General features: G+C 46.4%; 14 protein-coding genes, 3 long non-coding RNA genes, 15 other non-coding genes and 1 pseudogene across 36 annotated transcripts; 20 read left to right on the top strand and 13 right to left on the bottom strand.

Moving 5' to 3' along the window:
- The first annotated feature begins 14536 nt into the window (after positions 1-14536).
- On the top strand, positions 14537-15478 carry LOC120225302 (olfactory receptor 2B2). The gene has a single exon (XM_039223548.1). It carries the CDS (start codon positions 14537-14539, stop codon positions 15476-15478), a length of 942 nt encoding a protein of 313 aa, XP_039079479.1.
- Positions 15479-28032: 12554 nt separating this feature from the next.
- Positions 28033-28103, top strand: TRNAG-GCC. Its single transcript has one exon. It is a non-coding gene; the product is annotated as a tRNA-Gly (tRNA).
- A 382-nt stretch (positions 28104-28485) lies between these two features.
- TRNAM-CAU lies at positions 28486-28557 on the top strand. The gene has a single exon. It is a non-coding gene; the product is annotated as a tRNA-Met (tRNA).
- Positions 28558-29367: 810 nt separating this feature from the next.
- LOC120225286 (histone H2B type 1-C/E/F/G/I-like) lies at positions 29368-33387 on the bottom strand. Of its 2 annotated transcripts, none has more exons than XM_039223533.1 (2): positions 32987-33387; positions 29368-29702 (listed from the first exon to the last, which is right to left on the bottom strand). In XM_039223533.1, exon 1 carries the CDS (start codon positions 33374-33376, stop codon positions 32996-32998), a length of 381 nt encoding a protein of 126 aa, XP_039079464.1. In that variant the 5' UTR covers positions 33377-33387; the 3' UTR covers positions 29368-29702; positions 32987-32995. The 2 variants fall into 2 exon arrangements, with proteins under 2 accessions (XP_039079464.1, XP_039079465.1); XM_039223534.1 differs by lacking the exon at positions 29368-29702 and adding an exon at positions 31783-31804.
- Positions 33388-33704: 317 nt separating this feature from the next.
- Positions 33705-34120, top strand: LOC120225293 (histone H2A type 1-E-like). The gene has a single exon (XM_039223540.1). It carries the CDS (start codon positions 33705-33707, stop codon positions 34095-34097), a length of 393 nt encoding a protein of 130 aa, XP_039079471.1. The 3' UTR covers positions 34098-34120.
- Positions 34121-35166: 1046 nt separating this feature from the next.
- On the top strand, positions 35167-35591 carry LOC120225296 (histone H3.1). The gene has a single exon (XM_039223543.1). The coding sequence runs from the start codon at positions 35181-35183 to the stop codon at positions 35589-35591; it is 411 nt and encodes a 136-aa protein (XP_039079474.1). The 5' UTR covers positions 35167-35180.
- A 3826-nt stretch (positions 35592-39417) lies between these two features.
- On the bottom strand, positions 39418-63428 carry LOC120225295 (annotated as a pseudogene).
- On the top strand, positions 44147-72519 carry LOC120225299. Its single transcript, XM_039223547.1, is given in 4 exon segments — positions 44147-44575; positions 45264-45609; positions 50020-50029; positions 71969-72519. Coding segments are annotated over 4 exon segments (1008 nt in total). The 5' UTR covers positions 44147-44241; the 3' UTR covers positions 72287-72519.
- On the top strand, positions 48865-49573 carry H1-5 (H1.5 linker histone, cluster member). The gene has a single exon (XM_039223542.1). It carries the CDS (start codon positions 48893-48895, stop codon positions 49571-49573), a length of 681 nt encoding a protein of 226 aa, XP_039079473.1. The 5' UTR covers positions 48865-48892.
- On the bottom strand, positions 49980-50440 carry LOC120225297 (histone H2A type 1-E). Of its 2 annotated transcripts, XM_039223545.1 has the most exons (2): positions 50360-50440; positions 49980-50254 (listed from the first exon to the last, which is right to left on the bottom strand). In XM_039223545.1, exons 1-2 carry the CDS (start codon positions 50438-50440, stop codon positions 50048-50050), a joined length of 288 nt encoding a protein of 95 aa, XP_039079476.1. In that variant the 3' UTR covers positions 49980-50047. The 2 variants fall into 2 exon arrangements, with proteins under 2 accessions (XP_039079476.1, XP_039079475.1); XM_039223544.1 differs by having other exon boundaries at positions 49984-50440.
- On the top strand, positions 50699-60721 carry LOC120225300. Of its 2 annotated transcripts, XR_005526782.1 has the most exons (4): positions 50699-51047; positions 52000-52059; positions 54976-55096; positions 60374-60721. It is a non-coding gene; the product is annotated as an uncharacterized LOC120225300 (long non-coding RNA). The 2 variants fall into 2 exon arrangements; XR_005526783.1 differs by lacking the exon at positions 52000-52059.
- On the top strand, positions 63697-64830 carry LOC120225298 (histone H2A type 1-E). Its single transcript, XM_039223546.1, has one exon. It carries the CDS (start codon positions 63712-63714, stop codon positions 64102-64104), a length of 393 nt encoding a protein of 130 aa, XP_039079477.1. The 5' UTR covers positions 63697-63711; the 3' UTR covers positions 64105-64830.
- Positions 72520-77577: 5058 nt separating the features above from the next.
- LOC120225312 (histone H4) lies at positions 77578-77889 on the bottom strand. The gene has a single exon (XM_039223561.1). It carries the CDS (start codon positions 77887-77889, stop codon positions 77578-77580), a length of 312 nt encoding a protein of 103 aa, XP_039079492.1.
- A 4263-nt stretch (positions 77890-82152) lies between these two features.
- LOC120225292 (histone H2B type 1-C/E/F/G/I) lies at positions 82153-82617 on the bottom strand. Its single transcript, XM_039223539.1, has one exon. The coding sequence runs from the start codon at positions 82560-82562 to the stop codon at positions 82182-82184; it is 381 nt and encodes a 126-aa protein (XP_039079470.1). The 5' UTR covers positions 82563-82617; the 3' UTR covers positions 82153-82181.
- Positions 82618-82889: 272 nt separating this feature from the next.
- On the top strand, positions 82890-83302 carry LOC120225291 (histone H2A type 1-E). Its single transcript, XM_039223538.1, has one exon. The coding sequence runs from the start codon at positions 82891-82893 to the stop codon at positions 83281-83283; it is 393 nt and encodes a 130-aa protein (XP_039079469.1). The 5' UTR covers position 82890; the 3' UTR covers positions 83284-83302.
- Positions 83303-83318: 16 nt separating this feature from the next.
- Positions 83319-85943, top strand: LOC120225289 (histone H3.1-like). 2 transcript variants are annotated; one of them, XM_039223537.1, is made up of 3 exons: positions 83322-83385; positions 84168-84482; positions 84525-85943. In XM_039223537.1, exons 2-3 carry the CDS (start codon positions 84204-84206, stop codon positions 84828-84830), a joined length of 585 nt encoding a protein of 194 aa, XP_039079468.1. In that variant the 5' UTR covers positions 83322-83385; positions 84168-84203; the 3' UTR covers positions 84831-85943. The 2 variants fall into 2 exon arrangements, with proteins under 2 accessions (XP_039079467.1, XP_039079468.1); XM_039223536.1 differs by having other exon boundaries at positions 83319-83385; positions 84168-85943.
- Positions 85944-87897: 1954 nt separating this feature from the next.
- Positions 87898-88535, bottom strand: LOC120225306 (histone H2A type 1-E-like). The gene has a single exon (XM_039223554.1). The coding sequence runs from the start codon at positions 88533-88535 to the stop codon at positions 88149-88151; it is 387 nt and encodes a 128-aa protein (XP_039079485.1). The 3' UTR covers positions 87898-88148.
- A 278-nt stretch (positions 88536-88813) lies between these two features.
- On the top strand, positions 88814-90805 carry LOC120225307 (histone H2B type 1-C/E/F/G/I). Its single transcript, XM_039223555.1, has one exon. The coding sequence runs from the start codon at positions 88865-88867 to the stop codon at positions 89243-89245; it is 381 nt and encodes a 126-aa protein (XP_039079486.1). The 5' UTR covers positions 88814-88864; the 3' UTR covers positions 89246-90805.
- A 4611-nt stretch (positions 90806-95416) lies between these two features.
- Positions 95417-95488, top strand: TRNAQ-UUG. The gene has a single exon. It is a non-coding gene; the product is annotated as a tRNA-Gln (tRNA).
- A 3055-nt stretch (positions 95489-98543) lies between these two features.
- LOC120225305 lies at positions 98544-108655 on the top strand. Its single transcript, XR_005526784.1, has 3 exons — positions 98544-98638; positions 101388-101748; positions 107635-108655. It is a non-coding gene; the product is annotated as an uncharacterized LOC120225305 (long non-coding RNA).
- TRNAQ-CUG lies at positions 98710-98781 on the top strand. The gene has a single exon. It is a non-coding gene; the product is annotated as a tRNA-Gln (tRNA).
- TRNAM-CAU lies at positions 101908-101979 on the bottom strand. Its single transcript has one exon. It is a non-coding gene; the product is annotated as a tRNA-Met (tRNA).
- TRNAT-AGU lies at positions 107482-107555 on the bottom strand. The gene has a single exon. It is a non-coding gene; the product is annotated as a tRNA-Thr (tRNA).
- Positions 108656-110447: 1792 nt separating the features above from the next.
- TRNAL-UAA lies at positions 110448-110530 on the top strand. The gene has a single exon. It is a non-coding gene; the product is annotated as a tRNA-Leu (tRNA).
- Positions 110531-115237: 4707 nt separating this feature from the next.
- Positions 115238-116305, bottom strand: LOC120225311. The gene is made up of 2 exons (XR_005526785.1): positions 116201-116305; positions 115238-115954 (listed from the first exon to the last, which is right to left on the bottom strand). It is a non-coding gene; the product is annotated as an uncharacterized LOC120225311 (long non-coding RNA).
- Positions 116306-119960: 3655 nt separating this feature from the next.
- On the bottom strand, positions 119961-120034 carry TRNAI-AAU. The gene has a single exon. It is a non-coding gene; the product is annotated as a tRNA-Ile (tRNA).
- A 2045-nt stretch (positions 120035-122079) lies between these two features.
- Positions 122080-122153, top strand: TRNAT-AGU. Its single transcript has one exon. It is a non-coding gene; the product is annotated as a tRNA-Thr (tRNA).
- Positions 122154-125777: 3624 nt separating this feature from the next.
- On the top strand, positions 125778-125850 carry TRNAV-AAC. The gene has a single exon. It is a non-coding gene; the product is annotated as a tRNA-Val (tRNA).
- Positions 125851-127368: 1518 nt separating this feature from the next.
- On the top strand, positions 127369-127450 carry TRNAS-CGA. The gene has a single exon. It is a non-coding gene; the product is annotated as a tRNA-Ser (tRNA).
- An 829-nt stretch (positions 127451-128279) lies between these two features.
- On the top strand, positions 128280-128352 carry TRNAR-ACG. Its single transcript has one exon. It is a non-coding gene; the product is annotated as a tRNA-Arg (tRNA).
- A 1536-nt stretch (positions 128353-129888) lies between these two features.
- On the bottom strand, positions 129889-129962 carry TRNAI-AAU. The gene has a single exon. It is a non-coding gene; the product is annotated as a tRNA-Ile (tRNA).
- Positions 129963-132270: 2308 nt separating this feature from the next.
- TRNAF-GAA lies at positions 132271-132343 on the bottom strand. Its single transcript has one exon. It is a non-coding gene; the product is annotated as a tRNA-Phe (tRNA).
- Positions 132344-138268: 5925 nt separating this feature from the next.
- TRNAI-UAU lies at positions 138269-138362 on the bottom strand. Its single transcript has 2 exons — positions 138325-138362; positions 138269-138304 (listed from the first exon to the last, which is right to left on the bottom strand). It is a non-coding gene; the product is annotated as a tRNA-Ile (tRNA).
- Between the last annotated feature and the right edge of the window lie 48 nt (positions 138363-138410).

Below are 138410 nucleotides of genomic sequence, written 5' to 3'. Positions count from 1 at the left end.
AACCCATGAACCACTAGATCTGAGCCAAAACCGAGAGTCAGACTTAACCAACTGAGCTACCCAGGTCTTTCATGGAAGTATTGCTCTCTGAAATCTGCCCAGGAAGTGGTATTGATTTGGGGTAAGTACTTTTTTCAGTAATGATCCATTTTCAGAACTTCCACTCCACCCTTCCAGCCATAATTCCTATTGTTCTGCGGATCAAAGAGTTAACATGGAGTTTGTTCAGTTGTTGAGCACAGGTGCGGCCCATGTATCCAGAATCAGGGAAAATGCCTACAAATCGCACTTGTGGGCCCTCTGGACCCACAGAGGATAAACCTGAATGAAAACAGTAAACGTCCTTTAATTGCTGCATATCTCAACACTTATGGTTGACTAAGTAGTCAGAGTCTCCAGGGGGGGAAAGATCAGCTCAGACCTGAGGTGCAAGCATCCTAGAAAAGAGGAATTCCTTTCCCAAATGCACAGTTACCACAGGATCATTCTCTGCAACTTATTTTTTTATATTTAGCCTGACAATGACAAGAAATGAAAGGTTGGCTGAAGGCAATCTTTTATTTTAAAAAATCTCGTTCCTCTGATATGATTTGAGCTGATAATTTCAAGCCTCGAGCTTGTAGTATTACTCCTTCAAGCTCCCCCACACGCTTCAAGCAGCTTTTCCCAGCTGCAGACTTCCTGCTCCTGTGCCTGTCCTCAGGATCTACAGCAACAAGCCATGAATGCAAAGCTTCATTCCAGACACCACAGGAGGTGACTTACTGATGAGGGAGCACAGGGTGAGCTGAAGGCAAAGTACAGGCAAGTGAAAAATTAAATTCCCTACTGCCTGCAGCCCGTTGACAAGTCCTTGAACTGGCAGAGTGACCTCCCTCTAGGAGCCCAGCTGCCTCAATGATGACACTTTGCTGGGGACAAAAGACAACTTTAGCTTAACATTATCCTGACCCACCCCCAACCCCAGAACCTGTAAGTCTACTTTAACATATAAAAGTTCCCTTGAAGGATATAGGAGTGCTGACGCATAGGAGCACATGTACCCCAAGGTTCATAGCAGCACTCTCCACAATAGCTAAAACATGGAAAGAGCCTAAGTGTCCATCAACGGACGAATGGATCGAGAAGATGTGGTTTATCTATACCATGGAATACTACATGGCAATGAGAAACAATGAAATCTGGCCATGTGTAGCAACGTGGATGGACCTGGAGGGTGTTATGCTGAGCAAAATAAGTCAGGCAGAGAAGGACAGATACCATATATTTGCACGTATAGGAGGATTAGGAGGAACTTAACTGAGGACCATAGGGGAGAAGAAGGGGGGAAATGGTGGGGGAAAGGGAGAGAGGCAAACCATGAGAGACTCTTGAATGCTGAGAACAAACTGAGGACTGATGGGTGGGGGGGGAGAGGGGAGATGGGCATTGAGGAGGGCACTTGTGGGGATGAGCACTGGGTGTTATATGGAAACCAACTTGACAATAAACTATTTGTAAAAAAAAAAAAAAAAACAAAAAAAACCCTAAAAACTAAAAAAAATTCCCTTGGAGACTTCCTTTATCTCAACTCCTCCACAAGATACATACTGGCATTCATACCCCAAGATTATGACCCCCTGATATACATCTGAAGGATCACGACTGAGATTCTACTAAACAGTAATAAATGATATTTTTCTAACAACAGCTAGACCCTCAAGATCCTGGAAACATTGCTTCCAAAAAACCTTAGAGACTTACTCTATCCCTAATCCCCTCCCAACCTGAGGGTATGTAATGAGTTACCCATCATGACCCCTGCAGCTCTTCCTGCCCACGGGTCCTGTCTGTGCCCTGGCTGTAATAAAATCACCTTTTGCACCAAAGATGTCTTCAAGAATTCTTTCTTGGCCATCAGCTCTAGACCACCCACCATCACCCCAAAACTCCATCACTGGTACCAGTTCCCATATCTAGAAGGCTTCCTAATTGCCAACAAAATAATTACTCTCAGTTCACTTAAGTAAAGGAGTTCTCTGGAAGTCTCCACAATTTCACAGTCTCACCAGTGTGCTTTATGCTGAGCTTCCGGAAGCAAGCTTCCAGAATCCTCATGCAGAACTCACATGGCGAGGGGTCTGTGTGTGCTCCCTCACACCGCCTTGCCTGGGTCAGAAAGATCCTGGGGCCAGGGAACTGCTGCCAAAGCAACTAGAAAATTCTAGAATCATTTCCCTCTACTGTAATTGGAAAACTGCTCTTGCCACTTCCAGTCCCGCGTTTGTGGAGAGGGGAGGAGCTGATCTGGGCTTGGGGAAGCCTGAAGCTTACAAAATCCTGAAGGTTCACTTTAACAAAATAAATACAGAATAATAAATAAAAATTAGATATAATAATCAATATGTACTTAGAAAAGAGATCACAAATTGCCTTTTTTATTTTTTTTTTTTATTTTTTTTTTTTAAATATTTTTATTTATTTCTAGGAGAGAGAGAGAGACAGCGTGAGCAGGGGAGGGTCAGAGAGAGAGGGAGTGACAGACCGAAACAGGCTCCAGGCTCTGAGCTGGCAGTCAGCACAGAGCCCGACGCGGGGCTCGAACCCACGAACCGCGAGATCATGACCCAAGCGAAAGTCGGACGCCCAACCGACTAAGCCACCCAGGCGCCCCTTGCCTTTTTTAAAAGGAGACAAAAGCCATTATCACCGCAGACGGTGGTCAGGATAAACCACACTAAATAGGTCAGTTTGGCCCCAGGATTATTTTTAGCTGAAGACAGATGAGAATTAGCAGATGCCCTACCCTTTTTTGCCTAAAATCCGGACATAAATTTCCCTTTGTGATGGTTTCCCCTCTTCCATATCAGGAAGAGGGAGCAGGCTTATCACCGGGGACAGACTGAGCATGGAGATGAGTCTACATAAACCAACCTTTTTATTAAAATAGCCCTTATTTTCCATCAGTTTCCTCTATTTACTTCCTAGTCACTTCTCCACAGTTTATTGTCCCTTGAAACCCAGACTCCTTTCTTTTGTTAAAATAATATATAAGCCCCTGCGTCTAGCTGCTTCCTACGTTTTCACCTCTTTTCTGTGAACTCCTATGCAATAAAATATTAATAAAAATTGTATGCCTCCTCTCCCGTTAATCTGTCTTTTGTTATTTTAATTTATATGCCCTCAGTTACAGAACATAAGAAGGTAGAGGAAAATATTTTCCTCCCTGACATCACAAAATATAAAAAAATAATATATCATTTTAAAATTAACTGCCTGATACACATCTATGCTCTCTGTTTTATGGATGAAAACTCTTTAGTTACTTTAACATTTTTTTAATGTGAAAGTAATTTCATGTCGCAATTTGATACAGAGAGAATAGAAAGATAATTGAATCTCTGCTTTGGTGTGGCATGATTGATCAAATTTTACTTGTTATAAGTTAAAGGAAATAGTTTGGAAGTTTCCTGTTGCCTTCACAACTCATTATCAAGAAGGCTTGTAAATCCTTACTCTTATTTCACATTTGGGAAAAACCTGTGGTCATTTCCGTGTTTACATGTTTCGTAAGATTTGGGGGTGAGGGGAGATTGCAAGTTTTCTTGTGAAGCAATTAATGACATAACATAATAGCACTTCATTAATCATTTTCTCATTGATGTCCCGTGCATATATCACAGTGACATTTTATTACTTTTTTGTTACCTTCATTGACGTCAATATTTCCTTCAAATACTAAGAATGTAAATCAGTTTCAAAGATACTATTTGATTCATGTCTCTTTGTTAATTGGAATATTAAAAACAAATCCAAGAATCCTATTCATTATTTCTATTCAGATTTTATCTGAAGAAAATACAATTTCAAAACTTTATATCCTCAGACTTACTGGGTCTTTTGGTCATATTTCATTAATTAATTTGCCTGACAGATTTTCTGTAATTGGTTTCTAATAAACAAATTCAAAGACGACAATGGAAGGTACTCTGTTTACACATCAGGGATCTATGATTTTCACTTGTTCTTCTTGACCAAGGCAAAATACCTTTCCAAAGTAGAGTTGAGTTCTATTAACTTTTTGAAAAGATTCTTTATATTGGGATTTTATATCCCTGAAAATACACCCCTTCAACAATAGGGGGCCTGCGGTGAGATGTGCAGCTGCGGTCACCACCTGGCTCTGCGCACACTTCAGGTTCGGGCATCACCGGCATCTTCACATCCTGCCCTGCACCGTGCGTACATCAGACACCCATAAAGCAGCAGGGTCAGAAGCCATTTCTACACCAGGAGCCCATTCCTATACACAGGAATGGCTGTATTCCCAAAATAGCTCTGTCCCATGGCTTCGTCATTACCAATTGACATGAGAATTATGTCAGAGGATGTCAGACCAGTGGCGTCCCGAGATGACAGGTCTCACTCAGGTGCGTGACCCAGAGGATTCTTGGTTTTGTATGAGAAAGAATTCAAGAACAAGCCATGTAGATAAAGGGACAAAGATGCATTAAGTATAGAAGTAAGCAGTGATCTTTCCTCCCAGATCGGGAAGAGAACACCCCCCCCTTTGCCTCCAACCAAGTTTTCATAATTAAAAATCCCCTCCTATAGGGAGGGGCTTACTCTTTAACTTTGGTTTATTACTTAAATTTAATTAAGTTAAAATTAAGTTTAATTAAGTAATTAAATTACTTAAATTTTCTGTCATCTTAAGGTCGTGGAATTACCCACAAGGAGCAATCTGAAGAATGTCCAGTTTTTATGGCTTTTAGTGCCTGAGGGAGTGGGGTCCTGAGCTTCTCCCTGACTTGGGCCTTGTGACTCTTTTTATGACCTGTTGACTTTTATGTTAAGGATTGGCATAAAACCAAAATGGCTTTATTTTGGTCACCTTGTCTGCCTAGTCTCCCTTCCCTAGGAAGTTGGAGTGGAAAAGAGAGAGAGTTTAGCCTCAACTAATTATGGATAAATTATTTTCTGGAAATTTTACAAACATACATGTTTATGTACACACACTGCTGGGATCCCTCCCAGGGTCCTTGAAGTTGGTGGTGTCAGTGAGGGACATGAGGACTATGTATGACCAGTTTCCTGGTAAATTCACCTCGGATGTTCCCCTGAGGCCACCGACACCAGTAAACATGTGCTGCTTATGACAAATTCAGCTTAAATATGATTCAAGAATTCTTCTTCCAGGCAAGATAGAATAGTTTTCAGAAGTCAAGAACTAGAAAAGCCATAAGGAACACAACAAATCATCTGTGTGAAATATCAGAGAGCTACTGAAGGAGCAAACACAAAAAATATGTATTCAGTGTCATATTCCATGGAATGAAGTGGTGGCTCAGTCAGTTAAGCCTCCGACTTCAGCTCAGGTCATGATCTCATGGTTCGTGATTTCGAGTCCCACATCAGACTCTGTGCTGAAGCTCAGAGCCTGGAGCCTGCTTCCAATTCTGTGTCTCCCTCTCCCTGTCCCTCCCCTGCTCATTCTCTCTCTCTCAAAATAACAAATAAACATTAAAATATGTATATTCCATGGAATGAAGAAGTATGAAGTGAGTAGAAATTTTTTCCCTGGAGAATTTGCTGATTCTCAATACAAGCAAGAAGCTGATAACTTATCTTTAGCTGCTTGAATGATTGATAGCAGGGAAAGGAAGAAAGGAAAAGCCCAGAAATGTGTCATGCTTGTATAGCTAATGTGATAGAAATGAGCTGAGGGCCTGACATACAGGGGAATTTCCCCCTACAGGTATTTGATAAGGCTTTAAGTTAAGTAGAGAAGGAAATTTAAAAAGTTTGTCCAAAAGCTCTGAAAAATGCAGCTGACTTTTCAACAATCTTGTGGTGCTGAGGAGTTGATTTAGTTTGCGACTAACCCAGAGGTTACTGTACTATTTCCTCAGTTGAAAGACGTTGAGGACTGTTATCCCTAAGAATAGGAGCAATGAGAGAGGACAGTCTTTTCCAATATGGCCGCTCTGTCTTCAGTCAGCTTGGGTCCTACCTGGATGAAGTGCTCAACATCGTACTCTGCCTTGCAAAACAGAAGGTGAGCCTTGTTCGGAGGAAGATATCAGCATCTGAAGCTAATAGGATTTCATAAGTTTTAAAATATATATCATCCAGCTCTGGGCACTGAATGGCTTAGAAGCAACATCTAGTAATTGAGATGCTAAGTGGTCCTGAGTCGTTGTCTGCAGCTATAGTCATTCTAATATAGCTGCCCCTTAGACAAAATGGGATAGCAGTCTGTGGGGTCCACTTATACACAGATTCTTTTTCAGTAAATACAGTCTGGTCCTGTGAATGTATTTTCTCCTTGTTATGATTTTTCCAACATTTTCTTTTCTCTAGTTTTATTATAAGAATACAGTGCATAGAGACACCTGGGTGGCTCAGTCAGTTAAGGGGCCAACATCGGCTCAGGTCATGATCCCATAGTTTGTGAGTTGGAGCCCCAAGTCGGGGTCTGTGCTGACAGCTCAAAGCCTGGAGTCTACTTTGGATTCAGTGTCTCCTTGTCTGCCCCTCCCCTGCTCATGCTCTGTCTCTCAAAAATAAATAAATGTTTAAAAAGAGTTTTTTTAAAGAATACAGTGTATAATATATATAACATATAAAATATGTATTAATGGATTATTTATGTTTTCTGTAAGGCTTCCGGTGGGAGGAAACAGTATCGATATGCTATTTCATATTTTTTAGGCTATTAGTGGTAAAATTTCAGGGAGTCAAAAGTTTTGGGTGAATTTTTGACTGCACCTGGTGGCGCCCCCTAACCTCCAGCCTTGTTCCCGCATCAACTGTACAAGAGTACATCTTCCATTAAAAAAAGATTTCGGATGGTCAGAGAATCACAAACCAACAAAGTGTTCTAGAAGTTCTTTCCAAGCAGAAGAGAGGTATGCTAATGAGTAGATTTCTGAAAAATGAGACTTCATGGTAAGAAGGGAGGCTAGTGACTCTGGGTAATGGAAGAAAAATACAACAAACCTGGGCAAGAGTGGGACGTCCATATGCATCAGCCAGTTTCCTACCACATTCTATTTGAATCTCTCCCAGCCTGTTTCAATATCTATTATCTATGAAGATAATGAATCGCTTTCATGGGGCAATAGCGGTAATCATAGGATTATTGCGGGAATAATCCTTTCAAAGGACAGCAGGGCATCTGTCTGGATAATAAATTCAGCAGACCCTTGCCCATTTCAGGCCCTGGAGAGGAGGGCATTACTTGGTAATTTCTATGTTTTAGGACTTCAAAAGCAATTTCAGTTCATATACACTTGATCTATTCTGCAGAATTAATATTTATTTTTATTATATTTTCTTTAGTCCTTGCTTACTTTCTTTTAAACTGTAATTTTGTTCATTTAAATTACAACGTGTTGAAAGTAAAAAAGTTACAGCTTGTTTGAAAACATTGTAAAAAAAAAATTCATACAATAGTACAATTTTGCCCTCACCACCCCATCCTTACCTCTATTCTGTCCAGAAGCAATCACTGCTATTAATTTCAAAAAATGTTTTAATATACACAAAATCTTATTTTTTTGTATTTTCTATTCTTTTCCAGTTTTTCTTCACGCCCTTCTTCCTTTTCTTCCTCAGGCTACTGCCCTCTGACTGTCTCCGGTTATTCATGCTAATTACCTAAGAAGTAGTCTTTGCTTTTAAATAATCTATTAGATTTTAAAATAAATCTATTTTCTCGTGAAATTTCATACAGACAATACATTTTAAAAATCATGTTCACGGTGTTTTAAATCATTATTTTATAAAATTATGACCATGTTATGTCTATTTTTCTGCATTTTGTTTGCTCATTCAGCAATATCTCAGGAAAACATCTCTAAACCATTTGTTAGAGCCATCACTGCTTATTTTAGATGGATGAATATTTCCCGTTCTGTGACTATATTATTTGGTGAGTTTCCCATTAAAAGACTGTATTTTTCTCCATCTTCAGCCATTAAAACATTGTTATATCAACCATAATTGTCCATTTGTCTTTCTATACGATTAGATTTCTTTCTTTCCTTTTTTTTTTTTTTTTGGAAGGTTATTTACTTATTTTGAAAGAGAGAGCGAGAGCACAAGGGAGGGAAAGAGAGAGGGGGGGAGAGAATCCCAAACAGGCTCTGTGCTGACAGCATAGATGTCCTGATGCAGGACTCAAACTCACAAACCAAATCAAGAGGCAGATGCTTAACGGACTGAGCCACCCTGGGGCCCCTATTAGATTTCTATGAAAGAGAGTCCAAGAGGGACAGCACAGGGTTGAGAAAATGTAGTATTTAGAGGTCATTGCCATATTCCCCCCCTCCCCCCCCCCCCGGAAGCCTGTAACACTTTGCATTTCCTCCAGTAATCTGTGAGTAACCTTTTTCCTTCATTCTCATCAGCAATAGACCTCAATTCACCTTTTGCTTCCAGTCTGGTGAGTATGAAGAGTTTGATCATCACTGTCTTAATATATACTTCTCTATTTGAGAATTTGGTCATATTTTCTTATGTTGGCCATTTGGATTTGCTTAATTTCTACATTGTTAATTTCTGTAATGTGTCCTTTTCCTATTGAGCTATGGGGTGGGTCTTCAAATTTGTTAAAAACTTGTTTTTTTCCTACTTAATAGATCCTAATAATTTTTTCAGAATTATAAGTACACGTTTGTCAAATCTATTCATCTGGAAAAGAAATTGAAATAAGCCTACATATTATAGTATGTAAAAATAAATATATAGCATGGCTAGATTAAATATTGCAAATTAAAAAAAAATTTAATCTTACAAGACCATCTATGCAATCTTGAGTTGAAGAAGGGCTTAGTAATTAAACCTAGAAAATTTCAAATCCATGAAAGATAAAGGATATTTTGACTCCATGTTAATTGACTCTATGTTAATTTTTAAAACTACTTTATGTAAAATTTATTACAAAACAAGTTAATAAAGCAGCATTCTTAAGATAAATACAGGTCTATTTAGAGAATTTACACATGAAATAAAGAATTCCTTCCTGATAGAAGTAATTGCATGCCTTTAGAGAACTCATGAATAGCGGGCAAAAGAAAAGAAATCCCAATTCAACAGCACAACATCAAACTTTCTTTGATAAGGTACTTTAGTTCTCATTGTCATTACTTCTGTCTAGAAAAAGTTGAGGATTTTGTCCCTAGAGGAAGTTTGCTGAGCAAATCAAGAGCAGAGAGATCTCCTCTCTGTCTCTTCCCATTGGGTATGTGGTTAATTATTATAAACTGTAGGAGCAGAGTTTGTAGTTCAGTGTTTGAGATTCTGCCAGAGACCAGAACAAATACCAATATTGACAGAAGAAGGACAGCATACTTCGATCCATTTCTTGCAAAAGCAGATAGAAAAAAAACCTCTGCAAATAGCAGGTGATGCACTAATTCCAAAGAGGGTGATGCCAGAACACATTCTGGTCATCTGTGAATCTTCATCCTCATCTTCCAGTTAATTTTGAATGGAAACCTCATGACCCATATCAAGCATCACTAAAAGAAGTTGAATGAATTTCATCAAATCAGCCACACAACTAAATAACATATGAAGATGTCACTGTACCTGTGAACTTTAATTCTACTTGAGTTCAAGCCTTCTTGGACACAAAAATAAATTGATCTATCTCCAATGCCTAAAATGGAGGTAAGTCGAATAAGGTCAAAAATTACTAGGCTCATTAGTATTACATTGTAATATACTTAAATACTTAGTATCCTGTAATACAATAATACACATATCTTGAGTATCATATTACTTATACTTGGTACAATTTGAGTGTTCTAAAGCACTCATTTCATGGACTGTTTATATTTCACGTCTCAGCAAAGACCAAACGATCTAGTAGGAAAAATATGATTCATTCCGCTTCAGCTTCTATGAACTCTTATATATAATGTTATTTTGAAAATGTTTGTAATCTCTATGGGAAGTAAGAACATTAAGGCAGGTCAGTCCTGGGTTCTAATCTTCAGTTTGCTACTAAGACCTTGGGCAAGGAACTTCTCCGAGCATATATGTTCAGTTTCTGATTACAAAATTAATCTATCCTGAGCAGGAGAAAATTTTAGCAAACTTCTTTGTATGTTATGCTAAGCCAAACTATAATGCATCAGCTGCATGAACAATTACTCCTAGTGTTCATCCTTATACCCCAGCAAGAAGATGGTATCTATGTGTATTTGTGAGCCTATCTCTTAGGCATATGAGATGATTTGAAAAACTTTAAAGGTAAACACTTTTTATACCGAAAGAAAATATCAACCTCATAATGTTACCAAGGGTAAAACTGACATCTGAAGCAGTGAACTGTCTTCCCCAACTATACGGCGACTTACTGGCAGATTTGGGACAAAAACTCTTGTTACCTCTCTTGTCTTGATCTTCTGTCCACACCGTAGCATACAGAGATGCTTCCAAGACTGTCAAACCTTATCTTTTCGGATGTTCAAGCTCAGATAGGAGAGAGAGTTCCACAGAGAGATGACCGATAGAAGGCCAACCAATATACAGGGTTAAAAAGCGATGACATGTGTTCACCTGGACAAGTATTCTGCTCTCTGGAGTAAGGCATTCTGAGAGCATCACAGATGAAGTTTGCCAATATCCCCCCAACAGCTTCTAAAATTCTCCTTCCATTGACTTCTGCTCCAACCCTGAAGTGCTCCCTTCTGCCCCCTGGCCAGCTCACATAATCAGAATGCTTTGCTTTGCTGCCTAATTGAGTGCTTGCTACTCAGAAAGAATCGCACACCCTTGAGATGCTCCTGGTGCAGCTTTATTCCAGGGCAGAGGAGTCTAATCCGCGGCCGTTAAGGTACCGGCCATGATGGCAAGCAAGTGGCCCATGTGTCACCCATCAGGAGCGTGTCTGGTATAACTGCAGACACGCAGATAAGAACTTCTAGGTTTTTCTCTGTCTGTTTTACTTGATGACAAATACTGCAATCCTAATACTGAGAGCATGAGGCAGAATTGAAATTACGTAAAGCCTCTGGGAGGAGAGGTCAGCCGGGGTGGGATGGAGACGCTGTGTTTGTGTGTGTGGGTGGGGGGAGTGTGGTTCAGGAGGGCCTCTGGCTGCACCAGCACCCGGAGATGGTGCCTGCAGGGGAAAGTCTGTGAGACTGAGGTGGGGGGGTGGGTGAGGGCAGGAAAATAATGAATTCTGAGACAATAAAAGTATATTATGAGTCAAATACACAGTAGCCTTAGACATAGCTACCAGGTTTCCTAAGGGCTGATCTACATTAGGAAACCCTGGGGAGCAAAGAAGACATTTTAAAAAATGAAGACATTCTAAAATCTTAGGAAGTATGCCATAAGACTTCATGTTAATTTAAAAAAAAAACAAGCAATGGAAACATGGCATTAAGTAAAAATCATGTGAATTATAATTTATGTTTAGCTTTACGAAGTGGACGGGCTAGAAGAGCTTATAACGTTAAGCCTCAAAGCCACGGAGAGGAATTGCATTTCCGTTCTATAACCTTCCAGTTTTTGAAAGATGGACAAGCTTCGTGCACTGCTCAACTTTTGTTTTCACTTAATTACCCAATTACTTCAGAAATTTTATACTTGCTGCAAGTTGTGCGATTTTGAGGCATTTCAACCAGTTTCCTCGTTTCCTGTCGACACACCCCCTGTACTAATTTCCTGTGGCTGAATGTCCCCTATTGCAAAATTTTAATTCAGGTTCATGAGGTTCAGCCTGGAATTTATTGTATAGTTTGCCCTTTACAGCTTCTGTTGATGTGGAAGCACTAATAACCCAGAGCTCACCCCCTGGCACACACACCCACAAATACACACACCGGCCCCTCAGTTCACAGTCCAACTGTCCAGCAATTAAATTTGCTGATCCAACATGAAATATATTATAGTTATGTATTTATAAATAACTCCTCCCTAAGGGAATCCACCTTTTGCTACCACAAGGATTGACTTGAGTCTTTCTACTAAGTATCTAAAACAAGGTAATGGACTCATTAATGGAATGTGGACATGGCACGGTAACAACAGAAACAAAACGGGCACCTGCAAGTCACTCTCACAGTTCAGTAGGTTCCAGCTGAGGGAGAACTAGCGAGCTGAGTGTGTGCCCAGCTCTGAGCTTTCATGTTGTGCCTGCACCACAGCTAATTTCATCAGGAAGCACCCCGAGACCGAGCAGGGCACTTTATCACAATTCGAATCTATGTGGTTGGATATGTAAAAAGCAAAGGTAAACTGCAGTTCTTTTATTATACTCAAAAGGCCCTCACTTTATAAAATAACCCAAGAGAATATTGCTGGAAATAACAATCTTCTTTGTCTCTTTACAGTGTCATTCACAAATGTTTTTAAAGGAAAATCTTCAAAAAAATTTTTAACTTTTATTTATTTTTGAGAGAGAGAGAGAGAGCAAGCTGGGGAGGAACAGAGAGAGAGGGTAACACAGAATCCATTTCAGGCTCCAGGCTCTGAGTTGTCAGCACAGAGCCCAATTCGGGTCTAAAAACACAAAATGTGCGATCATGACCATAGCCAAAGGTGGAGGCTTAACCAACTGAGCCACCCAAGAGCCACTAAAGAAGAATCACTTTTAGTCAGACCCGAGTTGACCATTGTTTTCAATCCTTTAGCAACAAAGTGCAATGTTTCCATGGAACAGTTACAAACAGATCACAAGAGAAAAAGCAAAGTTGATGTCTTGGAGTCAAAGCTTTCAGGCAAGAAAACTGAAAATCATATGCATGTTTATCATCTTTTCTTAATTCTAAAATACCATTAATTGCAAGAAAATGGGCTTTGGTTACGACAGCCAAAAACACCACCGTCTGAAACAGTCCTTTGAGGGGTTCCTGAGGGGCTCAGTGGGTTAAGCATCTAACTCTTGATCTCACCCCAAGTATTGATTTCACTAGGTGTGTAGTCTACTAACAGAAAAAACACAAAGAAACAAACACAGAGTTTTTTGAAAATTTTAAATACATGTGAAAGTGTGTTACCCATTGATGAAAAAGAAGAAGAAGGAACAACCAACTGTAGCAACTTGTGATGTGCTCTGGGTGAATTCTGCTTGGCGGGGGGAGCAAGCTCTGAAGACTGGCCCCCCATCCCCATGCTACTTTCTAAACTTTCCCCAGTAGTTACTAAGCTCATATCTGTTCTGTGTCTTGATGCTTTAGTATCCTTTAAAAATATTTAATTATCTAGAACCAGTACAGGAAAGAAGGATGGTAAGACTCTCAGATGAGAGCAGGAGAGGGGATATTTTGGGGGGATGCATAGCCTATAAAATACATAAAGCGAAGTTAAATTACACATTGCTAACATTTTGATGAACAAGAATAATAATGAAAAATTTACATTCTGTTATTGATAAAGTTGCAAAATAATTTCAAGTGTCCTGTTAAGAGTTTTGGCAGGTAAAACAGGCTTAATCACACCTGTAGGACATTCAGGGCTCTAAGGAGCCTCTGCCCAAAGCACGTCGGGCTTCCTGGATCACCATCACCCCCTCCTGAATGTGGTGGCTGTCTGGGTGGACCTAGCACTGTGCCAGGCAGTTGACACTAAAAATCACATGTGTACTTCCCAGCACATAGTTACTATGACCCCTGGTTTTCAGGTTGATGGTTTGGGAGTGAAGGAGGGAATGGGAAGCTGAGTTGTCAATGGACACAGTCATTTCTCATTCGCAACTTTAGGAAGTTTGGAATTCTACAAATCCTACAATTTTCCTCTTGGAGCACCTCAGAGACCTTGAATCAGTAAGCTCCTTTCATCCCGACTGCTCTGTTTCCAGGGGCCGGTGTTTAGATAGTGGTGTGCGGTATGTTTCACGTTAAGACAACCTAGAAACGCATTCGATTTTCACTGTAGAAATGAAGAGACTGAAAGTCAGAGGGTCAGAAACATTCCCAGGGTAGTGTGACCAATTGGACAAGGTATGTCCTTGTTGGACTTCAAGTTCCTTGTTATTAAAAATTCTCATATGAATTCTGACCTTCTTAATGTAAAAGGATATAATTCCTTAAATTGAGTCTGATACCTTGCTAGGTATCGTCTACATTATTTCTTCGGGATACGAGGGGTGATAGAGAAACAATTTTGACTACTTCAGGAATCTCACAGGCATTAGGAGAAATTAGAATAAATTCCAATGGCAGGAACTATGCCACCTTCTACCTAATAGTAGGTACCTAGGCCGAGAGAACTCAAGAATAATGAACCTGCAAAACAACAAAGCGTCGAAGGATAAATTCCATGAACGTGGAAACTGACGATATGCTATACAAAATCTTGAAATTCACTCTGCTAATAGGCTGTTACAAATATAGAAACACTTTTGAAATACTTGGAAAGATAAGCATTTATATTTTTATCAGTACATTTTTCACATTATTGATACCATCAGTCTGTAACTTAGGCAAATTATTAGCAAAGTATTTATGACCAATCGACGGCAAATAAATATGTAATTATTTATTAACTTAGTGACTTTCTATATTGCAGGGAACCAAGAGCTGAACCACCGATCATGAACGGGCTCAACACAAGCACCTCCGAAGAGTTCATCCTCTTAGGTTTCTCAGACCGACCATGGCTGGAGCTCCCGCTCTTCGTGGTCTTCCTGGTTTCCTATATCTTGACTATCTTTGGCAATCTGGCAATCATTCTCGTGTCTCATCTGGACCCCAAACTCCATACCCCCATGTACTTTTTTCTTACCAATCTGTCACTCCTGGACCTCTGCTACACCACAAGCACAGTTCCACAAATGCTGGTTAACATACGAAGTGCCAGGAAGGTCATTAGTTATGGCGGCTGTGTGGCCCAGCTCTTCATTTTCCTGGCCTTGGGTTCCACTGAATGTCTTCTCCTGGCCGTCATGTCCTTTGATAGGTTTGTCGCTATTTGCCGGCCTCTCCACTACTCAGTCATCATGCACCAGAGGCTGTGCCTCCAGCTGGCGGCCGCATCCTGGATTAGTGGCTTTGGCAACTCCGTGTTGCAGTCCACCTGGACCCTCCAGCTGCCGCTGTGTGGCCATAAAGAAGTGGATCACTTCTTCTGTGAGGTCCCTGCTCTGCTCAAATTGTCTTGTGTGGACACAACAGCAAACGAGGCTGAACTATTCTTTATCAGTGTACTATTCCTTTTACTACCCCTGATGCTCATCCTGATATCGTATGCTTTTATTGTCCAAGCAGTGTTGAGAATCCAGTCTGCTGAAGGCCGGCGAAAGGCATTTGGCACATGTGGCTCCCATCTAATTGTGGTGTCACTGTTTTATGGCACTGCTATCTACATGTACCTGCAACCGCCATCCCCTGCCTCCAAGGACCGGGGTAAGATGGTGTCTCTCTTTTATGGGATCATCACACCCATGCTCAACCCCCTTATATACACACTTAGAAACAAAGATGTAAAGGGAGCATTTAAAAGGTTGATTGTGCGGGTCTTCTTAATCAAGAAATAGGAATGCCCAGGGGCGCCTGGGTGGCTTAGTCGGTTAAGCGTCCGACTTTCGCTTAGGTCATGATCTCACGGTTCGTGGGTTCGAGCCCCGCGTCGGGCTCTGTGCTGACTGCCAGCTCAGAGCCTGGAGCCTGTTTCAATCTGTGACTCCCTCTCTCTCTGACCCTCTCCTGCTCACGCTGTCTCTCTCTCTCTCTCTCCTAGAAATAAATAAAACATTAAAAAAAAAAAAAAAAGAAATAGGAATGCCCAAACAGTAGGCTTTCTTAGATATTTTTCAATGCCAGGCTTCAACTCATGACCCTGAGATAAGACCTGAGCTGAGATCAAGAGACAGATTCTTAACCAGCTAGGCCAGCAGGTGCCCCTCAAATGGTATGCCTTCTGAAAGACTTAAGATTTCTGTATTTTAATAATTTAATTGTCTCTAAATTGCTTTATTCTCACTACTCTTAGAACTATTATGGTGATCTCTCTCAAATAAAATGTCATAGTTAGAAAATTGCATTTATTTTCTACTTTCTAAATATATTCACTGTACAAGTCCCAAGAGCTGGTCTGTTATGATCCCCTAAAATAGTGTAACCTTGAAATATTTAACATCTTAAGCCTGATACCTCTGGTATGTGTACTTGGGGAAGAACTAGACTCCTGTGAGACTAGAATAAGAGGTTAGTAAACAAAACATTTTTATACACATGCAAATACCTTCACACACACTCAACCCACACCCACCCCAAATACATTCACACACACTCACCCCCCCACACTCAACCTACAGTCAACCTCAACACATCCACACACACTCAACACAAATAATAGCCACACACACTCAATCCACACTCAACCCAAATAAATCCACACACACTCAACCCATCCTTCTGTAGGAAATTTATAATAAGTACAAAAAACCATTCATAGCCCCCTCTTCTTAACTGTAGATATAAGGTTAATAGTCCCGGTTTAAATTATTAACACTAACCCCACATCAACATAATCCTAAAATGCACAACGATGTTCCTTCCACAGTTTTACTACGTCTTCCATTCTCAAGCATCTACACTTTCCACTTCTGAAGTGTCCTATTCTATTCCGTCAACTGTAGCTACATTTTAGACCTGAGTCAAATAGGTTTTTAAAATTTTTTTAAATGTTTATTTATTTTTGAGAGAGAAACACAGAGAGAGCACAAGCAGGGGAGAAAGAGAGAGGGAATCACAGAATCCGAAGCAGGCTCCAGGCTATGAGCTGTCAGGATGGAGCCAGATGCGGGGCTCAAACCCATAAACCGTGAGATCGTGACCTGAGCCAAAGTTGGACACTTAACCAGCTGAGCCTCCCAGGCACCCCAAATAGTCGCTTTTTTGGTAAACAGTTTTTCATGATCATCCTACTGTCTATATGATCTTTCTTTCTTTCTTTCTTTCTTTCTTTCTTTCTTTCTTTCTTTTTTAACTCTAGGCACTTCTTGTCTAAATCATGAATATAAAAGCAGCACAGCTTATAATGACATCCATTACTTGCTTGATGCACTTTCCTCATGCAAGAAGCAAAGCTTATGAATTCCATGTTAGTTCCCTTGAGTGAGCTGTAATCTGTGCTAGTTCCATAAGACCCTCAGTGAGCATCAAAGTGCCGAGGAAAATCCGTAGACACTGTGAGTTGGTTGATTTTATGATTCATGATTGTCATACTGTAATCATTGTAATCGCTTCTTCACTATCCTTCTTTTCCAATGTTTTTCTTCTACTAAATATATCATACAAAGAGAAAAGACAACTAAGAAATACAATTAGCGCATTCTTGTTAAGAGCTCCCAATAACAGCATCCTTTCTGCCTCAGTGTAATTCCAACACAGCACAATGGGTCTTAAAGCTTCCACAAGTATCAGAACCACCTGGAGGGCCTTAAAGTCCTCAAGGTGGGGGAGGGACCCCACCTCCAGATTCTCTAAGGTCTGCGTGAGGGCGGGACCTGGAAATTTGCATGTGTAACGAGTGCCCAGGTAATGACAATCAGGGGACGACACTTCAGAGACTGCTGGGCTAATATTTAAAATAAATAAAAATGTTTTGCTGAGTTCCTATCTATTATCTCCATCGATGAGACCTATAATCAAAAGGGAAAATGGAAGCAAAACACTGAAAGAATAGATTGAAGTATGAGAAGACATTCCCCAGTGAAAATGCGTTCATATTTTGAAGTTCGAATAAATAATATACTGGACTGCTAGAGATAAGTTTTCGTATGACCCCAAAGTCAGTATCAGTAACTTTCAAAAAATTATAAGGAAATAGCAGTGAAACCAGAGTGATGGAAATTGAGGCATTTCTTATTTTTAAAAATGAGCCAGTAATGGATTCAATACATGATACAATGGTAAGTTTTAAAATGACTTATAACAAAGTTCTACAAATATTTTACTATCAGCTTGTGATTATTTTAAAAGTATATATCATATAATAAATACAGATTAATATAAATATATGAGAAATATATGGCATGTTAATCTAAGTATATACTATATAAATAATTATTGCTATTATTAAGTATTAATGTATGATGTAAATAATTATTTTGATTATTTATATATTATCTTATGTACTATATTATTTAATGTACTATCCTATTCAATGTATTTAATATATTTTTAATGTATTTACTACATTACTTAAAATATGTTATAAATAACTAGAATCCATTCTAGAATAACAAATACTAAACTACGTTTAATCGTCTTTACAGAGGTCCTAGACTGGTATTGTCAGGGAATGTTAAGTCTATAGACGGACCCCGATCTCTGAGGAGAACGGGCACACATCTCATAGTGTTGCATAATATGGAAAAGTAGTGACCAGGGCAGTAAAGCAATTCTATTTACTGTCGTCTGTGGGGTGACCAGATGGGATGAGGGGCCGGCCCAGGGCAGTGAAAGCATTCACCTGCGGCCGAACAAAAGAGGCGGAAGCTTACCCAGTACACTGAGGGGAGCGGTGGGCAGGACCCCAGAGCAGAGGCTGTGTGCAGGGAGGCGGTGGTGGGGGGCCAACGTCATAGGGCGGAGTCAGGGGGCTTGGAGATGGTATGGGAGTGTCCCTTTTTTTGGTAATTGTGCCTGCTTGTAAGTAGCCCATTGGTTAGTTGGGGGCTATGCCATTTCAAGGAGGGGAACTTTCATGAGCTTGTTTGCATTCAGCTCCATCAGCTTGGGGTTCATAGGTGGGCCTATTGTCTTGCTCAAGGTTCTGTTGCCAAGCCTGTTGCCTTAGTAATTTATAAGAAAAAGGCAATCTTACCAATAACCTCATCTCCAGAAACCTGTAGACTCAGTCTCCTGGAGCCTTAATATGGCCCTCGCCTCCATAGTGATGTGGGAAAAAAGGCAGAAGGAAAGTGCAGGTAACATTACATTTCCTTGTAACCTGCAGCTCATGGACAGATACTTGAGGCAAATCCAGAGTATAACGTATCTCCAGGAACCCTCTACGGTCCTAATGTTAGTGCCTTCCTACAGGGAAACAACTTAGCTTGACCTTAGCCAGGCCTCAGGTATCTTAGGAGTCCTCTGTAGCACATCAAAGTCCTTCTGGAGGGAGGCCTCCCTTTTGACTTTACCTCCCCAACTCCACAGTATGTAACCAGCCACTCCACGCAAGCCCAGTGCAGCTCTTCCTGCCCAGGGGTCCTGTCCTGGCGCTTTAATAAAATCACCTTTTTGCACCAAAGACGTCTTAAGAATTCTTTCGTGGCCGTCAGCTCAGACCCCACGTCTCCAAAACCCCACCACACATGACACTTCCCCAAACACTTGGCTGTATCTACCATTTTTTCTTGGCCTGCTTTTTGTCCCTTGGGTCATTAACAGAAATGTTCATGACAAATGTGGTTTAACTATAAGAATTTGAGGCCCACAGGTAGTCATACAGGTGAGGCTAACATGTCCAAAACCAAGAAGAAGTTAAAAGTCTGGGACTTCAAAGGGAAGGAATGCAATTCACAGAAAGATAAAAAAGAATACAGGTTTGGCAAACAAGTGTTTGCTGGGCCATTCAGAAAGAACGGGACATAGAGAGGAATTTTAACAGATTTTGCTAAATTCCTCCCGGTCTCCCAGGCCTCGTTCCCATTATACTGTAGTTATGATGGGGTCTTGGAGTGTGGGGGGCCGGAGCTGACGGCCAGAAAAGAATTCTTGAGACTTCTTCGGTGCAAAAAGGTGATTTTATTAAAGCGTGGGGACGGGACCCGAGGGCAGATCTGCTCTGGGGTTGTGAGGAGAGACTGTCTACACTTGGGAGGTGGGGGAGATCAAGGTAAAGGCGGGGCTTCCAGAAGGCTGTCACAACGCTGTTGGAGGCCGGGCTGCGGTCAAGCTAAGGTTGTTTTCTTCTCTAGCAAAGCAGGAACATCAGGGCAGCAGGGGGTTCCCGGAGAAAAGTTATACTCTGTTTATGCCTCAAGTATTTGTCAATGGGCTGCCGGTTATAAGGAGATTTAATCTTATTACCATTTCCTTCTTGCCTTTGTTCCCCACAGCACTGAGGAGGGGAAGGTCAGGCTGGGGCTCCAGGACACGGAAAATACAGACTTCTGGAGACGAGGCTATTGATAAGATTGCCTTTTTCTTGTAATTTCGTGAGATAATTGTAAACTGATGGGAGACTCATGTCCTGCAGGGCGATCTCTATCAGGTAACCACTGGTTTTCTTTCCTTTCCTTCCTTCTGGGGCAGCCAGAAGTGCCTGAGGAATGTCACAGCCATTCCACCTGGGGGCAGGGGGCAGGGTAGAGTGGGGAGAGGAGGGGTAAGGGGAGGGGCTGGGGTGTTCCTCGCTAGTGCTTTGCCCTTTGGCTCCCTCATCAGTATCTATGGCGAGAGCTCCTTCCTGGATCAGTTCCTCCGTCTCAATCCTTTCAAGCAAGGAACGGAAGGTCAAAGATTCTTCCCTAACCTTCTGTTTCTTAAAAATAATCAGTCAGAAATAATCCACATGCCAAAGAGACACTTTTTGGAGTGGCAAATTTCGCTCCCCTATACAGCCAGGAGAAACCAAACAAAAACCCATGTTTTCATGGAGGTAAGATTTGTATGTGTAATTTGGAAAGGAGAGAGAGACAAAAATAAACAAGATATGTGTGTGACAGGTAAGGGCAGGGAAAAAAAGCCAGGAGAAAGAATAGGGAGGTGGTGCAAACTTTTCAGGCATTCCTGAGAATGTGGCATTTCAGCCACGACCTGGGGCCATGAGGCTGCAGCGGAGGATTGTGGGTGGAAGGTGGAGGAGGGAGGGATTGGTCCCAAGAAAGGCAAATGCCCGGGAGCTAGGGTGTGTTTGTCACCTCAAAATATGCCTTTTAGGTGTAAGGATTATATTGAGCTGTTTTTTTTTTTTTTTAAATAAATGTTTTTTTCCTTTTTAAGTTTATTTACTTTGAGAGAGACAGCACAAGTTGGGGGCGGGGGGAGGAATCAGAGAGAGAGAGGGAGAGAGAATCCCAAACAGGTTCTGCACTGTCAGCTCAGAGCCCAATGCGGGGCTTTAACTCACAAAACCGTGAGATCATGACCTGAACTGAGATCAAGAATCAGATGCTTAACCACGTGAGCCCCCCCAGGCGTCCCCTGAGTTAGTTATTTTTAAGAAAGTGCAGCCACAGGAGAAACTCTGAAAACTGAGTAAAAGCTACCCTTTTGTAAGAGACATACACATTCATAAGGGAACTCTGCATTTTGTAAGGGCGTCTCCCTGGAAGCCAGGATCTCCAAATCTTTAGAAACACTGATCAGTGGAGAACGAACCGACTTAATCTGCATAACAAACGATGCCCTTGCTTACGGTACTTTGCCTGAAAAACCTCCCATCACTGGCCTCCCTCCCCGTCCCCAACCCCCAACGTGGCTTTGGTCTTCAGCTGGAGAGGTATTTAAGGTGGTGGCTTGAGCCATTTGGGGACTTACTCCGTTTTCCTGGGTTTCTCCCAAGTATGCAGGAGGTACGCTTGTTATTATACTTGTTCGTTTTCCTCCTGTTAATCTTATTACGGGGATGTCTCTGCCAGGAATCTAGGAAGACAGAGGCTGTGAAAATTAGTGAAAGGAAATCTGTTTTGGATGGAGCCAGAGGCCAGCAGAGGGCGCTCGCGCCCAGCGCCCGGTTGCGCGGCCACAGCCGCAGAGGCCCAGCTGGCGGTTGGATCCTGCTTTCCGACCCCAGGCGGGGGCAGAACACCGTCCCCCCTCCGCCCCCGCAGCCCCCGCCAATCAAGAGCCGGTGTACTCTGAACCCTCGCTTTGCTCCAATGGACGTTTAGTTTACAACAAGCTTCCCCAGTCCGAGTCTTCCAGAAAAGAGTGTTCTTTTGTTGCAGGATTCTCGCACAGAGTCCCGACACCGAGGCTTTTCTTTCCAGGAAGCAGCTTTATTCGAGCCGGCACCGCTCAGTTGGGTTCGTACCCAAAGAACTGAGCGGCCCACATCACATGGCATCGTTTTTTTAATACATTTTCTATTTCTTTGTCTGCCATAAATGGTAACACACATAAACATGCAGTCTGATTAAGCTGTCTCCGTTTACAAGGCCATGGGGGATGTAGGCAGCTGGACCCATATCTAGGTGACCTTGAAGTCTTCTCTCCTCTCGTCTTCATTTTTTTCTTTCTCCTTAGGGAGGGGTTCCTACCACACTTTGTTCTCTAGATTTGCTCCTGGCCTTGGTGGCCCCAGATTGCAGGCCTCTGGCTGTTGCTAAGTGAACCCGTTTTTGCCGGTAAAAGCAACTGGCAGTTTTATTTTGAAGGTTAATGGGGGAAAACTATTTTTCCCCTCCTACCCCTGTGGCCGAAGGGAGGCCTCAGTGAAGGGGGTGAGGGAGAGCAGGTGGGAGACAGGCCGCAAGTAGAGGGAATTGGCGCCTGCCGCCCCACACGCGCCAGGTTAGCATATGGATCATTTTGAGCTGAGCTTGACAGAGGCAGAAAGAAACCTTCGCGGAGCTCCCATCTCTGACGAAACGCAGAGAAATCGGAGAAATGAGGACTACCGGAAATCCGTTCTCCGGCGGAATTTGATGGAAGGTCAGCACCAAGATAAGATGAGTCTGCACAAACAAACTTTACTAAAATGACCCTCGTCTAATATTAATTTCCCCGTACATTTCCATCCTGCAGTGTACCTCTCCTAGAAGCCGAACCCCTCTCTCCTCCGTCAGGTCATTTCTCTATAATTGTTCACCCTTCGTTGCAATGGAATATCAGCTGCCAAGTCAGACTGTTTCCTTGGCTTCTTTTCTGTGGAACCCCAAGCACATAAAGTTGAAAGTAAAACCTGTAGGACTTTCCTCCTGCTAATGTCTTTGGTCAGCTTAACTGACACATCCCAGGTACTAAAGCTAAGAGGGTAGAGGAAAAGTTTTGTCCTCCCCTAAGGAAGGGTGGGTCACTGTACAATTTGTCTTTTATGGTGGGTGAGATGGTTTGAATACAGGAGAGACATGATTGACCACGATACAAACAGGACAGAGCAGGGAGAGCAGTTGGGAGCATTTGCATTAATTTAGGTAAGAGATGCTGGTTGCCAGGGTCAGAGGGCAATGCAAGAGGTGGTAAGGTTCTGGGCATTGTCAAATGATAAAATTTCAGCCGAGTACATGTAATGATTTAATTGGTTTTGTTAAATAATTCATGAATTGGGCAGCATCCCATCTAGCAGGTAGAGGGGAGGTCCCCTGAACTAAATAAAAAGTTTTTTGTTTGTTTTTTCGATATTTACTTACTTCGGGGAGAGAGCAAGCAGGGGAAGGGCAGAGGGTCCATAACAGACCTGCGCTGACAGCTGTGAGCGGACCCAGGGCTCGAACTCAACATCAGGGAGCTCGTGACCTGAGCCGAAGTCAGACGCTCAACTGACTGAGCCGCCCAGGTGCCCCAATAAAAGTTTTTGAAGGCAGAGAGAGGAGAGAAACAAAGAAGGAAGGAAGGAAAGAGAAGGGAAGGAAGGGAGGGACGGAGGAAGGAAGGAATTGATTAGCAAGGAGTGCATTGTTGAGGCAAGGTCGCCCTCCTAAGGGCAAGTGGTCTATCAGTAAATTCCCTAGTTCTGATCAGAAAATTCCATGTTGACTGGTCAAAGGTTATATTCTTGGAAGGTGAAACTGCACTTGGGTTAGGGATTAAGTCTTGGTGTCCTGACTTGGGGCTTTAAGCTAATTGATGCCATTTGGGGCCTGGTGGTGGTGGTGGCGGTGGTGGTTTTTTAAGCAATCTAATTGCCTATTAAGTGGTTCATTGATCGGACAGCATCCTACCCAGCAAGCGGGGGGGGGGCTCTGGGGAGGTGGACAGGATGGGGGGCTTCTACAGGAAGGAGGGGGTGGGGCAACTAACTTATTGGCAAAAGAAGAGATTGTTTGGGGCAAGGTCACTTTCCCTTAGGGGACAAAGCAGAGGGTCCTGTCCTGCAAATTACCCCATTTTGCTTTGCGGGTTGGAGATGGAGATGACCTCACTGGTGGTTGCCAGAAAATTCCTGATTGACTGGGCAAGATTGCTTCTCCGCTTTAACGGCATATTTTGAAGAGACCTGACACTGTTTACTGATAGATTCCACATGGCCTGTAAGAGAGGAGAGTGAAAACTACTTCCAGTTTCCAGATACCCTTCCCTCACGACTGTGGGAGCCATTGGGAAGGGGACAGAATGGGCCACGTCAAAATATGCCACTTGGACACAATGATAGTTTGAGACACAGGCAGCGCACAAAGGTCCCTCTGAATCTGCTTCTCCCCGTGAACAAGGAGACAGGTGTCCCATGTGACAGGTGCCCGCCCTGTATCAGAAGCGCGAAGGCGTCCTTATCACCGGAAACAGGGCGCTTAAGGCTGTAAAAAGAAAACCACAGTGAAGGATAGCAGAATAATCCATCCCCAAATAAACAGAGTTTTTTTTTTGTTTTTTTTTTTTGAGAAAAAGCAGACCCAGTAGCTCTAAGAGCAAAGAAGTTACCCTTTGGTGAAGGCAACTTACATTTGTAAGAGAAGTCTCCATTTGTAAGGCTGACTCCCTCTCACCCCCAGAAGAGAGTGGGGAGAGTGGTGACTAAGTCACAGCAAACTCCGTGGGGAAGGCAGCAGGTTAAATCTGTACAGCCGCCTTCCTGTGCTGCCCGTCATCTCCCTCCCTCACACCCTATCTTTGTTTTGTCTTTAGCCGAAGATGGTATTTGGGGGGTGGCCCGGGCCATTCCAGGGAGATTTCCCAGGATGGTCTCCTGTGTGTAGGTACCTGTTACGAAACCTGTTCTTTCCTTGTCCGTCTGTTTGATGCGGGCGGTGGTCCTCAGCCACGAAGAACGAAGGGTGGAGGGAAAGTTATTTTTTCTCCCCTACAGAGTCTTCATCAATAGGGAAGATGAATACATAATAACTATTAATAATTATTAACTAATAATTAATCATGTGACATGTTTCCTATCTTTGTCTTGTCAGTGATTCACAAATGTACTGTTTCTTTGCCTGAAAGGCATAAAAGCTGCCTGCTTTGGTCACTTATTTGAGTTTTATATTTTTATGGGGTTCCTGTATGTATAAAATTAAAATTTTTTCCTCCCATGAGTCTGTCATATGTCAGCCTAATTACGAGGCCAGCCACAGACCCGGTGAGGTACGGAGGGAAGTGAACCCCCACCCACACCGGCATCGTGGCTCGTGCTTAGGACAAAGAGGAGCCGTCTCTCAGGTCCGCAGGGGAAGTTCTTGCTTTCAAGGTGACTAGGTCAACATGAGCATGTGCCCATTTGGACCAAAGACAGCATAGCCAGGGGTGATGAGGGAGCGTGGGGCAAGCTGAGTGTGATGGAGTTTCGGGGTGCTGGGGGCACGTGGGGTCCAGAACCCATGGCCAAAAGAGAATTCTTGAAGACATCTTTGGTGTAAAAAGGTGATTTTATTAAAGCACAGGGACAGGACCCGTGGGCGGGAAGAGCCGCACTGGGGTTGCGGGGGGTGGGGTGTGACTGTTTTATTGAGTTGGGGGAGACAGAGTCAAGAGGGGTTTCCTAGGAGACCTTCACATGCTCAGGGCTCACTGGAGGCCCAGCTACGGTCAAGCTAAGGTGGTTTTCCCTCTAGCAAAGCGTTAGCATGAAGATGATAGGGAGTTCTGGGACTTCAGGCTATTGATGGGATTACCTTTTTCTGGTTAACTGGTGATTTATCAGTTTAACCATTTGTGGGTTTGTTTTTGTTTTTTTGTTTTTTGGGTTTTTTTTTGTCCTTTCTTGTTTTGGAGTAGCTGAGAGTGTCCAAGGAGTACCATACATGTCCTACCTGGGGTGGGGTGGGGGGTGCTGTTAGCCTGCACTCTGCCCTCAGCTTGCCCCTCACTCTCTCATCAAGGGGGTATCTCATCAAGGGCATATCTATACTCGGTTGCACATGATCTCTTTTGCCCCCTGCCCCCAATCCAAGCTGAGCCCCTACGCAGGAAGCCTGGAGAGGGTAGGGGGGGAATGAATGAATGGGCAAGATGTTCCTTAAGAAGGACCCCCTTCCAGGTAAAGAGAGAGTCCCGGGGGCTCAGCCCAGGCCCATACTCGAGCTCAATCGCAAGTTTATGTGAGTGTGCACAGGCTTCCAGGGAGATGTTCCTATGTCTCACCGCGTTCCCACGGGGGGGGGGGGCGGGGGCTGCGAAACTACGTGTTAAGGACCTCCCACCCTAGACTTTACAGAGAGGTGGTCAGGAACAGTAAACAGGACTCTTAGCTTTGAGCAACCGTGAGCTTTTAAAGGTGTGTTTACCTTGTGAGTTAGGTTTGTACCGAATCTCCCTGAAAAAGGAAAAGAGTGCAGGAAAATCTGCTTCAGAGGAGAATTTCGGCAGCTGTCTTTGTGTCCCGTGATTCTGAGCCTATTTACAACTCTGTAAACTGTCGGTAACTGGTAGCAATGGAAAAGTGATGGGAAAATGGAATTGTCTCATGACGGGACATTTCCTCCTCCCCAGTCCGCGCCCCCTGCCCACTCCCACCGCGGAAAAGCCGGTTGTGACCCCTCTGACACATGCGTGTCACTATCCCTCATCTGTAAATGGCATCCCTGTAAGGCCACAAGTCTAAACGTCTAAACCAAACTGACTCCATGACAGGCTTTAAGTTTCCCCTCTGAACTAGAAGGCCTGAGTTTCAGCTTCCCCGAAACTTTTAGGCAGTTACACATTGCCCAAGGCAGGAGAAACCACCCTTGCAGCACCCAATCCGGAAACGCCAGCGACCACCCTCCACATTGTTAAGGGAGAGGCCTGGAGACAGAAACTATCGATAGGACCCTGTTACCTGATGTTAAAGTTAACCCGTCAGTCGCCGAACAAGACCCTAGGCTCGCTCTGTGATTGGTTGAATTTAAAGGTACTCTAAACATTGTAATTGGATCCCGCCAAAAGTAACGAATATTCTAGACAATGTGTATGGTCAAACCCGCTGTCAATGATGTTGAATAATTATGATTGGATCACTGTTCCCATGTCACAACTTCTGTAACTCCCCCGTCACAAACTACATAAAAACCCTATTCTGCCCTTGTTGGGGGCTCTCAGCAGGATCCACGGAGCTGGTGAGGTCTGGGAGCCCGAGCTCGAGCCCGTAATAAAGCCCTTTGCCTTTGCATGCGTGACGCGGTCTCCCCGGTGGTCTCTGGTCGGTGAGGACACTGCGATCTGGGTCTAACATCCCTTCTTTGACTTCTCGGAACCGGTAATAACCGCTCATCAGTTATCTCAGAAAGGAGATAAATGAAATCTTTTTCAAAAAAACCTTTTCAAAATTTTTATATCCGTATGAGAGTTATGATTGTACCTGGTCTTTTTGTTTGTTTTTTGGTTTTTGGAAATTACGCTTCATTGAGACCTCTGTGCCCTAGACACTAAAGGGGTTTCCATGGCAACCGAAGGACGCCTCAGCCCCGCCCTGCTTTTCTCCCCGACGGCCAGCAGATGGCGCCAACGGGCCATAACCCCTGCGTCCAGGGCCCCGACCTCGCTGCCAGAGGTCGCACTGTGGTCAGGTCCCCTCCCTAAGGAAGGAAAAAAAAAAAAAATCTCAAGGCGACCTGGCTATATGTATGTGACGACATCCCTCACGACCCTGTAACATGAGACCACGCTAATCAGACTGCATGTTAGTGTGTTACCATATATGGGAGACAAAGAAGTAAGAAATATATTTAAAAAACACGCCACGTGGTGTTCGGGGCTCAGTTCTTTGGGTACGAACCCAACTGAGCGATGCCGGCTGGAAAAAAGTTGCTTCCTGGAAAGAAAAGCCTCGGTGTCACACTCTCTGTGCAAGAATCCTGCTAGATGTCATGCCGCCGCCGCCAGGCCGGCTTCCGGGTCGCAGAACTTGCAACGAACGTGAGGTTTTCCTGAAAAGAGGGGGAAAGGGGCATCACTAGGTTCTGGTCGATAAGAACAGAACACAAGCTGAGGCGAAAAGTGCTCGCTTGTCGGGACCAGGGCGCAGCAGCCATTTCCAGGCCTGGCGGTGGCGGCGCGTCGTGGGGCATTGGTGGTTCAGTGGTAGAATTCTCGCCTGCCACGCGGGAGGCCCGGGTTCGATTCCCGGCCAATGCACGGGCTCGTGGAGCCATCGCTTTTCCGATCCTTTCGAATAATTTTTAAATCGCTCCGGTGCGTGCAGACGTAGGATGCCTCCCACGCTGGCCTTGGGGGGCTTCTCGTAGCCGGTGGGGCTGCGGGGTGCACACGAGCTTCCGCTCGGTTCAGCGAGGCAGGCGGGGCAGGCTGTGTTCCCGACGGGATCATCGAATGTTTTGCTTTCAAAATATTTGGGGTCAGTGTATTCTGAGCTCATTGTCCTCTTCGAAGCATGAATAATAAGTGGGCTTTGAGGGGGGAGAAAAGCCCCAAATATCTTAGAGAAAGAATAGAAAAAGCAGCAGCCTTTGGAGGGAAATAGAATAAAAGACTTACCTAAAGAAGCTTGGCCGTGCTGAGCAGAGTGGCGCAGCGGAAGCGTGCTGGGCCCATAACCCAGAGGTCGATGGATCGAAACCATCCTCTGCTAGGCGGCCTTTTTTTTTTTTCTTCCAAAAAAAGATGCATCGAGAACATAGTTTCTCCTCAGTCTCTAATGAAAGCCTTGGCAAGTCTTGGCAGGGGAAGTATTTTGGAGACAATAATCCACGAATCAGAAAGCTTCTAATTAAGCAAAGTCGGGTGCCCCGGTCGGAGAGCAGGGATTCAATTTTAACCCATCAGCTGAAAGGTCACATCTCTACCTACTACTGTGTGGTAAGACTATAAGACCGTAGGTTTAGATTTCAAAAGAACCGTAAAGAGCTATTTTCAGTTTTGGAAATTTACTTAAGGACAGTTTGGAGTATTTAAAATGACAGCTTTCCCAACAGTCTCTCCCCGCTTCCTGTCTTCCACCTGCACCCCCTCCGTTTTCCTCCTTAGCATATGGTATGCGGTGTATTTTATAGTATATATTTTCTTTCCCCTGGGATGTAAATTCACAAGAAGGGAGATTTTTTTGGTCTGTTTTGGTGATTTGGTAAGTTCGGGAAAAGTGAAAAGCTACAGTTTCTAATATACCAAACACCAATATTGGATATTTTTTTTCACCTTCTCTTACCTTTTAAAAAATTATGAAAGGATACAAAAATGACCACGCAAAATCGACCTATTATTTAACATGTGGCACATTCACTAGAAATCTCTTTTATATTAAAGAACAAAAGCGCACCTGGAACGGCAGCATCCTAACTGCATCCCCGGCACCGCCCTCTATCTCAGGGCAGCACTACGTGAATTCGACGTGCATATCTCCCAGGTTTTTAATAAATAAATTTTATTTACAAAGAGTCTGGGAACAGATCCTACAGGAAGGCTTTTATTGAAAGAGCACAATACTTATTTTAAAAGATGAGACAATCTGGTAAAATAGCCAGAAAGGAGTGGCGGTTGCCGCTGGGGTGAGTGGTGGATGGGACTCAAGCCTTCGGATTCCTCAGAGTGCTGGTCTTCGGTCACAGTCCTCACTGCATGGCTTTTAATGCGGACGCCGGAGTTTCCAAACCGCAGAGTTTCCTCGTGTGGAGCCCGATTCCTCTTGCAGAGCTGGGTGTCCACTCGACGGGCTTTGGGGGAGGACGTGGAGGCTGAGAGCAGCTCGCTCCTCCCCACCTTCCTTTCCACGTTCATCACCTGGAATCATTTAGATTTTATTAATATCTACAACTGTAATTCCATCTCTATCGAGTTGTTAAATAGCCTAACCATTCGAAGGTGATCAAAGATGCACCCTCCACGGGTCACATAACCTGCTGGAGGCTGCCACAGTGTGACAGTGAAAGGCCACCCCGGTGTCCCCTCCATCCACCTCCAAGTAGTTGGTAATTTATTCTGACAGCTCATAACCCTTTTATTAGTACTCCCCTTTCCCGTCTTACTTCTCCACGCCCACATCCCACTCTCAGGCCTGCTTTCATCAGCAGGTACCAAATAGTGGGATACCAGCACCTACCCTTGAAAAACATCCTTTTCAGTGCGGATGAGACAAAGCCCCTTCTCTGCTATGGAGAGGAATCGATCCTGTAAGGCTTCGTCAACGGACTAACGTTTCCGATGAAGGATTTTCAAAGACCTCGAATTCAGATTATTCCTATCACCTGAGAAAGTAACATTTAAATGCTAAGCCTGCCAATGATTGTCTTTCTCTTTACCAGTGTATTGCCCCAGTAATAAGATGCTAATTCGAACCTGCATGTCGCCTCAAGATCTTTACCTTTGTGATATTTCTTTGCTCAGAAGACAATTTGGTTCTTATTTCTCCCAAAGCATGAAGGTAAAGTAAAATAAAAAATAACATAAGATCAATGATTCACTAGATAGTTGAATTAAACAGAATGTGTGAGTGTGTCTCATTTAAACGGACAGCAGGAAATAAGAGACTAAAAGAGAAGGCCAAGCTGGGTTCGGGACCAAGGGTGAGCCATTTATAGAAAGGGAGAGATGGAGCTCAGTTTAAGATTCGTGTGGCTCCTTCAGTCTTTCCTTTCGTTCCTCCTAAGACAGGAGAGATGGGGACAATCACTAAGGAAAAGACTGGACCAAAGAGAGTAGATAAAGGAGAATATATCACAATAAGACAAATGTAACATAATCAGATATGAATGGGTTTATTTAACCAGGTAACTATTAAACCCACAATAAACAACTCCGCTGTTCACTTTTATTTCATTGCTGAGAGCAAGCTTAAAGAATTAAAATTTTTTCTTTTAGCTCACTTCTTTATCAGTGTGTTTAATTGGCGAACAGTGGCTGTTGAAAGCCTGCGGTGTGCATGACCCCGTGCTCTGCCCAGACCTTTCAGGTGAGGCTCGGATTCCTTTCCGTGGAGGACTTAGGAGGCTGGGGAGACCTGGGCACTGGAGCTGGGCTTTGGTGGCGGTGAGTGTATGGGACAGCTTGTCACGGGTACAGGAGTCTCTGTGAACGACCAGAGATCCCCAACTGTGAGCTTAAGGGTTTGGTGAAGCGTGCAGATGTTACACATGTTTTATTAGTTGCCTATATTGAAATTTAGAATATTCAATATTCGAATGCGTATCCTCTCGAAATTTGGAAAGCCCGCTGTCCAGGGCTCGCGGCCCCGCAGGGCGACAAGCAGGGAAAGTCCGCCGCGTGGGCCTCCTGACCTTCAGGTCCGCCACCCCCGCCGGTCCCATCACGTGCAGCCGCTGGCTGGCATTATAGCAACAATAAGAGAACAGTGAGATGCGCCATTAAAACCGGGAAAGTGACATTTGGGGTGAAAAGTCCATGTGCTTCGAGAAAAAGAGCAAAGACCTCATTTTTGTGTGCAGGTGAGGCAAGGTTTCTAACTTTCCGCCCGTTTTGCTCTTATGGGCCGGGACTCTGAGCATTGGATCCTCTGGTGCAGGAACAGCACAGCACAAGTGTCTTGCTAGTGGCACTTTAAGCCAAGTGTAGACACTTTTTATGAAAGACAATTGGACTGGAAGGTTGACAGCAAAGCATGGAAAATGGCTTTATGTGCTGTAATGGATTGAATCGTGTTCTCTCCAAGTTCATATATTTGAGCCGCAACCGCAGCGTGACCGTATCTGGACACACGGCCTTTAAGAGGAAATTAAGGTTGGATCAAGTCATAAGGAGGGTCCTGACCCAGTAGGACTGATGCCTGACAAGGACGCTGCCCACGCAGAAAACAGCCCCCATGGGACACGGCTGGAAGCGAGGGCTACCCCGCCCACACCTTGATCTTGGACTCGTGGCCCCCAGATCTGTGAGAAAATAAATACATGTTGTTGAAACCACACAATAAATGGTACTCTGTTGTGGCAACACCGAACTACTGCAAGCATTTTAACAGAACGTTTGGCCTTGATTGGGCAGAAGTGTCAATGGAGGAACACGAGACAGAAAGATCTAGAAAGAAAATGTCTACCTGCAAAGAGGGCAAGAGTCAGATTTGGGGGAAACAGGCATATTTAAAAGGGCGGAGGGACCTGCGAAATGACCAGGGTTACCAAGTTCATACTGTGACCCCTTCGTGGTGGAAAAAGTGCATCTTAGTTACTTGTAGTCATATTGCCGACTCCTGACCTGTCTTCAGAGAGCAGCCCTGCAAAATCAGAGGCTTGAGTGTCCTGTCCGGTGATTACAGGACACAGAGCGCTTGTTACTTTGAGGACTAGAAATAGAGAGTGCAGGGCTCTATTACTTTAAAATTTATTTTAGGGTGCAGATAATTTTCTTTTTTTTTTTTTTTTGACAGTTTTAACACGACAGCAATACTCACCAGGACTTCCTATCATGCGCAGGAGTGACTGTTGAGGAAACTCACTAAATCGGTTAAAGGGGACAGAAATACTAACTCTACCTATCCCCTTAATGGTTGTCCTTGGGAAGCCCTGGACCTGCTTCCACTTTCTTGCCACCAGACGGCAGAAGAGGACAAGGCGACCTAACGCTGCACTGTAAGGGCCTCCAAGGATGGAGGGAAAACTAGTCTCGGAAATAGAGCAAAGAAAAAAAAAAGTGAGGAATATGATGTCGCTGAGCTCAGAAACATGGCGAAATTAGGGAGCTGCTCTCCAGGAAGCAGGTCAGCTATCGTTGGGCTCTGCAACCAATCCCCAAGGCTTAAGGGCGGGGCCTCCACTGGCAAAGTAACCAAAGGCGAATTTGGGCAGCTGTGGCAGAGGACAAAGCTTAAAGCCTCTTCCCAAAGGGCGTCAAAGAAACCACACTAAAGTTACAGGCCAATAAGCCAACATGCTCCCCCAACCGCCCGTGTGGACGACTTACACCCTACCCTTCCCCCCGGTTGTTTTCATAACTGTCCGAACCCAGCCCCAAACACGTCTAAAGGAAACGAGACAGACGAAATAGGCCAGCTGCTTTCTGGGAAAATGTTGGTGGCTCTGAAAAGAGCCTTTGGGGTTGGGTAGCAAGACGCTTACTTGGCAAGTTCACTTGGAGCTGGTGTACTTGGTGACGGCCTTGGTGCCCTCGGACACGGCGTGCTTGGCCAGCTCGCCGGGCAGCAGCATGCGCACGGCCGTCTGGATCTCCCGGGACGTGATGGTTGAGCGCTTGTTGTAATGCGCCAGGCGTGATGCCTCGCCTGCGATGCGCTCGAAGATGTCGTTGACGAACGAGTTCATGATGCCCATGGCCTTGGACGAGATGCCCGTGTCGGGGTGCACCTGCTTCAGCACCTTGTACACGTACACCGAGTAGCTCTCCTTGCGGCTGCGCTTGCGCTTCTTGCCGTCCTTCTTCTGCGCCTTGGTCACCGCCTTCTTGGAGCCCTTCTTCGGGGCGGGGGCGGACTTGGCGGGCTCGGGCATGGTCGGGAGGACACCGGTCGCGCTGGAGACAGACAGCGGAAGACAAATAGTAGCCGCAAAGCGCGGCTTGCCCTTTTTATATAGAAGCCCTTATGCAAATAAGGTGTAAGTTACAGCCCTAGGTCTCATTGGTGACTATTCAAATGACATCAATAATCAGCTCTGCCCAATCACGACGCAAGGATCGCAAAGCTGCATTCTCATTGGATAAACTAAAGCCACAACCCTAACCAATGCCAAGTCTCTTTTTTCGCGCCCAATAAGGGTTATAAAAAGTGCTGGTCTCGTACCCGTTTTACTAGTTACGCTTAGAGAACCCAGTTTCGTGATGTCGGGACGCGGGAAGCATGGCGGCAAGGCGCGCGCCAAGGCCAAGACGCGCTCGTCGCGGGCCGGGCTGCAGTTCCCGGTGGGCCGCGTGCACCGCCTGCTGCGCAAGGGCAACTACGCCGAGCGGGTCGGGGCCGGCGCGCCCGTGTACCTGGCGGCCGTGCTCGAGTACCTGACGGCCGAGATCCTGGAGCTGGCGGGCAACGCGGCGCGCGACAACAAGAAGACGCGCATCATCCCGCGCCACCTGCAGCTGGCCATCCGCAACGACGAGGAGCTCAACAAGCTGCTGGGCCGCGTCACCATCGCGCAGGGCGGCGTCCTGCCCAACATCCAGGCCGTGCTGCTGCCCAAGAAGACCGAGAGCCACCACAAGGCCAAGGGCAAGTAAGGCCGAAATTAATAACTTCACTAAGACCAAAGGCTCTTTTCAGAGCCACCCACCATTTCTGTGGAAGAACTGAACACGCACTTTTACTGAACCCTACGAGTAACCTGAAGTTGAGTAACAACGCGGTCATCTTTGATATACTCAGTACCATTTGATTAATCTGTGGCTTGCTCCATCAGAAGACCATTAAAACTCCTCATTGTCCCCTTCCCCCTCAGAACACTGTTCTGGGTAATTAAAAAGTAAATTTCTATCGTTCCAGCAAATACATTAAACATTAAGCCTATTTTGTTTTTACACCTCACCCCGTCCCCGTGTTTGTCATTAGGAGACCTGGTGGTCCATTGGTCAATTAAAAGCTTCCAAACATTTTCAGAATTACTCCTATGTGAAAGTTCTAATTACTGGCCACTAAATGTCACCATGCCACACCCTGCTGATTAAATTAACGCAGGATCTGCGGGTTAACCCAGTTAGCTCCTTGATTTCATCAGAATCGGTTAATGAAGGTGTCAGATAACTACTCGTTATTCACTCTAACATACCCAGCGCCCGTCCCCACACCACGCAGAGCAGAGTCTGGGTGTTCCCAGGAGCCAGTGTTCCTGTAAAACCTTTGTTCCAGGTCTTGGTACCGTCATGAAACAGTATCTGCACTGCTTATGCAATGCATCTGAACACTGCAGTTATGAAACAGAACTTATTTAGTGAGAAACTAACGACACATTATTCCGGTGTGATCCCCCCTCCCTTTCGAGGAGGAAGAAGCTGAAATAATGCATTTTTTAAAAGTTACTTTAGGCGCTGACTTCCACAGATTCCAGATCCGAGCCTGCTTCACTAGTGGAATCTTAACGTTGGAGCACAGCGATGATTGCGTTCCTGTAACAGTAGAAAATAAAATCAGTAGCCTGGAAAACAAGACTGTGACAGAGATCTTAGGACCCAAATGACTATTGGAGGAGGAACCAATCAGGTTACTCCCGCGACAGTTCTGGCCAATCAGGACCATATCATCAGTATAAAGCCTGGCGCCGGCGCCAACTCTCCAGTCGCTGGTTTTCAAAACGCAGGTTTCTGGCCATGGCTCGCACGAAGCAGACGGCGCGCAAGTCGACGGGCGGCAAGGCCCCGCGCAAGCAGCTGGCCACCAAGGCGGCCCGCAAGAGCGCGCCGGCCACGGGCGGCGTCAAGAAGCCGCACCGCTACCGGCCCGGCACGGTGGCCCTGCGCGAGATCCGCCGCTACCAGAAGTCCACCGAGCTGCTCATCCGCAAGCTGCCGTTCCAGCGGCTGGTGCGCGAGATCGCGCAGGACTTCAAGACCGACCTGCGCTTCCAGAGCTCGGCCGTCATGGCGCTGCAGGAGGCGTGCGAGGCCTACCTCGTGGGGCTCTTCGAGGACACCAACCTGTGCGCCATCCACGCCAAGCGCGTCACCATCATGCCCAAGGACATCCAGCTGGCGCGCCGCATCCGCGGGGAGCGGGCGTAGACTGTCCCCCCGACGCTGGTCGGGGCGCCCGCGCTTTCTCCCTCCCAAAGGCTCTTTTCAGAGCCACTTCCGTTTTCACCGAGAGCAGCTGTTGTACTACTGGGCTGGTGTGTGTTGAAAGTGCAGTTAGCGGAAGACCCCGGGAAATGGAGACTGCGTATCACAGTGTTCCTCCTGCAGCCAGACGGTCTCTTAATGCAAAATATGTGCTTGGTTGCTGAGGCCTCGCCTGCCTGACTGTCTTCCATTAGCTACTCAAGCAGTTCCTGAAGACGCTGCTCATCGAAAGGCTCTCTAGAGACAAAGTTGCCATTTGGCCCCATGAGCGACCCAGATGTAAAAATAGAAAGGAACTTTGCTGTGTAAAGCCAGATTCAGCATAGATCCGTATTTCCGGCCCCCTTGCCTCACGCACCGGGAGTCCGAGTTCGGTGGAACTGTTCTCCGGTGTATCCGCAGCACGCGGGACGGCCCCTTACCTTGCGCGTTGAACTTGTTCCCAGGAGGTGGGGGGTGCTTCTAGGTTAAAATTCGGCAATGCCTCTGTTTTGCCTACAAGCTAGCAGGCTGCAGGCCTCACATTTTCCTGATACTCCATTTCTTGTACACAACTCCAAAAAAGAGCAAAAAAGCTACAATTTGGCCGAGGCCGTAGCTCTGTTGGCCAAACAAATGAGCTGGTGTGCAGACCATTCTTCTCCTGGCCTTTCTCATTGTTTAGCACAAACATCTGGTTACTATAGGGTAAAGCTCAGGAATGTTTACTCCACACGCACTCTTAAGATTCGATGCTGTACAGGCAGCATCCTGGCCCTCGGGTCCCCATCTCTAGCTTCCGGGAGCCTGACCCCCGTGCGCCAGGAGCGCACCACAGGCAGCCTGACGCCCGAGGCCTGGAGGCCAGCCGCCTGAGAAAGGGCAACCTCCCTGGGGTAGATGCCAGTGTGGGACCACTTGGGGAGGAAATAACCCTTACCCACGGGAGGGCTTTCTTCTTACCATTGTCCCTCACGTGACAATACCCTCTTATGAAACGCTCCAGAACTGTTCCCCTCAAACCCGTGTGAGTCAAATGAGTTTTTGCCCCGCTTTGATCTCCACACGGAACATACATGTCATGAGGCCAAAGAGTTTTTTCACTGTTTCCTGTCCTATCCTGGGAATAGTAAAAGCCTGACACACGGCAGGTGCTCATTAAATTCCCATTGAGTGAATGTACTGTGAATTTGCTATCTTTTCCACCCATGAGAGCCGTCAGCCCTAGGCCGTCACTGAGGCCTCCCGCCTCCTGCATTACGCCTGTGAGCCTGCATGCTTTGCATCACGACTATTTTGATTCCCATGGGGAGTAGATAAAACGCTGACAATCATAGAAAGCTTGACAGTGTCCAGAAGTATCTTTACGTATCTTTTTGGATGTGAACCTGACTGTAGCTGGGGCTTAGACAGGGCCTATCACTAACTACTCCCTCACTAGCTCCAGACAAGTTTATCTTTTCCAAAAGTACCCAAGTATTAGGGGACAAAGCTGGTGGATCTGTTTAAGATTCTTTCAATAAACCCTAGGAGGGAAGAAGATCTGGATGAGCCTCCATTGGCTGTAGGGAAATAAAGGAGAATTAGACTTTTTTAATGTTTTATTTATTTCTGAGAGAGAGAGAGAGAGAGAGAGAGCAGGGGAGGGTCAGAGAGAGAGGGAGACACAGAATCTGAAACAGGCTCCAGGCTCTATGCTGGCTGTCAGCACAGAGCCCGACGTGGGTCTCGAACCCATGAACTGTGAGATCATGACCTGAGCTGAAGTCAGACGCTTAATCGACTGAGCCACTCAGGCACCTCGAGAATTAGTTTTAAAAAAAGAAGAAAAAAAAAAAAGCTAGGGGTAAGAAAGCCTAGTCTCCTTAAAGCAAAAAGGCTCAGGGTCAGACAGAAGTTAGGCTGTTTGGGTAACTTCCAGATCCCAGGACATCTGCTGGGATCGGGGCGGGGTTGGGTTGGGGTATGTGGAACAGTGAGGATATATTCTGTTGGAAGACTAAGTCTGGGCATAGTAAAGGTGGTTTTAGGACAAAATTCTGATACTCTTACCTTCAAAAATGGAGCCTAATTCTTCTCCCTTTGAGTTTGGACCAGATTTAGGGACTGGCTTCTAGTGAATGGGATAAAGCAAATGGATGGAGTCGAAGTGGAGAGCTATTTGGAGACTAGGTCACAGAGGGTTGTTTCCTGCTTGCTCTCTCTCCGGTCACTTGCCCGGGGACACTGACTGCCGTGCGCAGCACGCAGGCAGCCCACGGAACTGCTGCTTCTCCAACAGTCTAAGAGCAACCCTCAACAGCCATGGGAGTGAACCGTCTCCAGCCCCGGTCAGGCCTCAGTGGCCAGGCCTCTGTGGACAGCTTGACTCTTCTTGAGAGACCCTCAGCCAGACCGCCCAGCTACACCACTGTTTTCTGACCTTCAGAAGCTGTGTGAAATAATAAATTTGTTCTTAATTTGTAATAAATTTGTTTTGGGGATAATTCATCACACAACAGAGAATAATTCATGCAATGGAAAGAAAACACCAGCAGGACTTAGTGGTCACCCAGTGGGCTCCATGAGTCTAGACTAAATGACCACATCCCACGGTGCTGCACCTTAGCCACGGCCCAGTTAGCAGCGGGTTTTCCTTTGCTGCTGTCCAGGGGCTGGAGACCAGCTCTGTGCCCCTGAGGATTCAGCAAGGTGAAGCCTTTGGCTCCTCAGGTAGGGCCGCGTTGACGGTTATGTACCTGATATGGTCACCCCCAGCTGCAGGCTTTAGAGGGCGTGGGGAGTCCTCGCTCACTCTCAGTAGCACTTTCTCCCTCTCTTTTTGGAAAACTACCTGCTGAAGGTTCCATCTCTCTCTCTCTTTTTAAAATTTATTTATTTACTTAAGTGATTTCTACACCCAACGTGGAGCTTGAATTCATGACCCGGAGATTAAGAGCTGCATGCTCCAGGAACTCAGCCAGCCAGGCACCCCCAGAAATACCATTTCTAATGGTCAGATATACTTCTTTTTATTTTTTTTATTTTTTTAATTTTATTTCTAGGAGAGAGAGAGAGAGACAGAGTGAGCAGGGGAGGGTCAGAGAGAGAGGGAGACACAGACTCTGAAATAGGTTCCAGGCTCTGAGCTGGCAGTCAGCACAGAGCCCGACGTGGGGCTCGAACCCACGAACCATGAGATCATGACCTAAGCGAAAGTCGGACGCTTAACCGACTTAGCCACCCAGGCGCCCCCAGATATACTGTTGCAGGATTCTCACTCAGAGAGTCGTGACACTGAGACTTTTCTTTCCAGGAAGCAACTTTATTCATGCCGGCACCGCTCAGTTGGGTTTGTACCCAAAAGAACTGAGCGGCCCACATCACATGGCATCGTTTTTTTTTAAATACATTTTCTATTTCTTTGTCTCCCATATATGGTAACACACGTAAACATGCAGTCTGATTAAGTTGTTTCAATTTACAGAAACATGGGGGATGTAGGCAGCTGGACTCATATCTAGGAGACTTTGAAGTCTTCTCTTCTCTTCTTCATTTTTTTTCTTTCTCCTTAGGGAGGGGTTCTTACCACAATACTTCTTAAATAAACCATTACCAATTATTATTCTGTGACTCTTTTTCCAGATCCCACACCAGTACAGACTAGCAAACACATAGATTATAAGTTATTTAAAATTTTTTTGTTAATATGGTATTTATTTTTCAGAGAGAGAGAGAAGCATGTGCAGGGGAGGGACAGAGAGAGAAAGACAGAATCTGAAGCAGGCTCCAGGCTCTGAGTCGTCAGCACAGAGGCCAGTGCAGAGCTCAAACCCAGATCAAGTAGGACACTTAACTGACTGAGCCACCCAGGTGACCCAAACTATAAGTTATCTTAGATGTCATTTTCCTTAATGATGAAACGGATACTTGATTTCTTCAAGAAATTGCTTTAAAGATAAATGTGGTTATATATGAGACCGTAGGAGAGTACCCCAGAACACATAGTAGGTGCACAGTAATACTCAGTAAATCTAACTTCATCTCTGAATCCTGGTGTGTGTGTCTCTTGTAACACTGAGGAAATACACCCACATCCCCTGATAAGACTACATTCAGGAGTCATCACTCTTGTCATTGGTTGATATTTGGAAAACAATCTAATTTGATCAGAAACACATTAGCGACTCATAAAAAAGATTTCATTTGTGCTAATGGCCAATCTTACTACTTTGAAGGTTTCTCTTAGTTTCTGTCTCACAAGGTGGAATTCTCCAGACTTGTCTTCCAGCTCTGGACAGTACTTGTTGCTCAGGAACACCTATGTGTAGGAGGCAGGGAAGATGTTGAGATAATTAGATAAGAACAAACAGATGTTTTTTGGGGAAAAAATCTGATTTTAAATGGAGACAGTTGAATGGCTAACAATTTTATGAAGAATTTGCATACTTCACTAGGTAATCATATAAATGCAAATTAAAATAACGAAATACTGGATAAAATCACATGCTGCACACGAGGTGAAGAAACTTACTTTCCTGTGGTGGTTTTACTGATGGTTTTACACAACACATTTTGAAGAACTGTCTAATTTACTTTGTAGTAGCGGGTATGCCCAGGTCTATGGCCCAAGGAAATTCTCCCACAGACCCATAAAAGGACAGATCAAGAACACTCATCAAAGTGCAATTTGTGAAAGCAAAAGGGTAGAGATAAATTAAGGGCATGAGTAAGTAAAGTATAGTGCCTGCATTCCGAGAAATGCTCTTTCTTCTAAGATCAAGAAACAAGTAACTGGTAAAAAGAAGAGCTGAACCAAAGACTCAACCCTGCTACTGTCATTCAGTTCACGCCTGGACACTTGGGCCATGATCGTCAACAGAATTTTCTGATTTACTTACAAATAACCTGGAATAACCACCAAAACCAAAGGCACCAAATCTGAGTGCTTTTTTTTTTTTCCTTTTTCTTTCTTTATTAAAATTCAAGTTAGTTAACATACAGTGTACTCTTGGCTTCAGGAGTAGAACCCAGTGATTCATCACTTACATACAACACCCAACGCTCACCGCCAGGGCCCTCCTCAATGCCCATCCCCCCCACGTCCCCTTCAGTTTGTTCTGTGTTTAAGAGTCTCTTACAGTTTGCTTCCCTCTCTGTTTTTTATCTTGTTTCCTCCTCTTCCCCTATGTTCATCTAAGTCTTGAATACTTTTCAAACATGATTTACAGGACACCAGTGTCTCTGTTCCGGTTGTTAAAACAGAAAACCAGAGGCGGGGCTTACAAACAGCAGAAATGTATTTCTCAGAGTTCTGGAGACTGGGAAGCCAGAGACAAAGGCTTTGTCAAATTCAGTGTCTAGCGAGAACTTACTTCCTGGATCACAGATGGTCCTGTACGGTGGAAGACACAGTGGCTCACTGGGGTCTCTTTTACAGAGGCACTAACAGCATTCGGGAGGGCCCTGCACTTACGACTTCAGCACCTGTCGATACCTCCACTTCCAAGGAGCATCACATCACGGATGAAGTTTCAACGTATGAATTCTGAATGGACACAAACCTTCAGTCTATAGCAACCAGTTCATTTGCAAAGAGCAGAAGTTTAGGAACTGTGTTCTTAGCCTCTCCCCAGGAGAGCTGGGGGGCCGCTACACCCTGGCCCTCAGCCTCTCCGTGCTTCTTGTTTTCTCAGTAGCCAACTCTAGAGATACTAGAAAGGTAAGATGAACAAAACTTCCTGGCAACATTGCTTGATAGATTTCAGACATGAAAACTAGCTTAATTAAGAGAAGCTTAGAAAACAAACAAGGCAGCAATGTCCAGTGTGAAATACCTCCTATATTGGAGAATACATTTGAGTCTTCAGAACAAAGCAAAGGTTGCCACTGATTAAATAGTTTTGAAAATCACTTTTCCAGCCATTAGTGGACAAGAAAATGACACAGGACCCTAGGATACTGGGTGGGGTAAGACGAAGAGAGGAGGAAGCCAAGGTTGGTGCAGTGCACTCTGCTCAAACTTCTTCAATTACCCTTTTTTAAAAAGATTATTTACTGGGGGTGGGGGGCAGAGAGGGAGGGAGAGAAAGAATCCCAAGCAGGCTCCGCACTGTCAGCAGAGCCCAATGTGGGGCTGGAACCCACGAATCATTAGATGATGACCTGAACCAAAGTCTAGCATTTAACCAACTGAGCCACCCAGGCGGCCCCTTCAGTCAGTCTTAATATTGTGTGGAAGGTGTTAGAAGCTGACGGAAGTTTTATGGAAACCAGCAGGGATGACTGCTCTGAGGCGAGGGCAAGGAAAGGGAACTCCACGCTTTTTCAGGTCTCACAGTTAAGATTCTGAGCTGGTAAAAGGCTAATCTATGTGGACGTAAGACACTATGAAGTGGAAGAAAGGATTTGAGAGCCTAAGTTCATGGAATGGGAAACACTCCCAAAAGCTAGTGGTGTTTGGATCAGTGTGCCTGTGTGCCTGGTGAAGTGAATGTGGACGTAGAATGTGAGGATGGGTGTGAGTGTAGAATGCACTAGAAGTGAATGTATGTATGTGAACAGAGAGGAGAGGAACGGCGAGACGTGCATGCACGTGCAGAAGAGAAGAAACGAGAATTAGGAGAGGGACTAGTCACTACTGGGGAAACTAACTTTGAGTAAAGAATAGCAACAAAACAGTAAAAGATGTAAAATTACCTACCATCCACTTCCAGAGCCTTAGCCAAAATAAAACAAAATTAGGCGACAAGGAAATGAGTACGTGGCAAATTAAATGGAAAATATGACAATACTGAAAAACATTGAACCCAACACTTGGAACTAAGAATATTAAAAACTTGTCAGGCAGGGAAGCGAGGATCAGTAAGCAACTTTCACCTAGTTAAGGGGGAAGGGAATTTCACAGAATTCAAAACATTGTCGATATTTCTCTGGGAAAATACTCTCTCCTAATGTGAGAGGGGGGGAAGTTATCTGTATTTATGCCAATTACTCACCAAGAAAGTATTGGACAGCTCATGTCATGTTGAGAAAGAAAAATTTAATAGTACTTAATTTAAATGAAAGGAGAATCTTAAACTCTAAAAAATTACGCTTTGTTAATTCTCTTCTTCCCCTTGCATGGAGGGAACAGACTGCCTGCAGATGAAGCTAAAAAATCTGCATGCATGCAGGCCGTCGGTTTGTTCTCTCCTTGCAAGGGCAAGAAGAGAATTAACAAAGTCTCTAATTTAACAGGGAATTACACCTTCAGGAAACATATATGTGAATGCTTCAGGACCTAGCACTGGCAATTCAATCAAATCAAATTACAGGCCTTTCAAGGTTTGTTACCTTCACCAAGCAAAGTCAAAACTTTTCTCAGTGTTGCAAGACTTGCTGGAAAAGATTGGTCTTTGATAACATTTCCAAGAACAGCAGGTACATATTGTAGCAGAATGCTGCCCGTTGTTCTCTCCTTGCAAGGGAAAGATTGTTATTGCTCCACCAGCAGATAAACGGTTTCATTTCTTCAAGGTTAAGCACTCAGATTCTATTTTTATACAGGGATAGAAAAGAGGCGGGACTCGAAGTTCAGTAAGAAATGGATTAACTAATACAACACTCCCTACAACAGGCGCAGGTAACGTTTTCAACTTACAGAAATTAGTTTAGAATACACCTGGTGGCTGATCCCTAGAATAAAATTAGGTACTTATTCAAGGAGTACATAATCACACTTTCGAAATGGAAGTGTAAACCTAACAGATGCTGGGGGATTGAGAAGGGTGTGTGGCCCAGCAGGTTCCCAGGGAGAAAGGATTCACTGTCTGGGAGACCAGCCAGCGGCAGAGGGAAGCCATTCGAAGCAGCCCGAGACAGGGAAAGCTCCCACCACGCTGCCTTTCCAAGGTTTTTCCCCGGAATAAAGTATTTCCTAGTCTCTTCATTCTGTATTTCATTTGCAAATTAAAAGCGGAGGGTTTCTGGGTGCAGCCGACTTTCTAGTTCAAAAAAGGACTTGGGGGGGGGGCTCGGTAGAGTTTTGCCTGCTCATCGGCTCTGCAAGGAAATGTTGGGTAAAATGTCACCTTCCTCAAGCTTAAGAAACCTAGTGTTTCCAAGCCAGATAAAGATAACAGGCCAGTTCTGCCCCAAACAGGTGGCAGCGAAGGAGTGAAGGGAAAGAAGACAAAATAGGTAACAGGTAAAGAAAGGAAACTGAAGAGGTAAGACCCCCCCCCCTTGACCTTGAGCAGGCAGCGCTAACGCAGGCCGTCCGGCGCTCCACGCGGCCTCACGAACGCCCCACGCGCCTGGAGCGCAGCTCAGGAGCGCCCCACGCGAGCGCAGGTGCCCCGCACGAATCGCCACTGAGACGGTGCCAAGCGACAGAGACAACACAAGACTTCACCTGAACACAGAGCCCAGGGCGAGCGAAAAGAACCTCAGGAACTTTCCGCCAGGCGCTTTCTTTAACCGACCAGTCTAAGCACCGCCCCTCCAGGGATGCTGAAAACAGGGGCCGAACTCAGGCTCGGAGACCTCACCGGGCGGATGCAGCGGGCCGGTGGTGTTCCCAAACAGGTCCGACAGAGGACTATATAAGTTCTCGCCTCGCCCCCTCGGTAACTTGTTTGCTTCCGTGGCAGCCATGTCCGGCCGCGGCAAGGGCGGGAAGGGCCTGGGCAAGGGCGGCGCCAAGCGCCACCGCAAGGTGCTGCGCGACAACATCCAGGGCATCACGAAGCCCGCCATCCGGCGGCTGGCCCGGCGCGGCGGCGTCAAGCGCATCTCCGGCCTCATCTACGAGGAGACGCGCGGGGTGCTCAAGGTGTTCCTGGAGAACGTGATCCGGGACGCCGTCACCTACACGGAGCACGCCAAGCGCAAGACGGTCACGGCCATGGACGTGGTCTACGCGCTCAAGCGCCAGGGCCGCACCCTCTACGGCTTCGGGGGCTGAGCGCCCGCCACCCGCCACGTCTGCAGACACAAAGGCCCTTCTCAGGGCCGCCACGCGATCTGTGAAGGAGCTGTAGGCGTCTGGGTTCGTTTCCCCGGGAGCCACACCGCCAGTCCCGTTGCCGCGGTTTACGAGTACCGCATCCTGAAACCCCACCCCCTGAAGCTGTCCGCATCTCCGCGCCCCCGGCCCCCGTGTGTACGTACTGCGGCTACATTCCAGCCCCTGCCGAGTCTACTGTTAAAGGCAACCCTGCGTTGAAAGTCGAGGCACTTTCCCTTCTGTTGTCCCAGATGCAGCTGGACGACGCTGGTAAGAAGCCGGGGCTCTCGCCCCTCGTCTGCGAGCTCTGGCCTGGGTCGCAGAGGCTGGACCCGCAAAGCGCGTCAGCCCCGTCCGTGTACCCAGTCCCGCCTTCTGTCCACACACTCTTACCAGGAATCCGATCCTGAGACTATTTAAGTAAGTGGGGTGACTTTCGGGTTCGCAGAACGCCATTATAAGGAGTTGTCATGGATCCTAGAGGCTTTCTGTGTACACGATACTAGACACCCGCGAGCGAGGCGGGAAGACGCTTCCGGTCCTCGGCGTCTTGAACAAAGTCAGTGCGGGAGGGGCGGGGGGGCGGGGCGGGCGCCTACTGTCCAATCAGGAGGCGAGGGGGCGCTATAAGTACTGGGGCCGCTCTCCTCCCCCCGGGCAGTGCCGAGTAGCCACTTCCACTGCCATGGCTCGCACGAAGCAGACGGCGCGCAAGTCGACGGGCGGCAAGGCCCCGCGCAAGCAGCTGGCCACCAAGGCGGCCCGCAAGAGCGCGCCGGCCACGGGCGGCGTCAAGAAGCCGCACCGCTACCGGCCCGGCACGGTGGCCCTGCGCGAGATCCGCCGCTACCAGAAGTCCACCGAGCTGCTCATCCGCAAGCTGCCGTTCCAGCGGCTGGTGCGCGAGATCGCGCAGGACTTCAAGACCGACCTGCGCTTCCAGAGCTCGGCCGTCATGGCGCTGCAGGAGGCGTGCGAGGCCTACCTCGTGGGGCTCTTCGAGGACACCAACCTGTGCGCCATCCACGCCAAGCGCGTCACCATCATGCCCAAGGACATCCAGCTGGCGCGCCGCATCCGCGGCGAGCGGGCCTAAAGCTTTCCCCATCATTGGTTCCAACCAACTCAAAGGCTCTTTTCAGAGCCCCTCCATTGTCACCAGGAAGGAGCTGTTAAGCTTCTGGAGAATATAGCGAAACCTCGGGAACAATTTGGGGAGGTGTTCAACAGCGCCTGTGCCACACTTGCTCTGTACCTCTTTGGAGAAGGTGGCGGTGTTCGGTGTGGTGAACCGGAAGGTTTCGCACTGGCTCACTCCTGCGTGCTTTGCACCAAGGAGCCGTCTCTGAATATCTTTAAGGCATCCAGCCATGTTAGAAATTAACTTTTCTGTGCTACGTGAGGTCATTGAGGGAGGCCTCCAAATTTAGGAAAGTCAAGTTCAGGTTTCTGGACTTTTGTGCAATTGGCCAAGACCCTTTTACTTTCGCCAAATGACCCCAGTATTTCTACATCAGAAATGTGCCTCTGCATCAATGACTCGGCACTGAACACGTATTCCTCTTAAGTGCTTAACGATTTAATGTAATGTTTGACAAGAATAGGCTCTTGGGTTTTGCCCATGTGATGGTGGAAAACAGGTAGACGATGAGCTACCTACTCTGACCTGTAGGCTGTCCTCGTTGCCAGAAGCTCTAACACAAGTATTCGCCCTCCTAGTAATATTGTGCTTCTCAGTATGAAGTTGTCTTGTGACAATTGTTTTCTTGTTTGTGTCTTTTTTAAAAGGAATCCGGTGGGATTCAATCTCCGATATTTTCAAGTTACTGGTTTCCACACAAAATGTGTTTCCTAACACCTTTGTCATGTCTCTTAACTTTGTCCAATTATTTTAAACTTCTGGTCCAAGTCTTTGCTTTTCACATATGACTATAATTGCTCTATTTGCTTCTTTTGATTTCAAATCCTAACTCCATGGGGTCGCAGTTTTTCTCCGGAGTGTTCTCAGACTGGTCGCCTATATGGGCCTTATATTTCTCCTATTTTGGAGTTTGCCCTTCCAGGGAGGCTTACTTCCCAGCCTTTTTGGAAGGGCTCCTAAAGCTTTTTGGAATATCTGGGAATTGGCAACAAAGACCATTCTGACCAATGGGGCCAGAATCCTTTTACAGAGGAGTTTAGGAATTCTGTAGTGACTTTTAGTTTTAGAGACTGCTTGATGCTACCTCCTCTTTACAAAACTCAAAGATTGTTTTCTTCCCATTCCTTTGAGCATTTTCCCATCATAATAGAGCTGAGGCCATATTCTGGTAGAGCTGTGGTCCAGGTTCAAACCTCAGAACTGCCAATTACTAGCCATATAACCTCTGGCAAATTACTCATCCTTTTCAATGGGTCTCAGTTCGTACAGCTGTAAAATGTGGCAAACAAAACAAAACTGTAGAGCTTCTTAGATCAGTTCCTGGCACTTAGTGCATGCTCGGTGAATGTTAGCCCTTAGTATTATGCCTTTCTCCCGCCCCTTAAGCATAGAGATTTCCCCCACCATAGATCTGAAAGTTTTGTGGTTGAAATAGTGGGAAATGCTTGCTCAAAACATTTTTCTTGGTAAGATCCTTTCTTTGGTTCTTGATGGGCATTGTTCTGAAAGGCAGGCTTGCAGCAATATCCCATAATCTGTGTCTATGCAGAGGAGTCCAAAACATAACAAAATGGCCAGATAACAAACATTCTGGGCTTTGCGGGCCAAATATGGTCTCTGGCATCTTTTTCCCCTAACACAATTAAAAAGTATAAAAAGCACTCTTAACTTGAGAGCCAGAGAAAACAGGACACTGTCCAGATTTGGCCTTAAGTTACCTATAGGCTCAACTCCAGGAGTTCTTTGGAGAGAAATATGTTGGCCAGTTTAAACTTCCCTACAGATTTTCACAGGGAAGAACCAGGTGAATGCTGATCGAAGCAGAGATTCTAATCATCATTAGATCTCCCTTATCATCCAGACAAGTCACAAAATCCCATCTATTTCCCACCCCACCCTCCTCCCAAATGAAGAGCAAATGTATCCACCCTCCATTCCGACCTCAAGGTTCCTGCCTCAGTTCTCTTGGATGCTAATGTATCCCTAAATTCTTCTGAACCTCTATACTTTGAAGTCCCTCAATTCCCAACCCACCCTTCTCATCACAGTCGATAGTCAACTATTTCTCTGAAATACAGGTCTGTCTTTGCTCAAAAACCCCACATTGGTGTCTCCTGGCTGCTTAAAAAGAGGGTATTCGTGACAGTGCAATTTATTAAATGTCGATGAAGATACGGGGTTTGAATGAGAGCATGGGGAAGAGCACCTGGGAAGCCAGACACAACCCATGTCATCCACAGTCTGTGCTTTTGAGGATTATTGGGACCCCTTGAATTTTTTCAGCAGGTTTGAACTTTTCCTAAAGCACCTTATCTGGGCAAAGCACTTTTTGTATCTATTACCATGGATTTGCCTAGTACTAAAGGGAGAAAGCATCTCGATCAAAACACACCCAATTTAAGTTTGAATTTGAATCCAGGTCATTGAATCCTGAAGGTGAAGCCATTTGCTTCCTCCCCTGCAAGGCAGACAGACGTCATTCTGGATACTGACCTTTTCCAAGCTGCAAAAGACATTCTCTAAAGATATTGGCACCTGCAAACTCCTAGGAAGCAGAACTGGTTTTGAAACCAGGGTCTATGCGGTGAATTTGGGGCTGCAGGCAGTCGCCTGCGCAGCCCCTGTGTTACTTGCTACAGTTAGAAACAACGTTTATGCCCAAGCCAAGGAAGCCTGGGACTTTTCTCTTGCAGAAAATCAAAGGCCGAACCTAGGGACAAAGCTTTTTTAAAAATGTCCACTTGATAGTTAGTAGAAACTTATTGCAACTTGCAACAAACTAGCACAATGCCTTAAACCCGGTGGATTCACGTGAAAAGCTGAAAAGATTTTTTGAAATATCTTTCCTGTGTTGCCTGTGACTCATGAAAACACAAACCAGCATGGGAACCTGGAGGCTGCTTTCTTCCTTTAGAGCTTCAAAGTGTCAAATTGTGTAGAATTATTTTCAGCATTTAATCAAATTTGGAGGGCTAACAAACACAGTTGGGAAGTCCAACCGCGAAGGGCGCTGCCTGAGGGCAGTGGATTGGACGCTCCACCAATCACAGAGCGGCACCGGCTTATATAAGCCCCTGGCCGGAGTCAGGCAGCATTGCAAGACTTGCTCTTTGGATTTTTGAGTCTCTCTTCCTCTAGCAGTTCCTGCCTTTGGCCATGTCGGAAACCGCGCCTGCTGAGACGGCTGCACCCGCGCCGGTGGAGAAGTCCCCTGCCAAGAAGAAGGCGACCAAGAAGGCCGCGGGCGGTGGCGCGGCGAAGCGCAAGGCGTCCGGGCCGCCCGTGTCCGAGCTCATCACCAAGGCGGTCGCAGCCTCCAAGGAGCGCAACGGCCTCTCGCTGGCCGCGCTCAAGAAGGCGCTGGCGGCCGCCGGCTACGACGTGGAGAAGAACAACAGCCGCATCAAGCTGGGCCTCAAGAGCCTGGTGAGCAAGGGCACCCTGGTGCAGACCAAGGGCACCGGCGCCTCGGGCTCCTTCAAGCTCAACAAGAAGGCGGCCTCCGGGGAGGCCAAGCCCAAAGCCAAGAAGGCGGGCGCGGCCAAGCCCAAGAAGCCATCCGGTGCCACCCCCAAGAAGCCGAAGAAGGCTGCGGCCGCGAAGAAGGCGGTGAAGAAGACTCCCAAGAAGGCCAAGAAGCCGGCAGCTGCCGGGGTCAAGAAGGTGGCCAAGAGCCCCAAGAAGGCCAAGGCCGCCGCCAAGCCCAAGAAGGCGGCTAAGAGCCCGGCCAAGCCCAAGGCTGTGAAGCCCAAGGCAGCCAAGCCCAAAGCCGCCAAGCCCAAGGCAGCTAAGCCTAAGGCTGCAAAGGCGAAGAAAGCGGCCCCGAAAAAGAAGTAGGAAGTTGGCCTTTGAAAAGGCTGCGCAACCCCAAAGGCTCTTTTCAGAGCCACCCAGAGATTTCTGAAAACAGCTGTGCGCTCAGTTTTAATTCTCCCGTATTCAGCATACTGCGGTCACGTTCTACCCACATCTGCTACGCTTGCCCTTGGCTGTGTTTCCTCCCAGATTAGTTACATACGTGGTTTTTACGTGGTTTCACATCAAATGTTAAGGCACGCAATTCAAACGGGCCCGCGCAATATTCCTATTGGTTAAGCAAAACCCCTTGCGTTATGTATGCGCTGCGTAGAATTTGGTCCAATTACATAAGCCTTAATGACAGCCCAGTTGACCACATGTAAGACTCCATGACTCTCCGGTTAAGGGGCCTAATTCAAACTGTCCCGGCTCTTTTCCAGAGATTTGTGGGTGGCTCTTAAAAGAGCCTTTGGTTTACATGGGAGTGCCGTTGTGGCAAACTACTCCACGATCTCACTTGCCCTTGGCCTTGTGGTGGCTCTCGGTCTTCTTGGGCAGCAGCACGGCCTGGATGTTGGGCAGGACGCCGCCCTGCGCGATGGTGACGCGGCCCAGCAGCTTGTTGAGCTCCTCGTCGTTGCGGATGGCCAGCTGCAGGTGGCGCGGGATGATGCGCGTCTTCTTGTTGTCGCGCGCCGCGTTGCCCGCCAGCTCCAGGATCTCGGCCGTCAGGTACTCGAGCACGGCCGCCAGGTACACGGGCGCGCCGGCCCCGACCCGCTCGGCGTAGTTGCCCTTGCGCAGCAGGCGGTGCACGCGGCCCACCGGGAACTGCAGCCCGGCTCTTGATGAGCGTGTCTTGGCCTTGGCGCGCGCCTTGCCGCCCTGCTTCCCGCGTCCCGACATGACTGTAGGAAACCGCCAAGAACTCGTAAGTGGGCAGGATTAGGCACGGTTTCACTTTTTATAGTCGTCACTCGGCGCCAAAATTAAGCTGCCCCGTTGGCTCACATTTCAAGTTTACTTAAGCCAATGGAATCCTGGCTTTTTAAATACACTTATTTTCATTGGATACAACTCATGATGCGGTCCTGAATGTATCACCAATTAGACACCTGATTTGTTGAATTCCCTTCTTCGGGCGAGAAGCGGTGGACGACGAGAACCCGAAGGCCCTCAGTTACTCCCCAGCCCCTCGGCGGCAGTGGGGCCGCCCCCGTCCTGCGCGGCCAGGCCGGCCGGGCCGAGGCAGCCGTGCGTAAAAAGGCACGTAGCGCCTCCCACTCGCTTTCTCTTATTCTCAGTCCCGTCTGCAGCGACTCTCGCCTGCGCCCGGCAGCCGTGCTCCGCGGAGGCGGCGATCAAGGCCCCGAAGGCGGCCAGACGCGCAGGCCCCGGAGGCCCCCAGCACGGTGCCAGCCGCCGTGGGGGTGGCGGGCGGGCCCCGAAGGCTTTCCGTCGGGGCCGTCCCCGCTTTCCAGAGAGCTCGTGCTCGTTGAGTCCCCGTCTAGAGGTAGGCAGGTGCAGTGTTCAGTCTGAAGGTTCAGTCCGCGCCTCCTCATTTGTGCAAAAGCTGCATGTTGCTTCTTTGTTTCCAGTAAGACCTAAGCTGTTTTGCTTTGTTTCGTTTCATTCTCACAAACATCAGACAGCCCAAAATAGCTTTAGTGTGAATATTTCACTTACCATCCAAGTTCTGACGCTGAGAATCACCTGTTCAGATAATTAGTGAGAAAACTAAATTATGGTGGAAAGGGGCGCCGGGGTGGCTCAGGCAGTTAAGCGACCGACTTCGGCTCAGGTCATGATCTCACGGTTTCGTGGGTTCGAGCCCCGCGTCGGGCTCTGTGCGGACAGCTCAGCCTGGAGCCTGTCTTCAGGTTCTGTGTCTGCCTCTTTCTCTGACCCTCTCCTGCTCACGGGCGCGCGCGCTCTCTCTCAAAAAATAAATAAAACATTTTTAAAAAGTTAAAAAATAAAAGAATAGCATTGTTTTTACATTTTGTAAATATCTTTAATTTCTGGATTAATAGAAGACGAAGACAGCTAGATTCCTGCATGGTATTTGTTTCTTCATTTAATCTATTGCAATGTGATTGTCAAGTGGAAATAAGAGTGGAATACTTAAGTTTTCAGGGTTATTACACAAATAAATGTAGCCTCACACACCCACCAAAAGAGTCTCAGAGACTCTCATGGGTCCTCAGACCATATTTTGAAAATCACTGACTTTAGGACAAAAAGACATTTCATTTATTTATTTAATAACCATCGTGTTGCTGGCAGCACTGGGGATGCCCTTGGCAGGAGCTGATACACACGGCAAGTTAAGAATGCCTTGTGAATCGGTCTGCATTCCAAATGATGACTGGTCATTAAAATGAAATTTGCTTTTCTGAAATGAAATTTCAGCTCTTTTTTGAGCCTTGACTATAACATTTTCTTTCTTTTTTTTTTCTAACTAGGCTACACGCCCAATGCGTGTGACAGATTGAGTCACAAGCTGTACCAACTGAGCGAGCCAGGTGCCCTTGTATAATTTTAATTCTCAAACTCTCAAACTATTTAAACATGGTTCTGTCATACTTTCTTGCCTACCCTCTTTTTACTGCTACTGTTAGTCCCAATGTGTAACATCATCCTTACGTTCAGTCAGTAATGTCTTCGACCCATTAACTCACAACTTGTAATCAGTACCCCTTCAAGGACTTTTGGTTCATGAAGAGAGACCAAAATCTCCATTCTAGGGCTTCTGGTAGGTGGGTAGCTCTCTGTGATCATGGGTACACCTGCCTAACTCTGGAAGCTGAAGAACACTTTGGTGCCAGACGCTGTTTTCAAAGGCCAAGTGCCTATTACACTTTGCTCTGACAGTCCTCTATCTTGGCCCCAAATAATTTTTTTTAATCTAGCTCACTTTACTTTCTGAGCTAATAGCTTCATTCGTGTCTGCCAATATAAGACATCACCTTATCAAAGTCAATTTACCAGATCTGGGTGGGTTCTCAATTTAAATAATAAGTTTTAAGAAACAATATAATTAAAAATTTCAGAAAGCACACAATGCACTCTTATCCAGGTATGGATTAAAAGAATACTCATGGAGCGCCTGGGTGGCTCAGTTGGTTAAGTGTCTAACTTTGGCTCAGGTCATGATCTCACAGTCTACAGGTTTGAGCCCAGCATTGGGCCCTGCGCTGACAGCTCAGAGCCTGGAGCTGCTTCAGATTCTGTGTGTGTGTGTGTGTGTGTATGTGTGTGTGTGTGTGGCTTGTGCTCTCTCTCTCACTCTCAGAAATAAACAAACATAAAAAAGTCCTCATAATACATTAGTAATTTTATTATTCCACTTTGAGCTTCTGGAAGAACTAATAGTCTACAGAATCCACACGAGGGCGCTCTCAGTGTGCCCTCTTTTTGCGTGTGTACCTCTAAATGGTTCTCCCAGAATTCATCTGTACACCGCTTATTTCAAAAGAATATGGAATTTTAATTTTTCTAACACTCTTACCCCAAGAGAGTACTAAAAGAATAAGTGGTAATGGACTGTCCAGTTTCTGATTATTCCATTAATTCCACTAAGTACAATAAAAAGAAAAACGCATAAAAATATATGTATAATGCTACCCCTCAAATTTGAGTGGAAGAATTTTATATAATTCCATATTCTCAAAATAGTTTCACAAGAGCCAATTGGTAAAAAACGCTAGTATATTTGGATTATACCATGTTTTATGTGCAAGTCCATATTCATATCATATGTACATGTTTCTAATATTAATTGGGGCATACTTCACACTTGTTTTTTTGTACACAAATGCAAGGACTTTCGAAAGTGATCGTTATTGAACATTTTTGTGTAACACTTGAATATTTGCATGAAAAATCCATGTCTGTATTCTCAATTTTATGTTTGGTATTATTCTCACAATTAAAGCAGATGTGATATAAAAAGTCATTTTATGTTTTTAATGTTTCTTTATTTTGAGAGAGAAAGAGTGCATACATGTACACATGAGTGGGGGAGGAGCAGAGAGACAGACAGACAGACAATCCCAAGTAGGCTCCATGCTGAGCATAGAACCCTACACAGGGCCGCATCTCACAAACCATGAGATCATGATCTGAGCCCAAATCAAGAGTCAGACACTTAACCAACTGAGCCACCCAGATGCCCCAAAAGTCATTTAAAAAAAAATTTAAAAACCCTTCATGTATTAGTGGATATTTTTCTTCATTCTAAGCATCTCAGGAAATCTGGGAATTATTTTGTGTCCACGTTTTGTTATAACAGTGCATTAAACTTTTTCTTTTTAAAGTCACCTCTAGTATAAAAATTCAGACATTTGAAATTTTAAATCATCTAGCAAAAATGTTATAATATGGTTTCCAAAAAGACGTCTGAAGCTATACAACTGAGTCTCAGGCAAAGGTTCAGACTAGTTTCTCCTTTCGTCCGTCTCTAGACCATTGCTTTTGAGAGATTTCCCATGGCTGGCCAGTCATTTATTTCCTTGCATATTGTAAATTAAGCACATTAAGTTATCTATATGTTTTCATAGGCACTTTGAACAGATGGGAAATTTTGCCTCAAAGGATCGACTGGCAGAATGCTATATTTTTCTGTCCTTGAGTGACAAGCTTATAAATATATAAGAAATATGTAAACAGCTCTGTTACTTTATCTTTGACTTTTTGCTTAAAACAATTTTTTAACATTTATGTTTATTTTTGAGACAGAAAGAGAGAGACAGAGACCAAGGGGGGAGGGGCAGAGAGAGAAGGAGACACAGAATCCAAAGTGGGCTCCAGGCTCTGGCCTGTCCGCACAGAGCCTGATGCAGGGCCCGAACCCACAAACTGGGAGATCGCGACCTGAGCCGAAGTTGGACACTCAACCGACCGAGCCACCCAGGTGCCCCTTGAAGTCCATAGTTTACAATAAGTTCACTCTCACTGGATAATGGTGTGTATCCATCATTATGGCATCACAGAGTGTTTTCACTGCCATAAAAATCCCTGTGCCCCATGTATTCATCCCTCCCTCCCTCCCTTCAACCCCTGGAAACCAATGATCTCTTTACTATCTTTGTAATTTTGTCTTTTCCAGAATGCTGTGTGACTTCTTTCACTTAGTAACATGCATTTAAGATTCCTCCATGTTTTTTCATGGCTCCACAGCTCATTTCCTTTTAGCACTGAACGACAGCATTGTCTGGATATACTGGTTTATTTCTCCATTCACTTACCAAAGGACATCTTGGTTACCTCCAAGTTTTGACAGTTTTCTGAATAAAGCTAATATATACATCTGAGTGCAAGTCTTGTGTGGACATAAGTTTTCAACTCCTTTGGGTAGTAGATCACCAAAGAAAATGATTGCAAGATTATATGGAAAGAGTATATATAGTTTTGTAAGAATTGACCAAACTCGCTTCCAGGTTGGAAGACACTTTTCCATTTTGCATTCCCACGAGGAGTGAATGAGGATTCATCACTCGCTCTACAACCTCGCCAGCATTTGGTGATTTGAGTAGTTCCAGATTTTGATCTTTCTAAATGGTATGTGGTGATGTTATCTTTGCCTTTGATTTTTTAAAGTTTTTACTTATTTATTTAGAGCGTATAAATGGGGGAGGGGCAGAGAGAGAGGTAGAGAGAGAATCCCAAGCAAGCTCTGGGGTATCAGCAGAGTCCAACTCGGGGCTCGAACTCATAAACCATGAGGGCATGACCAGAACTGAAACCAAGAGTCGGACGCTCAAGCAATTGAACCACCTGGGTACCCTTAATTTTTGTTTTTTATAGTGATGGTAATCTATAATGTTACTTCATTGTTATTTTTTTAACTTTTAAATTTTTTTAAATGTTTTATTTATTTCTGAGAGAGAGAGAGAGAGAGACAGCATGAGCAGGGGAGGGTCAGAGATAGAGGGAAACACAGAATTGGAAGCAGGCTCCGGGCTCTGAGCTAGCTGTCAGCACAGAGCCCGATGTGGGGGCTCAAACCCACTAACCCTGAGATCATGACCTGGGCAGAAGTCAGAGGCTTAACCGACTGAGCCTCCCAGGCCGCCCCATTGTTATTTATTTTTAAATAAATAACCAACTGAACCACTCAGGCTCCCCTCAGATTTTTTTTTTTTTAAGTCTCTGCTTGGGATGGATTCTCTCTCTCACTCTCTGCCTCTCCCCTGCTCGCATGCTCTCTCTCAAAATAAGTAAATAAACTGAAAAACAAAACCATGATCACTGTCCTAAAGGACATAGACCACGATATACCACCACTGAAGGAGTTTATACATGATATATCTGATTCTCCAATCACGATCTGGTGGGCTGCGATCTCCGGGAGATGGAACAGAACAGGCAAATTCGTCAAAGCGAACACCAACATTCAGGGCTCAAGCCACATGGTCCCAAGTGTAACTAGCCTGGATTCATTTGTGCGGAAAGAGAAACATTGTTCTGCAAAGAGTTATTAACGAGGCAAGTGATGTTTTAGAGAGAATCTCTCTGGCGGAAGTGTGCGGAGGAGAAGACGGGAGTGAAGAGTCAGATGCTCAGCCGACTGAGCCACCAGGCGCCCCTGATGATGTTTTTTTGGAATCACCTGTTTCTCCAAGGACGCACTCAATAACGATTGACCCCCTTCCTCCCAAGGGGGACCCTGTGCCCCCCAAGACACACACAGTTATTCTCATTTCTTTCCTTCGAGGATCGTACGTGTCAGTGAAGAGGCCAAGAAAACAGCTCCGAGGTTTGGTCCCAGCAGCGCGGCTTCCGAGCGGGTCCTCGCGCCGCAAGGGGAGGCCTTCAGCGTCCCCGACGGACAACGGAGGGCGCTCGCCACCCGCCGGGCGCAGCTGGGGGCCGGAGGGAGGCTTCTGAGGCCCCGCAGGGAGGTGGCTGCTGCAAAGGCCCGCGCGGGGCGTGCTGTGGGGAGTCCATTCCCTCCGGATCGCCAAGCCTCTGCGTTTCAAGGAGAGTTGAGTCCCGTTATGTTCTTAAGGTCGAGAGTAATAGAGGAGCTCGGGTATCACGGTGGACCCCGCGCAGGCGGACCCCGCCGGTATTTCAATGTCCCGCTTGCTATTTCTCTTCGGGCTGAAACCCAATGTCAAAGTCAACGTCAGTGCTGCTCCCTTCGCTCTGAGCCGGGGGGCTGGCGCGCCCGCGGACACAAAGCTGCCCTGAGCGGTAGCAGCTGGACACGATTTCGGGGTTACTGACCCTTTGCCTCTAACAGCTGTCCGCCTCCTCCCGTGTCCGTTCGGCTGGACACGTGGACCGACTGGCTTCCCCAGGGCGGAGTCTCTCCACGCGCTCTCCACCGGATGTGTCAGCCCTGCCGACTGTTTCTGGGGGTACCCGGCACTGTCGGAAGACCCCCAGCTGCTCTCACCTTTAACATTTCCATTCTGTAGCCTCTGCCATGAGAGTCACCAGTGTCCGCATTCCCGCAGAGCAGCGATGGCCCTGAGGGAGCCTGCGAACAAGGAGGCAAGCTGGTTTTAGGCGTCCCAGTGACTGGGGGGAGGCGCAGGCCGGACACAAGGAGAGGACGGGCTGCTAGATGTCCCATGAAGACCTGAGTCAGGTACACGGGACTTCCAAGTGTCTGTAGGTCAATCTGAAGGTGCAGGACCTGTGAGTCAAACCTAGAACCAGGAAGCTCGAGGTCTTCACCCGCATGTGTTTGTGTGTATTTCGGGGGGCGCTGAAGTTTCCAAGAAATGGAGATTGTGTTTTGTTCCTTTCACATGCACGTGTCCCCCAAGAATTATTGGTGTTTGCAAAAACAAAAGTCACATCACTGAGAGTACGTCTCTTTTCGGTGTTTAAACACCTGAGTCAACCTACATACAAGGTCTGTGGCTCCAGGATGATTCTGCACAAAAGTTCTGTGAGGACCACCTGTGTGTCAACCTGACTGGGCCGTGTGTTACCCAGATACTCAATCAGACATTATTCTGGGTGTTTCTGTCGGAGGGATTTTGGATGACAGTGATGTTTAAATTGGTAGACTTAAGGGACGCCTGGGTGGCTCAGTAGGTTAAGTGTTTCGGCTCAAGTCATGATCTCTCAGTTCATGAGCTCAAGCCCCGTGTTGGGCTCTGTGCTGACAGCTCAGAGCCTAGAACCTGCTTCAGATTGTGTCTCCCTCTCTCTCTGCCCCTTCCCCGCTCAGTCTCTGTCCGTCTCTCTCTCAAAAATGATAATAAAACATTAGAAACATTAAAAATAAATTGGTGGACTTACTCTGTAAAACAGATTGTTCTCCCTACTGTGGGTGGGCCTTGTTCAATCAGTTGAAATCAGGGATGGAATGAAAGGGCTGTCCCGACCTTGAATAAGAATTACTCGTCTGGCTGCTTTTGAGCTGGGATGTTGGCTTCCTCCTGCCTTTGGACTCGGACTGAACCATGGGCTCTGCCTGGGTGTCAAACCTGCTGGTCCTCAGGCCGGAACCGCATGGGCTCCCTGGGTCTCCCAGTTCCTGACTCGCCCTGCGGATCTCTCCCTTGTCAGCCTCCCCACCCACACCAGCCGGTTCCTTATAAGAAATGTCATGATACATATACACATCCATCCTATAGGTTTTACTTCTCACTGGTACACGTGCAAATACCCACCTACTTCCCTATGTGTTTTTGTGTAGGACGCAAGCATTTATGTTGAAGTCATTTCCTTTATAGTTGAAATAACTGTCTCATTTCATTTTACATAATAGTTATCGTGTTTTTGTGACCTTTAGAAATTATGCATGCATTTTAGTATCATTACCTAGGAATTTAACTTTTAGGCTGGAAATAGGTGCCACTAAAAATATTAGATATGAAAGGGGCACCTGGGTTATAAGAGTCACTGCTTTTCATAAATTAACTCCAAGAAATGTAACCTGGTTATCAAGCTACACAAGCACAGGCCTCACAGCATGTGAGCCATAAGCACAGCTCACGACCCCTTCTGCCCCTCCCCCGGCTGCAGCAGCCCTGGCCTGACATGTAGAGGTCCTCCCCAGGGGCGCCTGGCTGGCTCAGTCCATTCAGTGTCCGACTTTGGCTCAGGTCATGATCTCATGGTTTGTGAGTTCAAGCCCTGTATGGAGCTCTCTGCTCTCAACACAGAGCCTGCTTCACATCTTCTGTCCCCCTCTCTTTCTTTCTTTTAAGTTTGTTTAATGTTTACTTATTTATTTGGAGAGAGAGAGAGAGAGCGAGCACGAGCAGGATAGGAGCAGAAGGAGAGGAAGACAGAAACCCAAGCAGGCTCCATGCTGTCAGCACGGAGCAGGATGTGGGGCTCAGACTCATGACTGTGAGATCATGACCTGAGCTGAAATCAAGAGTCAGGTGCTTAACGGACAAAGCCACCCAGGCGCCCCTGCCCCCCTCTCTTTCTGCCTTGCTCGCACTTTCTCAAAAACAAAACATTTATATATATAGGGTTCTCCCCAAATGAATATCCTTGGGATTCCAGTGTTCCCTTACAGCTTTTCATAATTTCTCCCTCAAAATGATGTAAGCACAGCCCTTTGGCTGAGGCCCTTATTTTCTTCTTCCTTCTATTGGTGGAATTTTGCACACCTGCAGGGGTGGGGTCCTCGTCCCGAAGCCCATGTCGCATCGTCCCCAGCACTGGGCTTTGCACCTGTCAGGCCCTCGATCCACTCGTGTTAGGCTGAAGCAGTTCTAGTCGGGACCTGGGAATACTTACATGTATGTTAAACTCTATAGGAGGTGAGAGAAAGTTCTTTTCCTTACTCACGTCTGGAAAATAATTTTCTTGTGCGTTTTGTTAATTTGTTTTTTAATGCCGCATGTCTGCTTTACTCATGAAACCTCCCGATAGGCTGATTAAGTCACAACATCAGAAAAGGTGAGCCTCTGAAACAGAAGCTAAATCGAAGTTAAAAGCAGTTAGGAAGCGGCCGGGGCTCCCGGGGGCTCAGTCGGTTGAGTGTCTGATTTGGTTTCGGCTCAGGTCAGGATCTCACTGTTCCAGCCTTGAGTTGGGCTCCGAGATGTCAGTGCGGAGCCTGCTTGGGATTCTCTCTCTCTGCCCCTTCCCCACTTGCATGCTCTTTCTCTCTCAAAGTAAATAAACAAACTTAAAAAAACAAATGAACCTTAAAAGAAAAGGTATTAGGAAGCAGATAGACTAGTCATCTTCAGAAATAATAAACCTCTGAGGTGGCCTGGACAGTTGTGGGTGATGAGATGCAGGTGTTTTCCACACCTAGGAATCTACCATGTACCTTCAGGTAAGTTGTGCCCAAATTAATGTCATGTGCCCAATACATGTCCTAACTGAAGGCTGGGAAACTGCATGAAATCTAGAAAGCAGTAAAAAAATTTTTTTTTTTAATTTTTAAAAATTTGAACAAAGGGGTTAAGCTTTGGTCAGGACACTTTGTTCAACGTGGAAGGAAGTTTTCAGTGAGGAAAACGTGAATTTCTCTGGCTTGGACAAAGGTCATTTGTAGGTCATGTAACTTGGGAAAAAGCCTCTCCTTTAGGATAAGATTCTCTTATCTGTTTTTATGTTCCAATCTGTTCCTTTGTGTTCTAAAAATTGTTCTTTAGGGAAAAAATGAAAAAACTATTATTTGGGGCACATATGTGGATTACTGAAGGTACCAGCCAGTCTGATAGAAGACAGTGAAGTGACATTCGGGTTTGGATGAGCTCAAGTCAATTTCCCAAGACTGATCAGCGATGCCTTAAATTAATCAAGATACTTCAAAAACAACGGGTTAGATGCCTGGATCACCAAAGTGCAAATAACCCACAAAATCTAGCATTGAGTTCTCTCATTATTTTTCTCTCCTTTCAGGAATTTAAACTTTCTAAATCCTGGAGTGTAATGGACCCGATGTGTGAACCGTGTATCGAGGGACCACGGATTCCTTCCGCGTGCCCTGTCCGCTCTGCAAATCTCAGAACCCCTCCCCGTAGTCTTCAAAACACCTTTCCTGCTGACAGTTGCCTGTACCTACACCTGTGTCCGTATCTATGTCATCCACACCTGCTCCACACACATTCTCCAGGCCCAAGGTGCACGTGCCGAGCTACCTTAGTCCCTCTAAATCCTCTCGTCTTCCCTACCCTGGGTTTTATCTGCTGATTCCCTCATTCTTATAAAACACAGAAATACCAGAATTTACTGCCAATTTTCTGCATTAATGGGCTAATGGACAGGATCAAAGGCATATGTGGTCTGAAAAGTAGTGATTAAAATAACCAACTGTATGGTAAATTTACTGTCGCCAACTATCTTTTTGTTTCTTTTTTTTTCATGTTTACTTATTTTTGAGACTGACAGAGTGTGAGTGGGGGAAGGGCAGAGAGAGAGACGCACACAGAATCTGAAGCCCAGCGTAGGGCTGAAACCCATGAACCACGAGATCATGACCTGAGCCAAAGTCGGACGCTTAACCAACTGAGCCACCCAGGCGCCCCTGTCATGAAGTATCTTGAAGGAGGATGGAAGGAGAAATGATACATAAAGTTCAAAGGTACTTCTTTCCTGACAGAGCAAAGGAAGGAACATACACATATACATATACACGAATACGTCAAACATGTACAAAATACGCACACACGCACACACACATGTACACACCGTACACAGGTCGATCAGAGAGCTGTCCCAAAGGTTTTGAGAAGCTGAGTAAACAGGAAGCTTACAAGAGCTGCAGGTGGGTTCTGACTGAACTGTAGCCCACATCCTGAGTGTCCTCAATTCATGGGCCTCTTCAGTGGCCTGTCAGTCCTTTTCTTCTACTCCCTCAAAGAAAGTAATTCTAGCTACAGAAACACTGTACCGTGTGAAATTCTCATTTATAGGATTTCCTCTAGGACACACGAGATGATGCTTGGACCTTGCTTTTTATGCAAGGTTCTTGCCCTACTGTATTTTTCAGTACAGTACTTGCTACAGAAAGGGAGTATGTGTAACATACATCTTAAGTGTGAAACAAGCTGTACCAAACACGCACGATGGAACTTCTCTCACTAAATCTGGAATGTTGGTAATGACTTACCTCCCTCAGTCACTGAGGTGTGCACTTCCTGATAGTTAAAAACTTGTTCATGAAGCTCGTAAAGTTTTTTGAATCCTACACTTACCTGTGCTTCTATATCTGCTTAAATATTAATTTATTTTTAAGTGTTATAAAGCGGAATCATATAGGAACCTTTTGAGATTTAGATTTCTGAAATTCAAGAGACACTACCGTGTATTTTCATTTTTTCTGGCGATGTGGACTCCTAGTGGGTGAATGTGCCTCAATATATTCTTTTTGTCATTTTGGCCATGAATATGTAGTCGCATCTAGAATTTTACTATCAAGAATAGAGCTCGCTGGGGCCCCTGGGTGGCTCAGTCAGTTAAGTGTCCGACTTCAGCTCAGGTCATGATCTCACGGTTTGTGGGTTCGAGCCCCGCGTCGGGCTCTGTGCTGACAGCTCGGAGCCTGGAGCCTGGAGCCTGCTTCGGATTCTGTGTCTCCCTCTCTCTCTGCCCCTCCCCTTCTTGTGCTCCGTCTCTCAAAAATAAATAAACATTAAAACATTAATTGTAAATATGCCATTCCTAAGGGCTTAAAGCCGAGAAAAGGATTTAGACTCCCTGAATAGGGGGTGAAGGAACAGGGCTTCTCTGAGTTTTCCCATCTTTTTTTCAAACGTCTTCCCACAGGAACATAAAATGCAAGGCGCACGGAGAAAGAAAACATGGAATAGATTCTCCGACAGGAAAGGCAGGAAACAGAACCCAGTCCCTCCCCTAAAGAGGAATTTCAACCAGAGAAACAAGGGAGTCAGTCAAGTGGCAGTTTCTCCCGCCAAACCACACTGCCCAGATTCACCGCAGAGGACAGACTCACAGAGGGCAGCCGGCGGTTAAGTTCAAACTGCGCGCGCTGCGCCCTGGTTGGCTCCCCTGCCCGACGTGGCCACCGAGGAGCGGGATCTTCCATTTGCTTCCGCGGCCTTTCTAACTTGGCGGGTGGCGATCCCAAACTCGGCGGAGCAGAACCGGCCCCATCCCGAAAAGAAACATGAAGGAATAAAAGGATGTGTGCGCTTCTCAGAGCGTCCTCGGGGTGCACCTGAGAACTAAGGACTGAGGGATCGAGGCTTTGTGACAATGGAACCTCCTGCCAGGCTGACGTGTTCAAAGGTGACCAGGTTTTGTTCTGGAGACAAAGGGTGCTTACTTTCCCTAGGTTTGTCTAATCACCAACGCGATCCTTCCTTACAGAAACCCACAGAAATACGTCTCCTGCGTTATTTCAACTTGCCATGCTCTATAGTTAATTTCTCGCGAGATGGAAACATGGATTCAGATACGGTTCCTTTAAAGAAAACAAAGGCCCCATGTAGGTAAGTGCCAGTTCCCTTTAGAAGACTGAGTGGCTCTGAAAAGAGCCTTTGGGGTGTGGGCCGAGCCTTACCGATTGCTCTGCAGCCGGCGGGCTCACTTGGCGCTGGTGTACTTGGTGACGGCCTTGGTGCCCTCGGACACGGCGTGCTTGGCCAGCTCGCCGGGCAGCAGCAGGCGCACGGCCGTCTGGATCTCCCGGGACGTGATGGTCGAGCGCTTGTTGTAATGCGCCAGGCGCGACGCCTCGCCCGCGATGCGCTCGAAGATGTCGTTGACGAACGAGTTCATGATGCCCATGGCCTTGGACGAGATGCCCGTGTCGGGGTGCACCTGCTTCAGCACCTTGTACACGTACACCGAGTAGCTCTCCTTGCGGCTGCGCTTGCGCTTCTTGCCGTCCTTCTTCTGCGCCTTGGTCACCGCCTTCTTGGAGCCCTTCTTCGGGGCCGGAGCGGACTTGGCTGGTTCAGGCATGGCCTCTCTAGGACTTGAAAACAGGAAGAATGGGTAGGAGGCTCTAAGTGTCCTCTTTATCCACAGCTTCTTAAACAAAGGAGGCAGTGAACGAAATCCTGTAGCTAATTGGCGACTTCTGCAAACGTCACATATTAATTTCCTTCAATCAATGTAACTGTATTTGGAAACCAGCATCCCATTGGTTAAAGCGTAATTGTTATTTTAGCCAATGGGACAATTTTCTTTTTGCGCCCATTAGAGACTATAAATAGGGTAGCTTTTGCTGAGGCCATTCTGACCCTGCCCAGGTCTTTGCCCTTTTCTCTGTCATGTCCGGACGCGGGAAGCAGGGCGGCAAGGCGCGCGCCAAGGCCAAGACGCGCTCGTCGCGGGCCGGGCTGCAGTTCCCGGTGGGCCGCGTGCACCGCCTGCTGCGCAAGGGCAACTACGCCGAGCGGGTCGGGGCCGGCGCGCCCGTGTACCTGGCGGCCGTGCTCGAGTACCTGACGGCCGAGATCCTGGAGCTGGCGGGCAACGCGGCGCGCGACAACAAGAAGACGCGCATCATCCCGCGCCACCTGCAGCTGGCCATCCGCAACGACGAGGAGCTCAACAAGCTGCTGGGCCGCGTCACCATCGCGCAGGGCGGCGTCCTGCCCAACATCCAGGCCGTGCTGCTGCCCAAGAAGACCGAGAGCCACCACAAGGCCAAGGGCAAGTAGAAATATGGCCTAGCTTGCAGCTCAAACCTGTCCAAACCAAAAGGCTCTTTTTAGAGCCACCCACTTAATCAAGAAAAAGAGCTGTGCCTTCATGTTCCATTGGCATAGCAGGTGTTGAATAGTGACAACCCTGTAAAAAGAATAAAGACGCTTGGCTAAGGTATTTATAGATCTGTCAATTGACCCAGGATTCCTTGACTTAAGTCACCTTGCCAGAAGAACAGCACCTTTGCTTTAAGGAGCCCATGAGAGCAAAACCTATTCCACAGGTTCGAATATCCATGTGGAACCCAAACTTAGCATCTTATGACTGGCTTGTCCTCTCTTCTAATTCAGTTGAATCTTCCTGAATGGGATTCCGCCCCTCCTGAATGGTCCTATGTTAGTTCTGCAGAGTGGTAGACTTCTTGTTCCAAGTAGCTTCAGGCAAAGGATGCATTTCATAATTATACCCACAGATGAAGTCAAGACCGTATGGAATTACATCCAGGAGACCATGCATCCTAGCAACAAGCTTGAGATGTGGACGCTGGAAGTCAGATATTTAACCTATTGGCACCCAGTGCATCCTAATGCTGCCTATTCTGGCTGCTCTCGGCCACGAGCACACCCTCTTTGCCATGGCACCAGCTAGGGAGCATCTTCGATTCCTCTCCTATGTACACATCAGCTCATGCTTACTTTTTCCTCACAAATATGTTTTAATAAAATTAAGTTTCTAGGCCATTTCTAGTCTGTGCGCATAAATTTATTTCCTGGGTCTCTTGTAGGATTTGTATGTCCTGGTGTGAAATCTGAACTGTAGTCACAGGAAAGACCCCCTAGAATCGGTGACCACAGCAATCCCAGATAAGGGGTAAATGTTACCTTTAAATACGTTTCTTTCGGACTTCCGATTATATGATGTCAGAGCACCTGTGGGTGCTCCCTCTCTCTTAAAGAGTCACCTGCATTAATTGAACTTGTAAATTTTAAACACCTATTTCTCTTAGCATTAGAAATGACAAGTAGAATAAGTAATACAGCTCCAAGGAAGGCCTATGAGTTTTTTCCACTTTTAATAATAAAATATGCTGTTTTAATTATTGACGTGAATTTTGTGACAGGGTTAAGAACAAATCTAGCACAAGCCACTTTGACCTGTGGATTATTTTGACCTGAGGACAATTCAGCCCAAAATACTCAGGGAGAGCTCCCCTTCTACTGCCTACAGGATTGTGGCTCTGTCTGGTCCTGGGAGAGAACTATCACCAGAAGTAACTATGAAGTGTGAGCTAGGTGTGGCGAGCTCAGGGGAGCTCGGGGCGCCCCTTCAGATTTCTCCCTGTGTCTCCTTGTCTCCACAATGCCTGGCTACGTTTGTTTAGTGAACATTTCCTCTCCCCATCTTCCCATGAACTGTCTTCCCTTTGAAGCCCAGACCTCTGCCCTCTTACCCAGAGAATTCAAGTCTCAACTGCCTGAGTGTTGGAGAGGCTCTCCTGTCTTAATGAGACTCCTGTCTCGTACAAAAGTAAACGTTTTTGTCTTGTTAATCTGTCCAATGTCGATTTAATTGTTAGACCAGCCAAAGAACCTAGATGGAAAGAAAAGACAAGTTTTTTCCACCCTTTACAGATGAAATTACTAGTAATGGCTTTCTTGCATTGTCTGGATTTCTCACAAGAACCTCTACATTGTTAAATTGTTACTAAAATTATGTTATTGGTGTGGTTTTGATTTATCAAACCAATGGGCCCATAATCAAATAATTGACAAATAAATACACATTTTTGTTTTAAGTAAAATATATTCAAGTGTGATACATTATTGCTTATAATTCCATGTTAACTGAATTTTTTTGCTCCAACGTCATTGGATAAAGTGCATACTATTGATAAGGGAGCATGAAGCAGGCTGAAGGGCAAAAGACAGGCTCCTCACCCCACTCCTCACCGCATGTGGGAGCTGTGTGATATTTCTCTGACATTCCTGCCCACCCAAGAATGAAGGAAAGGGATGTAAGTGCTTGCCATGGTGATGTGGGAAACTAATCCAAGTGAAAAATTTAATTCCCTTACTGCCTGCAGCCACTGACAAGTGCTTGAAACCCCCAGAGTGACCTCCCTCTGGGAGCTCAGATGCCTAGATGATGACAATTTGCTGGGGGGCAAAAGAGAACCTCAGCCTAACATTATCCCAACCTCGAGGAACCTGTAAATCAACTTCCTTTATCTCAACTGCCCCAGGATCCATGCTGGTTATGCTCCTCCAAGGCTGTGGTCCCTGATATACATCTAAAGGGTCTTGTGACTGAGGCTTTATTAAATGATAATAAATGGTCTTTCCCTGGCAACACCAGCCCCCCAAGGTCCTGGAAACCTTGCTTCCAAAATTCCTTAGAGACTTTATCCCTGACCCCCTGCCAAGCTGAGGGTATGTATTGAGTTACCTGTCAGGACCCCAGTGCGGGTCTTCCTGCCCACGGGTCCTGTCCTGGTGCTTTAATAAAATCACCTTTTTGCACCAAAGATGTCTTCAAGAATTCTTTCTTGGCCATCGGCTCCAGACCACAAGAACCCCCCATCACCTCAAAACTTCATCACTATTATTATTTACATAATCGGAAAAAAATTAAAAACTTTTTTAAATGGAGAGAACAAAACTTTTAAAAATCTTGATAAAATAATTCAGATATTTGTAATTGCAATCAGATCCAGAAGAACTAATGAGAACTTCATAATTTATACTGTAGTCATTTTCATAGGACGTAAAATTCAATTTTAGTGGCAGAATATTTATGGAACCTTTTTAAAAGCAATTGAAGTATAGTTGACACGGAGGAAAGCAGGATTGAAACTTTCTTTCTGGCGGTGGTCTTCCCATTAATGTCTCTCTCTGCAGAATCCATTCAAGCACCAAATAGCGTCTTCCCATACTGATTTCTCATGTATCTCACCCATCAGTTTACTAAGTCCCTTAGAGTGGAGACTCGGCTTTATTCGTATTTGTGTCTTCCTAGGCACAAAGCACACAATGACAACCCCATAAAATATGTTCAATAAATTATGTTGATTTTATAATAATAAAAATCCTTACAACATAGGCACGTGGTATATAATAAAAGCAAAAATAGAGGAGGAAAGGCAAATAAGAACGAGATCCATGGAGGAACTTGAGTGAATCTAGTGGAGACAGTGCAAAGATGAGACAAGTCCAAGGAGTCAAGATCAGTTGGAAAGATATAAGTTGCCTTTTTCTATTCATGATATTACTTTACCTGGAAAAAGGCTGTGCTTGATGGCCTTCTGCCTCTCGCCACCTCCCCCAATCTACCAACAATCTCACATTTAAATAAATGCTACTGACGTCGATGATTACGCGTTGTTACCTGGTGGAATAATGAAACAGCTCCATGGCCGGCGCGCCAGCGGGTTGGAGGAGGAAGGCCAGGGTGCTGGCCAGAGTGCTGGCTGAGAAGCGAGCACCAAGGGCAGAGATTAGGGTTCCGCCAACCAGTACAAACTTCTGAGGCTCTCAGTGACTTCCCCTAAGGTTGCTTTTGTGTGGTTTTTATAATCTCTTGGCTTCCAGATTTTTATATCTGCTTACTGTTGAAGTTGTCTATATTGTGTTATGCCCAGATCGCGATCTCCCCAAAATCCCAAGACCACCAAGGAGTCCAAGACACGTTTGCAAAAGCAAAGGGCTTTCTTACGGGCTTAAGCTCGGGCTCACAGACTTCACCAGCGCTGTGGATCCGTGCTGAGAGCCCCGAACAAGGGCAGAGTAGGGTTTTTATGGGGTTTGTGACAGGGGAGTTACAGAAGTTGTGACACGGGAACAGTGATCCAATCATAATTATACAACATCATTGACAGCGGGTTTGACCATATACATTGTCTAGAGTATTCGTTACTTTTGGCGGGATCCAATTACGACGTTTAGAGTACCTTTAAATTCAACCAATCACAGAGCGAGCCTACGGTCTTACTCGGCGACTAACGGGTTAACTTTAACATTAGGTAACAGGGTCCTATCCATAGTTTCTATCTCCAGGCCTCTCCCTTAACAATGTGGAGGGTGGTCGCTGGCGTTTCCAGATTGGGTGCTGCAAGGGTGGTTACTCCTGCCTTGGGCAATGTGTAACTGCCTGATAGTTTCGGGGAAGCTGAAACTCGGGCCTTCTAGTTCAGAGGGGAAACTTAAAGCCTGTCATGGAGTCAGTTTGGTTTAGACGTTTAGACTTGTGGCCTTACAATTGAAAATACTAGTTTTCTTGGTGTAGTGGTAGTGTCTCAGGAGATGGAGTTTTGGTGAAGAGGGAGCAGCAATGAGCCCCTTGCTGTGATCATCCTTCACTTACATTTTTAGCCGTTAAGATACTGATTGGAAGTTAATTCAAAATGGGGGTGCCTGGGTGGCTCTGGCTCAGTCGGTTTAGTTTCTGACTACGGCTCAGGTCACGATCTCACAGTTTGTGAGTTCGAGCCCCACGTCAGGCTCTGGGCTGACAGCTTAGGCTTGGAACCTGCTTCTGATTCTGTGTCTCCCTCTCCTTCTGCCCCTCCCCCACTCACATTATCTCTCTCTCTCAATAATAAATATTTTAAAAATTAAAAAAATAAGTTATTTCGAGACAGAATACTTGGTGAAGATGTACATACATATATAAGAAATTAGAACAGAGGAAAAAAGTAACAGATGTTTATTTTATTTAGGATAATAAATATTAAAAATATTCTTTGGCCAAATAAATGTCCATCAAAGTCTATTGAAGGACAGCAGATTTCTCCAACCTAAAATGTATCTCTTTGGCATAAGGATGATTTTGAGCGAACTGCAATCAAAACTAGCAGATTCAGGAAAACCTTTTAACTTCCCTCTCACCTGCCTTAATCTACATTGGAAAGGGGGCCTGTGCCAAGGAAAGGTGCCACCGAGATACCTTTTGTGTTTTTTTAATGTTTATTTATTTGTGACAAAGAGACAGAGTGTGAGCAGGGGAGGGGCAGAGAGAGGGAGACACAGAAGCAGGCTCCAGACTCTGAGCTGTCAGCATAGAGCCCCATGCGGGGCTTGAACAGAGATCATGACCTGAGTTGAAGTCAGACGCTTAACCAACTGAGCCCCCAGGTGTCTCTGAAGATACCTTTTCTTTTCTTTTCTTTCTTTTTTCAGAGATATGTTTAGTCTGAGAAAGATATCTGCATGACAGGGAAACTTTCTTTTCTAAACTCCTTCTCTCTCCTTCCCCTGAATGGTCTTACTTCTCTTTAAGCCTCCAGGCCCTTCCCCCTTGGTTCAGTATGTTCTCTAAGCCTCATTACCCGGGTGCCCTAGGGGTCTTCTATTTTTAGGAGGCTCTCATACATATAAAGTTTGTTTTCATCCTGTTACTCTGTCTCGTATCAATTTAATTATTAGATGAGCCACAGAACTTAGAAGGGAAGAAAGGAAACATTTCACCCCTCTCCCACATACCATAAATACATATTTAAAAGAAATAAAGTCTGTTAATAACATAAGAAGTAGTAAAAATAAATACTAGTTATTTAACATTTTATATAAAATGTAGAATATTTTAAATTCATGTTTATTAAAGTGGAAACATTTTAAAGTATAAAGTTAATATAAACTATTTTAAATTTAGTGCTAAAAATAAACATTACTGTATTAAAAGGAAGCATGCTATGTGTATGTGGTATTTTACATAAATCATCTGCATTAATTCTTACACTAAGTTTATGAGGTAAATACTGTTATGATCCCAGTCCTACTCTGCACATGAACAAAGATTTAGAAAGCATAAGCTACTGACCAAAACCCAATCAGGAGAGAAGATACAATTTAAAACCAAGCTTTTCAAACTCGAGTTTCAGCTATTAACCACTTCCTGTAACACACACTTGAACAATGGGTGACATTAGTTACAGGAGTTTACGAAAATTATTGGTGTCAAAAATTTCAGAGTATGATCCTGTATTTGTTTTTAAAAAATAAAATCCCAGGTATGTGAAAAATATCGTTCTAAGTATTATGTGAAAACCAAATTTTTATTTTAGTCATTTAAAATCAAAAGGCTTAAAGAAAAAACAAACCACAAGCAGTAAGTTTGTAGATACAAGTACTTTATTTTTGTAGGGCTTTAAATGTACTCCAATGAATTTATAGTGAATGCAATTGTGATCACAATCTCAAAGGGATTTTTTTTTCTGAAACTACTACAATGATTCTAACGTTGCCCATGAAAGGAATCTTGTGAAACGAGATCAGAAACTTGAAAAGAAATCATGAGACCTATCGTGCCAAATCAGGCCCTCTAATACAGCTGCAATGTAAAATATTGATGTAATGCAAAAGAACAGTGTAGGGGAGGAAAAGTAACTTACTCTCTGCCCTGCTAGGTTCTGAAGAGCCTAAATAATGTCATTTTGAAATTAAGGCCTCCATTAAGAGCAACCTCAGGCTGCACGGAGCCCCAGTTCCTCAGATTGCTCAAGGTTAAAGCCATTCTCGGACCGCCTTCAGATCAGCTAATCAAAAAAAACATTCCTGTGGTCTGAGTCAAGGCTGGGAACTGTAGACAGTTATTCTGTACAAACTAGCCAATTTCTCACCGCTTCCCTGAACCCCACGTGGGCCCTCTGAACTCACCTCATAATTGGTCATTTTCAAAGGATTCTCAAAAGTCATGATTGGGTCCCACCAAATGTAATGAACACCTCACAGATACTGAATGGTCAAAGCTGTTACCATGGGTAGTGCTGTACAATTGTAATTGGAACTTACGTAATGATGTCATACGTACAACGTGTGCACTGTAACACCCCGTCCCTTACCCCATAAAAACCCTGCTCTCTATTGTTCGGGGCTTCACCTTGCTGCCATTACACCGGTAGGTGGGTGAGCCCCTGCCCGAGCTTGTAATAAAGACCCTTTTGTACTTGCATCGGTGTCGGCTCCTTGGTGGTCTCTGGGGACTCACGAATCGGGCACAACAGTTCTGTACCTCCCCCCCCCCACACACACACAGTACAGGCAGATTAACGAGAGAAAAACAGAGGTTTAATGACATCATATATACACAGGAGAGAGAGACTGAAAATCCTAGTAAAACTCCCTGGAAAAGCCCAACACCACCTTACATATCATTTTCCACTAAAGACCAGAGATGCCCGTTTTCTGGGAAGGGCGAGCCCAGGGAGCCAGTCATGGGCTCCCAGAAAAAGGATGGGAAACAAGGCAAGGGTGTTATGCAGAATTAAGTCCGACTTTCTTCACTGCAAGATTCTGTGCTCATGTGGTCTTCCTTGTCTTTCCGGCATAGAAAGGGAGACAGACTGAGATCTCCTTTATAAATGTAAAACGCCCCTTAAGAAAGAGTGACTTGTACTCTGCTTTTAGAGATTCTCCTGCGTCTGGCATTTCTTTAAATTTCTCAAAAGTAGCCCTTAGGCCAGAGAGGCCTATTTGGGGGCGGCATATTCTGTACCCTTCATAGGAACGTGGCATATTTGGGGAAGATGTGTCTTGAACTCGTCCACTCCTGTTTTGGGGTGACATCTTAGGGTTCCCTTCCCAGCTATCAATCACCCGCCTTCTGAAGGAGAGAGCGCAGTACTTGGTTACAAAAAATAAGCCCCTGTGAACACTCTCACGAGCAGATAGAATTTCAGATACAAACACCAACAGGCTCAGGAAAGGCTCCGTCCCCCACACGTCATTGGCTCTCAGTGCAGAGCGGGGCGGAGTCCGGGGTGTGGCCGCGGGGCTCGGTTCCCGCCCGCGCCTTCGGTTCTCAACCAGGTCCGACGGCTGCTTATAATTACTGCGATCGCGACAACAGGGCCATCGCTGCGACCTGCTCCCGTAGCGCACCGAGGCAGCCATGTCCGGCCGCGGCAAGGGCGGGAAGGGCCTGGGCAAGGGCGGCGCCAAGCGCCACCGCAAGGTGCTGCGCGACAACATCCAGGGCATCACGAAGCCCGCCATCCGGCGGCTGGCCCGGCGCGGCGGCGTCAAGCGCATCTCCGGCCTCATCTACGAGGAGACGCGCGGGGTGCTCAAGGTGTTCCTGGAGAACGTGATCCGGGACGCCGTCACCTACACGGAGCACGCCAAGCGCAAGACGGTCACGGCCATGGACGTGGTCTACGCGCTCAAGCGCCAGGGCCGCACCCTCTACGGCTTCGGGGGCTGAGCGCCCGCGACCCACGACGACCGCCACACGCACAAAAAGGCCCTTCTCAGGGCCCCCATCCCTTCAGCGAAGGGGCCGTGACGCGAGTTCCCTTTAGTTCCCCCTGTTGGGTCTTGGTTTCATGTCCTCCACTCCAACGTCTCGTTTCTGTGCTTCCCTGTCCTTCATGCTGTTCAGGAAGTTTCCTCAACGCATCCGAGCCAGCAAAGTTCTGCGGTTTTGCTGTGTTCATGCAGGTTGTTAAGCGTCAGTGAATTAAACGAGTAAACTTGACACACAGTTTAGCGTTTATTGGTTTCACCGTGGCATTTCGGGATTTTAACTACTAGGAGCCTCGGTCTGATCGCAGCTGCCAAGAAGCGGGTTCGAGGCTGTGGATCAGGACCATTTCTGGGCCCAGATGTGCGCGTGTCAGGATTCAGGGAAGCGAGACGGACACTCCGCGTCTCCACAAGGAGTTCGTGACGAGGTGCATTAAGTACTCACGAGACCTTCACGTTTTATCCCTGTTTAGTGGCCTTTCTGGTGACACATATCCTGCTCGAGAAGCAAGTGCGGCAGTTGTGAGAAGCCTTACTTCTTGCCCCCCTTCTGATGGGTCCAGCACGTGGTTGGTCTCTGGCTCCGATCCGGTTTCCACACAGTGTGGACTGTGGGAGCTGGATGAAGACTCAGGCCAGTTCCCCACAGAGGGGTGCTGGGGGCGGGGCGCAGCTGAAAGGCGTTTCAACGAAGTAATAAGGGAAACACGGTTGCAGCAGAGAAATGTTAGGATGAAAAAGCAGGGCAGACCCTAACCCAGAGGGGCTACTGAAGAGATCCTGGGTAGGGAGCGGAAAAGGAATCAAACAAACGGTTGGGACCGAAACCCAGACCGAAACTCAAAGTAGGTCTTAGTATTCCTCCAGACCAGATCTTAGCAAGGAGAGAAAGAAACCCAAAGTCAAAGGTAGAAAGTTTGGCCAGTGCAGATACACAGACTGAAGGAGTCATTGTCCGCAGGGATATAAAAAGAGTAAACAGTGATCTATCTATGTATGTGTGTGTGTGTGTGTGTGTTTTCTAAGGTTGAAATTAAAAAAGCATTTTCCCTTGCCTCACCAAGAATTAAGCTTTGTAAGGTCAAATACTAAATATGCATCTGGCCTGTCTCCCAACTCAGGATCCTCGATTCAGTGCCTTCTTTCTTAATGATTGTGATCTCTCATTTTCCTGGGAAGATGGGCCTAATTTCAGCTAACATATGACTCTAAATTGCAAAACCCAGGGCACCTGGGTGGCTTAGTCGGTTAAGCGTCCAACTTTCGCTTAGGTCATGATCTTGCGGTTCGTGGGTTTGAGCCCCGCGTCCGGCTCTGTGCTGACAGCTCAGAGCCTGGAGCCTGTTTCAGAGTCTGTGATTCCCTCTCTCTCTGACCCTCCCCTGCTCACGCTGTCTCTCTCTCTCTCTCCTAGAAATAAATAAAAACATTAAAAAAAATAAATTGCAAAACCCACAGTGTTTTGAATATTTCCTTCGCTATTCTTGTAGAAGATTATCTGTCGTGAGACTTTGTTTATATTTCCCCAACACCTTCTGAAGGTCTGTTATCTATTTGTGGCTTTCCCTTGATTTCTTTAATAATTTTGATAACAGTCTCTCAGTTCTTCAAAATAAACAAGAAAAAGAAAAATCCCTAAGTATTCTGTACATTATTTAAGTGTTATTTTTATAGCTAATATTCTAGTACTTGTCTTCAGAAATCTATGACTTATGGTCATAGCCTGATTTAATGAAACATTCAAAACTTCCTGATATTACCTTTCCTAAATCCAGGCCCCAAATTTTGAATAATGAAACCATGAATGCATTTATTCTACCTAAACTCCTTTTGTAGTTTCCCATGGGGCCACGAGGCCACACATAGTTTCTCATTTGATGAGAAAAGATGTACTTTGTAATTAGCAATATACAATTGTGAGAACTGTGTTGTTATATATATCGTGTAATAGGAAAAAAGAGGGCAAATCAAAAATAAATTATACATTCATAAGTTAACCAGATAAAATATTTTTAATCTAAATGTTTAACAATTTTACTTACGTTGGATAGAACATACTTATATTGATATAAAATAGCCACACAAAACTACCAACAGACAGTTCCTAGATAGCAATGCCATGGCAAAAAATAACAAATACTTTACAGGAAATATCAGAAGCCTCTAAGAGGCTTATCAATCTCCTCTGTATTCACAGTATCATACTTAGAGAATTCTATCCTATTCCATCCATAATGATAACACTGATTAATATAGTAAATTACCCAGACATTCTCTGGACATCAGCACATGGTTACTGTTTTTCCTTAGACTGTTTTCTAGCGGCCCATTCTACAAAATGCAGGTCAGAAATGGAGTTTTCCAGAAGAAGCATCAAAAGAACTTTAATAAATAAATGTACCCGATACCTGTCAGGCTCTGCCGTGGGACTGATTTAAGATTTTCTAAGCCATATTAGAAGCAGGTTACTTAGCCCAAGATCAGTAAACCAAGAATTAATCAGTTAGGACTGAATGAACTGATTTGGTTGTAGCTAAAATTCTTTCACTAAAGTCTTCTTATACTTGTAATTGCTATCTTTTTCAAATGATTTCTCACATTTTAGAAAAATATTCTATTAAAAGAAATCCTGGTAAATTGTCAGGAATACTTAAAACTATCGACTCTGTTGAAAATGGGTTATATATTGATTGGCTCTATCTACAAAACCACACAGAATAATGATTGGATTTTATACAAAGTGCTGTCTCCTAGGAATGCAGTAATTATAATGTGGTTAATATAGGTTAAAAACTAACTGATCCTTCTTAAAACAAGTAGGCCTTTATCCCCTTTCCAAACTATCATTAAAACAGACCAAGGAAGACAAAAGATAAAATTTTAAATACTTAATCATAAGATACCTACCGGTCTGATCACAGGTGATAAAAAGCCTTGATGTTGATTCTCTAAACATTTCAAAGTATATATTTCTCTATTATTTGAAGGTATTCAACACTGCTATAGAAACAAATGTGATGGATGAAACTTATGTCTTAGGTATAGATAAATAGTTAGAAAATTGAGCATGTATGTATTAAGCATATAGAGAAAGGACCAAGAGATACGTAATATTCATGAGGCACGTTTATACTTGAAACACCTGAACATTCAATATGCAGGAGATACATGAGGCACTAAATATTCACGATACACTAAATGTATTTGGAACAGGTATTACCTCAGTGCAGCCCCCCTCTGGTGATGTGCATTCTGGCCCCACATATCCTTTGCCTAAGACACACAAATCAGTCACCTGGCTATGAGGCAGTTGAATTGCCTAAGCAACAGCTGTGGCCAGTCATAACTGTCTCTCTTCAAAAGACTAGGTCCCTGTCATTGGTGCTGGGTTACCTTCCATTTGAGGAACTACTTGCCCAAACTTGGACTCTGGTCTTCAACAAGAAAGGCTGTATGTGGCAGAGAGAAAGGTAACTAAATATATAACCAATGACTCAGCTGCTGAGGTCCATCTCCTCACGCCCTCATCCCAAGCTGTAACGTACCACACGTCTTCCCCTTTGTCTCAGGCTATGTGCTCAAATGGATTGAAAGACCCAAGCGTTCTCGCTTTGTAATTTAGTCTGGGTCTTTCCGTGCCACAGGACAGCTTGTCGGAGTGTATTTTGAGGTCAGCAAGGCATAAACCCAAAACGAGTGCAAGTGAACAAGTACACATTGTAGGAATAATCAAGAGAATATCTCTGTTGGGTGGAAGATGGGCTAAATGGGGTATCAGCGTTAAGGAGGGCACTTGTTGGGCTGAGCACTGGTATCATGTGTAAGTAATGAATCACTAAATTCTACTCCATAAATAAATTAATTAATTAAATAGATAGAATATCCCCATCATTTGCAAAGTTGTTTGGGAAAAACCATACTGACACCAGAGTATTATGCACGGCTCCCTAAGAGACTATCTTAATCCAGTCAGTTAATATGGCTGGATCTCTGCTGGAAGGTGGTGGTTAAAAAAAGTTACTCACACCCCGAGATCACAAAATGAGATGCAATTCATGGTGAAGCATAAGTAACTGCTTCTCACAGCAGCGTGTGTCTGGCACTGTTACTTAAGCACTTCACCTTATCAACTCAATCCTCAAAATAATCCTTTGAGTGAGGTATCATCATCATCGTCGTCGTCATCATCATCATCATCACAACCATGTACATGAAGAAACTCAGGCCCAGGAAAGATTTAGAACTTAACTTGATCTCACAACCAAAAGATGCCTCTAATGACTGTGTTTAAACATTTCACCATCTACCGTCACTTTAGTAAGCAGAATTCTAGGACAGGACATTTACATCTTAACTCACTTAAGAATTTCTTTTTTTACATGCTTGAGATTAGTCTTTTTTATGTCCAAAGTATATGTGGGTCCACTTGCTGGTGCCAAATCTGACATTTTCCCAAGTTGAAAATACATGTGTCGTGTGGTTTACATTAATGACACAAACTCTGTGAAAATATCTACTAAACACACTTGAGCTCCATAGAGCAGAAACATTGTGCTTTTTTGCTCAAATCTTAATAACAATGTTACTGTAACTGCCAGCGAATTTTTATTAGCAACCACCAAGGACGCACTCACCGTTTGTCCAACATAAGCTAGCGCTGAATGTCAGTCATGATCCTCATCCTTAAAACATACACCTTTAACCTTAAGTTGTAAAAATTCTCTACTCTTCGTGGTAAATAAGTGACCATGAGCAGCAAGAGGACATTAGTTGTTCTTCCAGACTCACACTGACCTGAGATGACAGGTGACATTTGGAGGGGGCAGAGACCCCAACTACAAACAACTTAAACCTTAGGACAAAACTCTTCTGAATTTTCAGTCTGAAAACTTTTTCAACTCTCACCAAGCAGACTCTCCATCAGGACTTCTTGCACGGGGCCCATCAGAGGGTCTCCCCAGCGGGCCCAGTTAGGTCTCAAAAAGTTGTGTTCCCCGCAGCAAGCCCTAGAAACCCCTTCACACAACCTCCTTCCTCAAGCAAATCCCGCCAACAAGACCCCAAGGCAGACGGCGAGGGCCGCTGCGTAAGGTCTGCAGCAGGAGAGGGGGCGACCCACGCGCCACGCGGGGCAGCGAGCGCCAAAGTAGCGTCACAGCTCCTCTGGGATAGTGGGTGGAGCCCTGAAAAGGGCCTTTTGTTTGCAGACTGGGCGGGTGAGGGGAGCCGCTGAAGCCGGGAACTCCGAGCTCAGCCCCCGAAGCCGTAGAGGGTGCGGCCCTGGCGCTTGAGCGCGTAGACCACGTCCATGGCCGTGACCGTCTTGCGCTTGGCGTGCTCCGTGTAGGTGACGGCGTCCCGGATCACGTTCTCCAGGAACACCTTGAGCACCCCGCGCGTCTCCTCGTAGATGAGGCCGGAGATGCGCTTGACGCCGCCGCGCCGGGCCAGCCGCCGGATGGCGGGCTTCGTGATGCCCTGGATGTTGTCGCGCAGCACCTTGCGGTGGCGCTTGGCGCCGCCCTTGCCCAGGCCCTTCCCGCCTTTACCTCGGCCAGACATGACAACACGGAAGACTGCGGAACGCCCTGTCGTGTCCTCAGCGCTGCTTGCTTTTATACGTCCGCCGGCGGACCGAACTGAGAACCTAAGACGCAAAATGCCACCCAGTGGGGGAGGGAAGTCTAACAACAACAGCAAAAAGCCTTCGGTTTCCTAGTGCTGTTTTGTTTTGTACCTAGTACCTATTTGGCGGCCACGTTTTAAAGCTTTAAAAATTGCTTTTGAATGTTATGAAAAATGCAAAATAAACTAGCAAGCTCTTACCTCAGCACACAGAACACTTAAGGCTGTTGGCTAATCTGGTATTTTGGTGAACAGATAAATGCACATGTTTCTTTCAAAGACACACAGTGCCGTGTATAGGGGCTTTAGAATTTCTTTCCGCTTGTTATATTTTAGTCAACTTCCCCTCTCTAAAGAGAAAAAAAGTTGTTTTTAATATCTCTGTGGTAACCTTCTTTAAGAATTCTCTATCGTACACTTTAACCAATTCTCTAGCAATGTCTTAATATACTAGATGTTTAAAATAATTATTTTCCCCAATGATCAATGTGTCACATTGGACACAGTGCACCTGGAACAGTGGCGGGCAAGGACAGGCACCATGAGACAGGCCAGTGTGGCATGGTTATTAAAATCCAGCAAATTCAAGAAAAGCTTTTTACCTCCTCCACAACTGCCTACAAGGAAATTGCATCCACCCCCTGCTCCAGGACCAGAGCTTTCACAGTAGATAACTACAGTAGGAACTATGTGTAGAAGATGCGCGGGAACCTGGCAAGGCCTGCCTGACCAAAGTCTTCTCTATGCCCCACTGAATGGCCCAGCAAACGTTTGTTTACCAAACTCTTCAGGTGAAGTGCATTCCTTCCCTTTGAAGTCCCAGACCCTCGCCCCTCCTCCTTGATCAAAATGACATATGTGCCTCATTTCGCTGGCCTTTGAAATTCCATGTCTGTGTGGATTCCCTCTACATACACTGTTATATTTGATTTTCTACTGTTAATCTGTCTCATGTCAATTTTATTCTAGCCTAGCTAGAAGGACCTAGAAACGGGCAGAGTATTCTTGTTCCCCGATAGAACAATTACTAAAACTTCTATTCTGTTCTATATTTTAATCAGTTTCCTTTGCCAAAGGAAATCTATATTTTCAGTTGAAACTTTGGAAAAGTTACATGACTGAAGGTGAAAAAAAGTGATTATGTTTGTGGAAATCATAAGCACTTGCTATGATACATTTTAAACAAGTTCTCTAGTGCTTAACATGTGCTTTCTTCTTTTTTTATATATTTTAAAGGAGATCTATACATAATTTATTTCCTGAGGATAACTTAGAGTTGAAATGCTTTGTCAGAGAGGATGCAGATTTTGTGGTATTTGATTCACATTACTACACTTTCCACAAAAGTCTTATCACATTCACCTGTGCCAGCAATAACTGTTGTACATGTGAGTTCACCATCACTGACACAATACCAAAGCGGCATATTTTGAGGTGGTATATTCTGCTCTCCTTCAATATACTGTATCTTGTTTTGGGCTTAAAGGAAAAGTGAACCCCCTCTGGAATTTTCCACATCAATGCATTGCACTTATTAACTGGGGCAGAAAAATCACCGTCTTTAAAAGAATGAGTCCTTCATCTTTGTTCATTGTAGGAACCTGAAAATTTCCCCTTATTCCCTTCATGGTTCATTGGCTGGTCCTCTAATTAAAACGACATAAAGCAGATTAACAGAAAAACAAACTTGATTTCATAAGTACAGAAGCCCTGTAAAAAAATAAGAGACTCAAAGGCAGTCAGGCAACTTGAGGCTTAGCCGCCCTCCCAGGCTGAGGACGAAAGCGGGGGGGGGGGGGGGGGGGGGGGGGGGCTGGGGCCACAAAGCAGGGGGGGCGGACCTCCTGACCAGTAAGAGTCGCAGTTTGGTTAATCAGTTGTTTGCCTGGCCTATAGCTGCACCTTTCACATAAAAAAGTTTTGTCCGGTAAAGCTGTCCCTCTGTTATCCACCGCTTATGGAAATTCTTTAGGGCAGTTGAGGGAGGGCCAAAAGTTGTTCTTGGCCTGTGGGGTTGTTGTCTGACTTTAGTTCATGTGCCAAATAGTCCACATGCCAAAGGGGCATTTTGAGACTTGTTCGGAACCACGTCACTGCCATATTGCTGGGCTTAAAACTGGGCCTGGCTTATAGTAGGAGAGCAATAAATATTTGCTGAATGAAATGTAGGGGAATAAAGAATTCTCTATCCCCTTTGGATCTCTGGCTAAGAATTAAACCAACAGGAGTCAGATCAACAGGAAAAAGGGTCCAAATGTGATTGAATGTGTACATGCTACGCGGGAAGGAAGTCTCAACAAAGTGACTCCCATGGGGAATTTCATACGTTTTAGACAAAAGATGAATTTGTGAGGAACTGACAAGACAAAGGGCATTGGGCCTCGAGTAGCCAATTGAAGAAATAATGTTTTTTTCAAAAGGCCTTTTGGCCCCCAATTGCCTGTCTCTGGTGACAAGAAGGCCTCCCTCTGGGTGCAGGAGGGGCACCTTTCCCTGGAGAGACTCATCTGCTTCCAGGGAAGAAGGGCGGAACAGGGGTGGGGGAGGGGGGCCAAGTGACCTTCTTGCTTCTGCAGTTTCTCAGCTCTCAAACTTAGGATATGTAGTGTACGCCGAGGTGCTGTATTTGGGGGCCGCGAGCCTGGACCCCGATCGAAATGAACATGGCGAGTGTCGCTCCCAAGCCCACTTTCTGAGCCCCCTTTCTTGAGCATTGACGTTGCTCCAGCTGAAAGCTACACTTTGCAGCCAGTGTGCCTCCACCTCCCGGAAGTCAGGCGGCCTGAAGCAAGGCGTGACCCTGCCTGCTTCCTTTCCCCCCCAGCTTCCTCCCTCCTCTTCTTGACTGCTGCCCCCTTAGTCCAGACCTCACCCCTGTGTGGTATTTCCAACTTTTTGATCCGGCTCTCGCTCCCTTTCAATCTGTTCTCAAAGGGGACAGCAGGATAATGATTCAGAATCTTACGTCTTGCAAGATTTTAAAATTCTGTAAAGCCTGCCTTCCCCCAGCAGATAAACATTATATTTCTTGTCAAGGTGTACACAGCACGTCTGTATCATAAGGTTTTCTACCCCACCTTCTACTTCCCTTTCCACATTTATGTCCAGCCATCCCAGCCTCCAGCCACTCTAAAGTAGCTTTAGAAGCCTCTAAAGGAGTGCTGGGTGCTCAGACCACCCTGTCTGGGGCACGCTTCCCTCCCCGCCACAGGCTCTTACCCACCAAGCAGGCTCCACTTAGCTCACTTCCCAGGTTATTCTCACGGTCCATATTTTCTTCGGTTTCCCCTGGAGATGCTGGGACTTTCTCACTGCAGGAACACATTTTAGCACCTGTTACACTGGAGACCAATTTGCTGAATAAATGTAGGAGTGAAGAACGGTGGGCTACATAGAAATGAAAAGACACACTGAGTTCGTTGCTGGGAATATTAAAGGGAACTGAAGAGGCAGAGAAGGAAAAGAAACCTTTGCAAGTCTTCACTTAACCTGATGGGAAAGGACTCAGATTTAGTTTTCAAACCATATTTATCACACTTCTACTGAAAACTCTAATGCTTATACATTTACAGGGGGGTGGGGGAGAGGGAGGAAGAGGAGTGCAGGAGATAGTGGCCATGGTATAGACTCCTGAGAGGTGAGAAAATAGAACACAATCTGAACTATGCTGCCTGGTGACACTAAGTAATCAAGTTTTCAGTCAGCACTGCTGATCTGACAGTATGCCTTCCAACTACAGTTTTAAAAGATGGAGGGGGCTGGGCTGTAGGCCCACCGGAGTCTGGGGGCAAGTAGATACTCCAGCTTTATCAACGGAGACCTACAGTCCCCAGGTCCTGCCCTAACCCTCACTCCGGTGGAAACTACCCCACGTCTACTCACAGATAAAATGAAGGAGCCAGAAAACTATGTTCTACACAGTTCACCCCAGGAAATTCTAAATAGTTCTGCAGCCCAATTTCAAGAGTGGAAGTGATCACTGCATTGATGTATATTAGTACATTTCATACTAAAAAGAAACTGCAAATCCAATGCCAAAACACTAGGCAAATCCTGCTACCAAGAACGCTGGTTTGTCCTAAGTAATTTACTTCTAAAATATACAATGCCCACGTATACGTTAAAAAGTCTAACAGCGAACAAGCTCTTTCTTAGAAGGAGTGGATGGCTCTAAAAAGAGCCTTTGTGGTGTGGGTCTGCAGGATCCGGTCTTTCGGGGGAAGACGAGTTTACTTGGAGCTGGTGTACTTGGTGACGGCCTTGGTGCCCTCGGACACGGCGTGCTTGGCCAGCTCGCCGGGCAGCAGCAGGCGCACGGCCGTCTGGATCTCCCGGGACGTGATGGTCGAGCGCTTGTTGTAATGCGCCAGGCGCGACGCCTCGCCCGCGATGCGCTCGAAGATGTCGTTGACGAACGAGTTCATGATGCCCATGGCCTTGGACGAGATGCCCGTGTCGGGGTGCACCTGCTTCAGCACCTTGTACACGTACACCGAGTAGCTCTCCTTGCGGCTGCGCTTGCGCTTCTTGCCGTCCTTCTTCTGCGCCTTGGTCACCGCCTTCTTGGAGCCCTTCTTCGGGGCGGGGGCGGACTTGGCGGGCTCGGGCATGGTCGGGAGGACACCGGACGCGCTGGAGACAGACAGCGGAAGACAAATAGTAGCCGCAAAGCGCGGCTTGCCCTTTTTATATAGAAGCCCTTATGCAAATAAGGTGTAAGTTACAGCCCTAGGTCTCATTGGTGACTATTCAAATGACATCAATAATCAGCTCTGCCCAATCACGACGCAAGGATCGCAAAGCTGCATTCTCATTGGATAAACTAAAGCCACAACCCTAACCAATGCCAAGTCTCTTTTTTCGCGCCCAATAAGGGTTATAAAAAGTGCTGGTCTCGTACCCGTTTTACTAGTTACGCTTAGAGAACCCAGTTTCGTGATGTCCGGACGCGGGAAGCAGGGCGGCAAGGCGCGCGCCAAGGCCAAGACGCGCTCGTCGCGGGCCGGGCTGCAGTTCCCGGTGGGCCGCGTGCACCGCCTGCTGCGCAAGGGCAACTACGCCGAGCGGGTCGGGGCCGGCGCGCCCGTGTACCTGGCGGCCGTGCTCGAGTACCTGACGGCCGAGATCCTGGAGCTGGCGGGCAACGCGGCGCGCGACAACAAGAAGACGCGCATCATCCCGCGCCACCTGCAGCTGGCCATCCGCAACGACGAGGAGCTCAACAAGCTGCTGGGCCGCGTCACCATCGCGCAGGGCGGCGTCCTGCCCAACATCCAGGCCGTGCTGCTGCCCAAGAAGACCGAGAGCCACCACAAGGCCAAGGGCAAGTGAGATCCTGGAGTAGTTTGCCACAACGGCACTCCCATGTAAACCAAAGGCTCTTTTAAGAGCCACCTACAATTTCTTCAGGAGATCTGGACACTGAATGCTTTTGTATGTCTGGTAACCATTATGAAACTCATTTCTATCAGCCCCATAACTTGACTTAAACAAAAGCAGTATCACAAAGTCTTTTTGTAATGATGAAATTTTAAAAGCTATCTGATTTAAGACCCTGCAAGCAACCTACCCTGTGGTTTTGCCAGTTGGTGGGACCTCTGGATGTACTTGCAGAAGGGTGGCTTCGTTTTATTCCTACCATAGGTACCTTGGTGGAAGGTAAATTCCTTAAGGCAGGAATAGGAGTAATTGTTCAATTACCCGCCATTCTTCAAGCCCATGGCAAAGCCAGTCCTTTCCCAAATTTGTAAAATAAGACGGGTTTCTGTTGCAATCTTGAATTTCCAAGTTAGTAAAGTGCTGCACTGGAGTTTTATGTTATCTGAACATGACTAGTTGGTGTAAGGATGTTTCCCTATGAAGTTTCTAGTCTGGATTGTTTACATGCAATTAGAATTTCCTTGCTGAAAAAGAAAAATCTCGAAGTATAAAAAGTATAAACAATTGAGGAAAGCAGGTATAGAATTGAGCTGTCCAGTATGGTAGCCAGTGGCTAGTCTGAATTAAGTGCCATACTTGTCAAAAACACACTGGATTCCGCAGCGTTTGGGAAAAGAATGTAAAATATCAATTGTTGATTATATGTTAAAATGAGCATTTTGGAAATATTAGGTTAAACAAAATAGGATTTAAAATAATTCCTCCTGTTTATTTTGTTCTAATATGGATCTAGTGTGGAAAACATTATTTCTTATGTAGCTTGTATTTATTTTTAGGGAAAATCACTAGTATAAAGCGGACAGAAAAAATATATGAGGTCGTGGACAAGAATACCAGAGCATTTGGAGCTCAATAGAAGTTTCGAGTCTGTAACCAATCCTGGTACCGGTTGTGTAGGCTGGTCCCCTTTTGTCCAATCAGCTTCTGACTCTCACTATAAATATGACAGAACGGGCTTCTCCTTACGGTCATTGAACTCTCCGGCCATGGCTCGCACGAAGCAGACGGCGCGCAAGTCGACGGGCGGCAAGGCCCCGCGCAAGCAGCTGGCCACCAAGGCGGCCCGCAAGAGCGCGCCGGCCACGGGCGGCGTCAAGAAGCCGCACCGCTACCGGCCCGGCACGGTGGCCCTNGTCAAGAAGCCGCACCGCTACCGGCCCGGCACGGTGGCCCTGCGCGAGATCCGCCGCTACCAGAAGTCCACCGAGCTGCTCATCCGCAAGCTGCCGTTCCAGCGGCTGGTGCGCGAGATCGCGCAGGACTTCAAGACCGACCTGCGCTTCCAGAGCTCGGCCGTCATGGCGCTGCAGGAGGCGTGCGAGGCCTACCTCGTGGGGCTCTTCGAGGACACCAACCTGTGCGCCATCCACGCCAAGCGCGTCACCATCATGCCCAAGGACATCCAGCTGGCGCGCCGCATCCGCGGCGAGCGGGCCTGAACCGCAAGGTCTGTCACTCCTTCCCAAAGGCTCTTTTCAGAGCCACCACATGCACGTTGAAAAGGACTGTTTCCCTGTATCTGTTGGGGGGCTACGTCTATAGAACCGCCCCATTTCTGGGCGTTTTACAATGTTTTAGGAAGTTGGTAAAAGCACTCAAGTGCACCTGACTTAGCTATTCTGCTTGTTCCGGTTTATAGTTTTCGCCATGTCTAGCCGCTCTGCTATGGGGGACATTGCCCTTTATCTCACGGTAATCCGCTTCGGGTCAGCACATAGGAAGACCGCCTGCACGTTCGTTTTCTCTCCTCTGTCCCTTCTCAACTTAGAAGCCCGTGGAAAGAAATTTCTAAGTAACTTTGCTTTGTACTCTGGAGCTTGGATACCAACATAACAACTGCTAACTTAGTCACCCACCACGATCCTGTTCATTGCCTTCCTGAGAGTGGGTTCATGAATAAGTAGGACCTGTGTTCTCCACATCCACATTTTAGGATGATGCTAGTATACTATTCAAGGTGCCCTAGTTCCTTTTTCAAGCAAGGTGTTCTCTCCTTAGTCTCCCTTCCTATGGAAGGGAAGGTATATTTATTTGGAGGAAAGCAGTGCCCTCCTACCATCACAGTTTACCCTCTTGTACACACACGTGCATGCACACACGAGGCTGTTGATCCAATCTAAGGCCAGTTTCTAAATAGATTGGTAATCTCAAGTGTGAGAGTTTTCCTTCCTCCTGGGCTGGGAAATCGCTATTAAGGGCCCTGTCCACTCTGACCCATACTCTTGCTGGCTGGGTAGAGCCCCCTCCCAGAGAGAAGGCAGTAAGTACGATTCTCCAAATTAGTCTTTCAGTTCTGAGTATATGAAGATTTATCCGGGTGCAGGAGTAGTTCTAGTTGTGTGGACATTTTTAGATCTGTGGATGTGGTTACTCCCTGCCTCTGAATCCACTCCATGTGCTAACTGTGATAATCTTGTGATAATCTACCTCAGCTCTTTCTGGGCTTTCAAGGTGAGCTTTCATCACCCCATAAGAGGAATTGAAGTTTGCCATAGGGATGGCATGCAAATGTTGCAGGATTCTCGCACAGAGAGTCATGACACCGAGGCTTTTCTTTCCAGGAAGCAACTTTATTCGTGCCGGCACCCAAAAGAACTGAGTGGCCCACATCACATGGCATAGTTTTTTTTAAAATACATTTTCTATTTCTTTGTCTCCCATATATGGTAACACACATAAACATGCAGTCTGATTAAATTGTCTCAGTTTACAAGGCCATGGGGAATGTAGGCACCTGGGCGCATATCTAGGTGACCTTAAAGTCTTCCCTCCTCTTTTTCTCTCTCTTTAGGGTGGAGTCCCTACCACACAAAAATGCATGCTCAGTAACCCCAGATTATTTTGGCTGATGCTAAGATGTCAATGGTGATGCCATCCTTTAAGGCTCACCGGAGGAACAGGGATGGAATTATCAGTCTGGGGTGTGCATTTTCAGTTTCCTGCTGATCTGCGAGAATTTCTGAATGTACATGAATATGCACACCTGAACTCAAGAGGTAAGTCTGGGATGGACATAAAGGTTTGGGAGTCATTATTTATATAGTCATTAAATGCTATATAAAAAGCATTTAAAACAAAGCAAGTGGATTACAGATTCCTTTAGGCCCCTTTCCGTTTCTTGCAACCTGTACTTTATCGACAGTATCGAACTTGGTGTCATTGCCGAACATATCACAAGCCATGGATCTGCCGATGCTCATTCTCCACAGAGATCCCCATCCTATCCCCTATTTTCCAATTTCCTCTAACCTGCAGATGAGCTGTTCCTTCTCACAGATCTTCTCCTCCACGCCCTCCTAATATCCTGTGCTTATTTCTCTTGCCGTCTTCTGTTTTAGTTGTTTACTTTTCTGTTTCTTCCCATTAGACTGAGTTTCTTTTGGACAGGCAGTGTCTTAGTATTGTGTCCTGAATGCATAATACCTGAATATGAAACGAAAATTCATGGAAAGTATAAGTACATTAAAATTTAATAAGTGAGGCCACAGAAGAAAGTTTTTTGCCTCCGTTTCTTGAGAAGTAGCATAAACATTCCAGTCTTTTCCAAGGCCTAGTATACAAGGATCTTGCTTCGCCCATGTAGAAATAGGGAAAACAGACCTGTATCTTTGAACTCACTATTCTCAAAATGGCCTTTGGCTTTTTAGAAGTCTTTCTATTTTTTCAAACTGTAGGTTTCCATCGTGAAAACTGGGAATCAAGTTGGTAGCATTCGGTGTCACCCTTGTTACGACTGAGAGTGTACCGCTAGATTGGACATCCGTGCATTGGCAGTGTGGTAATATATGTACCCATATGCTTGACATAGACATGGATACAAATAAAATACTATGAACTACATTTGAATACTCTTAGTAAGCAGATCATTAAAACCAATTTTTCTTTAAAGGCAAATTTTTTAAAATACAAACTTACCGTTTGCTAACACCCTGTTGGGTTTCTGTGTACCATTTATGGAAACCACTCCTGCACCCCCCCCAAGTTAATTTGATTTGATAGTAAAATTGTCACCTAAGCCACCTACAACAAATTTCCAGGTATTGACATAGGTAATCTTTTTGAATCAATGTAATATTCTTGTATATTCAATACAAATGACTGCAAAATTTGTCTCTTTACTTCAGAAATGTCAACTTGGCAACAAAATACACTGTAGGAAAGGGAAAAATTTCATCCTTCATTGCACCCTTCGACCCTACCTGGTTTAAGGGATAAATTGACATGGGACAGAATTAACAGGAAATGCATTTTATTACATGAGGAGGCCCACCGAAATTTCCTACCCGGAAGGGCTGAGGAAGCTTTTATACTTTTTAGACAAAAACTTGAGGGCTTGACAGGTTAAGGAAGACATGTTTGAGACCCTTGACCAAGTAAACAGAAGTTGAGCTAATTAGACTCGTAGAAATGACAGCTCTCCAGCCGTCAGAGTCCCTATCTCTAGTGATAAATTTCAGCTTTCAGGGAAACAGGAGGGGATGAGTGTCTTTGCACTGGAAGTTTTGGGAGTAACTCATTCAAAATATATCCATGTGGGAAGGTAAGGGCAGACTGCCCTTGGCCGCTACAGTACCAACCCTGAAATGTGGACAGGAGTTGAGGGTTAACCAAGGTTAGAGCCTAACTGGGAACTGTGCTCCTAATCATCCTGAACGAAAGACTAACGCGAGAGTGAAGCAAGTCGTGTCACCTTTTTATGACCATAGAAGTGGCTCTGAAAAGAGCCTTTTGTTCGTTAGTGGTTTCCAAATTCCTCCTCACTTGGCCTTGTGGTGGCTCTCGGTCTTCTTGGGCAGCAGCACGGCCTGGATGTTGGGCAGGACGCCGCCCTGCGCGATGGTGACGCGGCCCAGCAGCTTGTTGAGCTCCTCGTCGTTGCGGATGGCCAGCTGCAGGTGGCGCGGGATGATGCGCGTCTTCTTGTTGTCGCGCGCCGCGTTGCCCGCCAGCTCCAGGATCTCGGCCGTCAGGTACTCGAGCACGGCCGCCAGGTACACGGGCGCGCCGGCCCCGACCCGCTCGGCGTAGTTGCCCTTGCGCAGCAGGCGGTGCACGCGGCCCACCGGGAACTGCAGCCCGGCCCGCGACGAGCGCGTCTTGGCCTTGGCGCGCGCCTTGCCGCCCTGCTTCCCGCGTCCGGACATCACGATCCGAAGTGCCAAACGGTAGCCAGTAAAAGGAACACAAAGACCAGCACTTTTTATAACCCTTATTGAGCGCGAAAAAGAACACTTTGCATTGGTTAGGGTTGTGGCTTTAGTTTATCCAGTAAGACAGTAGCTTTGTGAGTCTCGCTATGTGATTGAGCAGAACTAACTACTGACGTCATGTTGAATAGTCACCAATGAGACCTAGGACTGCAACTTACACCTTATTTGCATAAGGGCTTCTATATAAAAAGGGCAAGTCGCGCTTTGCGGCTACTATTTGTCTTCCGCTGTCTGTCTCCAGCGCGTCCGGTGTCCTCCCGACCATGCCCGAGCCCGCCAAGTCCGCCCCCGCCCCGAAGAAGGGCTCCAAGAAGGCGGTGACCAAGGCGCAGAAGAAGGACGGCAAGAAGCGCAAGCGCAGCCGCAAGGAGAGCTACTCGGTGTACGTGTACAAGGTGCTGAAGCAGGTGCACCCCGACACGGGCATCTCGTCCAAGGCCATGGGCATCATGAACTCGTTCGTCAACGACATCTTCGAGCGCATCGCGGGCGAGGCGTCGCGCCTGGCGCATTACAACAAGCGCTCGACCATCACGTCCCGGGAGATCCAGACGGCCGTGCGCCTGCTGCTGCCCGGCGAGCTGGCCAAGCACGCCGTGTCCGAGGGCACCAAGGCCGTCACCAAGTACACCAGCTCCAAGTGAGTGTGCCGGGAGGCCCGTTCCAACCCAAAGGCTCTTTTCAGAGCCACTTAAGCTTTACCAAGAAAGAGATGATGCACTTTGCTTACCATTAGAGAAGCGGGTGATCCGTGTAGGTGACGGGGTCCCAGATCACGGTCTCCCAGGAACACCTTGAGCACCCTGGGGGTCTCCTCTCGTAGATGACGCCGCAGATGTGATTGACGCCGCCGCGCGCCGGGCAGCTGCCGGGTGGCGGGCTTGGTGACACCCTTGATGTTCCCTGTGCAGCACTGTGGTGGTGCTTAGCATCACCCTTCCCAGTGCCTCCCCGCCTTTGACGCGTCTAAATCTGATGTTGACTGTATAGACGGAAACCCTAGGGCCAAAAGTCAAAAGCCAGAGCAATGAAGGGGGAAATGAGGTGGGATGAAGCCAGCCTTTTGCTTGAACTCTTAGGACCAAATTGAAAACCAGAGGAACACGGGCGGGAAAGCTTCACAATTCTTCTGCCCTCTTGTTCCAGAGGAGGAGGAGGAGGAAGGGAGGTGCTGAAGCGTCTCTGAGGCCGTCTTGGGTGGAGGTGAGGCAGGATTTGTGGCGCCCTTGCAGGGGAGAAGAGTTGCTGAGTCCTCAACTGAATGTTCTAAGCAAGAAAAAGGGGTTAGTGAGTGAATGTGGGTCTCCCCGTGCTACTCACCACACGGTATAGGCAGGCACAAGGGACAGTAAAGGTCTTGGACTCCCTGGGTAGGAACAAGCCCCTGCCTCTGGCTCCAGCCTCCAGCCCTTGCGCCGCGCTGAGTGCTGGTCTGCTGAGCGAACACACCGCTTGCAGGTGCGCTGTGTGCGATAAGGCAGGTACGGTGCTTAGTGCGTGTTAACTTCTCAGAGCAGCTCTATGAAATAAGCACGGACGTCTCTCTCTCAAATAAGGCAAAACAAGTCACCCAAGCCCACAAAGCAGCAGGAGCAACAACAACAAAACAAGAAGAAAAAAAAAAAGCGTGAATGGAATTTAAGCTGCCAAATTCGAGTCTGCGCTTTGGGTAGGATCTGCTGCTTGTTTTAGGTCAGAATCTCCGCTTTGGTGAGATTGGAAAGTGCAAATGAAGGCCTTTGCTGTTAGCGTCCTTCTTCAGTAACTTCTCACTTCTTTAAATTTATTAGACATTAACTGTGTCCCTAGCACCGTGCTGGGTTCTCGGCCCAATGAGGCCACCTCTTGGCTCTGTGTCCTGCAGCAAACTACAGAAGGTATGGGTCCGCATGCCTTCCCTCTAAAATAGGAACAACTTGAAGATTACAGGAGAAGTTTGTCTTCTCGCCCTTGTATCTTTGCCTGTGTTAGTCACGTGGAATAATAAATGTGAAGATGGGTTATTACAGTAGGAAATCATTTTGCTACGGGAAGGCCAGTATATCAATTGTACTCTGCACAAATTTCTACTTATGATCCCCTGCTACTCTGTTGCATGAAGGTAATAACAAAACTGCAGTAATTTTTATTTACTACTCTTTCCAGGTTCAGAAAGAAATGTCTAATAGGCCAACTCAAAGTGACCAATGAAAGTCATCTGTGTCTACCTTGCCTTCCAGTAATCTTGTGACTTAGCCAACAAGCAAGATGCTAAAGTGGATTTTAAAATGCTTTCTTGCTGCCACCAAAACCCAACTGTATTTTCCAATTCTTCCACCCAGTTAACTAACATTTTATTTAACATTTAGTATTCACTATAAGCCGGTCATTGTGTGTTGGGTTAGAAATGGAAATTCCTGAATAAGACTCCATGATCTTAATTCTCAGTCACCGCTGGGGGCACTGAAAATTGGTAAAACTTTCATGGAGGAAAATTTGGCAATCTCTTTCAAAACAATGAATATATTTTTACATGCAGAAGCCGCACCGCTGGGATTGTATTATTCTTGAAAATGAGCAAAATGACATATGTACAGGGGTTTTCAGCAGCCCAGTTTATAGTTCAAAAGATTAGAAGCAATCTGAGTGACCGAAAACAAAGCGAAAAGTTAGTGCATTATTCTCTCCAATGGTAAAAAAACAAACAAGAATGCTGTTTTTCATAATAGCAGTAGCTAATACGTATTGCTTACCATGTGCCAGACAATGTCCTAAAGATTCTTACATATATTCAGTCCTTCAGTCTTTATAATAACCTTATGAGTTAAATTACTACTATGTTTGTTTTATAGGTTATAAAGTGGGGATTCAGAGAGGTTGAGTAAATTGCCTGAGGTTGAACAGTCACTAAGTAATGAAAAAATACTTTTTAAAAAATCTAGCTTCAGAATCCACATTTGTAACCACTGTGGACGATTAGGCTTCTCCAGGTATCGATATGTGATGGTCTCCAAGATCTACTGGCTAGTGCAGAAAGTAAGGTACAAGATCGAGTTCAGTAGAATGCTGTATATATATGTTTGCATGAGTGTAAAATACCTCTAGAAGGATACTAGATACACTTCCAGCAATAAAGGGAGGATCTTTTCCATTGTAACCCTTTTATGCTCTTTGAATTTTAAATCAGGTATGCACTGCCCATAAATGAATAAGTGAACAAGTAAATAAATAAATCTAAGAATCCCCCTGCTCAAATACAGATAAAACACACATAATAAATGCCATGGCAGAGATGTGTATGGAAAACCCAAGGAGCACAAGATAGGTGATATTACCGCCAGGGGCGAGGGTCGTACAAAACAACGTTCTAAGCAGATGCAGTAGGAAAGTGGGTATCACATTCAAGGACTCAGTAACAGTTGGTGGGGCTAAAGTCCACAACGGGAGGCAGAAGAGAGCAGCCCATGGGCCTGAGCCATTAGTCTGATGGAATGTTACACCAAGGGCTTCGTTCTGTACTCCGCGTGGGCCTTTTATCCTGAAAGGACTTCAGGATAAAACAATTAATATGAGTTGTGAAGAGTGTATCAAGTCAGATTCTGAAATACACAAAATCCTAGATGCCAATATAACAGTGGATGGTTATTTAAGTGAAGCAGGCTCCCAAAGTATTTATTAAATTAGTCCACCATTCATAGGATTTCTTTGTTCCATGAGCATGAAGGAGAAAAAGAAAGTATCACTGGTCGATTTTGGAACTAGTAGAGGAAACTCACAAGGATTTATTACCAGTTTAAAGGAAAGATTTCATGTACAACATTGTTGCCTCTGTAGTCTAGGATCAAAGAAGCCAATGGATCGCACTGCACACAGCAGAGAGAAGTGCCGGAGGGCTGTGCAGCGCCCTCTAGTGTTCCGGGGTCCTCAGAGATCCCCTTACAAATCAAATGACACTCCTATGTTTTTATCAACTGCAAACTACTGGGCAGCAGCTTTGAACACTGGCACAGACCCCCATACAGGACGGCAATATGGTACGTACACAGGGCCGCACTGGGCAGGCTTGGCTTGATATTTTACATGAAGAAATAGAAAAGAAATTGAAAAGGATGCTATTTCATACAAGAGAATTGGATCTTGTCTTCCACCATCCAGGAAATCCTTCTTTCTAACCCATTTATTGGCCATTGTCAGCAAGAAGGGTATGCTTTGGTTTCTATTTTTAGGTGTGTAGTATACAAACAGTCCCATCTTCCTTCATGCAAGCTTTTTTTCCAAATTGGTTTCCTTTAACCTCACCATTTTCCTATAAGAACTTATGGTTCCGTCTGTCTCAGCACATGTTAATAAGATAGGAGCTGTAACAAGGGTCGAATAATCCACAGAGCTTAAGACCACATGTGTAATAGGAAAATCATTAAGCATCAGGCATTAAGGGAATAAGAAAATATACAAATTGTTGCAAATCCCAGTTATTTTTTTAACGTTTTATTTATTTCTGAGAGAGAAAGAGAGACAGTGTGAGCAGGGGAGGGTCAGAGAAAGAGGGAGACACAGAATCTAAAACAGGCTCCAGGCTCTGAGCTGGCTGTCAGCACAGAGCCCGATGTGGGGCTCAAACCCACAAACCATGAGATCATGACTTGAGCCGAAGTCGGCCGCCCAACTGACTAAGCCACCAGGCACCCCACAAATCCCAGTTATAAGTCAGGCAAATCATTGGAGAGCCAGTCATTTTACCTCTGTGTGATCCAATCAGCCAGTGTAAAGAAAATTATTTTACTTAATCATAAAACAGGAGCATCTATTGACTAGATAGATATTGACTATAGACTAGAGCAGGCACTAGTCTAGCATTGAGGAGACATGGTGGGGAAAAAAAAGCTTGTGAAAGTTCCTTTTCTTTAGTGGAACATGGAGGGGAGGAGTGAGGCATACCAAAAGCAATTAATTAATTGATTAATTAAATCTATTCTATGTCAGCTCCTTGCTAAGTAGTTTGTATAAAATAAAGCAAGGCAGTGGCTAGAGAGTTGGGGGTCACAACTTTTTTTTTCAAAAAATGTTTAATGTTTGTCTACTTTTGAGAGACTGAGAGTGAGCAGGGGAGGGGCAGAGAGAGAGGGAGTCAGAGGATCTGAGGCTAACAGTACCGACAGCAGAGAGCCCTACCCCACACACCGCGAGATCATGACCTCAGTCAGGGTTGAACGCTCCACCTCTGACTGAGCCACCCAGGTGCCCCTGGAGTCACAATGTGAAGGCGGGCAGGGACAGTGGGGCATCACGGACATCAAGTGGAGAGAGAACCACCATCTAGGAGTAGCTACTCGAGGAGGAAGGGACGGGTGTAAAGTGCCCAAGTCAGCTCCCTGCTTGGCACGCTCTGGCACAGCCAGAGAGGCTGGTGCAGGTGCAGCAAAGGGAGCCATGGAGGGGAGAGGTTTTGAGCATCACACGTCTGCCTCTGTCTCGTCGTGCATCTTAATTCCTGCAGAGCCTCGCACACCCGAAGGTTCTCTGGGCAGCTGCTGAAAATGAGCACTGCAGAATCAGGGGGGACGGCCTCACCTGCACGAGGGTGTAGACCCAAGGCGGTGAAGGATATTCTTGTAAACAGATCCCTAAAGAGGTGGCTTCTAACAGAGGAATCCTGTTCTCCGCCCCACCCCCAGCACCAAGGCAGAATCTGGACTGACCCTGGGTGAATGACCCACAAATGTCTTTTTGGCGCTTCATAGAATAACAATACACAGCCCTTAGACGGTGTCTTTGGGGGGGATTCTTGCCCTGAATCATCTACTTCACATTTTTGACTTCTCAAATTTCATCCCACTCTTGCAGACTCTGTGGCCAACAGTGTGGTCAATAGTCACCATGTTTGGGGGCCTATCACCAGTTCATAAATAGGCCCCTAAGGGGACATGAACGCTGATGCTCATTAACATATTACTTATGTGACAGGAAATTGAGGACCGTCCTACTGGGCAATACTGAAGGAGTGGGCAGGGAGAATCCCCGTTTCTAGAAGTTTTTCTGGTTACTGTTACAGCATAGAAAGCCAGCCCAAATTCTAGTGCCACCAAAACAAAACAAAAACAAAAACAAAAACATGTTGCATCCGTGGATTCCGTGGTCAGGATGTGCCTGAAGACACCTGGGGCCTCAGATGGAAGTTCACCAATGTGGGATGATTCTCGGGGCAGCTGCCGAGGGCGACAATCATCCGAAGGCATCTTTACCCACATGCCTGTTACTGACACTGTGGGCCAGACCACTAATATGTGGTATGGGCTTCTTAGCAGTATCCTGGCCTGGAAGTGGTCAGAATTCTCAGGTCGTAACAGGATTCCAAGGGAGTCTCCCAACACCCCCCACCAGAAACTGACTTCCCACGTCAGAATAAACTGACTTCCTAAGTCAAAATGCTAACAAAATCCAACACGCCCTGCCAGATGTCTGTGAGATGATTCACTACAGACAGACGGGTGCAAAGGTGGGTGCAGGAATTTCAGTTAGAAAAGGCCCCTGAAAACCGGATGAAGAACATAGAAGGTGGTTTTACCAAAGCCGTGCAGTCCTAAGGACTATTCTTTGTAGAAGACTGTCCTGAGTAGGTCAGGACTTCAGCCTCTCCGGTCCTGACCTGTAAAAGCCATTTGTGACCCCAGCCACGGAGACAACTGAAACACTCATGCTTCCAACATACGCCTGCAGGGGGCGGTGCACTTTTATTGGGGGAAGGGAAGGGGAAAAAATTAAAATCTGGGGATTAGGAGCTGGATCGGTGATGAATATTTATCACATGAGATACCTGTTAAGCAAAGGCACCCGCCGGCCCCATGGTGTAATGGTTAGCACTCTGGACTTTGAATCCAGCGATCCGAGTTCAAATCTCGGTGGGACCTTCCTAGCCTTTTTGCCATTTCTTTTTGTTTTCTTTTTTTTTTTCCTCCCCGTTTTTCTTCCTGGGATCTGCACAGCTTCCATACGAAGCCCTCACGAGCAGTAATATTATCGGAAGCGTGAGTTCGCCTGCGCCAGCGAGACCACGTGCAGAAACTCGCACAGCAAGAAGCAGTCGCCAATCCTGTAAACTGCGCCCAGATCCGGGTTTGGAGGTGTGGGGTGGCGGGGCGGAGACTCGCGTCTCCGACATGTGCCCTTGGCTTGATTCCCACAAAGGGGCTGGTGTGCGCACAGGACTTCCGTCTCACGAGGAGTGGCCAGGTGGCTGTAGGCCTGGAACCGGGATCTGAGCTGAGAAGCGATGGACACCCGCCCTGGGCGCGCGCCTCCCCGGCGCCGGGCCTCCCCGCCCGGCGCTCCCCGCAAGCCGAGGTGCAGAGCGCGCGGTGCGCCCCCCGCGGCCCCAGCCCTGGCGGCCCCGCAGCCCCTCCGAGCCGCACAGGGGCCGGGTTCCTTCTTAGACCGGCTTGCTCGCGAGTCGTGCTACACGGACGTCTGTCCCCTCCTCTCCGCAGCTCCGACGGGGGCCCTAACCTGCCCGCACCTGCCGCCGCTCGCAGGGCCCCACGTCAGCTCCAGGCGCCAGCCGGGGTGAAATTGTTTCTGTTATCTCCATCCTTCCCCCTCTCTCCTCGTTTTCTACCTGCTGACTGTCCTTGCCCTCCCCTCTGCCCGCATGTTCTCCAAAAATCCACTAAGGCTTGCGGCCCTTCTCCCTGGAGCCATCGCGGGCTCCCTTCGACCGGCGTCCGTGTTTCCTCAACACCCCAACGTCCCCTTCTCATGCCGCCTCCGGTGTCGGTCCCGCGTGTAAGCACCCCTCCCTGCGGGCCGAGGCGGCAAGTCCCCCGGGGGAGGGGCCAGGCCGGACGCCGGCTCACCTGTGGGGTCTGGGTCCGCAGGCCCCGGGCTCGGCCGGGCCCCGGGACTGGCCGAGCGTGTCCCCTTTCCATGCGATGGGACTTCATCGTCCCAGACCCAGGGACGGGTCCTGTCCTCGCCTGCTTCCTGCTCACTCCGTTTCCTCCCATGACCCCACGTCTACACCCGCTAAGAACAAGATTTGCCCCAGACTGCAGCAGAAGCCTCCCTGGAGATGAATGTCCACAACTCTGGTCTTAATGAGGCCGCTCGGTGGCTAAAGGGAGGAGGAGAGGCGTCGGACCACCGCCTTTTGCATGTTTTAGGCAAGAAGTCACTTCAGGGAAGAAAGGCCCCTTTCACCGCACTCCTGCCGGGTCCCCCTGAAGCGCGCAGCTGCCCAGCTTCGATCCCTACCGGCCGCGAGGAGCCCGCGCGCCCGAGGCCTCCCCCGGAGCGCACCAGCCGTGCGTCTGAAGATTTCGGAGTGCGGCACCCGAAGCAGGGACTTGGGCGGTGGGTGCTCGGGTCTCCTCTCCGACGGCCCAGGAAGGGGACACGGGCTCCCGGACTGTGCCCTCGCCGGGCCCCCGCTCAGGCCCCCCGGGCCCCCAGCCAGCTCGCCTGCGGGCGGAGGCACCCCCCAGACGTGCTGTCTGCTAAACGGGGGGCCGCTGCTGCTCAAGTCAGGGGCCCTCCCTCGACCCCCCCCCACCCCCGGGTCCAGGCCATTGGGATTCCTTTTCCCTTTGGCGTCGGAACATGTGACTGAACTAGTGCGTTCATCTCTGGCTCGCTTCGTCGAGGAGTGAGCAACGTGCGGGGCTTTCCCAGCGCAGGGTTAAGGGTCTCCTTGGGGGGGACCTTCTCCTCCTCGGCGCCGGGTCTTGGCAGCTGAATGGCCCTCGGAGGGTTTGCACCCTCTGTCCCGAGGAGTTCCTACCCACTCTGTGCGAACTGCGAGCTGCACCGGTTCTCGGCCTGAGGAAAATTCCCAGCCCAGCTTTCCAGAAAGAGCCAGCCTGCAAAACTCGCTCTGCAAGGGGACCCGCAAAACCCCGGCATTTACAAGGAGAGTGGCGTGTTGTGGGGTTCGGTCGTCCCCGGGTTGGGGTGATGCGGCCTGTCTGGTTGCGCGGCGCTTTGTTGAGCTTCGACATATGTGTCCACCAGGGGGCGCGCCGTCCTCGCAGAGCTTCTTCACCGAATCCGTGGTTCCAGGAGGCAGCCTGGTCCGGCGGCCCCCCACCCACAGGCTCCGAATCCTTTAATCCGGGGGGGTGCAGCCCGGCCTGGCGGCCCCGCACCCACAGGCTCCGGATCCCGGGAAGGCACCCGGAACGCGCGCACGCCCCCGACGAAAGTACCGCTGCGCGCGGGAGGCCCCGGCGTCGCTGCCGCAGGTGCCACGTCCCGACGCTACTCGGGTCTGTCCCGGACGCGCCCCAAGACCCGCATTCCCTGAGCCACGTGTGTTCCCGGGCCTCCTGCGCCCGCTTTGCGTCAGCGCTCCCGAGGGGTCCTGGGGCCGCAGGGACCCTCCTCCGCCCCGGCCCCGGTCTGACCCCCTCACCCCCCCTCCCCCCGCACACACACAGGTGCCCAGGGACCCTCCTCCGCCCCGGCCCCGGTCTGCCCCCCTCACCCCCCCCCCCGCACACACATAGGTGCCCCAGGGAACCTCCTCCCGCCCCAGCCCCGGTCTGCCCCCCCCACCCCCCCCGCACACACACAGTTGCCCCAGGGCCGCAGGGACCCTCCTCGGCCCCCCACCCCCCACCCCGGCCCCGGTACCCCGCGCAGGTGCAGGGCCCGCGGAAGTGTCTCCTTCCGACGACCAAGCGGAGCGAAGGACCGCAGGGCTCGGACTCGGGTGTCTCCCGGGTAAAGCGGCGACCGTGTCCCCATGTCCCAGGGCGGGTGTGAGCCTCACGTGACGTAACAATGCAGACACCTGTCACAAAGCCTGAGCCTCGGTGGCGCCTCGGCCCGCGTCGCGACCTCACCTGTGCTCCTATTCAGGGGCTCGGGGCACCCCGTTCCGGACCTGCCTGGGGGAAATGCGGAGGTAAAGGCCTGGCGGGGGGGGGGGGGGGGGGGGGGGGGGAGGGAGGTTCCTGACGTTTGGAAGCCGGTGTTTTCCAGTAAGACTCTGGGTAGGAGGTGTGCACAGGTGACGACCATCCCCGACTCCATCCCGGAGGAGGAAGAGCCATCTACGCTTACACGTCAGGGGACTTGCGCGGGGCTTGGGCAAGAACTAGTCTATTAACCAATTAGGGAGAGGTGGCTGCGGTCGGGCCCCATGGTGTAATGGTCAGCACTCTGGACTCTGAATCCAGCGATCCGAGTTCAAATCTCGGTGGGACCTTACCTTCGTGTTTTTAATTTGATTCCCACCTTTCTGTAAACTACCAATTCACTATCTTTTCCAAACCGTTTCTATTCCGTTCCATCCTATTTCATTTAATCTGCAGACACATAACTTAAACGGGAGGTGGGGAGTCCCGTCCCTTCATTAAGTTCCAGTATAATTTTATTTTTCATATCTTGTACCTATGAAAAATTATGTATTTACTGTTTGATTGCTATTACATTCAATGACTACTCAAACAAGAAGAACATTTAAAGTAGAGAGACTCACAAACACTTGAAATAACTAAAAATCATATCTCAATTTTATATATTTTTGTTTTGGACTAGTATAATGGGGTAATTAATCACAGCCTTTAAGCATAAAAATGCAAATATTGGGATAAAATTCTGTGACAGATATAGAACAGAAATATTTTTAAAAGAGAAAGAAGAATTCATGAACGCTTTTTTCAACACTTTAAAAGCATGCTGTATTTTTTAAATTAAGGTATAAATAATATATAACATTCTATTAGTTTCAGGTTTATTTTAGATTGCACATATAAATGAGATCATAAGGCATTTGTCTTTCTCTGTCTTACTTATTTCACCATGTATATTTTTAGAGAACCCTAGTTCATGTCAGATTGTTAGAGCTTTTAGTTTCCAGTGAACAAGATTCAATCACTGATTGGATTCTTTCTTACTATCCAAATGTTACCATATGCTAGAAGTTACATTCTTTGGAGTGATTTAAATTTATGAGGAAACATTTTAGAAGACTGCTAGGAAACAATGTTTGAGAGCACAAAAATACTGTGGCAGTTCATTACGACCGTAAAGAATTAAAATTGCTCGAAGACATTGTTCTTGGTTCAAACAATGAAGTGATTGACCGAAGCAGCCCCCTTACATCATCTCAGAATGGTTCATTTCTAATTTTCAGGTGGATTTTTTCCTTCTATTTGTATATATTTGAGTTAAGGTGTTTTATTATGTTTTTGTAAACTTTTATTTAAGAGTATTGTTTTAAGCCTTCGTTGCTCTAAATATGTATTAGTTTCCAAGTAAATTTTTTTCTGAATTATCTTATTAATTGCAACCACCTGTTTTATTAATTTATATTTTGTATCTAAATCACGAGTCTATCCAGAACTTGATTTTTAACATAATTGAGTGTAAATGTCCATCTTTGTTTTCTTCCATAGGTCAAGTTACTTATGCCATCACAATTTGTTTTAAAATCACCTTCACTTGCTGAATGGAAATGTTAGCTTTGTTGTATGTTAATTGCCTTGTATCCATTTTTAAATTTATCTATTTCCTTCTCTATATACTTCTGACAATGCTAAAAATTTTCTGATTAGATTTTCTTTTAATACATTTTGATTCCCTTAGAGCACTCTTCCCTTTAGGTTATTTGAAATCTCCAGGTACAGGGGAATCAGAAGATAAAGGGAGGGGCTGGAGATTCCAGTAATGTAGCATTTTTAAGAGTCTTCCCTTTTCTCCATTAATAAATATCTATCATCAATGTGAATTCATGGAATCTCCTCCTTCCCCACGGTTTATGCTTCATTATTGCCCTTCACTACATTGGTGTCAAATTAACCCATGTGTAGCTGGGGCAGGGGGAGCCCCTTCATGCTGTTTTCTGTGTCCTTGTAACAAACCGCCAAGCGTGTGTTTAGGCGCTTCCTCACTTTGTGACGTAACAAATCGTTCCAGACTCGCTGGCATGTCCCCTGCCCCAGCCCTAAGGTCAGCTGTTCTCAGAGATGCCCGCTGTCTCCCAGCAGGGAAAAGTCCTAGACACCAATGTCTGGGAGCTTCGTACGAACACCTTCTGTGATGTCCTAGCCCTTTTAATGGAAAGATCTAGGGAATGATTTAATATTAATTTCTGAAAATGTAGAACATTCGCAAACGCAGCTTTTGAAAGGTAAAGGCTTACCAGTTCTTCACTCAATTTTACATAAGGAGCTTCACTGGTTATCGGTGCATAATACTGTATGTGTATGTCTTCCTAACTCCCGTCTTTCTTAAAAAAAAAAAAAATTGGTCGCATAGGGTAATACTCATCTGTGCTGTTCCCTCCTCCCCTCCTTAATATCTCCTGGAAGTCTCTCGCGTCTTTTTCGTAGCTGCATAGCGCTTCTCCTTTGAGTCTGTATGACACAGTTTATTCAACCAGTGTCCCGTGTCTGGACATTTGAACTGAAAGTGCCTTTAGGGGTCAAACAAGCAAAACAAATGGAAGATGATTGGTCTTGCGGAACAGGAACAGCTTCACCTCTAAACTGAGGGAACAAAACTGTCTACTGTGTGGACATTGTTACTCATATTTTTCCTTTTGATGCCTGGCTCTGTGGACTCCCATCGTTCAGAAGAGGCTACATTCTCTCGTCACCATCTAGGCACACGTTAGAAGGTATTTTGATTAGTAATTTTCTCTCAGTGTTTTCTGCAAGTACATCAGAAAGATACTACTTTTCTGCCTCGTTTGTCCATGGAACTTGGTGTGCGTTTGGAATGTTTTATGTTAATGTATTCCGATGTTCTGCCATTTCACATCTAACTTCTTTGCTTCTTGTCTTTCTCCTAACATTCTCATGAATCTAGTTTGTGTGCCTGCGGACAAGGAGAGCCTATGAAGATATCTTCCCAGGCCAGGCGCGTAAGATTGCTTTAGAGAAGAATTCGCCGCCGCCCATTACCATGGACTTGAAATGACTGTCATCAAGTCGTGCACAGGACTAGACGAAGCAGTGACAGAAGCAGAGAAAGAGCACCCAGGTGAAAAGGCAGGTTTACAGTAACCACCGGCCGCCGGCAAACGTAAGTGAGTTTCTCTTTCGGGTGGAAGAAAACGTGCACGAAAACACAGCCACGTGCCGCCTCAGGTGCGCGCTGCCGGGGGACGATGCGCTCCCGCGTTGGAAGCAAACATGCAACGTGCCACCCTCCTTTCCCTCTTCGAGAGGTAAGATTTGCCTCTACTTTGAAATGAGCAACAAGGCAATCATGCAACCACTTGCGGGAGAAAGGACGAGCACCCCACGCGTTTCTAGAAATCCTGTACCGTGTCAGAGGTGAATACTCTTAAGTCGAACGCACTGGTTGCTCAGTCAAAAAGACAGCCTAGCAGAGGATGGTTTCGATCCATCGACCTCTGGGTTATGGGCCCAGCACGCTTCCGCTGCGCCACTCTGCTCCGCGGGGGGTGTCTGGGTCCTACTTTTTATCATGCCCGGAAGCAGCCGCTCTGCCAGCCTGTCCTTCACCTCCCTCAGGTCCCCTGCTCCCAACTCGGCCGCTGCCAGACCGTCTCCTCTGCGAAGCAGGTGGCGCAGCGCCCCGAGCTGCTTACTCTCCAGCCGGAGCTGCTCCGGGCTCAGCCGCCTGCTGGGGGGGTCGGAGGGGAGGGGAGCCGCCGGGCTGACCGCCCTGCCCACGCGCCGCCACTGCCACTTCGGCTGGCAACCGGGGTGGTGCCGGCGGCAGGTGCCCCCCGCGCCCGGCTCCCGCTGCCCATGTCGGGGGGGGGGGGGGACTAGCTTCTTTCTCATTCTTTCCTGATAATGCCGGAGAGCCTTACTCTCTTGCCAGAAAGGGACGTTGTAACGAAATTAGAGACTATATACTACTACTAACTCCAGAACAAATACACAATTGTGTACGTTTGGGGAATTACTGGATATTGAAGGATGTAGATACCATGGTTCAGGACAATAGTTTGCCTGCTATATCAATCATTAAAGGAGACTAAAGGCCACCTAGTCCCTGCCCCCACCCCAAAAAATAAATAAATGAACTAGGGTCTGACTCACAGACAGGTCTCCAGCCCTTGGAGGGGTTACAAACGGGGCTGTTACTATTACCGAACTCACAGAGCTAAAAGATCATTAAAACATGACATCAGGCCTTTCATTTAGGGAGGGACAAAACTTATCAAATGACCCGAAGGATGTTTACTGGAAAAAAATTGTCAAGGACAGTTCTGTAAGTGGTATCGACCTGTGAAGTGTGTCTCAGAAACAATCCTTCCAACCACAAGGCTGCTCTCCCAGACCATCAAGCAACTGGAGACTCTCCAGGAAAAGACTAACAGTTAGGTCTCACTCAGAGGCCAAGGTCAGAGGAATTCTATCATCTGTGGGTGTGGATTGATGCTTTTACTAACTGGGGAAAGGCCTCCCCTACAAGACAGAAAGGGCACAAAAGGCAATACAAGTTCTGTTTTATAAAATAATGCCCAGGTTTGGCTTACCTAAAAGTTTACAAATTAATAATGGTAAATGGCTGCCTTGATTCTTTCTCCAGTAGAACTCCTGGCTCTTGGAAAAGTTCTACACCTCAAAGTCAAGCAAACTGTCTGCTTATATTCAACAAACTCTAAATAACACCTCACAAGCATTAGATGCTTTAAAAAATCTTTTTTAAATTATGTTAGGGCCAAACTCTTGGAAACAGAGCCACCATTGATCACTCACTACTCCTGCTTCTCTTGGGTTATGAGAGGCTCTCTGACATATGTTGTTTATGAAGTCAGGGTCTCTCCTAGATTATTTGACAGGTATGGAAACTATAGACATGATCTTAAGATGCCATCTTCTTGGTCAGTATAACCTTCACTTTGTGTTTTTCTCTGTGTGTCTGACAATGTTTATGCCGCCTCATGCCTGCCAGCCTTTCTGGAAAACCATACTGTGGGCCACTCGACTAACCCTTGGGTGGACTCTAATGGCTGGACCCCTACACCGTCCCTTGTCAGCCTGAGGAAGCCAGAACGGTCATTGTCCCTGCTCCCCGACAGCAGTTACAGGCCCTGATCCAGGAGAGAAATAACTAGGGAAAGGGGCGACATCAGGCAGGAGAGATAAGGGACCTTCAGGGAGGCAGCCTGCAGCTGCAGGTGGGAGGCTGAAGAAGCAGATGGGGGTCTCCCTTTATAAAATCCCTTATGGGTACCCTCTCCCCATTATCAAGGGCATAAAGGGGAATCTAAATGAGACAGGCAATCTAACCATAAGGCAACAGATGCAGGCCCACAGCTCCATCCTAACTACCTTATACCCCTGGGTCAGGGAGCAATTACCTGTGAGTCTGACCACAGACACTCACCCCTTTAAACCAGGAGATGCAATATAGATAAAGGAATGAAATGTCTGACCCCTAAACCCTTCCGGAGGGGCCCGTTCACTGTTATTTTTCCACCCCTACTGCAGTAAACGTAGCCGAAGTGGGTCCCTAGATTCACTACAGCTGAGTTAAGCCGGCATCTCCAAACTAGGAGTGCATTCCTGACTCATCTGCGCCGTGCAAGCTGACCGTACGGAAGAAGCAATCTGCAACTCCAGAGGCTTCCGGAGACTGCAGCCCTGCACTAGTCACTGTGGGAGCCAACTAATCTACACACAGCAGAAGCCTGAGGAATCGATGGTCTGGTGAAACAAGACTGTCCTTATTCCCTACGGTTCCTCACTGTGATGCACTGTCAGGCCTTGTTTCTCACTATTATTGTGATTCTTGCTCTACTCTTTGCCATAGGATTGGCCGAGGCCACCCTGGCCAGCTGGAAATGTGGTGAGAAATTTCTAACATGGGGAAACAATGGGCATAAGAGACTAGAAAATTAGGTCCCCACAAACCTGATAGTAACACAAAATACCCTAGTCCTACTACCGTGGTTTGGCTTTTCAGAAGCTCAATTATTGGGAAAAACTGTCTTGCCTAAGGAGGAAAAAAGTTTATCATAGTCTCTGTTAAAAACAGGCCTAGGCCAGGATTTTATAACTCAACTGCTCAGAAAACCCAATGGCGGAGGACCTCAGATCACCTTGAGCCGGATCCCCACCACTTGTCTCACTTCTCTCATCTGCGAGAGGCCTGAGATCATGTCAACACAGCCATCAAATGGCAGGTCCCAGGTGGACTGTACTAGCCATGTGGAAGGACAGCCTATATAGTACTTCCCTCAGTCTGGTCAAGGTCATATGTGCTGGAAACTATTCATCCATCTTTCTTCATGAGAGAAGTCCCACTCAACACCTCCCAAGAAACACCGCCTACTGAGAAGACTAAAGGTCCCCCACTGCAGCCAGGTCTCTCCCTCTGCAACCTGGGCTCACACACCAGGGTAAACACGTGTCCGGTGAGCGGATGTGGGGGGCAGGTAGGGAGCCAATTCCCGTCTCTTGTTTCACCAACACCGCGTGGGAGTAGGAGCACCAGTCCTGAATCCAGCCTCTGCCGGGGTCACGCCTGGCACGCCAGCCTTCCACAACTACTTCCCCTCATGTCACCATCCTTTTCCAGCAGCTTTGGATGACTTCTACTTGCAATACTTCTGACAACAAGTTCACGGTGAATTCTGTCAAAGATCTAAGGAAGATACTATACCCATTCTCTACAATCTCTTTCACAAGACAGAAGCAGAGGGAATACTTCCAAACTGACTCAACGAGGCCAGCATCACCCTAACACCAGTATCAAATGAAGACATGGCAGGAAAAGAAAACTACAGACCATCACCTTTATGAACACAGATGCAAAAATCCGCAGCAAAATAACAGGAAATTTAATCCTACAACATATACAAAGAATTATACACCATGACCAAGTGAGATTTATTCCAGGTGTGCAAGGCTGGTTCAAGATCTAAAATCATTTAATGTAATCCATCACACCAACAGGCTGAGAAAGACCACATGATCAGGTCAATAGATGCAGAAAAAGTATTTGACAAAATCCAACTCCCTTTCATGACAGAACTCTCAGTCAATGTCTCTACCTTCTACTCAGTTTTGCTGTGAACTGGAAACTGCTCTAAAAAAGTCTACTGAAAAATAATAAACGCATGTATTAGTGAAGAAAATGGTTACTGTGTATAGAATTGCACAAAAGGGAGTGAAGTTTTGAATTTCAACCTAGACAGGGAATAGATTGAGAGCCACTCCTGGGAGCGTGTGGAGAGTGGGGAAGAACGAGATTATTCTGATAGTGGTCCTGGTTTTAGCATAAGGCTCAAAGAATTTAAATACTTAAAAATATCTGGGAGTCGGATGCCTCCTAACCTCAGCATGGTGCTTGTTTTGGATCAAGTTTAAAATGCAGTTGTGGACAATGACTCCGTCATTGACTCCGACAATGACTGAGTAGAGAGAAGATCCCAGACTTTTAGGAGCCAATGCTGATGAACGCAGGAAACCTAGTTGGTTACCACCAGCCCGTCTCATATGTGGAGGTTCTGTAGTGTAGTGGTTATCACATTTGCTTCGCGTGCAAAAGGCCCCTGGTCCAAAGCCAGGTGGAAACACACCTACCTTGGGGGAGGTTGATCCTTTTCTCCTCCAACAATTCAATGCTATGTTTCACACAGACACTTGTCCCCCTTTCTGACCCAGCCTTGTATCCACATTCATCAATGGTCTCCAGTGCACATCCCTGTCCCCTCCTCTCCCAAGTTAGAGTCATGGGGACACACCAAGACAGGTGTCTGCTTCTGTGTGCCCTGTCACCACGCCAGGTGACATTGAAGGGGACCTGGGAGAAGGAGTTGTTTGGGAAAAGAACATAAGCCAGAAAAATATTTCAGGTGGAGAGAAGACCCTCTCACCAAGTTTGTTTTCATAGTTGTTCTCATAGTGTGGTGGTTTCTCGGATGCAACATTCTCCACTCAGTACCTGCCGCTCCCAGGTCTTCTAAAAGTACGTGGTATCATTGACCATCACCTTGGGCTGCGTTCCGCTTTCAGGTGTCCTTTAAAATCCAGTCTTTGGACAAAAAATTGGACTCCCAAAGGGGGCCAGCAGCGTGGCTGGCAAACTACACGCTTGACATAATGCTCTGCTATTGCTGGTTTGAAATTCTCACTAACTTTTCAACAGAAAGCCCTTTGTTTTCATTTTGCGCTGAGCCCACAGATCACATCACACGTTCTTCTTCCAAAAGCTCACAAAAGGAGCCATCATGCAATTTCTCTGGTCCCTACAGGGAGGAGCAAGAAGCTGAGACCGATGCCACTCTCTGCCTGACAACAAATGTCGTGCACCCTCCTGGGGGTGGAGGGGTGCCTTTGTACACTGTACTAAGACACGTCCTGGAATATCAAATGGAAAAGATAAGCTAAAACATTAAAATTTTATTCTAGGATTTGATTTTTTCCCAGCCTTTTATTTTAATCTAAGGACTTCAGGTCCCATTTGCCTCCGCTCTCTCGTTAGGCTTCTTTGTTCTGTTGTGTTGTGTTCTGTTTTGGTTTGTTTCATCAGCGGTCATTCTTGTTACTCTTCCAAGATTCCATCACGTTACTGTACTTTTCAAAATATTCTGTGGCATCCTAGAATCCACAATCACATGAGGAGGGATGAGTATCACAGCTCTCAATTTATGCAATACGCACATTTTGTCTCTTTTTCTTGCCTTCTTTGTGAATTACATTAAAAGTAAACTGTTCAGGGAGACCACAGGCTTCTCAGGAAATGTGGAGAGTAGCTATTGAAGTTTAAAACTAGAAAATTATAGCTCACATCTAGCACATAGCATAGCTTTGCTAATTCATGGTGAATCATTTTCTTCTACAAAGTGCCTCAGACATGGAGTCTACTTGTCTGAGGCTTCCATCAGGTATAAACCAAGTTTTGTTTTGTTTATTTTTTACCCATTGCCTGTATTTGCCTTGGCCAATTTCACTTTATAAAACCTCAAAGGGAAAGGCCCCGCTGGGATTCGAACCCAGGATCTCCTGTTTACTAGACAGGCGCTTTAACCAACTAAGCCACGGAGCCTGACAGTCTGTCTTCGTTTGTCACATATTCTTTTATGAAACTTGACACTTTAATGTGTGTATTTTGGCAATTGCTTTAGGATTTCACAGGAAGATGAACTCAGCCCCCTGACAGAACCCAAGAGCCATGCTCTAGTCGTGGAACGAGAGGCGTGTTGAGAAGACCCTTTTCCTCAGGAAACTGGCTTGCTGGGCTCTGAGAACCATCCCATCTAGACTCCGGTGGGCACAAGACGCTTCCTGATTAGGACTCAGCCATGCTGCCTGGGAATTCTTCTCCTGGACCCTTGGCTCCACCCTCTGGATCATCCATCCTGTTAAGAAAAATTTTCTCTTACTTGCAGCTGAAGACAGTCTTCTAAGCTGACCTCCTCCCCGTAGTCTGGAAGGTTCCAGGCCCTCTCTTCATTTTCATTTTCTTTTCATTTTCCCAGGGCCTCTATCCCTTTAGTTCAAGATGTCCATGTCGCACCACCCTGCTCTTTAAAAACCTGTGATTCCGTGAACATTGTTGGACTTCACTCCTTTACATTGGGAGTTGGCAAGCTGTGATCCGTGGGACAGATCTGGCCAGCTACCTGTTTGTATAAAGTTTTATTGGAACACGGCCACACGTCTCTTTTCACGTTATCTGCGGCTGCTTTCCTGCTACAACAGCAGACTGGAGTAGCTTCAACAGAAACTGTACGGGCCACAAAGCTGGAAATATTTACCATGTGTAATGAAGAAAAAGTTGGCCACCTCTGTATTAAACAAAGCCACATTCACAAATCTCATGAAAATAAGCCTTGTTTACTGTGTAAACCTTGTTTACTGCGGCTTCCAAGTGAGCTGTTGTAGCATCACGCCCTTAAGAACTGTGGATGGTGGACGGGGCGTGCAGGGCAAGTCCTTAAGATGCTCAGGCTTTTCTGTTTAGATACTGCCTTCATTCCCTTTGAAGTGCCAACTGCAGATTCTATAGTCATGCCTCTGGCTTCAGCTTGAGACCACATTTTCTGACAGTGCTCTGCATTTAATTCTTGCCTGAAAGTCATTTCTTATCTTCAGCATCGATTTTCATCTGGAGCAGCTGGGAATAATAAACAGCTTGTCCTTCAAGCCCTCTGAGTTCTGGCTCATTTGTATTGAACTGTTCTCCCCTTCACTTCAACCTCTCGTCTCACATTTTACTACGAACAGCCACAAAAGTGAAGCAACGCCTTCACAATTCCATCTGGAAATCTCTTTAGCTAAGTCGGGCAGCTCAGTAGGATTGTTTTCTACATTCCATATTACTGCAGGCCATCGCGTTTCTAAATCCTCTACTGTTTCACTGAGAATCCCTTTACCTCCAGGTTCAGGTAACAATTTCCTCAGAACGCACCTGTTCCTCCTGTGGCTTACCCGGCGCTCTGTTGGGCGGGGGTTCCAAGCCTAAGTTTACACCTTGGTGTGAACTCCACCTCATACCCCTTAAATTGGGATGTCTCCGGAGAGCAGGTGGGAACTATTTCCAGTGCTTTATAAGCAGCTTACCTTTTCCCAGTGGCTCTTTCTGGAGCCTCCTGGAGTTTTAACCCCATCTGAGTGTGAATCAACATCTGACCGAAGGTAGGATAGGGCCCGACCGCCAGCCCCGGAGCCCTCTCTGTGCGCGGCCCTCTCCTCTCCAGGGTCCTCGCCCCTGTGTCCTGACCGCTTCGGCCTCCCTGAAATGCTATGTTGTGTCCCAGTGCGGGTACCTGCCTGGCTCCGAATTCGTAGAAGCTGCCTCTAGGCAATACGCTAAAACCTTCATAAGACTCACCTCTTCCATCCCCTTCTGTCAAGGATTGAGGTCCCGCACTGACAGCAAATGTCAGAAACCAGCGATGACATCTTTCCGGCTAGCGTCCGTGCTGCCCACAGCGGGAGCGGAGCCCGCGTCCCTGTTGTCAGTGGTCTTTTTCAGCGGCGTCAGGATTTCGAGTCCCACACACGGCACTGCGTGTACACACGTGTTCGGACGTTGCTGAAGTATGCTTTTACAACTCTTTGCTCACCCACTGCCGAGTAATGAAACTCGAAGTGTCTTCCCATCTCACAAGCCCACGAACAATGCTGTGACTCACTGCCTTCCGCGTGGGCCTTCCCCTCCGGTGCAGGATGTGGGGGGGGGGCTGGGGGGGAACGTCCTGCCCTTGAATAAATTCCAGAAGGACGCCCTCAGTTTATCCGGGCGGGATGGGAGGGCTCTTCTCTTCCTGCAACAATGTGAGGTTAACGAGCTCGCCCTGGGACTTGGAAATCCCTGGACACAGAGGCAGTTCACATTCGTGACTTTGATTTTAATGGCAAGGGGCTGTAACTGCCAGCCCAGTGTCCCCGAAGGGGCAGAGGGTGGGACCCTGCCCCGCAACTCCGGCATAGAGCGGACCGCCCCACGTTGGGTGGGGAGAGGGGAGGGGGAGGTCTGGGGCAAGGGCCACCAGCGCGGGAAAACGCCTGTCTGTCTCTTAAGCAAGAGTGCAGACGGCGGGGAGCAGAGGGAGCAGGCGCACTGGGGCGGGTGGGGTGGGGAGGTGGAGGCGGGGTGGGGAGGTGGGGTGGGGTGGGGAGGTGGAGGGGGGGTGGGGAGGTGGAGGGGGGGTGGGGAGGTGGGCGGTGGGGTCTTAGTTAACTCCGTAGGTCCTGCGTTCATTTTCCTTTTCGTGCCAATAGAAACAGCTGCGTCTCTGAAGCGCAGGCGGAGAGCTGGGGGATGTGGGCGCCTTCCGAAAGCACAGACGGCGGGCCGTTTCCTCTGCGATGACCCACCTCACGTCCGCATGCAACTCCGCAAAGTCAGAAATCACCCGGCCTTTCCTTCCTGCGCAGCCCAAATACCCCGCTTCTAATAAAAAAAAAACTAGCCAGGGCACAGAACCCAGCCACCGGGATGGCCGAGTGGTTAAGGCGTTGGACTTAAGATCCAATGGGCGTGTGCCCGCGTGGGTTCGAACCCCACTCCCGGTAAGGTGAGTTTTGGGGACCAGGCCCTTCCTGGGGTCGTGCCAGCGACCCATATGATTTGGGTCCACGAGTCTGTGTGTGCTTTTCTGTCCCTCTACGAAAACCTTACTCTGCACTGTCTTGAAGCTGAAGCACGTGCATGAACCGTTTTTTGTCCTGACCCCATCAGATGGCACGTGAGGATCGCCCCACCCCCCCACCCCACCCCCGTGCCACCCCAGACCCAGGAACCCATCAAATGGCCAACGTGAGGACCCCCGTCCCCTGCGTGCCACTCCAAGTCCGCAGTTTTCCTAACGAGCTGTTCATACTCCAGGCCTTTCTGTCCCAAGGGGATTGGGGCCCTGGAGGCTTGGCCCTGTGGCCCCCGCCAGAGAACCACCTGCCAGGTGGACCTCCCACTCCGCTAAGCTGCCCCCATCCCCTCAGCGTGCTCGCAACACAGCTGAACTCGCACCAGCTGAACGTGGCTGTTTTGAAATTCAAAGAAGCTCCCTCCCCCGGGGAAGCCCTATCTCGCCTTCCTCTGGTTAGTGTGGTTGGCCATCCTCTTAAGTGCTCGGCCCCCCTGGGTTTCCTCCTCTGGGAACTTACTATGTCCTGTACTCCTTTCCCTTAGGATTTGTAGGAGCCCTTCAACCATGAGTCCACAAGGCCTTTGCTGGCATGTGACAGGTAAGCCACTTATTTGCCCCTGAACTTGGCAGGGATTTTGGATGACACTTTGGACTGTGTGCACTACAGTGACCAGTCTTCTGGTTCAATGTCTGACTTAGATGTGCCCCCCCACCAGAGAGTGACAGGGAACACCATTTTTTCTAGAATGTTCATGATTTCTTTTTTTGTATTTAGATCTTTGATGTATCCAATTTTCCCCTGTGTTGTAATATGTGAGATACAGATCTAACTCTACCTTATTTCCAGATTACCAGTACTCTCAACACTGTATTATTGAATGTCCATGTTCTCCTCATCCACTGAAATGCCAGGCTACTAAATTCTGTTCCCTAAAATGCATAGGACTGGGTGATTTGAAAGCCCATGAGCTTTGGAACTCAACAACCAATGTTCTAATTCGGGCTTTCCCACAGGCTCTCTGAGCCTTGATTTATTCCTTTGTTACATGGAAATAATAATCCTTACCTCATGGTAAATGCCTCCTGAATTAACGGGTCTGTATAGACTCATCCTCTTTCCCCTAAGGAAAAACTCACTTCTTTTGTAGCAGCCCTTAACAGAAACCTGACATCAGATTGAAGATCAGATAAAATTTGTCCTTATAGTTAAATTGTTTCTATGCTTTGAGATCAAACACTGAGATTCCACATTTGAAAGTTCTCTGATCCATGGGGTGCCTAGGTAGCTCAGTCGGTTAATCAGTTAATCGGTTAATAGTCCGACTTCTGCTCAGGTCATGATCTCACGGTTCATGGGTTCAAGCCCTGCATTGGGCTCTGTGCTGACAACTCAGAGCCTGGAGCCTGCTTCAGATTCTGTGTCTCCCTCCCCCACCTGTGCTCTGTCTCTCTCTCAAAACTGAATAAACATTAAGAAAGTTTTTTTCTAACTGTTAGAATAGATGAAGTCAGTAAAATTACAGGATATGAGATCAGCCCACAAAAACCATCTGTGCTTCTAGACATTAACAATGAACTCTACAAAAAGGAAATTAGGAAAACAATCCTGCTTATTACAAAAAAGAATCAAATACTCAGGAATAAACTCAACTGAGGAGATAAAATACTTGTACACTGAAAACTACAAGACACAGATGAAACAAAGAAGTTGCAAACAAATAGACTTCCCATTGGGTGGAAACTTTAATATTGTTCAAATGTCCATGCTACCCAAGAGATCTACAGATTCGATGTAATCCCTATCAAATCCCAAAGGCATTTTCTACAGAAATTGAGAAAACAATTCTGTAATTCATACAGAAGCACAAAGGAGACTAAAGAGTCAGACCAATCTTGAGAAGAACAAAGCCAGAGGCATCACACTTCCTGCTTTCAAAACCACTACAGAGATACAGTAATCGAGAGTATGGTAATAGCATAAAAATATACATATAGACCAAAGAACAAATGGAGAATCCAGAAGTAAATCCATGCATCTGCGGCCAACTGATCCTCAACAAGGATGCAAGATGGAGAGAGGATAGTCTCTTTGACAAATGGTGATAGAAAACTGAATATTCACGCGTAATAGAATGACACTGGACCCTTATATCATAGATAAAAAACAAACACAATAAAGACTTATATGTAAGAGCTGAAATTGTAAAAGTGCTACAGAAAAAAAACACTCAGAGGAAAGGTTCATGACATTGGCTTTGGCAATGATTTCATGAGCAAGACCCGAAAAGCACAGGCAACAAAAGCCAAAACTGATGAGTGGGACTACATCAAGTTAAAATGCTTCTGCAGTGCAAAGAAACAATCAACACAGCAAAAAGGCAACCTACAGAATGGGAGAAAATATTTGCAAATCATGTATCTGATAAGGGGTAATTCTCTAAATCCATAAGGAACAGCTACAACTCAATAGCAATAAATAAAACAAAAAATAAATAGTCCAATTAAAAAATGGGCTAAGGACCTGAAAAGACATTTCTCCAAAGAAGATATGTAAATGGCCCACAAGTATATGGAAAGATGCTCAATGTCATTAATCATCAGAAGAATGCAGATCAAAACCACACACACACACACACACACACACACACACAAAACCTGTGAAGATGACTATTATCAAAAAAATATGACAAATAAAAAAGGACAACAGTGCTGGTGAAGATGTGGAGAAAGCGGAATTCCTGCATGCTGTTGGTAGGAAGGAAATGGTGCAGCTGCTATGAAAACAGTAAGGCGTTTCCTCAAAATATTAAAAGCAGAACGATCATGCTCTAGCCATCCCACTTCCGGGATTTCTCCAAAAGAGATGAAATCATGATCTGGAAGGGATATTATCACTGCCGTGTCCACTGCAACAGCGTTCAGAATAGCCCAGATGTGAACACCACCTAGACGTTCAAGCAGATAAAACCCGGTCTCTACAGACAACGGTTCAGCCTTAAAACAGGGCGGCATTCTGCAATACCCGACCACATGGACGAACTCTGAGGAGATCATTCTAAGTGAAATAAGCCACTGCTTCCCCTGACTTGAGGAATGCAATCTCGTCAAATTCACAGAATCAAAGAGTGGAACGGGGGTTGCCAGAGGCTGGGGGCCAGACAGTTCTCACAGACACGGTTTCAGTCAATGACCAAGCTCAGGGATGTGCTGGACAGCATGCACCTCCGGTCAATGGCGATCCAGTGTACGTTTATACACTTGTGAAGAGGGTGGATCTCACGTGAAGTGCTCTTTCCACAATAAAAAAAAAAAAGAACCAGAAAATGAATCGGTGTAGTGATGGATGAAAGAAAAGCAAGTTTGTGCAGACACAGGAGAAATTACAGCAAAGAGTGAAACAGGCTGAACACCTGTGGTTCCAAACTCGCTTCCCTGGGTCCTGAGTAACAGACCCCCTCCGGAGAGGAGGCCGGAAGTCCTAGACTGACGTGAAGGTTGCTCTCTCAGAACTCAAGAATTTGTCTATGACTGCTGACAAGATGTCTACTGAACTTAGGACATATTCAGGCTATTTGATTACTTACCTAAAATACGTGGAGAAAAGGTTAAAGATGCCCCCAAGATACTCAAATAATCACCTCTCGGCAGTGTACTGATGCCGCGGGTACAAGTCGTGATTTGCAGGTCGGCTCTGTGTTTTTGTGGATACACCTGCCTCCCAGGTGAGAGACTGCAACCCCACAGTGATCTATGTGTTTGAGTCCTGCACAACATGATGGTGATGATTCCGAGAGCCATCTCTTAGCTCCTCTCAGTTTTCAAACCGGGGTATATGTGCCTCCTTGGGGACACGTGGACACACACCTGTAAGGAAACTAACTTGCTGATCTTGGACTTCCACATGGACTCGTTTATGACTAATCTGCCTGAAGCCTGCTGCTTTCCCATGGGCCCTTTCGTCACAAGCCGTCTCCACTCAGCCATCCGGAGTCACACGCTTCACACTGACCCAAGAGGCACAGCCTCCTCAAAGCATCTCACAAAAGGACTCTGAAATAACGGTGTCAGTGAGCAAGTAAGCCTTACATGACTTGTAACAAAATGGTTTCTCCTACATTTGCTTTGCACAGAAGTGAGGAGGGTCTAACCCTGCTGTCAGCGACAGGTAACAAAAACATTTTTATGATGGATAATGTGATTTGGGCATGTAATACAGGTGTCAGAAAAATTAGAATAGCATTCCTATTTCAGACTCCTTGAATTCCTACCTACTGATTTATGTAAGTTAATATAATATAATCTCTCATATCTATGATAATGAAATAGACAAAATTGATATTGAACTTGTTTCATTCTTGCAACGAAAAATATTCATCCACAGATGCATGCATTAATTACAAAATCTTAGCCACATCCATCTCATTAAGAGTGAATTTGCAACTCAATTTTACTTTATTAACTTATCAAATGTATATTACATTCACAATGGCTTGATTTTACACTAATAAAAATTATACCTTAATACAGAAAACAAATGAGCTCTTAAAGCTATTATGTCAATGGAACTTTTATTAAAAAATTAAGTTCACTGTTTAGACTTTTTTGTTGCAGAGAAGACAAGGTAGACCAAAAATAGCCACATTACAAGAGTTTATTTTTGTGGACTGGGGAATGAAAATACAAGTTCAGTCACAAAGGAGGAGGATGTAAAGTTTCAAATGTTAAAGAAAATTATTTTTCTAAATGGATGATAGCTAGGGCACCCGGATAGCTCAGTTAGTCAGGCATCCGACTCCGGATTCCTCTCAGGTCACGATCTCATGGTTCATGGGATCGGCCCAAGTCGGCCTTGTGCTGAGAGCGCGGAGCCTACTTGGGACTCTCTCTCCCCCTCCCCGGTGTGTGCTACCAAAATAAATAGACTAAAATAAATAAGTAAACAAATGGAGGATAGTCCATTTAAAATAACCATCACTGTGGTATTTAGATCCAACTGGATAAATTTAGTAGAGTGTTGGAACACATTTTAAAATGTCACAATTTACAATGTACTGGCAATCATATTCTTTACCACTGTTTACACTTACGATGAAGAATTTTATGTGCCAATGTAAAACTGTGCGAGGGGTGCACCATCTTTCAAAGGGGTATGCTTTCAACTTCTGGGGACCCCTTCTCTAGAATAGGAGTCCTTAAGATGGGATGTAATGTACTGCTTATAGACACACTTGATGGTTAGTCTTACTAGCTGTAGGACACTGGGCAAGCTCAGTCTACTTATCTGTAAAATGGGGACAGTACTCTATCTACAGAGAGTGATCTGTCAAACTTCAGTATGCATTAGAATCACCTGGAAGATGGGGTGCCTGGGTGGCTTAGTCGGTTGAGCGTCCGACTTTCGCTTAGGTCATGATCTCACGGTTCGTGGGTTCCAGCCCCGCGTCGGGCTCTGTGCTGACTGCCGGCTCAGAGCCTGGAGCCTGTTTCAGTCTGTGACTCCCTCTCTCTCTGACTCTCCCCTGCTCACGCTGTCTCTCTCTCTCTTTCTCTCCTAGAAATAAATAAAAATATTTAAAAAAAAAAAAAAAGGAATCACCTGGAAGGCTTGTTAAAACAGATTGCTGGGCCCTCGCTTCCGGAGTCTGATTCAGAAGGTCTGGGGTCAGGCACCCAAATCTGCATTTCCCACAGGTTTGCAGGTAATACTCGGGAGGTTTTCCAGTGTGGGTTTTGTTTCCTGGGGACTTTCAGAATGCACACATCAGAAAGTCAGTCTCTCATTTTGGTGAAGAGGAACAAAAATAATCTTTCCTTCTACCCTTCTGAGTTCTCAGTGTGGGCCCCTATAACATAAAGATGAATTAACAGAACACACTTTATTTAAGAATAAGAAGAAAGGTTGGAGTGTTTTTCTTGTGTCTGCTGCTTTTTGAAAGCCTTTTGCTCAAAATGACCATTGGGCCCCAGGGGCATGTTTTGGGCTGGTATTCTCTGCCACCCTTCACCAGCTTCTTCCTTATTTCCTAATGGCAAAGCCCACAGAGCAGCCTCCCCACGTCACAAAAGGAGAATTTTCAGGTGGACCACCTGACGCTAGCGATCGGGCACAGCTTGGAATGGGCAGGTCAGGCCAGACCCTTTCCCTCGCCAGCTTCCACCGTCCACACTGCTCATCCGGCTCTACAGTACCACCTGCTCACTGGGTTTTATGGCCTCTGAAGTTGCTGTGCTGATGGAGGGGAAGAGAAGAATTTCCTCTACCTTTCAAGTTTCTTCTAGCTGGTCTTACAATTAAATTTGCATGAGACAAATCAACAGGAGGAGAAACCCCAAAGTTTAATTACATACATGTGGGGGCCTAATAACGAGCAAAATTAAAAGCTTCCTTCCACAAGGAAATAATGGAAATCAAATGCCAATGATAAACAAGAGACACATGACTGTGATAATGCGTCTGAGCTAGAAAAAAATGGAACATGAACAAGTTTTAAAATGAACCCAGAAAATAGTGGTGGGTGAAACCTTGTATGAGCAAACAAGGAAGCCAAACCTGAGATGAAACAATCAGTGATTCATAGGACAGGTAGAAAAGAACATAAATTTAATTTGGAAGTGAATGTGGTCGAAGGGGAGAAGAATGCGGCACCCCGAAGTATGTCATTTTAACATATTGGTTATTTTGAATTAAAGGTGTTTGAAAAACAATTCATACATGAAGGACACTCTGACCCTCCTTTGTCCCGCCCCCCCCCCACAAAAGCAGGAGCAAAGTCTTCCATGTGAAAGGTCCCCTCCGTGTACCAGAAAGGTAGAGAACATCCTTAGCACCAGAGACAGGGATTCAGGGCCGGCAAGACTCTGAGAAGCCTGTACAAATAAACCTTGTTACTTCTCCACCATTAATCATCCCAAGTCCAAACCCCTTTGTCCTGTCAATTCTTCACAAATTTATTGTTTCTTTGTCTACATGGTAGGAAAACTTCCTGCCTTGGTCACATTTTTGAGTTTCCTTTTTGTATGGGCTTCTAATATGTATAAAATTAAATTCATTTTTCTCCCGTGAATCAGTCTTATCTCAATTTAATTACTAGACCAGTCAAAGAAACTAGAAGGGGAAAAGGAAAAATTTTTCTGATCCTACATGGTGTTATAGGAAGACAATGGACCCACAGTTTGGGGTTGATCCCAGAGTAGCTACAGTATAATTCAGCTCCAGTTTTTCAGTAACTTATATTTTAAAATAACAGTTGTAACTAAAATCTTACATAACAGTTATTATGTACCAAGCACTATTCATGTGTTTTAAATGAATCAACATGTTGAAACATAACAACAAACTTATAAAATGGGTATTATAATCTTGCTCATTTTACAGATAAAAAATGGAGTCAGCATTCTGATCATATAGCTCTAGAGAACTTCTTTATAATGAGGTCACTACACTGTTTCTCAAAAGCATGTTTCTCATTTTGTCAGTGGATGATCATATTCTGAGGAATCCTATTCAAATAACCGAGTTCACAGCATCTTGAATTATACCTTAGAATATTAATTGCCTCAATTTTTGATTAATATTAATCTCATCACTAAAACTGAATATGAACTGTGGACCTGAAAACTCCGGTCTAGATGAGGAGCTCTGAGCATATGCCGGCCAGGTGCCCTGCGCTCCTGCCAGCATGATTCTTTCTGGGAACTGCACCTTAATTATTCAGTAAGTTAGTTGTTTTTATCTAGTTTCCCAATAAGGAAAAGAAGGATAATGAGTGTAAACGTCCTAGAGATTGGTGATTCTTTTTTTTTCTTCTCTTTCATTTTTTCTAATTTAGTCATTGTTTGTTTTACATTATATAAGTATATACAGGGGCTCTTTGTAGAAAATGTGGCTAACTAAACAAAATGAAAAAAAAAAAACATGGTTCATAACTCCACCATCTAAAGGGAATTACAATTTAGCACATGTAATAATGTCCTGAGATATGTGTGAACACATTCTCATTGATTCTTCAATTTCAAAGTTTAAACAAAATATGTATGTCAGACTTACAGAAAAAAATGCAAAAGTAATAACAAAGATTTCCTATATACTCTTCATCCAATTTCACCAATTGGGAACACATTTTCTACATTTGCCCTTTGATTTCATACGTACCCATTTCCCCCCCTGAACCACATGAAACTTAGTCGCAGTGTGGTTTTTAAAGAGATCATAGTCATGCACAGTCTTTTGGACTCTAGTTTGCCTCTTCATAATTCCTTCACATCTTTTCATGAAGGACAACAGAGTGCCATACTAAAGAGTGAGAGATCAGTAAACATTTGTCAAAATTGTAATTTTGTTAGATTATTGAGCAGCGGAATGAATGCCTATTCAAGTCTCTAAATGTGTTACGGCCTGAGAAAGAGAGTGCTTTGTTCACATTGGAGAAAATTAAGCATATCATTTCCACTACTTGGCTTGGAAAACCCTATACTGTTGAGAAATTTCTAGATTCAACTCCTGGATGGTAGGACCAACTCATTTGAAAATAAGCTTTAATTTTCGACGGTGTACAAAGTGGAAATACAATCAGGAATACTCAAGATAAACTAAGAGAAAAGTGCAAAGGCAAAACAATGCATAAATGATTATGCATCTTTTGTGGGGAAAAGAAGAAAAAATGGTAATCAATATAAATATTTATATCCATGAAAACCAGTAAGGATAAATGAAGGGAAATTATGGACAGAGTTTACCAGGAGGTGATGGTGAGAAGTGGGCTGACAAAGAATACTGACCGAAGGGAAACGTTTGCATTTCTTTTTAAAGTTTCTTTTTTCAAACACCATCAATGTATGTGTTATTAACGCAAAAACTTCAAATAACTTTTCAACTTATGTAACCCTTTCATGTCAGAATAAGTGTGAGAGCGTATGAAACAACAAGATCTTTGTCAATTCTGACTATTAAAGTTTTGAAAGGTTTTTCTTTCTCATTTTTTGAGCCCTTTTTATCTTTTAGGCTGAACCAGGGAACGCAGAACGACCCACAGTGAGTGGTAGAAAGGGTGATTCCACAACTGGTTTTCAGGGTAAGCAAATAATTCAGGCTCTTCCCTTCCCAAAGGGTTTTGTCACAGGAAAACAAAAGGCGTCTGCTGTGCCTGGTCTCTGCGGCCAAGTCGCCCCCACTAGTGAGGTGCAAGAGCGCCAGGGGCCGAGACAGGTGCGGGCGGGGAGGGGACTGTGCCCACCTGAGGGGTCAACACCCACAGCAGAGAAGTTCGGAGACTGGTTCACCCGGCAAATACCGTCCCCGGAGGTGTGTGCGGGCCCGCAGGTGCCCTCCACGTGCCGCCCAAAAGCAGGGAGAGGCTTGGCCCGTACGGGGATCGAACCCGCGACCTTGGCGTTATTAGCACCACGCTCTAACCAACTGAGCTAACCGGCCAGCACACACGGGCTCTTCTTCCAACTGTGAACGGCACTCAGACAGCGTTGCTCCCTTGAGGTCTATCTCGGGAAACAGAGAAAATCGTTCCTATCCCTCCGTCCTTCCCGTCTGGAGGGGCCGATGGGGGAGAAGGGAGGGGAAAAGCTCCGTATTCGGCCTCGAGGGATCCTGCTTCTTCCGGGAAAACCCGAGAGGATTCAGGCCAACGTCCAGGAGCGGGATCCAGGTGGCTCGGCGCTCCCGGGGACCGTGGGCACAGGCCGGCTCCGCCCGCACCCTGGGGACCCGGGGACCTGCACCCCGCGCGGCGCGAAGCCCGCCCCCCAGTGTCGCCGAGCTGGAGCTGCAGTGCGGCTCCCGGGTCGCGTGGTGGCGCCCGAGCGCGGGCTGGCCTCTGCCGGGCTGCTGACCCGCCGGGACCCGGAGCGCAGCCGGAGCCCCGGACACAGCCCGAGGGAAGAGGGAGGCAGGGGGTGTGCTCCCGCCCGGGAGCAGCGCTGGACCCGAAACCGGAGGAGGAGCCGAGGCCCGGGTCGAGCGACTCCGGAGGAAGGCGGGAAACCTCGGGGCAGGTGCGCCCTTCCCAGCGCAGCCGGACGCGCCTGCCGGGACGCGTCCCCCCGGGGAGGGGCCGGCGGCCGAGGGGTCCAGCCATCTTCCGCTCTCTGCTACGTCCCGCTTCTGGGGTGCTAATGTTTTCAGAACTTAATCGGCCTGTGCACACCCTAAAAGCCTGCTTTCCCCTCCATTTGTGAGTACCTGGGAGCACATATATCTAGTAGTATATGGCCTTCTCTGGGATACTCACTGTAGTATGTAAGATGTTCAGTGCTTGATATGCACTTTTCCCCCTAGAAATGAGAATCATATCCTTTGACTAGCTAACTTTGCCTTTTATTTTCTAACTTTCCATTGCAAGTATTTGCGTTGAATATCATAAGCATAAATTATTCTTCTGGCCGTTGAGAATTCTTTTAGCGACTTTGTACATCGTTTGAAGCAACTAACAGGTATCTTCATTTGTTGTTGTTGTTGTTCTGTGGTGGAAATTCTGAAAGTTTGTAGAGTAGAATATTAATATTATCATCCTTGTTTTACCGGGGCACTTGCTATGGTAAATGATTTCTGAAAGTCTGGACCCCATTCAGACTTGACTTTGATCTCTAGAGACCAAAGTATTCATATCCGTCACTACTTGCCTTTTGTCACGGGCCAGTTTCCTGGGAAACGCTCTTAGTTTATCGGGAACCGCTCTTCGAACCAGTAAATAGGAGAGGGTGAGGGAAGTGGGGTTGGGAAGAGGCAGAAGTTGAGTCTCATGTAGTTTAACAGAGGCCTCAAGCTGGTGTCTCCGGGGAATTTGAACCTGGAATGGCGCTTCAGAAATGTCCCGCAGTGAGGCGGATGGGGTGGGGGGAGAGAGCTTGGTATCTTCCATCCCCCAGTCTTGGATGTGAGCACCCCTCAGAGGTGGGTGTAACTTTGAGCAAGGCGCCTCTTCTCTTGCGGAAAGTTCCTAGAGACCAACCCAGCTGTGAGTGAGCCATGGCCAGTCAACATTTGTGAGGCTGAGAAATGAGTGCCACTATCTTGGAGGGCCATCTGGCAGATACAAACGTATCTTCACAGGGTTTTTGCTACCGTGTGTCAGGCACGAGCTAATCTTTGACCAGTGACCTGTGCTTTTCCACACTAATAGAGGAGAGAGAAGGTGTGGAAAATGAAACCATGATTAGTAGATAGTAGATTCATTTTTTAATTTTGGGTTCAACAAAGGTCTGTGTCCCCCCCCCAACACCACGGTTTACAGTCTAGCGAGTCTAGTGGTGTCCTTGAAACAATGATCCAAAAAAAAGACAATCATTTCAATCCAGTCCCTTTGTTCATCCTTACAAAAGAACATTCTTCTTTGGTTTTGAGACATGATACATGTCTATTCTTTCGTTTTTAAAACATCTGGTAAACTAGTTACTAAGGCCATACCAGTTGAGATGTGTGAGATCATAGTGAAATAATATGTAACTTAGGTACTTCCTGTGCCTGGCTCCGTGGCTTAGCTGGTTAAAGCGCCTGTCTAGTAAACAGGAGATCCTGGGTTCGAATCCCAGCGGGGCCTGCTTTCTAGCTTTCATCTTGGCTTTTGTGATTTAACTTTCCATGTTTTCTCCGGGTGGATAGGAACCAACCAACCTGAATTTATGCTCTATACTCAGGCCTCTGAGAAGCATATCCTATCAATATACTGTACGAGTAATCGAAGGACTCAGTATTTGTTCCAGGGGTGATGTGAGGAGCGGGTAAGGAGCCTCACCAGACCAGCTGAGGTTTGCCCCTCTGTCCTACCATTTGAGACCAAGTGCCAGATTCAACCACTTTGAAAACATACCCTTTCAGATACTCTTTGTTTTACTAAGAAATTACTAAGAAAGGATTAATTACTTTCTTGTTGACTTTTGATCATCTGGGAATAAAAAGGTGTTAGAAGACTAATATTTAATTAAAACTCCTTAAAGTGGATTTGAATCTAATGGATGACATTATAAAACTCCATAAGAGTTGGGTAGTTAACAGTGCTAGAAAACTCCATGGTTACTCCGTAAGACAATTTTAATCAAGTCCTGGATGTTCACAACTGTGTCTTTGCTGAAGGGAAGTCTCTCTAATTGAAATAATCATTTCCTGACATAAGTTGTTCTTTATTCAAACATCCTCCCCTATTAAATGTTCCCTGGCTTGGGATCCTCAAACAGACAGCTCTCTTCTGTGCTCTTACAGTAGGCATGGTGTTGTTTTAGGTCAGCTGTGTGGTTCTTTCTTCTTCATGTCCAGGTATTCATTGCTAAAATTGGGCACAGGAGAGTTTAGTGAATTCATCTGAATGAAATGTCCATTAAAAGGTGAAAGGTAAGGTATGGTGATGATGAAAAGTGTTGGACAAAGAGAAATGATTGGGAAGTATTTCCACTTGGCGTCTAACCAGTGAACTTTAGGTGCGAAAAGAAAGTGATAATGGCCACCACACTGTAGATAATTACTTCCAAAAATCATTACTCAGCAGACGCAGCTGAGATCTTCCAGATTCATCTGTCCCTGTTACCTGTTGTCACACTTTCTTCTCTGTATTGGGATTGTTTAATGCTGAGTCTGTGTCTACAATTCCACATAAACAGCACATCAAACTTAGGAGTGTCAAACACTCTCAGATGGTTAAGTTTTAAGTTCTTGAGTCTTGTACCTACACCATGATTATACCTGGAAAAATCTCAAGTATCGTCGTGCTTTCCAGGGCTGATGTCCCCAGGGTTGACTCATTGCAGAATATCTGGAGTTGATCCTTCCTTCATCCCTCAGAATTTCTTTATCAACTCTAAGCATCTTGGCAGCCTGCCTGGAGCTGATGTCCCCAAATATCCACATCCAAACAGATCTCTCCCAAGCTTGAAACTCCTATTTCCACCTCCACTTGGAAAGTGGTACCACTTTCGTATAGGTACCACTAGCACAGTGCACCATAAAGTGAACTGACATCAATCCTGCTGGAAACTTGTGGTCAACCTTGATTCCTCCCTCTGCCTGACCCCACCATCAAACCATCACAAAGTCTTGTTGATTGTGCCTTCAGCATGTGTAAGATGTCTTTCCCATCTCTCCTATTCGTGCCTATTTGGGTCTTCAACTTCTCTTTTTTACCATTATCTATAAAGTTGCCCCTGTCTTCCAGATTGACCGTCTAAAGCCATTCTCAACACAGCAGACAAAGTCTCTGGCCTAAAACACAAGACATCACTTCCTTCCTAAAATTTACCAATTTTAACCCTCTCTTCTTTTTCTAATATATGCATATAAACCTATCTATTTTCCACTAAGCACTGTTCTAGTTGCTTTTAGTTGCAATATCTTCTAGTTTCCATTATACATTGACTTTGACTTGTGCATTATTTAGAAGTATAATCCTGAAGTTTCCCTATATCTGAAGATTTTCTACTTTTTTGTTATTGACTTCTTTTTTTTAAAATAGTTTATTGTCAAGCTGGTTTCCATATAACACCCAGTGCTCATCCCCACAAGTGCCCTCCTCCATGCCCATAACCCCCTTCCCCTCCCCCCCGACCCCCATCAGTCCTCAGTTTGTTCTCAGCATGTTATTGACTTCTTGTTGAATTCTGATGTCAGAAAACATTCTGAAAATTTATTTGAGCCCTTTCAAATTTGGGGGGACTTGTTCGATAGCCCTGTTTTGGTGAATTTTTCATGTGTACCTGAAAATAATGTGTTTTCTGCAAGAGTTAGGTGTAGTGTCTTAAAAGTGCTAATTAGGTCAAGTTGTTAAGTTACTAGCCATGGTCCAAACCTTCTATATCCTACTTATTCCCCCCTTTTCTTTCAGCTTCTCATCAGCTACTCAAAGAGGTCTTTAAAATCACTAACCATAACGTTGTGGTTGTTCTATTTCTTATTTTATTTCTCTCAGTTTTGCTTCATATAAGAATTAATAAGTCTTCTTGGTGAATTGATCATTCATTGTTATTGAATGTTCCTCTTTATCCTTGGTCTTGCTTTTTACCTTCAGGTCTATTCTGTTTGATACTGACATAGCCATACCAGCTTTCATGCCTAGTGATTTCAAGGTACAGCTTTCCTCACCCCTCTGCCTTCAACCTGTCATCATTATTCATCTTGTGTGTCTCTTGTAAGCAAGGTGCAGTTGGCTCCTGTTTTTCTTTATTTTACCATTCTGCCTACCTATCTCTGCCTTTTAATTATGTGTTTATTCCACTTACATGAAGCACGATTATTTATATTTGGATAAGTCCATCACCAAGTTATGTGTTTTCCATTTGTCTCCCTTGTTTTTTTTATTGTTTCTCTTTTTCTGGCTTTCTTTGAATTAATATTTATTATCCATTTAACTTTTGTTTAACCTAAAATATATTATCTTTTCTCTCCAGCTGCTTTTTAAGATTTTTCTTAAATCTTTGGTTTTCAAGCATTTCAATATGATTTAGGTGATTAGGATTTTTCTTATGATTATCCCAGCTGTCATTTGCTGGGCTTCTTGAATCAATGAGATTATGTCACTTTTATTGTTTCATTGATCTGTATTCTTAAGATTAGTGCATTTTAACAGTGTGAATTACAACTTTTTTTTTAAAGAAATCTTCACCGATGACATCTACACTCCAAAAATTAAAGCTTTGTCTCCGACCTCTCATCCTATTCGGATTAAATGATACCTTCCCTTCTGTGGAAGGCTCATACCTTATTTTCCTTGATCTGACCCATATATTCCCATTTAATCTCATTTCTTTCCATGCCCTGCTTCAATCCTTGGATAGCCCCCACCTCCCTCGTGACCTTCCCCCCCCAGCCACCTATCCCCGCCCCGCCCCCCGCCATTCCCTGCCTCGCAAGAGCATATCCACTCCACTCAGTTCCCAATGACAAGACCCCCTTTCTAACGTCTCTGCATCATATTTCATTGTCTTTTCATCTATGGAGTCTCAGAACAACGGGCATTGTCTCTAGAAAGGCTTCGAGGGCACTGGGGTAGTTTCCAATGTTTTTTGGCTAAACAGGCTTCTTTGAGCATTAGGGTAGATATATTTAGTGAACGCATTTCTACTGGGATAGGATATTGTTAATTTTGTAAAGAGAAATTCCTCTCAGGGGAGGGGGGGGCGGTGGAAAAAAAGACCTGGAGGCATCAAGGCATACTTATACCAGACCATTCTACCGCGGGGTTTCTGTAGTGTAGTGGTTATCACATTCGCCTAACACGCGAAAGGTCCCCGGTTCGAAACCGGGCGGAAACAGCCGGTTGTTACTGTTTTGCTTCTGAGTCTATTTCCTTTTAGACATGAACCTGCCCTTTCTGGGATCTCAAACTGAAAAATAAACGCGAACATTTGCCACCCCAAAGTATGTCAGTTTAGCATAAGGATAATTTTGAGCTGAAAGCAATTGAGAGAAGGCAAACAGGAAGGGCTCTCTGTCTTCATCCTCTTTGCCTAAAAGCAGGATATAAATGTCTCTTGGCGAAGGTGTTCCCCTCAAGGGAGAACCACCCTGATGACTAGAGGTGGGAAGTCAGCGCCAAGATTCATGTGCAGAAACAAACTGCTAAAATAACCCCATAGTCCACTCTTTGCCCCTCTATCTACCTCCCCACAATTGTTGCCCCTCCAAGCCCACACCCCCCTTTTCTTTGTCTACCTGCTTCCTTACAATGAATCTCCATTGGTTAAAATAGCATAAAAACTTTCTAATCTAACTGCTTCTTTGGGTTCTCGCTTCTTTTATGTGAAGCCTTCATGCCTGTAAGATTAAAATTTTTAAAAATCAACATCAACAAAATTTGTAAGCCCCTGTTCATCTGTCTTTTCTCAGTTGGATTCGTAGGCCCCAGCTACCAATCTAAGAGAGGGAAAATTCTTCCTCCTTACATACAGAAACTGGGAACACCAGGGCTTAAGGAATTGGAAGAAAATGCATACATATCCGACAGGAGGTGAAGGAAGAAGCGTGTAATGTGGAGCCATGAGTTTTCACATTTCAACCTAACTCACGTGGTCCCATACAAAATAAATACATTATATAGTGTGTTACAATGATCATGAGTGAGATGAAGAAAAATAAACAAAGAATGGGGAGAAGCACTGGAATGAGGAGAGTTGAAAGTTTCAGATGTGATGTTCAGGCTGTGCTTCAGGTGATATTTGATGAGGTGATATTCGAGAAAACGCCTGCAGGAGGTAAGGGGCTGGGACACACGTGTGTCACAGCAAGAGCATCCCAGCAGAGTGAGAGTCAGAGCAAAGCAAGGGGACAGCCATGTGACACATGAGACCTTCAGAGCCCAGAGGCCCAAGTGGGAACTTGGGTATTTACTCTGATGGAAAGAGGAGACACTGAGGAGTCGTGAGCAAAGCTGCGCCACGAAGTGGTTTAGGTTCAGAAATCTCTCTGGCTGTTACTGAGGGAGCGTCTGGTGAGGCTGGGAAGGCTGGATGAGGGAACCCCGGGAGAAATGTTCCCAGCATCCCATGGTAGAGGTGCGGGTGTCCCACATCAGGCTGCTAGCAGCTGGGTGGTGGGAAGGTTTTCAGATCTAGATGCATTCCGAGGGCAGAGGAAAAGATTGAATGAAAGATTGAAGTCAAGGGTGTTGCCAAGACTTTTGCCTAAATGTCTGAAAAGCTGAAATAGCCGTGAAGTGGAAGAAGGTTTTGAGGGAACACTCAGGCATCGGCCACCCTATCTCTTCTTCCACGCCACACGGTAAATGACACGCACTTATCTTCAGTCCAGCGAGTAGAGACCTTGTCATGAGGGCTGTGATGGCCGAGTGGTTAAGGCGTTGGACTCGAAATCCAATGGGGTCTCCCCGCGCAGGTTCAAATCCTGCTCACAGCGTTGCAACCTTTTGGTGATGGTCCTGGACCGCCCCCCACCCCGTACACAGACAAATCTCTTCAGCCACCATCCCAACTTATAACTGGAGTGTTTGAGGAGCGTGGACCACCAGCCAGGTGTCACGTCCATCCTCCCTTTCCCTGGTCCGGGCGTCTGACAAGGTCCGGATGTCCGTCTCCCCACCGTCCGTGCTGACCTCCGGCCTTAGCTTAAAGACACCGCTGCGTTGACGTCAAGTTGTTAAATCTGATGAGCGCCTGCTCACGGCTGTTTTGTCTACTTTGAGGAACCAAGTAAAATTTAAACCAATTTTGTATTTCTTAGTAAATGGGTTCCTGGTTTCCAAGTTTCTCTTGTCAGATGCGAATCTAAAAATGTATACTTGCGCTGAATTCTCGCCTCCTTGTTGCATTTTGTGTTTATTGCAGTTTTGGGCAGAGGAATATGGGCGGGGCGGTAAGAAAGAGCCCAAAACCAGGCACTAACGTAAGCGGGAGTGAAGAGGGAATCAAGAGAAAGCGTGAACACTGAGTCCCTGGAGATTTGTTCAAGCAAAAAGCAAACTAATGCAAAGCGGACAGTTCGAAGCATCAAACAAGTTTCCAATGGGGACAGTCAGAGAAGTGCAGATCGACCTGTTTTCAATGAAAGCATTATTTTATGTAAATGTAGTGTGCAAGCAAGTCGTAAAGTAAATTGTGCTTTCCCAGAATCGGTACAGAGTTTGTTCCTAGTCCGTATGTAAATTACAAAACCAACCACTTCCTTACATGGCGTGAAGTGTGTAAAATAATGAAAATACTAGCACTGGGAACCCCTCAGCAGCTGTGGGCCAGTGGCGCAATGGATAACGCGTCTGACTACGGATCAGAAGATTCCAGGTTCGACTCCTGGCTGGCTCGTTGGGCTCACCTTTTTTTTTTTTTTTTTTCCGTTCTTCACACTCTCCAGGTACAAGAAAGAAAGAAAGAAAGAAAGAAAGAAAGAAAGAAAGAAAGAAAGAAAGAAAGAAAGAAAGAAAGAAAGAGAGAAAGAGAGAAAGAGAGAAAGAGAGAAAGAGAGAAAGAGAGAGAGGGAGGGAGGGAGGGAAGAAGGAAAGAAACAAAGAAACAAAGAAACAAAGAGAAAATATTGAAACAATACTTAAAGTCCTCCAAATACATTTTCCTGGAACTGATCCTTCGCCCTCGCGATGCTGTCCCACACCGGCTGTGGGTTGAGTCTGAAAGAGATGTCAGAAGCATCGAAGGAACGATCCTCTAAGATTTTTCTTCTTTCATCTCTTCTTGAACTTCAGACAGGACATTGGCTGGACAAGACCATTAGAAGGAAGGTTTTAAAATCAGAGAAGCTCTAAAGCCGTATCTTCTCCATCCATATTTTTCCCCAATAGGAAGAGTCCCCACCCCAGAGGTCTCTCCTGCGAGCTGTTTCCTCACACCGTTACCAGCAGAGAAAGGGGGCCTGGGGAACCTCTCAAGGAAGATTGGCTGTGGGGACACGGGTGCGAGCGGGGCCCCGCTCTTTGCCTCACTGGGGCCCCTAGAGCTTGGCCCTGACAGCCGCTGTCGCCACTCCGCCCCGACGCGCCCCCACGTGCCTGGCCGGGCCATCGTCGGGACAGACGCCCTCGAGGGACAAAGAACCGACATGAATCCCTTCTTTTACAGAAGTAAACAGCCGGGAGAAGACGAAGAAGACCTGGGAGGCGGCAGCACGTTGGGGGGCGAGGGGGGGAGGGGTCTCTCAACAGACCTGCCTCCTCCCTGTGCGTCGAGCCCCAGCATAGCTGTGCCAAGTGGGGGAAATTCTTCAAACCAACCCAGAAGATCATCCTCAGACGTGGACCAGTTTCCGAATGTGTAGCTTGTCTCCTCGCTGTGCCTCGCAGGTGAATTGCGGTCAGCGTGTGCGCGCCTTGGCCGGCGAGGACCAAACCCGGGAACGCAGGTGCGCGGCCCCGCGCGGCGCCCGCAGGTGCGCGGAGGCCGGAGGCGGCTCAGCGCCGCACGCAGCGCGCGGTCCTTGCAGGTTCTCGGTGGAAACGAAGACGCGAGCGCAGGCCTGCCCGGAGCAGAGCCCAGGGTCGCTGCGCCAGCCAACCGAGTCACTGGCCAAGCTGCACCTGCTTCCGTTTCTCTATTGCAGCTTCTCTGGCGCGTCCAAATAATACCGCCTCCTGAAATTTCACTAAAAACTGAGCAGGCACATTTCTAAAACTCTCCTTGATTCCCCCTTTCCCAAAACACCACCGCCTCGCTCCCACACCACTCCCTCAAGTTGCTTCAGGAGACCCTTCCTAGTGGGTGTAGTTACTTTTAATTAAAAACAACCAAAGCGAAGCGAAAACACATGGCCTTCTTGATGAGAAGAAGAATGTCTGAACTTTGGATTCTGATTAGTGGCTATGTGGGGTCTAAAGAAAAGGACACCACATGTGGCCCGTACGGGGGTCGAACCCGCGACCTTGGCGTTATTAGCACCACGCTCTAACCAACTGAGCTAACCGGCCACCTACGAGAAGCATATTTCTAAAAAATGGTAAGTTCATCGACATTTCTGTTTGCCCAGAACTAAAGGAACTTCTCTTCTTCCTCCTCCTGCTTCTGAGACCTCCGAACCATAGTCCCAGCCTGTAATGAGAGGTCCACACTCTCGGTTCTCGGGATTTGGACTGGAAAACCCACGGAGACACTTGTGCAGAGGCTGAGTGCAGCCTGTTCGTGGAGAGAGCACTGTAACGGGGTTTTCACTTGTGAAGGGAGTCTCCCCTTTTTAGAGGCGAGTCTGTAACTCTGGATCACACGTTGCAAACTTCTCTTTCAGGACTTGTACCTTAGTGACCCATCCAGTCCTGGTCGGTTCCAAGCAAGGAAACGGAGACGAGCGCGATGGAGGAAAGGGGCGGGTGCCCGGGGTCTTTGAAGCCCTATAGGCACCTGCCCTGACGTCATCAGACGGGACCCCAGCAGCACGGTCACACGGTGAGTGGGGGTGACCTGTTGTCCTGTCTGGGGCGGAGGGGCAGGGCCTCGGAGGTTTGCAGAGAGAGAGGTGCTGGCGGCGCCCGGCTGCTAACTCTCCCCCGACGGCACCTGCTGGTGTCACTCAGACTGCAGCTTGCGAGCCGGGGGACCCCCGGAGTCAGCCAGCTGCGCGCTGCGCTCCCCAGGAGCCGACCGGCCCGCCCCCCGAAGACAAGTTGAAGGTATTGCGCGTCACTTCCTTCCCTTGTATTTTTCGCACACTCGTGCTGAGATTTTCATTGAAAATTTTTATTTGGAGCGAAGAGAATCAACAGGTGATGACTCTGTTGATTTCAAGCCGACGCTGGCGCCAGGGAGCACGAGCCTCCAGAGTCCACTCTGGACGCGTCGAGGGTCGAGGGCTCCAGTCCCGGGGCCCAGGGCTTCCGAGACTCCGAGGTGGCCTCCGCAGTCTGCGTCCTCCCCGTCGTCGCGGGAAGCCGCGCCCCCGCGGCCCCCCACCGCGTCCCGGGTCCCCATGGAAGCCGCGTCTCCCCCCACCCCCACCCCGCGTCCCGGGACCCCGGGGTCCGCAGGCAAAGCCACTGCGACGCACCTCGCTCGTTTCCCGGCCTTGAAACGTCCAAAGGATTGCCCTGGACTCCTTCCTCGGCGGACAAACGGAGTTTGCAAGGCGGCCGGGCTCCCTGACTTTTCTGTCTCCGCCCCAGGGTTTCGGGGCCGCTCACAGGCGCCCCGCACTCGCTCTCCTACAGAAACCAGCCCGTTCCCGACTGGTGAAACCTAGGATGTAGGTCAGCTGCCTTCACCCCACCCCACCTTCAGTTACCTTCCCAGGTAGACTGAAGGTCCCACGTCCAACAACTGTATTTTTCTGTACCTGCTTTTAAATGAAATATTGCATATGAAGGTAGTCATTCCGGATCAGAAGGGCTCATGAAAAGAGCTGTCCTTCAACACAATGGTATAGAACGAATCTCCATCGATCCTGGACTCTAACTACCCTCAAATCCTCCTCAAAGGCCACCAGGGCGCTTGTCTTCTCGTTTGTCCTCCCCAAAATATCCTATCCATAGTCAAGCATACCTTTAATATCCCCTACTATATCCTTGGCAATACACAATGTAGCATCTGCAGCAAATGTCTTGTAAGAGAATTTCACATGATGCATGTTATGTTTCAGATTAGATTCCGTTAATTATCAAGCACTGTCTCGGAAAAAATAATAAATCAATATCCACAATTCCTATGATATTTTACAGCATATATATAGTCACATATAATCTTAAATACTACTAAAAGTCAATTAATGTTTAAACTATCATTCTCGCCTTTCTGCACAGTGAAATGACGCGCTAGGACTGTCCATACAGCTGAAAACCGAGATGCTGTATAAAGTAAGCAAAACTACTCACGGGTTCAAAGTACTGAGCATGCAGGTCCGGGTTGCCCACGACACCAAGTGAAAGCAGAAACAGAGGTAAGTAAGTGAAAAACTGAAAGTGCTTTGCCCTGATTCTTATAGATGGAATTAATAACATCCCAGTGCTCTGGAAAGGGCACTGAGCTCCCTTTCTTCACCTCCAGGAACTGCTGGACGCTGTGGAGGAACATGGGTGTATAGATGTACAGCTGCATTATCCAGAGTTTACAAAGGCCCTTTCCAGTAAGGTAGGGTGAACGTATGATGTTCCTTTCCACATTAATAGCGCCGTGGACTTAACTTATCTGAATGTGACTGACATTTGGTATGGGTCCATCTTCACGGTTTAGGGCGCCAATCAGTAGTAGGAAAGTCAACAACATTTGCAAAAAAAAGGGACTGATAATACCTGCCGAGACCCGGGATCGAACCAGGGACCTTTAGATCTTCAGTCTAACGCTCTCCCAACTGAGCTATCTCGGCAAGCCCTGGGACTACTTTTTGTCAATTACTCCTTAAATAAGCTTTTGTAAACAGCCTACTTGCCTTTTAGAAGGCTATATTTCAGGAAAGTAAGTAAATTTGTTGTGTTGTTTTCTGAAAATGTTACATTTCTCCCATTTCAAAAATAATCGTACCAACATAAAAATCAGACCATGGGGTCACTATATCGTACACCTGAAACTAATACAACACCGTATGTTAACTATACAAAAAAAAAGTTAAAAAATTTACACAATGCGTGAACATATTCAAGTTTTCCTGAGTATTATAGGAAGAACGGAAAAAAGGTGATAAAAAATTTTATATAGGGTTTCTAATGACATGAATTAGATAGCCGTAGGGGTGTAGTGATTCAAAGCTTCTTGAAAGAATTCAAGAAAACAGCATTTGGGGTAATTTCTAGTTTGGACCTCAAACATTTTTTATTCTTTTAGTTGTTTTTATTCCTTTTCCCTTTCATTTTATGAAGGTGTAAATTACATAGAGTTCGCAAATCCTAAGCGCACACCTTGATGATTTTTACGAGTTTACACCCTGTGTAAGCACCTCAGTGCCGCCAGACTCCCTCTCGTTTGCTGTCCTCCCAAAGTCAGCCACTGGTCCGGGCTCTCACTGGATGTGCTGTCTTTATTTTGTGTCTTAAACACATTAAATCAAATTGAATCTGCATTCTTATGTCTGGCTTCTTTCACTCAATATCGTCTTTGAGATTCATCTGTGTTTTTATCTGTGAAAACAGTTTGTTCCGTTACATCAACTTCCATTTGGTTACATCACAACTTACCTGTTCGTTCTACTTGTTCATTCTAATGCTGATGGTGGCCATGTGGTTTCCAGTTCTAGGCTACAGAAGCCATCGAACCCTCTCGTGGGCGGTTTTAGGTGAACATAACCACTCATTCATCAGATAAATAGATAGATACATAAATAGACACAAAGATACATACATAGATAAGTACATAGATACACAGATAGAAGTATGAAATTGCTGGGTCACAGGATATATGTATGTTTAACTTTATTAGATGTTGCTGAATAGTTTTCAAAAATACATGCATTACGTGTATCCACTATTAACAACCATGGATGAGGCTTTTGGTTATGTCATAGACTAGCCAGTACTGGATATTTTCAGTCATTCTAATTTTGGCTATTCAGTCCAGAATGTAGTGCAGTTTCTTTGTGATTTTCACATGTATTTTTTGATGACTAATGATACTGATTATTAACAGGGGGGAGAACAAGATATTTTTGGTGTTTCTTTTTGTTGTTTAAAATATTTACGTTATGGAGGTATATATTATTTGGATAATTGAAAAAATAGTAATTTAGCATATGCTGTATCAAAAATTATATGGGCTATTTGCAGTCCGCAAGCCCCACCTCCTATGTAATGTAAAACATCATAGTATTTATGTACAGACAAGGCCAAACACAAATCTTTTCTCTTTTGCCCAAACCTGCTAGTAAGACCAACCTCGGACCCCTCCCCCTCCCTCCTTGCCAAGTTCTTGTCCTTTGTCTCATGAGCGATTAGCTAAGATGCGAACTGTTTGCCCCTCTGTTCCCCCGGTTCAATGATTCAAGAAAGACTCACGGGACTCAGCCTATAGTTGTTCTCATAGCTATGATTTATTATAGCAAAAGGAAACGAAGCACAGTGAGCAAAGGGAAAAGGCACCCGGAGCAAAGTCTGGGGGGAACCAGGTGCGCGTCACAGAGGACAGGCTTAATTCCCACAGCCAAAAACTGTGACAAGACAGGCAAAATGTCCACCAGGGAATTTCCCTAGAGCCCAGTGTCCAAATACCAGTGCAGGGAGGGCGAGACTCCCTGGCATATATCGAAATTTCAGACCCAGGAAGAAAGCGGGTGTTCAGTATGAACTGTATGGTTTGCATGAATAGCTTAGGCAAGGGGGGCCGCTCCTGCCATTTGGGAAATGGTGGGAACTCTCTTAATCTAAGTTCCCAGATGCCAGCCATGGGCCAATCTTGCAAGCAGGCCTAAGGCCTGCAGTCCCAGGCCTGCTGTGCAACCTCTGTCTGTACAATCCCCTTGAAAGTAGTTAGACACGCAAATGAACACTTCCCAGTCATCTGATTGGAACCTCTCCAGTGGGAGCTGTGTCCGATTCCCTCTCAAAGTCTAAGGCAGACCACCCTGCAGAGAAGGCTGCGATCCAGCATTCTGGAGCACTCTCCTGATCACGAGGGCCGGAAGAAAGTCCATGTCCTCATCTATCTGGCTTTTGTCTTTGGCAATTTGGTGTCCCGAGTCACGCAGGAGCAATAGGCCACCTGGGACACTCGTCCCATCCACCCATGCCTGCTGTGGTCCTTTCCTGATGGCTGCTCTGGGGTCAATCCCAGTGAGCCCAGCCCCTGACACAGGTGCACGTAAGGATCTAATTTTGCTTCTTTGTTTGGGAGTTATTTTGCTCTGGCTCTTAGCCTTGATATTATGGGTAACTCCAAATCCACCCCAAACGCCCTTCAGAAGCCCCCCCCCCCACCGCACGCTTTAGGGCACTGTGGTGACAATTCAGTTCATTTCCTCCCCTAAATGGCAGAATTTAACTCCTGCAACTATCTCATTTTAGTATCCCCTTGATTATTTAAGATAACAAAGTCTTTCCACTTTTGATTCTGACCTGAGCCAAAGTCTGGCGCTTAACTGACTGAGCCACCCAGGTGTCCCCGTAACTTTGTAAAATGTGAGAAACATATAACTGCACCAAATGTTCCTTCCTCAGAGCTCTCCCTTTGCAAAGATTGTGTTTCCCAGGCAGCTGAACTAACTTGTGTTCGAATGAAACTCTTTTCCTTTCTCTTTAAAGATTTTTAATAAGCTTATTCAATTTGCATCCAGAACATAAAGCAATGACCTGTGCTCAGGGACCTGGGGGCTGGGAGACAGGACCAGGAAGGACCTTGATCCTCACAAATACTCACAACCAAGGGAATGTATTATCTAGGCAAAACAATAAAAACTCACAAAATTGTTTCATGAACTATAATTTGGATGTGACAGAAGACACAAAAGTAGGCCATACTTAAGTTATGAATAAAATTGCTTACAGAGCTTTTTAAGGATATGGATCTTTTCAGTTCGTACCGGAAATAGAAATGGAAACTGGGGAGAAATACGCAAAGAGTAAAGAGATCCAAAGGTCAAAATTGTGAGAAAAGTTTCTTCTTCAACTATTTAAAATTCTATCACTCCATAAAAAGCCAAAAAATTTATTGGACACATATGAAGAGGGAAATTTATGAAGTCGAATATTTGGCCCCTCTTCTGTTTTAAAAAATTTTAATGTTTATTTATTATTTTGAGAGAGAGCGAGCAAGCAGGGGAAGGGCAGGGAGAGAGGGAGGCACAGAATCCAAAGCAGGCTCCAGGCTCTGAGCTGTCAGCACAGAGCCCGATGTGGGGCTCAAACTCCCAGACCATGAAATTATGACCTGAGCTGAAGTTGGACGCTTAACCGACTGAGCTGCCCAGGTGCCCCTTCCTCTCTCTCTCACTCTTTTTTTTAAATTTTATTTTAGAGAGAGGATGCACACCGGCTGGGGAGAGGGGCAGAGGGAGAGAGAGAGAATCTTAAGCAGGCTCCACACCCAGAGCCCAACATGGGGCCCGACATGGGCTGGATCCCAGGACTCTCGGACCATGACCTGAACCAAAATCAAGAGTTGGACACTCGACTGACCGAGCCACCCAGGTGCCCCTACATGGCCTTTTCTGATGGGATGTGAGGTCTCATGTGGTGATTCTGCTACACTGGGGCCTGAACACACTCATTCCCAGTTCTATTTCTCAGCCAAGCATATAAATCAATCCTTAGTTGGCAGAAGCGTACGTCAACTCTAGAAAAACCTTGAGCTACAGTGTTTAAAATACCCAATATTTTCACCAGGAACAGCCAACAGAAACCCGGACTCTTCCCTTGTCATCGTTCCCATCTAACCACCTTACTTCTTCCTCTTTCCTTTTTTTATCTTCCTTTTCTCTTCCCAAAGTTCTGAATTTCTCCTACTGCACCGTTTTGAGATTCTATAGGTATTTTTGAGCATTTTCTACATGTCACACAATCAAAAGTTTAGGGAAAAAAAAGTCATGGTAATTGTCCTTGATAAGCTAACTCGTAGGAAAGATGGTGTTTACGATGAGCTAAATGTGAATTTAGTGCTGCCAATTATCGATGAGGAAGAGAGGAGAAGCCACCAGACCTGTTCCTGGGCCGCGAAGGAGGAGCAGGCATCTGGCACCGGGACCGGGTGAAGAGAGTGTCCAGGCAGAGAAAGGACTCAAACAGGCCTGGGCACCGCACTGGCGCATCCCTGTTCTGACCTCTGACCTCACATTCTTTAGTGAAAAAAACCTCGAGACAGAACAAAACTCCCTTGTTAATGTTGTTCATTTCTCAGCATCTACATTTAACCTTCATTTTGCTAAGACAAAGAAATTACATCAATAAAACAAAATAAAATCTCACCCTAAGGGGTTAAGGGGGGGCAGAGGGGGCAAAAGATCAGAGACAGCCCAGCCCTGGGCAGGAAGGCTCTGGAGTCGCTTCCCTGAGCCTCTGGCGATTTCACACGGGTCCCCGAACATCCTCAGTCACAGTCCTACCTGGTACCACATGTAACATCACGTCAGGTAGTAGCTTTTTAAACATTATCGAAGAGGCTCTTTGCGGAAAAACAGGCCGCAGTGAGCTTCTAGGGCCCCACGGTGAGGCCTGGGCCTGACTTAGCCGTGTGGGTCCGACTTGCCTCCCTGTGTCCTTTGCGCCTCTGCCTACCTGCCACTCGCTCAGAGAGGCGTCCGTCACCTCCCTGTGCAGTCACAGAGCCCTCCCAGCACACTTTCCGGTGCCTCCCGTCCCTTTATCCGGTTTTTATTTTTCTCTAGAAAGCACGCGGCCACTTTGGTTGCATATACACGTCTAACTGGTGGCGGCGGGGGGGGGGCGCCCTAGGGGGGGGGCGCCCTACTGGAACTGGGCCTCCGGAGCGCAGAGGCTTGTTTCACGCGGGAACCTCGACACACAGCGTGGAGCCGGCAGAACCGGAGGCCACAGCTGTTAAGCGGCCGCATTTGAAATAGCGCAGCAGAGGGAGTGGGTTTGGGGCTGATGATTTCCCCACGTGTTGATGTTACAGACCTGAGGGGGTTAAGGTCACAGAAGTGTCCGGGTCAGCAGGATGCCTGGCTCTGGGTTCAAACGAGAGCACGAGGTGTGCGAGAGGCTGTGATCAAGGAACGAATGTCACACAAAGAACTGCACAGCCTCGGCTGAGAGGCCCGCCGACGGCGGAACCACAGCGAATGTCGTATTTAAGGAACCGAAGAGGCGGAGGCCTGAGGCAGAACGAGCCCGGGAGAGGCCGGACAAAAGCCGGGCAACCTTGAATCACTCATTTCAGACGCCGCGTCAGGATGAATGCAGTTCTGCAAACAGGCCTTGTCTGTTTCCTGATGACGTTGGGAACCTCGCTGCCGGCGGCCAGCCGACGCGACTCACGCCCCACGGAGAGGTCACAGGTGGAATCCGGCCACCTAACCGCGCGCGCCCTGCGGCGTCCGAGCCAGGATGCGGGGGCCCCCGGCGCTCCGCTGCCCCCTCGGTTCCCAAAGAGCCGCGGATTCGTTTAAGGAAAGAAGCGGGTAAAGGATGAGGGGGCCTCCTCGGCAGGTGGCTGCGAGGTCCCCTGATCCAGGAGAAGCGAATTTGCTTGGATAAATTCAATTTACCTCCTTCTGGTTTGTGGTTTCGTCCTGATCGAAAACTACCGACTGCCCGCCATATCCGCGGGCTCGCCATGGAAAATAAAACCAGCGCCCTCCGGAAAATGCACCCGAATAAAAGCAGTGTGAAGTCGCACAGGGAAGAAAACATGCTCCAGGTGAGGCTCGAACTCACAACCTCGGCATCACCCGCACATATACTGCTGTATAAGTACCGCGCGCTAACCGATTGCGCCACTGGAGCATGCTTTCCCCGCGCCGCCAGCGCGCGCTCTACAGACCTGGGGCCGGG

This window comes from Hyaena hyaena, unplaced genomic scaffold (assembly GCF_003009895.1).
Source record: "Hyaena hyaena isolate Hyena2069 unplaced genomic scaffold, ASM300989v1 scaffold_1367, whole genome shotgun sequence".
NCBI lineage: Eukaryota > Metazoa > Chordata > Mammalia > Carnivora > Hyaenidae > Hyaena > Hyaena hyaena.
The sequence above is the reverse complement of the archived record's forward strand: the minus strand, read 5'-3'. Positions and strand labels throughout refer to the sequence as shown.

Coding starts and splice junctions, on each gene's coding strand:
- LOC120225302 (XM_039223548.1), top strand. CDS start 14,537: ATGAACGGGCTCAACACAAGCACCTCCGAAGAGTTCATCCTCTTAGGT.
- LOC120225286 (XM_039223533.1), bottom strand. CDS start 33,376: ATGCCCGAGCCCGCCAAGTCCGCCCCCGCCCCGAAGAAGGGCTCCAAG.
- LOC120225293 (XM_039223540.1), top strand. CDS start 33,705: ATGTCGGGACGCGGGAAGCATGGCGGCAAGGCGCGCGCCAAGGCCAAG.
- LOC120225296 (XM_039223543.1), top strand. CDS start 35,181: ATGGCTCGCACGAAGCAGACGGCGCGCAAGTCGACGGGCGGCAAGGCC.
- H1-5 (XM_039223542.1), top strand. CDS start 48,893: ATGTCGGAAACCGCGCCTGCTGAGACGGCTGCACCCGCGCCGGTGGAG.
- LOC120225297 (XM_039223544.1), bottom strand. CDS start 50,440: ATGTCGGGACGCGGGAAGCAGGGCGGCAAGGCGCGCGCCAAGGCCAAG.
- LOC120225298 (XM_039223546.1), top strand. CDS start 63,712: ATGTCCGGACGCGGGAAGCAGGGCGGCAAGGCGCGCGCCAAGGCCAAG.
- LOC120225312 (XM_039223561.1), bottom strand. CDS start 77,889: ATGTCTGGCCGAGGTAAAGGCGGGAAGGGCCTGGGCAAGGGCGGCGCC.
- LOC120225292 (XM_039223539.1), bottom strand. CDS start 82,562: ATGCCCGAGCCCGCCAAGTCCGCCCCCGCCCCGAAGAAGGGCTCCAAG.
- LOC120225291 (XM_039223538.1), top strand. CDS start 82,891: ATGTCCGGACGCGGGAAGCAGGGCGGCAAGGCGCGCGCCAAGGCCAAG.
- LOC120225306 (XM_039223554.1), bottom strand. CDS start 88,535: ATGTCCGGACGCGGGAAGCAGGGCGGCAAGGCGCGCGCCAAGGCCAAG.
- LOC120225307 (XM_039223555.1), top strand. CDS start 88,865: ATGCCCGAGCCCGCCAAGTCCGCCCCCGCCCCGAAGAAGGGCTCCAAG.